This window comes from Vigna unguiculata, chromosome 11 (assembly GCF_037176805.1).
Source record: "Vigna unguiculata cultivar grain cowpea cultivar isolate G323 ecotype 2 chromosome 11, ASM3717680v1, whole genome shotgun sequence".
In the NCBI taxonomy this organism is placed as follows: domain Eukaryota; kingdom Viridiplantae; phylum Streptophyta; class Magnoliopsida; order Fabales; family Fabaceae; genus Vigna; species Vigna unguiculata.
Window position 1 is genome coordinate 8,183,674 of NC_140802.1, and position 144,179 is coordinate 8,327,852.

General features: G+C 33.0%; 4 protein-coding genes, 5 long non-coding RNA genes, 4 other non-coding genes and 2 pseudogenes across 21 annotated transcripts; 5 read left to right on the forward strand and 10 right to left on the reverse strand.

Moving 5' to 3' along the window:
- Positions 1-17,469: 17,469 nt before the first annotated feature.
- LOC146880950 (secreted RxLR effector protein 161 pseudogene) lies at positions 17,470-17,826 on the forward strand (annotated as a pseudogene).
- Positions 17,827-32,268: 14,442 nt separating this feature from the next.
- On the reverse strand, positions 32,269-32,349 carry TRNAL-AAG (transfer RNA leucine (anticodon AAG)). The gene has a single exon. It is a non-coding gene; the product is annotated as a tRNA-Leu (tRNA).
- Positions 32,350-36,460: 4,111 nt separating this feature from the next.
- LOC146880951 (secreted RxLR effector protein 161 pseudogene) lies at positions 36,461-36,817 on the reverse strand (annotated as a pseudogene).
- A 23,482-nt stretch (positions 36,818-60,299) lies between these two features.
- LOC114168248 (uncharacterized) lies at positions 60,300-61,411 on the reverse strand. The gene is made up of 4 exons (XR_003600646.2): positions 61,290-61,411; positions 60,744-60,868; positions 60,598-60,659; positions 60,300-60,498 (listed from the first exon to the last, which is right to left on the reverse strand). It is a non-coding gene; the product is annotated as an uncharacterized LOC114168248 (long non-coding RNA).
- A 26,348-nt stretch (positions 61,412-87,759) lies between these two features.
- On the forward strand, positions 87,760-88,857 carry LOC114194269 (uncharacterized). The gene is made up of 2 exons (XM_085669186.1): positions 87,760-88,214; positions 88,848-88,857. Exons 1-2 carry the CDS (start codon positions 87,760-87,762, stop codon positions 88,855-88,857), a joined length of 465 nt encoding a protein of 154 aa, XP_085525312.1.
- Positions 88,147-88,253, reverse strand: LOC114195705 (small nucleolar RNA R71). Its single transcript, XR_003606538.2, has one exon. It is a non-coding gene; the product is annotated as a small nucleolar RNA R71 (small nucleolar RNA).
- Positions 88,858-90,925: 2,068 nt separating the features above from the next.
- On the reverse strand, positions 90,926-92,128 carry LOC114170527 (uncharacterized). 3 transcript variants are annotated; one of them, XR_003601089.2, is made up of 2 exons: positions 92,037-92,128; positions 90,926-91,319 (listed from the first exon to the last, which is right to left on the reverse strand). It is a non-coding gene; the product is annotated as an uncharacterized LOC114170527 (long non-coding RNA). The 3 variants fall into 3 exon arrangements; XR_014986416.1 differs by having other exon boundaries at positions 90,926-91,928; XR_003601090.2 differs by having other exon boundaries at positions 90,926-91,960.
- Positions 92,129-92,724: 596 nt separating this feature from the next.
- On the reverse strand, positions 92,725-97,316 carry LOC114170554 (uncharacterized). Of its 6 annotated transcripts, XR_014986420.1 has the most exons (7): positions 97,221-97,278; positions 96,617-96,656; positions 94,876-95,424; positions 93,821-93,960; positions 93,184-93,302; positions 93,031-93,084; positions 92,725-92,938 (listed from the first exon to the last, which is right to left on the reverse strand). It is a non-coding gene; the product is annotated as an uncharacterized LOC114170554 (long non-coding RNA). The 6 variants fall into 6 exon arrangements; XR_014986417.1 differs by having other exon boundaries at positions 94,876-96,656; positions 97,221-97,316; XR_014986419.1 differs by having other exon boundaries at positions 96,617-97,273.
- A 15,026-nt stretch (positions 97,317-112,342) lies between these two features.
- Positions 112,343-114,193, reverse strand: LOC146880952 (uncharacterized). 2 transcript variants are annotated; one of them, XR_014986373.1, is made up of 3 exons: positions 114,105-114,193; positions 113,003-113,787; positions 112,343-112,914 (listed from the first exon to the last, which is right to left on the reverse strand). It is a non-coding gene; the product is annotated as an uncharacterized LOC146880952 (long non-coding RNA). The 2 variants fall into 2 exon arrangements; XR_014986372.1 differs by lacking the exon at positions 114,105-114,193 and having other exon boundaries at positions 113,003-114,097.
- A 755-nt stretch (positions 114,194-114,948) lies between these two features.
- Positions 114,949-115,431, forward strand: LOC146880953 (uncharacterized). Its single transcript, XM_085669187.1, has one exon. It carries the CDS (start codon positions 114,949-114,951, stop codon positions 115,429-115,431), a length of 483 nt encoding a protein of 160 aa, XP_085525313.1.
- A 4,138-nt stretch (positions 115,432-119,569) lies between these two features.
- On the reverse strand, positions 119,570-120,609 carry LOC114168267 (uncharacterized). Its single transcript, XR_003600652.2, has 4 exons — positions 120,501-120,609; positions 120,048-120,175; positions 119,889-119,944; positions 119,570-119,794 (listed from the first exon to the last, which is right to left on the reverse strand). It is a non-coding gene; the product is annotated as an uncharacterized LOC114168267 (long non-coding RNA).
- Positions 120,610-124,360: 3,751 nt separating this feature from the next.
- TRNAL-AAG (transfer RNA leucine (anticodon AAG)) lies at positions 124,361-124,441 on the forward strand. The gene has a single exon. It is a non-coding gene; the product is annotated as a tRNA-Leu (tRNA).
- A 7,873-nt stretch (positions 124,442-132,314) lies between these two features.
- Positions 132,315-132,794, reverse strand: LOC114170141 (uncharacterized). Its single transcript, XM_028055626.2, has one exon. It carries the CDS (start codon positions 132,792-132,794, stop codon positions 132,315-132,317), a length of 480 nt encoding a protein of 159 aa, XP_027911427.2.
- Positions 132,795-135,819: 3,025 nt separating this feature from the next.
- Positions 135,820-141,247, forward strand: LOC146880954 (uncharacterized). The gene has a single exon (XM_085669188.1). It carries the CDS (start codon positions 135,820-135,822, stop codon positions 141,199-141,201), a length of 5,382 nt encoding a protein of 1,793 aa, XP_085525314.1. The 3' UTR covers positions 141,202-141,247.
- LOC114189305 (small nucleolar RNA R71) lies at positions 136,390-136,496 on the reverse strand. The gene has a single exon (XR_003605609.1). It is a non-coding gene; the product is annotated as a small nucleolar RNA R71 (small nucleolar RNA).
- Positions 141,248-144,179: the final 2,932 nt, after the last annotated feature.

A 144,179-nucleotide genomic window follows, 5' to 3' on the forward strand; every position in this document is an offset into this window, starting at 1 on the left:
TTGCAATGCTCTTAGATCCAAATGTGTGAGCAATAGTTTGCTTTATTCTATTAACTTTATTTTTGAGGGCATGCTCCTAATCATCAACGTATAAAAATTAATAACCATCAACCTGAACGATGTTGAAGAAAAATAGTTCCAATATACCTTTGTTTTTGAATTTAGTCGATAATCCACAAAAGAAGCCCAATGATCTCTATCTATTCTTGTTGGAGTCATTGCGATCAATTCATCTATGGTACGTGTTCCATCATTTCTAAGTTGTCACAATTCTTGTCGGTGGTCTCTCCACTTTAAGTTAAGTGATTTGAGGATGTGATTTATATGAACATTGGAATGGACATCAAACTAAGCCTTCAAAACATAAAAAGTTAAAATTAACAAGAGTTATAATATAATTAAATTAAACATTCAGCTTTTACAATGTTAACCTGGATAGTGTTCTTAAGTACGTCTTCTCTATAATTTTTAGGAATCTTCTTCCAACTAGAATAGCTAATAGGAAAAGAATTAGAGTTTCTTGCAATACTACCATAGAACCTATTCAATAATGCTCCACCATCTACAATTGGTTGACCCTCATTATTCCACTGCACAATAATCCTTTCATTAGGAGGTAAATGCCGCACATCCTTGATTCGTAGTTGTTTTGAAATTCTCTTTCCTTGATCATCTACGAAATGCGAGAAAATAATTATTACTAATTTATTTTAAAGACAAATATATGTATAATATATTAAGTAGTACTTTGTATATAGTTGTTTACCAATGACATCAACAAACCATGCTCTTTTTCGGGTTGTAGGCCTTTGTTCATCTACTTGCAACTCAGTCTCCTCAGTTTCTTCCTCTTCATTTTTAGAATATGAATATAATGTAATTGGTATTGTTGGTTTAGATACATGAAAAGATTGATGTGGTGGCTGAGAATTAGATTGAGGTGTAATTGGGGTTTGGCTAGTTGAAGATATCCTCACTTTCAAGGTTCTTAAAAATAATTGTATAGTATTACTAGATATAATAAATTAAAACAGAATATAAAATCAAATTGATATAAATAAAATCTAATGTAAAATAGAAGATATACAAAATACAAGTTTTTGAAAATAAACAAAGTGAAATAAATTACTTCTGTAATTATGAAACTAAGAAGCATCAAAAAAATCTCAATAACTATACAGATTTATGCTTAATACCATTGGATCAAACTGTAACACATTATTCATGAAATATGACAAGACAATATTATTATTATTATTATTATTATTGTTATATGACAAAACAAATTACTTGGCTGAGGTGGAGGTGGAGCATATTTAGGACCTTCTTGAATACTTGCTTGAGATGCAGATGGAAGTGCAGGGGAAAATGAAAATGAAGGATCTTGTTGAATATTTGCTTGAGGTGTAATTGGAGGTTGAATTTGTACTTCAAGTCCTAGAGACCAATCACATAATTACAAGTGAACTAAAAATGAATCAATATCTTCAATGGTAATGCAAATTTCATGAACTAGTGCAGGACGAGTATACTTACGTTCATGAACGCGTAAAGGAAGTTGAGTACTAGGTAGTGAAGAATGAGTACTCACTTCAGTTTTTGACTTGGACTTACTTGAGGTTGCAAATTTCATATTCAAGTCTCCTAACAACAACAAAAAATGATAAAGTACTCTATCATTCAAATGCATAATTGATTTCTACCCATCAAAGAAAAATATTCTAACAAAGTTAACAATGAGAATAAATCATGTAAACAAATTACTACAAATGTATCATGAATAAAGATTTTGTGAGGTGTGTCTATCATTGGATGAGGATAAACAATGAGAATAAATCATGGAAACATATTACTACAAATGTATTGAATAGAATGTCACCGACATCATTCTTCTTCTCCCATTTCCCTTCCAATCACGGAGAATACGAGAGGTGGGGGGAGGTTCAAGAGGTATTCATATCAAAGAGACTAAATCAGAAAGGCTAGAGATTTAGGTTTGTAAGATTTTTCAGGATTTCTAATCCGGAGGCTCTTAAAAAGCAGTTGGATAACATTTGGATTGGCAATATAAAGATCCATGTAAACATGCCAAAGTATTGAAGAAACACAAATCTATCAAAACCAGTAGGAAACACAACTAGGGAAGCATACCAACCTAACAGAAGGGAGCAACTGAGATATAAGAAAATATGGCTAAAGAAAACTAATAAAACATATGCCCAGGCGGTAAAAGGGAGAGTAGATAATGAGGATTGTAAGCAAATATGGAAGGGTATGGAAATCTAAGTGAAGGAAGAGGCAAAGGAATGGCTTCAACGAAGTTATGTTGGGAGGGTAAACAAATTTTGCAACATAGAGGATATAAAAGAAAGCTTCATTCTTAATGATTTGAGTTTCATTAGGTTGAGGTATTTGGGTGACAATGTTATGCTCTTAACTGCTGAAGGGGAACAAAGTATTGAAAAGGCTATTATTGATAATCAAGAGTGGCTCTTAGATACATTCGAATCACTTTCTGCCTGGACCAATCAAACTAGTATTAGGTATAGAAGAGCATAGGTTAGATGCAAGGGGATGCCAATATTTCTTTCGGGTTGGGAATGCTTTGAAAAAGTTTATGCTGCCATTGACACCTTGATATCAATTGATAAAATTGAGGAGTGGGATGAAATAGAGTATGTAAGAGTAAACGTATGTCTGCCAATTGAAACAATAGCAACAAGGGGATTTCAGATGAAAATCAATGGTAAAATCTATCAGATTTCTTTTTAAGAAGAAACAACTTTCTTGACGATCCTGAAGTGTAGTTGTGAGTCCTTGGAAAAGTTGGAAGAGGATCACTTCTACTCACAGTCATGCATAGGAGATGACCCACAAAAATCTTTTGATTCAAAGTGTGGGAGCATTAATGAGTATGTCCGTTCACAATCAAATATGGCTGGTCGAGAGATTTTCTCTTCGGAAGTGGTGTCAAAGGGGCTGGATTGTACACATAATCAATCATCGGATTGGGTTGGAGCAGCTAAACATCACAAAATCAATAAGCAATCACAGGAGACATTGGAGATCAATTATGTTCACCATGATGTTACATGAGAAGGGGAAGCCTGTTAGTACAACATAAATGAAGGCATAAAAGGGGTTCAGATTAATAAAACTATGGTTTTGGAAGTTTCAGGGAAGGTACAGTGCTCAACGTGTGAACCAAATGGTCAAGGGGTAACAGCTATAACACACGTTAGTGATTCACTTGAGACATGTCAATCGATCACTAAAAGTGTGGACCAACATTTGGGCTCAATCCCCACCAAAGAGCATTTGGGCCTAGCCCAATTTTACAATTTGGATTATAATCCATACCCCCCCCCCCCCCCCCCCCCGATTGTGACCAATTCCTTAGCTCCAGATGGTATCACCCAATCTGATGTTCACCAATAGGGGCTAAGGATTCAACATGCAACGAAAGTAGCTTTTATGGCCCTGCATGATGATAACACAAATTGCAACCTTAGAAAGGGTTTGGAAGGATATCTTGAAAGCAACGCACACCATGCCGGAAAAGGAACCGTTCAAAACAAAAATATGGAAAAGGAAAAACAATAACTTCATAAACGACAAAAAATGACTCTGGTCAAATCAACGCGAATCAACCCCGACATTATGCTAAGACGTTCTAATCTACTGATTGGGGAATCCAACCTCAATAGGAAGAAGAAACAAAGTGAATACCCTTTAAACAATTTATCCATGAATTCTAATCAAAGGCGACAGTTTAGGTTAGTACCTTATTCTTCTAACAGTACTGTTTGATTATGATATTATTAACTGCAATAGACTGTTTTGGCTTAGAAATAACTCTATTGAGGCTCTTAATATGTGGAATATATGTAAAAGTGTAAGACTCTCTTATTTGAAGAGAAAAATCACATATTTGAGAAAAAAAATCCAAAGAAGATAAACCAGAAAAAACGTCTAAAATACCAAAACCAAAATTGTTCACTACATCACTTAGTAAATCAATACAAAATAAAGAATGGTCTTCAGTCGGGTGCTTCATGGCTTGCAACAGATTGAATTGCACCTTCTTGTCTCCTATCTCCATAGTAAATGATCCTGCATGCACATCTATCTTGGTACGTGTTGTCATCATGAACGATTTTCCCGAGATAATTGTAGTTGAACTCATTCCTTCATCGTCCTTCATGTCTAAGATATATAAATCTACAGGAAAAATTAACTTGTCCACTCGGATAAGCAGATCTTTTAACACACCTGCAGGGTTAACTATGCTACGGTTGGCCAGTTGAATGACAACACCTGTAGTCTTAAGAGGTCCATGATAAAGAGAAGTAAAAACTGCAAAGGCATCACATTTATAGAAGCTCCTAAATCTAACATGGCACTATCAAACTTAGTACTTCCTATAACAAAGGGGACAAAAAACATACCTGGATCCTTGCATTTTTGTGGTATTTCGATAGGTCCCTTGATCAAGCTTAATACATTTCTTCCCAAGTTCACAACCTCATTATCCCTAACACGCCTTCTAGTTGTGCAAAGTTCTTTAAGAAACTTGACGTATTGTGGAATTTGACTCACAGCATCCAACAAAGGGATGTTTATCTCTACCTTCTTGAAAGTATTCAAGATTTCTTGGTCCAACTCCTCCAGCTTCTTAGTTTTAGGTTTCAAACGTTTTGGATAGGGAGGAAGGGGAGAATAAGACGAAGAAGAATTAGAGGATACTAACCTGGAGTCATTAGTTGGTGTAGGCATCTCAGATGTACATGGTACTGGTTCGCCTAATCCCCCACTTTTATCAATGGGTGCAAATTTATTTTCCTTATCTTCATTCTCTTGGGCTTTCTCAAATTCTCGTATCCGCTTACCCGATCTTAAAGTAATAGCACTTACATTACGCGGGTTGACCACAATTTGTGCAGATAGTTGACTTGATCCTTGATTAACTTTAGATTCTAACTCCTCCACCCTTTGAGTCAAGTCAATAATCATCTTTTTTACTTCACCATTCTGCTCAACCATAATATTCATAAATTTTTCTACTAGCGATGCAACATCTGATTGAGGTTGTTGTCTCATCCGAGGAGGAACATAGTGTTGCTTATGTTGCTAATTACCCTATTTCATATTTGGATGGTTTTTCCAACTTGGATCATACCTATTGGAGGATAAGTCAAAATTATTCTGAGATGTTCTATTTCCTCCAAACATGTTGGCAGCAAAAGCTTGAGATGGTTCTTCCACAATAGTTCCTGTTAAGCTAGGGCATTCATCAGTATAATGGCTGGTTGAAGTACAAATTCCACACACATTTGCTATTTTTGGAGTTGAAGTTTTGAACAAGCTTGCAATCTCATCAAGCTTCTTTTCTAACCCAGCTATTCTTTCATCCATATTTTTTTCATTTGCCGCATAAGTCTCAACTTCGTGAACTCCCCTTAACGACATCACTAAATTTGCTCTTGTTTCACATTGTTAGCTATCAGTTGCCTTTCGTTCAATCAACTCTCTAGCAGCTTGTGGCAATTGATCTAGAAAATATCCTCCGCTTGCAGCATCTGCCTATTGTCTGTCTGATGAACTCATTCCTTCATAAAAGTGTTGAATGAGGGAATGCTCTTGCATTTGATGCTGAGGACAAGATGCACAGAGTTTGTTGAATCTTTCCCAATATTCACTAAGGGTTTCTCCTTTTTGTTGCTTAATTCCATAAATTTCTCTACGAACGACTGCACTCGAGATACAGGGAAATATTTCTTAAGAAAAATTATTTCCATAGTTGCCCAATTAGTGATTCTCAACGAAAGGTAGTACCACCAATCTTGTGCCGCTCCTTGAAGAGTAAAAGGAAAAGCTCTCATTTTGAGGGTTTCTAGCGCGATCGTGGGAGATCTAATGTTTTCACAGATCATATGGAATTACTTAAGTGTTTGTGTGGATTCTCTCCTGATAACCCATGAAATTGTGGCAAGGTCTTTAGTAGGTCAGTCTTGAGTTCACACTGCCCTTTTGGGTATTGGATGTTGTTGTTGATGATGGGATTGTTGGATGTGGCCAATTGTCTGATGGTTCTCTCCTCCATTATGTTTGGATCTGGACCTGATGAATGATCAAAAAATATATTAATGAATGGAAGGGATGAAGGTATTGTTTCTACAATAGCTTCAGATGTAGAAGGTGTTCTCTCAGTAGAACACCCGAATTCAAGTCTTCTACGTGCTTTGCGCAAGTTCCGTTCAAGTTCCGGATCAAATTGATAGATTTTACCCGAGTTGGCTCGAGTCATGCACTACGCAGTCTGAAGACGTTTCTTTCTTTTTGATTTTTTTTCTTGTATTTTTTTGTAAAAAGATTTCAAGAAAGAAAGAATTTAAGATGTTGTTGGGTTCACTCTCAGGAAAGAGAGGTGTGTCACAGTGGACAACTTAAATATCAAGTTTTTCCTAGCCAGAGTTTTCCCAACTAATCTCAAAATATTTCTAAAGAGAAATTCTTAATCAAAACAAAAACAGAAATTTTGCTAGAAATATCGAAAACAACTAAAGACTAAAAAAAACTCAAACTCTATTAAACGTATATGCGTTAAGAAAATAAAATAAATAATAAAACTAAAATAAAAGTTAAATGAATGAATAAGAATCAAAATAAACAAAACATTAACCGTACTCCTCGGGAACAATGCCAAATTTGATAACGCTGTTGTTAAGTGATCAAATTAACACTACTTAACTCTAGCAACTTCAGTATTGTCATGTTAGTAGTGAACCAACTAGATAGCATTAAGCTAACCCTGAGTCGTATCCCAACGAGTAGAAAATTGATTTTTAATATTTGACTCTTATGAGAAATCTATCCTAATGCAATTAAACTATATGATAATATGAAAAAATTTATAGAAGAATTTAAGAATGAAATAACAAATTTGTTCATGCAGAGAACAAATAAGATGAGTTAGGCACAAGCGTCACCTTACCATGTAGTCCGTTATCTCCTCAGTTGGCCTCTTCTCGGTTGGTACATGTCAGCTTGAACCCAGGAGGGGTTACCTGCAGAAGAGACTCTGAAGCTCAAGTAAGTCAAAGCTTTCAGAAGGTCAAATCTGTGATTAATGAATGCGTACCTTTAATTACTGGGGTCCACGCGTATTTATAGAGCATTAATTATGTATGGTTATTCTATGGGCTGGGCCTTGGCTTGGGCTTTGACTGTAAGTGGGCCTGGGCCCTAGCCTAGGCCCTTAGGACCTATTGAACGCTGGGGGGCTTTAATCTTACAGAGTCTATTGGAGTAGTCGGCCTAGGCCGGCTACTTTCCTTGACGACTTAGGTTGGTTACATGATATCTTGTGCAGGTTATTCCTTTAAATGTTTAGGTTAGATCTGATAAGACTTAGTCTAACTCGGCCTAGGCTGAATACTTGACTGTTTTGGTATGTATGTATGTATCGTTTACTTATTTGATCGAGTTTGGCTAGGTGTGGTACAAAATTAATAAAAGGCTTAGAAACAATTATAATAAAACAGGCCAATTTCATTGCTTTAAATATAGATTCTTCATCGGTCATCTTTAGATTATTGGTCAATTAACTATTATTTTTGACTTCAAATGAATTAAAGTAAATTCTTAATTAATTTGTTGGCGTCCTTACTATTAACCAAAGTAAATTCTCAATCAAAAGTAAGAACTTTGTAGATTAATCATAGTAGATTTAATCAAAGTACATTCTCAATTAAATACTACTATACTTAATCATGTCTATTCTTTTATCTTTTAAAATCAAGCAAAAAGCTAATTAACCAAAGTAAATTCTTGATTAATTCTAATTAAAGTTTTTACCTCTAATTAAAGTACATTCTCAATTATTAGAAAAAACCCATTTAATTACATTAAAGTCTCTAAATTTAATCAAAATAAATTCTCAATTAAAGTTAAAAACCCTTAACTCATGTGATTAACATGCATATAGATTAAAACATATAACTATTTAGCTATGATGTAAAACCATTACTTTTCACGTGATTCAGAGATAAAAGACATAGATGAATGAAAGTAAAAACAATAATCAAAAGAAAAAATACACTATTTTAATTTAACCTCAGAATCCATAAAGAAAGTACAGTGGAACTAACCTTTCAAGCTTAGCCCTCCATGGATTGGATGAAATACATGATAAATGATGAATGAAAGAAAAAATAAAAGGAATGGAAGAACGAGAGATGTGGTGGATGGATGGTAGCTAGTGGAGGATTGCCACATGGCATGATCTGGTTGAGTGGAGTTTAAGTGGTAGGAGGGGTGTAACTTAGTAAAAACTAGGGGTGCATAATAGGTTTTTAGGTGGTCCACTTAAAAGAGGAGTGTGTAAAATAAAAAACGGGGGTGCATTTAGCTCCTGAATTATTCCTTTCCAGAATTCTTTGATTTTGAACTTATTGTGTAATTTTGAATATTTCAAATCCACACTTTTAATGACTCAAATTAAACTTCAGCTACATCAACAAGCATTAGAATATCCAAGAATATTTTATGCAACTAAAATTATTTTTTACGCCATTTTTAACTTACGTACTCAATAAATTCAATAATCACAAATCCTGATTAAATCAATCTTTTAAGCACTAAAATTCAATTAAATCCCCAGATTAAATATTAAATGAGGGTAAAAATTTGAACTCATCAACGAGTCTTGCAATACATTATATGAGTTATGATATTGACAAGTGTACCAAATTGTACAATCAATGAAGTAAAAAATTCATATATTGTTTTCTTAGGAAACTCACGTTTATTCGAAGAAACTGTGATTATTTACTAATATTAAGGCTACTAAATTTAAACTAATGAAAAGATTGAATCTTTAATAAGATAAATATAAAATTATATAAAATAATTAAATTGATGAAATTAACTATGTGGTAGAGACTTTGGATTTCATGTTCCAATTCAATGTAAAAACACTAAGAAACGTACTCCCAATTTTTACTCTAGCAATTACACTAGAAGCTAAAAGGCTCTAATTCCTCCTAGGCGAGTCTAATCATACTAATTAAAATTCTAATCCCTTAGATATGTTTACCAAAAGTTCACATTAAGTTCACATGTTTAAATTGACTAATTGACAAAACTTTATGTCTAGAGGTAAAATCTATTAGTTGTTCTATTCTAATAAAGGTTCTAAATTATTTCTCAATAATTAGATAACAACAAATATGCAATAAAAAATCATACAATTATGAATAAGAACAGAACAAAAGTTATGGACAAGAAGCGTATTGAATAGTAGAAATCACAGAGTGAAGATACATTACATCCAACCCTAATGAATAAGGAAGTTAGTTACTCCTATACATTCATTATGAGCACTATAAAAAGGATAGATGATGAAACTAATGGTGATGATGAGTGTTCCAGCCTCCTGAATGCGCCTTTGTGGTCTCTCCCTTTGAAATTTTACCTTCTTACCCACGTTTATTTTGCTGACTAATGTCTCATATGTTGGATTTTTAGTCATTTGATATTGTTAATTTGATCTTTTACCTATTTTGTTGTCACATGTCTCTAAGGAGTCAATTTATTCTTTTATTTTTTTTCTATACCATTTTTATTTTCTTATGATTTCTAATTAAACTTTAACTTTATAAATAATTGTTCAAGTTAATTATATTTAAAACTTAAATATATACTTAAAAATATTATTATTTATTTGATCAACCCTTACATTTTTTAATATTATACATTTACAAAGAAAAAAAACATAAACAAACACTAAACATCGATAGTCACATGTTCAATAAAACTAGCAAATTTTTAAATACAATGCAAAGAATTTGCTCAAATAATTTTAAAAAATATTAGTTAGAGAGGGTTATACCCTTGTTAAGCTAAAACTAATTTTAAAAAATAATAAAAAGAGAGGAATAAACCCTTGTTAAACTAAAATTAATTTTAAAAAAATATCAAGAAAGTGTCATACTCTCATTTATGGATGTTTTTTTTTTAATTTTATAATATATATATATATATATATATATAGCTTCAAAGTTAGAATAATACAGAGAGTTAAACTCTCACTAAGCTAAAACCAATTCAATGTTACATAAAGTGGCATGGTGTAGAAACGCCCCAGATGCTTGAACCTCTCGGCGTACTCAGCCACTGACTTGTTCCCCTGTGTTAGCTGGAGGAACTCTACCTCCTTAGCGTACCTCACGCTATCAGGGAAAAACTCAGATAGGAACCTCCTCTTGAAGGCTTCCCATGTGATATCCTCGTGCTTCTCTTCCATTACTAACCTCATACTGGCCCACCAATGCTCAGCCTCTCCAGTGAGCATGTAAACTGTGAAAGCAAGCCTGCTCTCATCGGGGCACCTCTTGGCATCAAAGATGCGTTCCATATCCTTCATCCATTGGTCCGCCTGGTCGGGACTCGTCTTGCCATCAAACTTGGCGGGGCGGTGCTTCAAGAAGTCTTCCAAACTCCATTCAGGGGGTGGAGGTTGGGGATGAGGACCATACATCTGAGCACCTACAGCATTCTCCCCTAACTGACGGAGAGCATCCACATGTTGCCTCTGTGCGTCCTCAGCAGCCTGCCTAGCAGCTTCCATCTGCTGCATCATGAAGTTCTGTTGCTCAAGAGAGGCTTCCTGGCGCTGCATTGTCGCCTCGTGCTGCTGCAACATGGCATTGCTTTGCTGGGTCAAAGCAGCAGCCATCGCCTCGATTGCCCTAGCCAGGTCTTGCCCATCGCCCTGAGGGGGTGGAGGAGGAGCGATAAGCGGGGGTGCCATAACACTGGACACACAGAAAGAACCATCAGAACTTGGTTAGACTGGAAACTTACCTAACACGACAAGAAAGATACAACGAAAGCTAAGCAAACACATAGCCCACAGGCACTAAGGAACGAAGGCTCTGATACCATAAAAATGTGACATCCCTTTTAAATAGAATTATCTACTTAATAAAATCTCACATGATCATAATAATGAGAAGCAATCAGATGAACAGAAAACGATAGAGTGTATTTGATACAGTCATCCAAGAGTATTCAGGAAGATTGAAACTTAGGCATATCACAGTGCCTTAACTAAAAGGAAATTTAAACGAGAGGGACATTAAAGCCATAACAACTATTATTAAGAGCCACAGATAACTGGTCCAAACTATGCAGCACCGCTACCACCAGCAGATCCACCTCCAGAGCTCTTTCCATCTGCTCCCACCGTAAGGTGATCATTGCAAAGTAAAGGAATCAAGGCGAGAACATACACAACAAAGAGAGGGTGAGCTAGCATAATTTAAAGTTAACATGGTATAGTAGATAAAGTACTTAAACAGTTCAAGCATTTTAACATAGTGTGTGCAGAGAAATCGTGTTATTGCAGACAAACAGGACACCATGACTCAATTATTCGGATACGTATACTAAGATCGGATTCATTGGACGCTTGCACTTGTGGTGGCCTCTACTGCTCTGCAGAGCCATTGCCAATGGGTTTCACCCTACCACGCACAAGGTTAGCCTTTAAGCGTCTGAGGCCATTATCCTGCCAAAGACTAGGGCCTCCCGCTACTCTCACCACTTGGGCCAGTTTGCTCTACTTGAGACTCACTGACCCTTTAGAGTTTCGGGATGCAATCCTTACTTGAATCCATATCTTAATATATACACTACACACCACCATGAGGTCTCCCACGAGACTCATGGAATTACGCCTATCACATACCAAATTCATGTTTGTTACCATATCAAACACCTTTATCTCAAAACATCCAATTCTCATGAAATGTTTCAACCAACCAAAAACCATGCGTTATTCATGTCAACATACCAACTTTTAGTTCAGAGGATTCAAGCAACCACATATATTCACATGCTTTAGATTTGAAAGAAAAGGGGTAGATAAATAACTCACACAATTCACCCATCAGACAAAGAAGAAAAACAGAATTGAAACCCCCCGCTGCAGCAGCCTCGCTCAAGCTAGGAGTCGTCGCCCAGACGAGAGAAGTTGTCTCGCTCAGGCGACGGGCTCTCGCTTAGGCGAGCCTACAACAGTGGGTCATTGGAGAATTTCACGATCCCTCGCTTAGGCGAGGCTGTCTCGCCTGGGCGAGTTGTGCTGTCGCTCAAAACGCAGCCCCTCGCCTGGGCGAGTGCTCGAGGCAGAACCCTGAGCGAGCTGCTGATACTCTCGCCTAGGCGAGATGAGCTCGCCTGGGCGAGAATATCAGTTCTCCCCCACTATTCCACACTTGTGAGGCAGAAAAACGACATAGAGCAACATCCAGAATATATGCCAACCATTTTTACACGATTCAAACACCATTCAAGCAACCACAACATGGAACAGAACATAAGCATGCACAATAACTTTAAACTTAAAACCTAGCTCCCCTTACCTTGTTATACGCTAGCAGAAAAGAGTAGTAACCCAAGAAAAGTAGTGGAGCACAGGAGCAGGGTACGGAGCTGAAAACAGACCCACACAGAGTTGAGAAAGGGTGCTAGGGAGAACCCAAGACAAAACTATTAACCTCTGAACTGGTGAAAGAGAAGGACAAGGTTGGAGTTCGACTTACCCGGAAGTACAATGTCCTTTGCTATCACGAAACAAGGGGAGAACCTCTATGCCCTAGCAGAGCTCTTACACTAGACGAGGGAAGGGAACAAGGAGCTGTTTTCTGAAAATGGAACAGAATGAAGGGGTTAGGGGCTGGCAAGGGTATTGGGTCCCCTTATTGGGCCGGCCTTAGGCCCACGAAGGCTAGGCCCCAAAACTCAACTGAAAAGGAAAAAGGGGCTTACATACGAGATTGTGCTAACTAGACAACTTTTTTCTTTTTATGGTTTTTAAGTGAAGTCATGTGCAATGGCAAATTTTAATTGATTTATAGGAGAGTTATTAAGAAAATTGTAATAAGTGTTTAAATAAGATGTAAAGTTTTTTATAAACATGTATATGGAGATGGATTTTGTGACGTGAGTCTATAAGTGAAGAATTTGTGTTTTGTTTTAGTATCTTAATATATCAATGTTGTATACTTTTCTTCTCATTGATAGATTATATGATTATATATTATAGTTTGTGATAGTCTTGTTATGCAGGAATATAATTTTTTAGATTTTTTATTTAAAGTACAAATTTTAAGATCATTTATATACTTATTATATATTTGAAAAATCTTGTATGTGTATAAGACTCAGTGTACCTCAAAACATAATTTGATATATAACTAAGTCTAATTTATTTTTTTAAATTAACTTTATTAATGTTAAGACATATATATTTATTCGGTTAAATCATTATGTATATAAACTTTATATGATTATTTTGTACTGAAACCTTCTGCTAAATTCCTGGTATGATATTATCTATCGGTTTCAATTTTTATATTTTTATAACTATTCTTTCTTATTTTTATTTCAAGACAAGTAAAGGATTAACTTTTATCATTTTTTAATTTAATAAATTTATAAAACACATGAAAACCTTAATTTATATTTGTGTTACAGTCAAATACCTCAAGTGAACACAGTATCAAAGTATATACTTCATTACATTAACAAAAACACTCTATTTATTCATCTCGTAAAATCAAGTAAAATAGCTTATCTATCTCAGAAATGTAATACTATATCAAATTATTAAACATTGCTTTAAACAGCTAGAAACCCATGGCAGAGATTTTATTCACAAATGATATTTTTTATTATTGCATCTTCTAAACAGATAAAGAAGGGAAGCATCATTCTGGAGGAGATAAAAAAACAATTGCATGCAAGTTTATCTTATCCGAATGTATCAAAAATTACAGGAAGGGTGTTCATGGAGGAGATAAGAATTTTATTTATTTTTTACTAATTTCATAATGTTGTTAGTATATTATGCATATCCTACAAAATTATGATTTCATATCTATTTTCATGCTTTTAAAAAATTGAATTACTGGTCTTATTTAATAAAAGATAATTAAAACATTTTACAACTCTTTTACAAGCACAAGTAACGGTGGACCCTCATATTGGGCTTTATAAATCTAACCTAAAACGCTGAAACCTTACGCTCTCGGTGCTCCCTTTCTTCTCCATATTCTCGTATTTTTATATATATATATATATATTTTTTTTCTGAATAACTAAACTGTTCTTATTTCTTTCAAGATAATCAAAAGAATGACATTCTGTTAAGTTTATAAACACATTAAATTGACTTTTACATTCTTTAATTTCATCATCATCTTAAGATAAATGCATGTTAAGTAACTTCATTTGATTTAAGTAAAGTATGTTGTTAATAACTAATGTTAAGTTCATTTCAATAATATAAAAGGAAGTATGTTATAGTAACACAAATATCAATAATATACTAATGATAAAAAAAAAAAAAAAAACTCATTATTGACTCTTCTTTCCATAGGACATTATGTTCTACATTTTCATCTCACTTTCAACTCAAATCGAGAAAAAATGTCGTACAATTGTAATATGGAATTGCAAAAGTACGTAACACGAATATTAATTATTATATATTAATGATATAAAAAGATTTATTGCCTCTATATTATCTACTCCATCTTCATCACCACAGATTCAAACTACTGAATCTCAATAAGAGGTTGTGTCAAGCAATTCTAATATTGACTACAAAAATATGTTCATAAAAATTCAAACTTCACGATATAAAATAAATTATTGACTATTTTTTTTATTGGGCTTCATTTTTTTATAGGATTTCATCTCCTCCTTGTGACGATAAAAAAAAATTCTATTCATTTAATTATTATTTTCTACAATATACTTATAAAATTTAAAGACAAAATTATACGATGATATCTAATTATACTTAAAATATATATATATATATATATATATATATTTACAGTACTGTATGCATCTTATATCTATATCGTTTAATACATCTTAATTTCCTACATTAGAAGGGGAAAAGTATTATTTATTTACAGTTTTTCCCTCATATACTGGCTTTCAAATAGGTGGAGGGAAAAAGTTATGGATAGGGTTCACTTGGACGGTTGGGGGTAAATAAAAGTAACTCCGATTTGTCCTTCTATGACAATCGGCGCATTCGGAGCAGAGAGAAAAGTAATTGTAGAGTTTCTCGTTCCCTGAAATGTTACAGAATTATTCACTGCATTGGTTTGCCATGCATTTCCCGGAAAAACAGAAACAATGTCGGCGAAGAAGGGATCAGGCATGTTCAGAGCAGCCATCTATGATAATGTTATAAAATTTTGTTTTTCACACACAATCATAAATAGGGAAGTGAGACAAATATCACAAAAAAAATAATATAACATATCATAATAAAATAAAAATGAAATGAAAATTCTCCCAATCCATAAAACTAAATTTTTATTATACTTTTATAAAGATATTGATTAATTTTGTAGAGACTAGTTAGGATAAATGAGCTCATGGCCAACAAAGTAACTCAAGAACATCTCATCTTGAGTAATAATAACTCGTTTAAATCCCCAAGGTTATACCTCCAACTACAATAATCAAATCTTTATTTATCATAAATTTTATTTCAATATTTAAACCATATAATTATATAAATAAATAAATAGGATCAATGCATAATTAAAAAAATATAAATAAATAAAAAGAACCAGTACATAATTGGAGATAAATATACATAAGTAAATGAGAGTAAATATAAATTGGATAAATAGGATTAGTGCACAACTAGAGATGAATATAAATAAAAAATAGGAACGGGAACTAAATATAAATTAGAATGAGGTTAGGGACACCTCACTTAAGGTAAATATAGAGATAAAAATAATTATGAACAGATACAAAAATAATCAAAATAAAAAGATAAAATGATAGATGTCTCCTCCCCTTACCTTAATTATTGTGAAAAATGCACCAAGGTGATATGTGGATTTGTTTGCTACTACGCTCTCACTCTCTGTTATTTTCCTCTCTTCTCTTTTTGTTCACTACACCTTCACCTGTATCTTTTCCACTCCTGCCTTCCAACATCTCTTTGCTATTTATAGTGGTGGTGTAATGATTACTTAATTTCAATTCGACTAAGTATTTAATGGTGTAGTTCTTATTAGGTTAGTTATATATTATTTTTAGAAGATATTTTATCTTCTTTTATCATTTCAATACGTCATTCAGCCTAGTGTAACTAATGGTATTATCTGGTCATTAACATATATTTATCATATACATATATTCTATAGTTATATTATATTATTATTATTTTATTTACTTATTAACTAACCCGCACCAGTGCAGGAAGGGGCTTTGGCAGTGGTTATTTTTCATATTTTGCATCGGTTCCCTAACCGAAGCATATTGGGGCGAGGCCAAAGGAGGATCGCTTTTGGCCTCGGTTGTGAACTGAAGCCATAGAGCGCTTTTCTGCCTCAGTTCGAGGGCACCCGAGGCCATAGAGCTTTCTATTTCGGTTCAAGCCTAACTGAAGTCATATGTGCAACTTATTTTTAATTTTTTTAAAAATTCACTCACCTTTTGGCCTCGGTTTTAGTTTGACCCGAGGCCATATGTTGGCTTTTTGCCTCGGTTCTGGTAAGAACCAAGGCCTAATATGTTGTTTTTTTTTAATGCAGTTTCTGTTTTGGTGTTATTCCCACATTTAAACCCTGCAAATTTTGTTCAGCATCCAGCACAGACCAGAACAAAATATTTTATAACACATCCACAATTCCAATTCATTTAAAAGACAATTACAAATCATTTACAATCCAGATACATGTCCTAATCAATACTATTGTACATTTCAATTATATATTTGGCACATGCTATCCTACCAAACTTTATGGACTTTGCGGGAATTGCGGCAGGACTCTTGAATGTCTACAAAATAATAGATTAAGTTATGTTAGTATATAAAAAGGAAATATTGCAAAGTATTCGTTTTAATTCAAATATATATTACTGTTTCACAATTTGTTGTAATACGAGCACGCACAATGGTTGTCATCCATTGCATTATATAGTAACCGCACTCATATGAGCCGATTTATCTATTACACTACATTATATCAACAACGTTACAATTAATTAAGAAAGAAAATCAAGCAAACAATTATCAAGATATGGATAGAAATATCAAACATGGAGAGAACACCATACAAGACATTTTGGGATTTTTGGGATTGTCTCAAAAGTCATATATTAACAAGGTATTAGAGAGATTCAGAATGGATAAATACTCTACTGAAATAGTTCCAATTCAGAAAGGGGATAAGTTTAGTCAAATGCAATGTCCTAAGAATGATTTGGACTGAAAGGCCATGGAGTCAATTCCTTATGCATCAGTGGTTGGGAGTTTGATGTATGCTCAGTGGTTGGGAGTTTGATGTATGCTCAAACTTGTACTCAGTCGGATATTAGTTTTGTTGTTGGTATGTTGGGCGATATCAAAGTAATCCTGGTATGGACCATTGGAAAGCTGCAAAGAAAGTTCTTAGGTACTTAGAAGGCACCAAGAACTATATGCTCACCTACAGGAAGTCAGATCATCTTGAAGTGATTGGTTACTCGGATTCAGACTATGCAGGATGTATGGATTCAAGAAAATCCACATTTGGATATGTTTATCTATTGGTTGGAGGAGCAATTTCTTGGAAAAGTGCAAAACAATTAGTTATTGCTACTTCCACCATGGAGGCTGAATTTGTAGCATGCTTTGAGGCTACTATTCATGCTTTGTGGTTGCGGAATTTTGTCTTAAGGCTTGGTATTGTTGACAGTATTGCTAGACCATTAAGGATTTATTGTGACAATCACTAGTGCAGTAGGGGCTTTTGGCCCCGGTTATTTTTGATATTCTGCCCCAGTTCTAGAACCGAGGCATATTGGGGTGAGGCATAAAAGGGTGGTTTTTGGCCTCGGGTGTCAACCGAAGCCATATGGGCTACTTTTCTGTCTCGGTTCTCTGAGGACCCGAAGCCATAGGGGTACTTTGCTCGTACCACCATTAGCACTGCTACGCTCATCCTCGCCATCGAGATCGTCGGCAAACGCTGTCGCGACCAGACCTTCATCAGCATTGAACGAGCAACCCACCGTTACGCTTAGACCCATGGTACCACTACACGGTCTGAATGCAACAACGACAAACCACCATGAACCAGTAGAGCCAAGAGATCTAGAGATCCAGCACCTCCACCGCCGTTCGAAGCAGAACTTCAAGCCACTGTTGCGGGCAACCCTACCACTGTGTCGCCATCACCACCACAAAAAAAGGAAGAGAGTGACCACCAAATCACGCCTTTGCCGTGAGCCGCGAGCACGCCTCCTTCGCCAATGACGAACCAAACACCACCACACAAGAAAACAAAGACGAGAATGCCTCCACCGCGCGCAAAGTGTTCGCTCAGGGACGAAGGTGAACAATGTGAAGTTGCGAATTTGGGAACCTAAATAGGGCATATGGCCTCGGTTCAATTAATAACCGAGGCCTAAAGTCCCTTTATGGCCTCGGTTAATAAAGACCCGAAGCCAAATGTGACGGCGCTGGTGACATTTTTGAAATTAGGGTTACTGGCTGACTTATAGGCCTCGGTTCTTTTTTAACTGAGGCCACAAAACCTCTTCATATTGCCTCGGTTCAAAAACACCCGAAGCCAAAAGTGTTGACGCTGATGGCATTTTTGAAATTTTGGTTACTGGGCTGCCTTATAGGCTTCGGTTCTTTTGCAACCGAGGCCTAAAACCTCTTACTGCACCGGTTTTGCACACACCCGAGACAATATAGTTGGACGAAATTGCAAAAGTGTCACCGCCTCCTTATAGGCTTCGATTCCGCTATAACCGAGGCCTATAAGGCAAAGTAAAATGTCAAATCTGCACTAGTGAATTCCGCAACTGTTTTCTTCTCTAAGAATGATAAGTACTCGAAAGGTGAAAAACATATGGATTTGAAGTACTTATCGGTCAAAGAAGAAGTGCAAAAACATAGAGTGGTAATTGAGCATATTGGTACAAATTTAATGATAGCGGATCCATTAACTAAAGGCTTACCACCCAAAACATTTATTGGTCATGTTGAAAGGATGGGTGTTATGGACAAGTCCTTGTTATGAATGTAATATGATATATATACATTATTGAAATAATGCTCTCTTTGTTTGACACTTCTGAATTCAATTATAGTTATGTTTCTGTTCATTTATTTGTCATTCACAATTAAAAGTATACATTATTGTTTTGTTTATGTGAAATGACAGGATGTATCTTTGAAAAGAAAATAAAGATACATATTATGGTATAATTAAAGTGAAATTGAGTTAGATGATTTGTGATACATGGAAGGAACCATGTTGTTGAATAGCTTGCAACCGCCAAGGTCCATCATCCAATTCAATATTAAAGAAAGTTGACTTGATAATTCCAATGAATGGTGCATACTTAAAGTTTAGTATTAGATCTTCAAGTCATCACATGAACCAAGTGGGAGAATGTTAAATAATATATTAATTTAATATGTGGTTCATGTAATTTAAAAAATAACTTTAATGTAAAGATTCTAATGTGATGATTATTAAAATATAAGTTATTAAAGTTATGGGGATTAATTCCTTCACTTCTCACTTCATAGGGGTATTATAGTATTTTATTAATGTTTTAAAATACTAGAACAAAAGTATGACAGTTTTTTCTAAGAAGTGACAAAGTTTTTTACGTTTCAAAGAAAATGTAAAGGAAAGTGACTTTGACTGGAGAATACTTTCTACTTGACAATTTTATATCATCAAGAAGCCATTAAAGAGAAGTAAAAGAAGTGAAAACATTGATTAAGGAAACTTTGAAATGGATCCAGGTAAGTTTTTAAACTCTTTTAATAATATAATTGTGAGAATCATAATTCCTGAACGTTCCTCTTCTATAATAGAGTAGTTTCTTATATTGATTACAAAATGGAAACTACATAAATTAATTTACAAGATTAACTATTGATAAATAAATAAAAAAAGAAAAGAAACATAGATAGACGATTTTATAAAAAGTTTATAAAAATAACTATCAATTTTTAAAGATTTAATAAATAATTATGTTTTAAAAGATAAAATTAGAATTTTGAAATGTGAAAAAAAAGAAAATGTCTTCATATATTATATTGTTATAGATTGATAATATGTTGTGATAATTTTTTTTATGAAGGATCGCAAGTAGGAATGACAACGGGTCGGGTCGGATACGGATAATGCCTACCCGCAACCAGACTCGTAAAAAAAATCTGCCCGCTACCCGCCTATTTACCCGTTGGGTATCCGCTTAAAAAATACCCGCGAATATTTTTAAAATATTCGCGGATACCCGTGGATACCCGATACCCGCAAATATTTAAAAAAAATATATTTTATAAATTTGTTAACATAAAATTATAAAAATAAAATATAAATTAAATTAAATTATAATTATAATTATAATTAAATTTGACATAATAAAATATACTATTAATTTTAATTTTAATTAAATTTAACTTAATAAAATATAAATTAAATTTTAATTTTTTGTGAGTAACGGATACCTACGACTAACGGATACCTGCGGGTACGGATAATATGATATCCATACCCGATCCATTTATAAGCAGGTATTAAAATAACCGCTACATGCAGATAATAAATACCCACATGTAGTAACTATCCACCGCAGATTTTATTCGCGAATATCCACGGACGCGGATATTTTTGCCGTCCCTAACCGCAAGTAATTCTGATAGAGTACCGCCTCCACCAGATACCGAAACTCAGAACGAATTTCAAAATTTCGATATAATAATTGAAACGTATGTTCTTGTTTATAACTTAATAACTTCGTACAACTATATTATTATATAAAACAAATTACTAACTCTTTTATATAACTACTAATAAATTATATTTTAGTTTAATTAATTTTAATTACTATTTTAATAATTAATAATTTTAAATTCAAATAAATTACTCTTTTGATTTTTATTAGTAATACATTTTTTATTTTAATATACTCTTTACTTTGTTAATTTTTTTTAAGAAGTACTGGAAGTGTTTCTGAAAAGTAACGCCTCCACCAGATACTAAAACTCTGAACCAAATTATTAGATATAACTTTGATAACTTTATATAACTATTATTGTTTATGTTATAGTATTATTTTTGAAAGTATCTACTATAAAAGAATACCTAGACTTCAAATCAATGATTGTGATAATATGGAATTGCAAAAGTACGTAACACGAATATTAATTATATATCAATGATATAAAAATAATTATTGCTTTTTCTTATAGAACTTCGTCTACTCCATCTCCATTACAAGAATGTTATATATTAGCATCGAAAGAAAAGTGTCGGACTGAAGTGTCGGACTGTCTTCTGACGCTACATGCGTCGGCTTATGCGACTTAAAATAGGACGCTACGGTAGAAAAAAAGAGAAAAAAACATGGCATTTGCATTGCTCTTCCGTCGATACTAAAACGACGCAGCGAAAGAAATCGAATAGAAATATAAAAAATATCATTTTCAGACTTTTTAAATAATGATTTATTAAATAAAATTTAATCTACGACGGTTGTGAACGACTCTACATCGACGAGAGAGACAGAAAATAAAATAAAAAAATAATAGTTTCTCCTCTACACCACCACGCTAAGGAACTGAAATTAGAAAATGTTAAATCATTCCATAGGTCTCCATTTTTGTAGCAAAATCTCAAGTAGGTGTCCCTCCATTTTCATTTCACTCAATTGAGTTTCTATTTTTGAAAATTCGTTGTAATAAGTTCCTTTCCGTTAGTTGTACAGTAACGATGTTAATTATGTGCCACGTGTCAGCACGTGATTTTTTAAAATTTTTTAAATTTTAAATTTTTTTTATAATCTTTTTAAAAAAAAATAAAATTGCCACGTGTCAATCTGACATTATGCCACGTGGCAGAAACAATGTGATGTGGTAGTGGCAGTGCCACGTGTCATTGAATGTGAGAAGTTTCAATGTAGTCCTTGTATTTGTTATTTTGTCTCAATTTGGTCCCAAATTTTTTAAAATTGAATCAATTTCATCCCTGTATCAAATTTAATTTTTATATAAATTTTACAATGATATTTTTATTATAGTTGATATTTTTAACAAAATTGAGTTTATTTAAATGTATATTTTGCACTGATATTTATTTAATTATTTTTAAATATTTATATATCTATAATTTATAGATAAATGTTAGACTTGCTTTAAAAATAAACACTTTATAAATTCAAATATAAAATTTTAAATATAAATTCTAACATTTGTCTATAAATTATTGATATATAAATATTTGAAACAATATTTAAATAAAGTTCAATGCAAAATATGCATTTAAATAAACTTAATTTTGTTAAAAATATCAATTATAATAAAAATACCATTGTAAAATTTATATAAAAATTAAATTTGATATAGGGATGAAATTGATTTAGTTTTAAAAAAATTGGGACCAAATTGAGACAAAATAACAAATACAGGGACTACATTGATACTTTTCACATCCAATAGTGACACGTGGCACTGCCACTGCCACATCACATTGTCTCTGCCACGTGGCACAATGTCAGATTGACACATGACAATTATTTATATTTTTTTAAATATTATAAAAAAATTAAAAAATTAAAAAAATAAAAAAGAACCACGTGCTGACACGTGGCACATAATTAACACCGTTACTGTACAACTAACAGAAAGGAACTGATTGCAACGAATTTTCAAAAATAAGGACTCAATTGAGTCAAATGAAAATGGGGGGACTTACTTGAGATTTCGCTACAAAAATGGGGACCTTTGGAATGATTTAACCATTAGAAAAAAAGAAATTAGTTAATTTAATTTAACGTGGGAAAACTAAATATTTTACTTTGCCTCTTTCACTTCTCATGGGGTGCCACAGGGCTAACTTCCCCCTTTCTCCTCTCATCGAGCGCCACAAGGCTAACGTTTCCCCTTTCTCTTTCTCTTTCTCGAGCTTGTGCATCTTGAGTGGACTTTGTGCATTCTGTGAGTTGTAAGCCATGAGATACATTATAAAGCTTAGTGCAATCGATTGGGATGCGTGATTGAAAATATTGCGAAGGCCATTTCCTCCTTTCTTGCTGGAACCTTAAGAGGGTGAGAATCCCTAATTTGCTTTTGTATTTTTCATGGAAGATTGACAATCCGTTTGAAGGGATTTAGATGCAATTGAGAAGCTTAGTGGAAGGAAAGGGTTGGGACATTACGAGGCGTGGCCATTTCGTGCACGATTTGTGACAATCAAACGTAATATGTGAAGTGAGTTGGTAAGCTATATTGCATTGTTGATTAATGTGAACTTATAAACCCTAATGAAAGATTATTATTTTGTTAATGGGTACGCAATGTGGGAGGTCTCTGTGAGTAGGCATGTTTGGTGGTGTTGTGGAGCTGAAACCTTGAGCGTAAAGGTTAGTTCTGTCACTTTTGGAGTGGAATCAGTGGGTGTTGGGGGTGAAGCATAAGCATTTGGTGTGGAGGAGAAAGTTGTGTTAGAAGTACACTAAAGGTAAGTTTTTATGTTCAAATTGGTAATCAAATAAGATAGATGAATGGTATAATTTTTTTTGTTTGTTGTTGGCATGTGTAAAATTTTGTTTAGCTTTTGGATTCTGAATATGCATTCTAAAGTCACCAACTTCTGCTACTTCTTTGCTCTTACTTATGGATGTGCTCAAAGCCTAATTAGTTCTTGTCAAGACAGGAAAATAAATCAGTGGTATAGGTTTGGACACTACAATTCCTTAAGTGGAGTTATTTGCAAGAGTCTGATAGATAACTGTATTAAGTATGAATACAAGGTTAATAGTGAAGGAATTCTTAAGTTGATCTTTTTTCACAAAGTTAAGGAAATGGACTAGTATTAAAGGAAGGTTCAACTATCCTTTTTCTTAAGAATTTTTGGGAAGGAAAAAGGTTGTTCGACACCATTTGACGACCATTTGATAACTTGTATAAGGGTAAAATAGTCTTAACAAAAGTTAACTTTTATATTTTTAGAAGAAAGAGAAAGTAATTAGTTATGAAGGATAGTGTCAAATGGTAGTTGCGAAGGCCATTTCCTCCTTTCTTGCTGGAACCTTAAGAGGGTGAGAATCCCTAATTTGCTTTTGTATTTTTCATGGAAGATTGACAATCCGTTTGAAGGGATTTAGATGCAATTGAGAAGCTTAGTGGAAGGAAAGGGTTGGGACATTACGAGGCGTGGCCATTTCGTGCACGATTTGTGACAATCAAACGTAATATGTGAAGTGAGTTGGTAAGCTATATTGCATTGTTGATTAATGTGAACTTATAAACCCTAATGAAAGATTATTATTTTGTTAATGGGTACGCAATGTGGGAGGTCTCTGTGAGTAGGCATGTTTGGTGGTGTTGTGGAGCTGAAACCTTGAGCGTAAAGGTTAGTTCTGTCACTTTTGGAGTGGAATCAGTGGGTGTTGGGGGTGAAGCATAAGCATTTGGTGTGGAGGAGAAAGTTGTGTTAGAAGTACACTAAAGGTAAGTTTTTATGTTCAAATTGGTAATCAAATAAGATAGATGAATGGTATAATTTTTTTTGTTTGTTGTTGGCATGTGTAAAATTTTGTTTAGCTTTTGGATTCTGAATATGCATTCTAAAGTCACCAACTTCTGCTACTTCTTTGCTCTTACTTATGGATGTGCTCAAAGCCTAATTAGTTCTTGTCAAGACAGGAAAATAAATCAGTGGTATAGGTTTGGACACTACAATTCCTTAAGTGGAGTTATTTGCAAGAGTCTGATAGATAACTGTATTAAGTATGAATACAAGGTTAATAGTGAAGGAATTCTTAAGTTGATCTTTTTTCACAAAGTTAGGGAAATGGACTAGTATTAAAGGAAGGTTCAACTATCCTTTTTCTTAAGAATTTTTGGGAAGGAAAAAGGTTGTTCGACACCATTTGACGACCATTTGATAACTTGTATAAGGGTAAAATAGTCTTAACAAAAGTTAACTTTTATATTTTTAGAAGAAAGAGAAAGTAATTAGTTATGAAGGATAGTGTCAAATGGTAGTAAAGAAAATAATGGTGTCAAAATACCATTGTTCTTTTAGGAGATGTTGGGGATAAACATAAATTTCCACATGAATAGGGGAGGTTGGTGTAAGACTCGTAGGATTTAATTAATTAATTAAATAATTAATTAATAAATGTGGGTGGGAAAATAATTATGACATTAAATTAGGAAGAGTATGGTGAGAAAAAGTACTAGCTCAAGTGGTTGAGAGTACTTTAAATGTGTGAGAGGACTTGGGTTCGAGTCTTATGTATGTTAACTTTTGTTATTGTTTTATTATTTAAATCTGTGAAGTCATGCTATGGAATGATATGATAATTGAATTATGAGTGTTAGCATGAAATATGAATTGGCATGATGGTTTGATATTGGTTTGGCAATTGTATGGGTATGGGTTCAAGTCTTGGGAAACTCAAATTAAACTTTATTTTTATTTTGCTAATGTTAACTTTGGAAGGAATTGGAAGGGGTAAAAGAAACCTACTGGAATCAACGGCCAAGGGTGGCTATAATCACCATTCATAATGAGAAATGAATGGCCATTAAAAGATAATAAGGTGCATTTTCGTTTTTGATTTTTGGGTTAGCCTAAAGCACTAGTTTAAAAGGCAAGAGTGAGGGTTTAGGCAAGGTTTTGCAAGGCTGAACATAGACCTAGAAAACATAGACAAAAAGTGAGTGTGAGGGGACTAGCGTGAGTGAATTTGGAGGCTGGGTTGAGGAAATTCAAGACTGGTCATTGGTGACCAAAGGAAAGAGCTTGAGTATTTCAAGTGTAGCAAAGGAGATCAGGTTAGGGGAGCTAGACTCCTTTGTTTTGCTTTGAATAATAATATCATGTGATGTATGATAATCTGGATGCCTGTATGTTGTTAAATTCACAAAATTCTGCGTTTCTGGAAAATTCCCAGAAACCGCCTAGCGGGTGATGAACCACCGCCAGGCAACTCATATATTTTTGTGCTGTTTTGGGGTTCTAGGAAGGGAACCGCCTGGCGGCACACTCCCAGCCGCCATGCGACGCATGTGATTTTTACCGGTTTTTGGATTTGAATGAAGGGCCTGGCGGTGCTGATCCAGCTGCCAGGCGACGCAAGCAAAATGTCTCAATTTTGATGATTTTGGAGTTTTGGGAAATTTTGCAATTGGGGAAAACGCTGTGATGATACTTGTGGGATGATCAGATGTTGTAAAAATTGTTGAATGCAGTGTAATTAGGGTTTAATCGAATGCAACTGTGCAACTAGGGATTAAGGTTGAAAAGTTGGGAAATTTGACACTGTGAAACCCACTGGTGTGGCAACTCTGAGGAAACTTTATGGAGTAGGTACAGTTCGTATAAAAGACTATTGGGTGAGAAAATTCGTGAGAACAGGGAAGAGAATTGGACTCTTGTTGGTGTAGTGCATAAATCTGGAATTTCCAGAACTGATGCACCGCCTGGCGGCGTAGGACTTACCGTCAGGCGCCAATGCAGGGAAAGGGAACCGTGTGGCTATGAGGTGTACTAGAGGGGATCTTGATAGTGTTGTGATTTTGGAGAGGATTTGACTCGTGAGGATGACAGAGTTGGGTGCAGTAATGGGATGAGCGAATTTTGGCAATGATATATGGAAGTTGGAGTATGAAATAGAGGAGTTGAAGGAGATGAAAAATATTTCTCAGGTACGGTAAGGTCTGCAGCTAGAGCGGCTATGGGATGTTGTATGATTCGTGTGAGGTCAATTATGATGTTAGGAGAAAATGCGGAATTGTATGGTTAATTGAGGTTGAGCTCAAGTGGGTAGAATGTAGTGTATTGGTTCTAAACAGTGATTGGTAAACAAAAGAAAACTGATATAAGCTTAGCTATGTAATGGGATAATGAGGTTAGAACAGGCGCATGGAACTAACAATGGTTATGGGGTTAGTAAGATTGTACTTACCTCATTACAATTGGTTGCAATTTTAGGTTGGAGATTTTATGTGGTATTGAGACCTTTGGTATAGATGACTTGTTTGTAAGTGAAGTTGATTATTGGAAAAGTTCACTATTAGTCACATTAACTTAGAGTGCAATCTGTCACAGAGCCAAACCAGAAAGGAGGGAAAACCAGTTAAGTGAGATTACTGGTATGTCGCCTGATGATGAGCTGGAAACCGCCAGGCGAAAGGGGTTAAAACAGAGGGCACCTGGTTTCCATGTGCCTGGCGGTGAGGGTAGTACCGCCAGGCGGTACCTGCGGCGAGATGAAATTTTGAGGCGTTGTGCGCCTGGCAGTACGCGACACCCGCCAGGCGGTCTGGGAGCTGGCAGCGCCAGGCGGTCTGGGAGCTGGCAGCGCCTGGCGGTACGTGTCACCCACCAGGCGATTTGTACTGCTGCAACTTGGACTTTTGATTGAGAAATTGTAATCTACAAGGCGTCTAGCGGTGCTTTTAAAAGGTGGGTTTGTTGGTGTTCCTTGAGTTGTGGCTCGGAACGTATCCCTTAAGTTGTGGCTCGGGATAGGGGTTAAGCATGTGGTATTCCTTGAGTTGTGGCTCGGAATAACATCTCTTGAGTTGTGGCTCTGGATGGCGGATGAACACGAGGAACCCATGAATTATGGCTCGGGTTGGCGAGTGTTGCCGGTGTGAGTGTGCTGGTTGTGGCCAGTACGGATGGGTCAAGATAGATTGCCCTCTTCAGTTGTTGGCTGATGAGTTTGGTAGTCTTGGGACGATACGGACTACGTTCGTATATGGGAACTCTACCTGGTGTTATGGTGTATGATCCGTAGCATTGTTTCCCGCACGTGCTCTATCGGTTGTGGCCAATAGGTATGGCAGCAAGTCACCTTGAAGTAACCATTAGACGATGTAGAACACGAATAATCTAATTGGGGGTCAGGTGGTAGGAATTAAAGTATAGAACAAATGTGGACTGTTCAAGTTAGGTATAATGATACATGTGTATGTGAATATATATATATATATATATATATATATATATATATATATATATATATATATATCTGTAACATTATATATGTTTAACTGTTAAGTTCACCCTATCTGCGTGTGTTTGGCGATGATCGTGTACGCGGTACACGGGAGCAGATGTTGTTGATGCAGGTGGCTCAGGTGAAGCTTAGTCGCGGAGAGGGGCCCTACTCGGGGAAATCTTATGTTTCTTTTATTTGATTTTGGAATCAGTTGTAAACCTTGATGGGTGATATCATAACATTTGATTTCAGTTTTTATGATTGATGATTCTGAACTTTATCTACTCATTTAATAAATTTTAAATTTTTTTCTCGTATTTTGAGAAAAAGAGGTATTATTAAATGCATTGTTATTTTATTATTATTTATAAATCCGTAATATCCTGACGGGATGTTACAGTTGAAATTGGTCAGCTGCTTGAAATTTTGTTCTTCCTTTTAAATTCTTCTACTTCAATGTTGTGGTCTATTGAACTCCACCATCTCCTTTTTTTTTTATAGGACTTCATCTCCTTCATCTCGAACTCCACCATCAAATCGAACTGAGAATATCATGACAAATAATTCTAATAGTGAAGTGCAAATATATGTTGATAATAACTCAAATATGAATTATGTATCATTTATAAAGAACAAACTACTAATTTATTTTTGTAGGACTCCATCTCTTTCGTGTCCATCTTCACCGTCGATTCGAACTCAAAACAATGTGTTGGACAATTCTAATCTTGGATTACAAAAGTACGTTGCTAACAACTTAATTGCACATTTTATGTTAGTTATATTTAAAAAATTTCCTACCGTTTTTTAATAGAAAACAAAGTGACCCTTACACTCCTCCATCTTCGTCACCAACTCAAAGTCACACTAGTATGCCAGGGGGTTTTGGTCATTTCAGGAATGTTGGTGTTTTACATGGCTGGCTATTTTTTGCACCCGTGAATATGAAGAGAAGTGACCAACTTGCCCATCTCTATTCTTCTGGCACCTGTGTTCTAGTTTGGTTTTCTAGTCTTCGTGAAATCTTCGTTCTTCCCTTCCTAATTCCTATAAATAACATCAATTATCCTTTAGTCATTAGCGCGTCAAAGCCATAAACTATGCTTAATTTAGGGTTCACTCAACAGTTATAAACTCGTAATTTATCAAATCATAATCTGAAACAAACCTTTTAACTTTAACAATGCATTTATTTAGTAACGAAGAAATAGCATGGACAAAAAATGGGATGCAAATAGTGTCGGCTATGTAGACTCAACAAGAAGATAGCGAACATCTTATCATATATAGCGAACATGTGATTCTATTGTAGTTTATAGTTTATGTTATCGTATTTCTTTGATCAGCTATCGTAATATTAATGTATAACTTTTATGTAAAAGAGTTAAATTATCTCAATTTCTTTATTTATTTAATTTTTGTTGTTCATAAAAATAAAATGTGATTTAGATGTTCATTAAAGAACTCAAATATCTACCATGTTTTTTCTACATTGTTTCAATGGTTAAATATACATATATGACTTTTGTTTGCAACATAACATGTATTAGAAATTCTAAAGAGATTCTGGCTTTCAGAAACAACTAGTTGAAAATAATCTTCCTATGACTAAAACCTATGAAAACAGAGTCAATGGACGAGGGTCACCTTCTCACAAACAAAAATTCACATCATGGGAAAAACAAAAAACATACTTTCAAAATATCATATAACAATGCTGACTTTGGATCACAAAACACAACAACAAATAATATTCTCCGAAATTCACAAAGCAGCATTTATTGTGTTGCAGTAGTTTGTATATGCTAACCTCATCATACCATAATGTTTTTGCTGTGAAAGATGAGATCGTTCATTTGATTAGCAGCAACAGCTCTTTAGTTTTTTATGCAATGAGATAACATACTTCCATGCATTTCTTTTAGATCTCTTCTTACCTGTTGCAAAATTATACGGTTTAGAAGATGAAATAATAGGAGGTATTATTTGTGAATAAGATCTTTCTGCCAAAGTTTTCTTCTTTTATGATATGAATAAATAAAGTGTTTTATTGAAAATTGTTAAAAAAAAAAAACATAATGCTTACTTTTAAATGAAAAAATTTAAATCTTTAAGTGGCTGTATATGTAAAAATATATTCAGAATCTAAAGTACATAAACCAAATCTATTACTACTAAAAATTTTCGTATTACAATTTTTTTTTTTTTTTGCAAATTTGTTAAAAAGATTTGCAAGAAAAGATTTTTTCTATCCATTATTACTAAAAATCTTAACTAAGATGTAATTCTTTCTATCGTGAATAATTATTTTGTACAAAATTATAAAATTTGTAAATATTTTCTAAAAAATTAGTTGCGATTTTTAGCAAATTTTTTATAAAATTATACAAAATATTTTTTAAAAAGAACAATAACAAATTTTTTTTTACAATAAAATTTGTATGTATTTTTTACAAAAAAATTTTCAAAACAAAAAGGACAGAAAATATAAATTTTTTAGTAATTAAAAGCAAGTTTTCCAAAACTGCTGTTGTAAATTAAGGTTTCACATAAACTCATTCTTTAAATTATCTGGAAAAAAAAAGAACAGTTATTTAGAAAAAAAAAAGTATGGATAACATTAGAAGAAAAATATAAATGTAATCGTTTAACTTTTTTTGAAACACAATGTTTGACATATGAAAATATGAAAACTTACGGCTTCGGAAAGAAGCTTCCGGTTACAACAAAAATATACAAATGAAAAAGTAAGGAAAGAGCAAAGAAGCGTCAAAGAGCAAAGAAGCGTCGCGAGATGTGAATTTTTAGGGTTTAAGTTTGATTTATATAGTCGAATAGGAGGGTTGATGATGGGGTAGTGAAAATTCTATCATTATTTAATTACTTTTAACAAATAATACCAGTAATTTTATTTCTTAAAACATAAAAATAGATATAAAACCAAAATTTTATAGAATATGCATCATAATATATGAACAATGTTATAGAATTAGTATGAAATAAATAAAATTTTATTCAATAAAAGAATTGACAATTTAATCAAATAAAAGTTTCATAAAAAATTGAATATTTGTTAATTATAGAAAGTTATCTTATTATTTTAATTAAGTTAATTATACTACTTTCTCTATATATATATATATATATATATATATATATATATAATTATAATTATAATTATAATTATAGAAAGTAGTATAATTAACTTAATTAAAATAATAAGATAATTTGAAGAGATTAATTATTAATATTAATAAATTAATTAATTATCTAAACTTCTATAAAAATATTTTTTTAGTGTTTATAATATCTTCTGTAAAACAAATAATTGGTTTTGAAAACTATCACTTTTAATTTATTTATACATTTATTTAATCACAACACTCATAAATATGAACTAGTGTTTAGAGAATTGAACTTTTCAAAGACTTTCAAAAGGAAACAAGATCACTTTCAGAATTATTAACTCAAAATAATAAGAAAATGAATGATTATCTTCAATATTATTTGTTTAATATGTGTCATACACTTAACGAGGAAAAAAGTAAATATATTAATTAAAACATAAGGTATCTACCATATAAAGTTGTAGTAGTTGTAGATTTTCACCTTTAAAACATCACTATCTAAGACAAAAAAAAAATAATGAGTGATGAAAAAAAGATAATATTAAAACTAATTGTCTCAAACACTTGCTTCCTATGCACTTGAAGATTACAATGTTAATAATATCTGCATATGATAAATGTTAATAAATAGTATTTCTTTATGGGTTGCATTCTTTATGTTAGTTTGTTTTCACAATAAACTAAACTTTTAGCTCTATTTAATTTGGTTTTGGATGGTCTTTTATCAAGCTGAATATTACATCTATTTAATTCATTTTATTTTTTGTTGATAAAAAAATTACTAAACTTTTAGCATTAAATTAAATTACGAGTAATACTTTATTAACCTCGTATTATATATATTTTCATCAGAATAATTGTGAACCATTTAATTGAGAAAGCTTTATTTAATTAAAAGAAATATAGTTGACATATTAATATTATTACAATAAAGAGGGGCAAAATATTATACTATTATTCAATTTAAAAGAAAAGATTTCATGTGAATTAAATAACAGATATATTAAAATGTATTAATTTTTTTTTTAAAGTCATAAATTAAAGAGGAAAAAAACGAAATTTTTGTTGAGAGTGGGATTTGAACCCACGCCCTTTCGGACCAGAACCTTAATCTGGCGCCTTAAACCAACTCGGCCATCTCAACTTTGATAAAATCGTTATAATATTCAATTTATAATACAACATATTAACAAATAAATTATTAATTTTTTTACATAAGGGTTGAAAACTTTGATATTTTTATTACATTAAATTGGAGTCATAATTAATTTGAATGTTTAGAGTGTTTAAAGTGATTATTTTAGTTTTGATATGTCTTTAGTATAGAGGGTTTCTTTTCCGAATTTTGAGTCTTCGGTTAAGTTTTTATTTAGAATATCAAATCAATTAACATGTTCTTTTTTAGAAGCCCAACAAGTTTATGACAATATTTTAACAAATTAAAAAAACAATTCAATTTATTTAGAATAAAACAATTCAATTCAATTCAATTTATAAAAAAAATTTAAAATTTTAAAAATTTTAAAAAATCACGTGCTGACACGTGGCACATAATTAACACTGTTATTGTACAACTAACGGAAAGGAACTTATTACAACGAATTTTCAAAAATAGAAACTCAATTGAGTGAAATGAAAATGGAGGGACACCTACTTGAGATTTTGCTACAAAAATGGAGACCTCTAGAATGATTTAACATTTTCTAATTTTAGTGAAATGAAAATGGAGGGACACCTACTTTTCTTTCGATGCTAATATATAACATTCTTGTAATGGAGATGGAGTAGACGAAGTTCCATAAGAAAAAGCAATAATTCTTTTTATATCATTGATATATAATTAATATTCGTGTTACATACTTTTGCAATTCTATATTATCACAATCATTGATTTGAAGTCTAGGTATTCTTTTATAGTAGATACTTTCGAAAATAATACTATAACATAAACAATAATAGTTATATAAAGTTATCAAAGTTATAGCTAATAATTTCGTTCAGAGTTTTAGTATCTGGTGGAGGCGTTACTTTGTCAGAATCACTTCCAGTACTTCTTACAAAAAATTAACAAAGTAAAGAGTATATTAAAATAAAAAATGTATTACTAATAAAAATCAAAAGAGTAATTTATTTGAATTTAAAATTATTAATTATTAAAATAGCAATTAAAATTAATTAAACTAAAATATAATTTATTAGTAGTTATATAAAAGAGTTAGTAATTTGTTTTATATAATAATATAGTTGTACGAAGTTATTAAGTTATAAACAAGAACATACGTTTCAATTATTATATCGGAATTTTGAAATTCGTTCTGAGTTTCGGTATCTGGTGGAGGCGGTACTCTATCAGAATTACTTGCAGTTAGGGATGGCAAAAATATCTGCATTTGCGGATATTCGCGGATAAAATCTGCGGTGGATAATTATTACCTGTGGGTATTTATTATCCACATGTAGCGGTTATTTTAATACCCGCTTATAAATGAATCGGGTACGGATATCATATTATCCGTATCCGTGGGTATCCGTTACCCACAAAAAATTAAAATTTAATTTATATTTTATTAAGTTAAATTTAATTAAAATTAAAATTAATAGTATATTTTATTATGTCAAATTTAATTATAATTATAATTATAATTTAATTTAATTTAATTTATATTTTTATAATTTTATATTAAAAAATTTATAAAATATATATTTTTTAAAATATTTGCGGGTATCGAGTATCCACGGGTACCCGCGAATATTTTTAAAATATTCACGAGTATTTTTTAAGCGGATACCCAGCGGGTAAATAGGCGGGTAGCGGGCAGATTTTTTTTGCGGGTCGGATTGCGGGTAGGCACTATCCGTGTCCGACCCGACCCGTTGTCATTCCTACTTGCGATCCTTCATAAAAAAAATTATCATAACATATTATTAATCTATAACAATATAATATACGAAGACATTTTCTTTTTGTCACATTTCAAAATTCTAATTTTATCTTTTAAAACATAATTATTTATTAAATCTTTAAAAATTGATAGTTATTTTTACAAACTTTTTATAAAATCGTCTATCTCTGTTTCTTTTTTTTTATCAACAGTTAATCTTGTAAATTAATTTATGTAGTTTCCATTTTGTAATCAATATAAGAAACTACTCTATTATAGAAGAGGAACGTTCAGGAATTATGATTCTCACAATTATATTATTAAAAGAGTTTAAGAACTTACCTGGATCCATTGCAAAGTTTCCTTAATCAATGTTTTCACTTCTCTTACTTCTCTTTAATGGCTTCTTGATGATATAAAATTGTCAAGTAGAAAGTATTCTCCAGTCAAAGTCACTTTCCTTTACATTCTCTTTGAAACGTAAAAAACTCTGTCACTTCTTAGAAAAAACTGTCATACTTTTGTTCTAGTATTTTAAAACATTAATAAAATACTATAATACCCCTATGAAGTGAGAAGTGAGGGAATTAATCCCCATAACTTTAATAACTTATATTCTAATAATCATCACATTAGAATCTTTACATTAAAGTTATTTTTTAAATTACATGAACCACATATTAAATTAATATATTATTTAACATTCTCCCACTTGGTTCATGTGATGACTTGAAGATCCAATACTAAACTTTAAGTACGCACCATTCATTGGAATTATCAAGTCAACTTTCTTTAATATTGAATTGGATGATGGACCCTGGCGGTTGCAAGCTATTCAACAACATGGTTCCTTCCATGTATCACAAATCATCTAACTCAATTTCACTTTAATTATACCATAATATGTATCTTTATTTTCTTTTCAAAGATACATCCTGTCATTTCACATAAACAAAACAATAATGTATACTTTTAATTGTGAATGACAAATAAATGAACAGAAACATAACTATAATTGAATTCACAAGTGTCAAACAAAGAGAGCATTATTGCAATAATGTATATATACCATATTACATTCATAACAAGGACTTGTCCATAACACCCATCCTTTCAACATGACCAATAAATGTTTTGGGTGGTAAGCCTTTAGTTAATGGATCCGCTATCATTAAATTTGTACTAATATGCTCAATTAACACTCTGTGTTTTTGCACTTCTTCTTTGACTGATAAGTACTTCAAATCCATATGTTTTGCACCTTTCGAGTATTTATCATTCTTAGAGAAGAAAACAGTTGCGGAATTCACTAGTGCAGATTTGACATTTTACTTCGCCTTATAGGCCTCGGTTATAGCAGAATCGAAGCCTATAAGGAGGCGGTGGCATTTTTGTAATTTCGTCCAACTATATTGCCTCGGGTGTGTGCAAAATCGGTGCAGTAAGAGGTTTTAGACCTCGGTTGCAAAAGAACCGAAGCCTATAAGGCAGCCCAGTAACCAAAATTTCAAACATGCCATCAGCGTCAACACTTTTGGCTTCGGGTGTTTTTGAACCGAGGCAATATGAAGAGGTTTTTGGCCTCGGTTAAAAAAGAACCGAGGCCTATAAGTCAGCCAGTAACCCTAATTTCAAAAATGTCACCAGCGCCGTCACATTTGGCTTCGGGTCTTTATTAACCGAGGCCATAAAGGGACTTTAGGCCTCGGTTATTAATTGAACCGAGGCCATATGCCCTATTTAGGTTCCCAAATTCGCGACTTCGCACTGTTCATCTTCGTCCCTGAGCGAACACTTTGCGCACGGTGGAGGCATTCTCGTCTTTGTTTTCTCGTGTGGTGGTGTTTGGTTCGTCATTGGCGAAGGAGGCGTGCTCGCGGCTCACGGCAAAGGCGTGATTTGGTGGTCAGTCTCTTCCTTTGTTTGTGGTGGTGATGGCGACACAATGGTAGGGTTGCCCGCAACAGTGGCTTGAAGTTCTGCTTCGAACAACGGTGGAGGTGCTGGATCTCTATATCTCTTGGCTCTACTGGTTCATGGTGGTTTGTCGTTGTCGCATTCAGACCGTGTAGTGATAGCATGGGTCTGAGCGTCACGGTGGGTTGCTCGTTCAGTGCTGGTGAAGGTCTGGTCGCGACAGCGTTTGTTGACGATCTCGATGGCGAGGATGAGCGTAGCAGTGCTAATGGTGGTACGAGCAAAGTACCCCTATGGCTTCGGGTCCTCAGAGAACCGAGACAAAAAAGTACCCCATATGGCTTCGGTTGACACCCGAGGCCAAAAACCACCCTTTTTTGCCTCACCCCAATATGCCTCGGTTCTAGAACCGGGGCAGAATATCAAAAACAACCGGGGCCAAAAGCCCCTACTGCACTAGTGATTGTCACAATAAATCCTTAATGGTCTAGCAATACTGTCAACAATACCAAGCCTTAAGACAAAATTCCGCAACCACAAAGCATGAACAGTAGCCTCAAAGCATGCTACAAATTCAGCCTCCATGGTGGAAGTAGCAATAACTAATTGTTTTGCACTTTTCCAAGAAATTGCTCCTCCAACCAATAGATAAACATATCCAAATGTGGATTTTCTTGAATCCACACATCCTACATAGTCTGAATCCGAGTAACCAATCACTTCAAGATGATCTAACTTCCTGTAGGTGAGCATATAGTTCTTGGTGCCTTGTAAGTACCTAAGAACTTTCTTTGCAGCTTTCCAATGGTCCATACCAGGATTACTTTGATATCGCCCAACATACCAACAGCAAAACTGATATCCGGCTGAGTACAAGTTTGAGCATACATCAAACTCCCAACCACTGATGCATAAGGAATTAACTCCATGGCCTTTCAGTCCAAATCATTCTTAGGACATTGCATTTGACTAAACTTATCCCCTTTCTGAATTGGAACTATTTCAGCAGAGTATTTATCCATTCTGAATCTCTCTAATACCTTGTTAATATATGACTTTTGAGACAATCCCAAAATGTCTTGTATGGTGTTCTCTCCAGGTTTGATATTTCTATCCATATCTTTATAATTGTTTGCTTGATTTTCTTCCTTAATTAATTGTAACGTTGTTGATATAATGTAGTGTAATAGACAAACTGACTCATATGAGTGCGGTTACTATATAATGCAATGGATGACAACCATTGTGCGTGTTCGTATTACAACAAATTGTGAAACGGTAATATATATTTGAATTAAAACGAATACTTTGCAATATTTCCTTTTTATATACTAACATAACTTAATCTATTATTTTGTAGACATTCAAGAGTCCTGCCACAATTCCTGCAAAGTCCATAAAGTTTGGTAGGATAGCATGTGCCAAATATATAATTGAAATGTACAATAGTATTGATTAGGACATGTATCAGGATTGTAAATGATTTGTAATTGTCTTTTAAATGAATTTGAATTGTGGATGTGTTATAAAATATTTTGTTCTGGTCTGTGCTGGATGCTGAACAAAATTTGCAGGTTTAAATGTGGGAATAACACCAAAACAGAAACTGCATTAAAAAAAACAACATATTAGGCCTTGGTTCTTACCAGAACCGAGGCAAAAAGCCAACGTATGGCCTCGGGTCAAACGAAAACCGAGGCCAAAAGGTGAGCGAATTTTTTAAAAAATTAAAAATAAGTTGCACATATGGCTTCGGTTAGGCTTGAACTGAAATAGAAAGCTAGTGCTCTATGGCCTTGGGTGCCCTCGAACCGAGGCAGAAGAGCGCTCTATGGCTTCAATTCACAACCGAGGCCAAAAGCGATCCTCCTTTAGCCTCGCCCCAATATGCTTCGGTCAGGGAACCGATGCAAAATATGAAAAATAACCGATGCCAAAGCCCTTTCTTGCACTGGTGCGGGTTAGTTAATAAGTAAATAAAATAATAATAATATAATATAACTATAGAATATATGTATATGATAAATATATGTTAATGACCAGATAATACCATTAGTTACACCAGGCTGAATGACGTATTGAAATGATAAAAGAAGATAAAATATCTTCTAAAAATAATATATAACTAACCTAATAAGAACTACACCATTAAATACTTAGTCGAATTGAAACTAAGTAATCATTACACCACCACTATAAATAGCAAAGAGATGTTGGAAGGCAGGAGTGGAAAAGATACAGGTGAAGGTGTAGTGAACAAAAAGAGAAGAGAGGAAAATAACAGAGAGTGAGAGCGTAGTAGCAAACAAATCCACATATCACCTTGGTGCATTTTTCACAATAATTAAGGTAAGGGGAGAAGACATCTATCATTTTATCTTTTTATTTTGATTATTTTTGTATCTGTTCATAATTATTTTTATCTCTATATTTACCTTAAGTGAGGTGTTCTTAACCTCATTCTAATTTATATTTAGTTCTCGTTCCTATTTTTTTTATTTATATTCATCTCTAGTTGTGCACTAATCCTATTTATCCAATTTATATTTACTCTCATTTACTTATGTATATTATCTCCAATTATGTACTGGTTCTTTTTATTTATTTATATTTTTTTAATTATGCATTGATCCTATTTATTTATTTATATAATTATATGGTTTAAATATTGAAATAAAATTTATGATAAATAAAGATTTGATTATTGTAGTTGGAGGTATAACCTTGGGGATTTAAACGAGTTATTATTACTCAAGATGAGATGTTCTTGAGTTACTTTGTTGGCCATGAGCTCATTTATCCTAACTAGTCTCTACAAAATTAATCAATATCTTTATAAAAGTATAATAAAAATTTAGTTTTATGGATTGGGAGAATTTTCATTTCATTTTATTTTATTATGATATGTTGTATTATTTTTTTTTGTGATATTTGTCTCACTTCCCTATTTATGATTGTGTGTGAAAAAAAAATTTTATAACATTATCATAGATGGCTGCTCCGAACATGCCTGATCCCTTCTTCGCCGACATTGTTGCTATTTTTCCGGGAAATGCATGACAAACCAATGCAGTGAATAATTCTGTAACATTTCAGGGAACGAGAAACTCTACAATTACTTTTCTCTCTGCTCTGAATGCGTCGATTGTCATAGAAGGACAAATCGAAGTTACCTTTTATTTACCCCCAACCGTCCAAGTGAACCCTATCCATAACTTTTTCCCTCCACCTGTTTGAAAGCCAGTATATGAGGGAAAAACTGTAAATAAATAATACTTTTCCCCTTCTAATGTAGGAAATTAAGATGTACTAAACGATATAGATATAAGATGCATACAGTACTGTAAATATATATATATAGATATATATATATATATATTTATTTATATATATATATATATATATATATATGTATATATATATATATATATATGTATATATAAATATATATATGTGAATATTTTAAGTATAATTAGATATCATTGTATAATTTTGCCTTTAAATTTTATAAGTATATTGTAAAAAATAATAATTAAATGAATAGAATTTTTTTTTATCGTCACAAGGAGGAGATGAAATCCTATAAAAAAATGAAGCCCAATAAAAAAAAATAGTCAATAATTTATTTTATATGGTGAAGTTTGAATTTTTATGAACATATTTTTGTAGTCAATATTAGAATTGCTTGACACAACCTCTTATTGAGATTCAGTAGTTTGAATTTGTGGTGATGAAGATGGAGTAGATAAAGTCCTATAAAAAATATAGAGGCAATAAATCTTTTTATATCATTAATATATAATAATTAATATTCGTGTTACGTACTTTTGCAATTCCATATTACAATTGTACGACATTTTTTCTCGATTTGAGTTGAAAGTGAGATGAAAATGTAGAACATAATGTCCTATTGAAAGAAGAGTCAATAATGAGTTTTTTTTTTTTTTTTATCATTAGTATATTATTGATATTTGTGTTACTATAACATACTTCCTTTTATATGTGGTTGCTTGAATCCTCTGAACTAAAAGTTGGTATGTTGACATGAATAACGCATGGTTTTTGGTTGGTTGAAACATTTCATGAGAATTGGATGTTTTGAGATAAAGGTGTTTGATATGGTAACAAACATGAATTTGGTATGTGATAGGCGTAATTCCATGAGTCTTGTGGGAGACCTCATGGTGGTGTGTAGTGTATATATTAAGATATGGATTCAAGTAAGGATTGCATCCCGAAACTCTAAAGGGTCAGTGAGTCTCAAGTAGAGCAAACTGGCCCAAGTGGTGAGAGTAGCGGGAGGCCCTAGTCTCTGGCAGGATAATGGCCTCAGACGCTTAAAGGCTAACCTTGTGCGTGGTAGGGTGAAACCCATTGGCAATGGCTCTGCAGAGCAGTAGAGGCCACCACAAGTGCAAGCGTCCAGTGAATCCGATCTTAGTATACGTATCCGGATAATTGAGTCATGGTGTCCTGTTTGTCTGCAATAACACGATTTCTCTGCACACACTATGTTAAAATGCTTGAACTGTTTAAGTACTTTATCTACTATACCATGTTAACTTTAAATTACGCTAGCTCACCCTCTCTTTGTTGTGTATGTTCTCGTCTTGATTCCTTTACTTTGCAATGATCACCTTACGGTGGGAGCAGATGGAAAGAGCTCTGGAGGTGGATCTGCTGGTGGTAGCGGTGCTACATAGTTTGGACCAGTTATCTGTGGCTCTTAATAGTAGTTGTTATGGCTTTAATGTCCCTCTCGTTTAAATTTCCATTTAGTTAAGGCACTGTGATATGCCTAAGTTTCAATCTTCCTGAATACTCTTGGATGACTGTATCAAATACACTCTATCGTTTTCTGTTCATCTAATTACTTCTCATTATTATGATCATGTGAGATTTTATTAAGTAGATAATTCTATTTAAAAGGGATGTCACATCGTACATGTAATCTTTTAAAAAGTGAATTCATATCCATAATTTTGAAAAGTAATTGATCTCTATTGACACTTGTTGTACACGATCATTCATCAGGGTGAATGAAGAATGTGAAAAAAATTTACTTACTAAAAATATATTATCACATTAATCAAATAAAAGTTTCATAATAAATTTAAAATTATTGATATTAAAGCATATACCGATGATAAGACATGAATAATTTGATGATGAGATATTTAATTTAATTAAAACAATTTGATAAAGGATTAAAGGGCGAACATTCTCCTATACTCAATTTACTTATTTATTTATTTATTTATTTTCACTTCATTCATCAAAATATATATATATATATATATATATATATATATATATATATATATATATATATATATATATATTAATAACTGTACTTAATATATAGATTTTTTTTTGTGTTTTTCTGACACCCTTCTTTCAAATAAGACAAAATTGACATGGAACAAAAGCATCAATGCATTGCTGTCCCGGACACTGTCTTTTTGAAACAATTAACAAAAAATAATTGTCCTTTCCTAGTGTGAATGAATTACAGAAACTGATTCATGGTTTTTGGATACAGAATTCTAACGTTTTATAAAAAGTATAAGTTAAATCGGTCGGTGAAATACAACAGCAGTAAATAATTTGAATTTAAAGGAAATTAACTTAAAATCTATACCACTGTTATTTCTTTGTTTTTATTTTTATCAAAAACTTTTATTTTGCTTTTTAACTGGTTTAATGCAATTATTTCTTGGTGGATGGAAATCCCAAATGCCAAGAAAGCAGAAAACCTAATTAATCTTAGAGCATCGTAATAACACATTGTAATGCAACGCAGTGTAGAACATGATTTTCTGGGCAGTGGGAAAGAAAATGTTTTGGGTCTTGTGATTTTAGGTTAGATTTTGCTATTGTTATAATTTTTGACATGTGTTGCTTCTTAGAATTTCTTCATTAGGTTATCATTTCCTGATTCAGTTTCTCAGTTGGTTGGGTTTAGGGATGTCAACGGTGGGTAGGGTACGAGTAGTAGCTCTCTTGTACCCTACCCAGTGGATAAATATCTGTCCCGTATCCGTATCCATATCCGTCAGGTATCCATTGTGCGGGTATCCGTCTATTTTTTTCATATACACGGGTATCTACGGGTACCTGCGGGTATTTGCAAAATTATTTAAAAAACAAATATTTAATTATAAATTCAAATAAAATAAAATAAAATACATCACTGTTATAAATTTTAAATAAAGTTCAAATAAACTCAAGTTGATACAAGCCCAAATAATTGTAAAAGTAAATATAAAATGACGTTCAACACAATGAATATTCTTTAATTAGTGCTTTGATCAACAAACTCACTTTCTCTTATTGGTTCCTGAAAAATAAACAAAATAAGCAAATAATAAACCTCAATTGCCATATGACAAGTATTCTTATTTTGATTCCATCATTTGACAACAAGCATATCATAAACGTCATTGTCTATATAAAGTTTGATGTATATGCCTAATCTCAAAGAAAGGAAAGAGGAGAATGTCAAGATGTGTAAGTTTAGCGGGTACGGGTATCCACGGGTACGGATACTATGATACCCGTACCCGCCCCGTTAACATGCGGGTATAAAAAATATTCGTACTCACGGGTAGCGGGTATCAATTTTTAATATCCGTTTTCTACTCGTTGCGGATTTATCTGCGAATACCCGCGGGTACGGATTTTTTTGACATCCCTAGTTGGGTGGGAGAGTGAAAAATTGGTGGACTCAAGGTTGAAGAGTATTTTGATCGGGTGTTTATTATATTTTTTATCCCTATTTAGTATAAATAAATATTTAATATTGATATTTAATACTTCAACTAACAATAATTATAATAAATTATTTTATTATATAGTTTTCAAAACTAATTATTTATTTTACAAAAGATATTATAAAAACTAAAAATTATTTTTATAGAAGTTTAGATAATTAATCAGTCAATTTATTAATATTAATAGATAATCTCTTCAAGTTATCATATTATTTTATTTAAGTTGATTATATTATTTTCTATCATTATATATATCTTATTATATTAATGAATATTCAATTTAGTATGAAACATTTATTTGGCTAAATTAATAATTTTTTTATTGAGACATTTATTTATTTATTTTATACTAATTTTATGATGCATACTACTCTACAAAAGTATGATAGTTAAATAATGATAGAAATTTTACAACCGCATCATAATTGAGCAAGTTAACCTCGAATTCGGCTATATAAATCTTAACATGTGTACAGTCACGGAAATAATTAATTAAATTAGTTAAATGAAATTTAAAAAAAAATAATGTTTGTTATATATTTAATTATCAATAAACTCTACTAATAATAATTAAATATTATAGTACAATATTACAGACAAATTTTGTTCTGCATGTGTGCTAAGCAATTTGATGTGGTTTAAATTATATTAGTTTAGTGATTTAAATTAATGGCAACAAAGAAATGCGGTGTTTCCACATGTTTTTTTTTTTCTTGAAAACCGAGAACTAGAAGTTCCGTTCAAAGGAAAGTCATCTTCAAGTAGTTGTTTCTGAAAGCCAGAATCTCATATAATTTGAGAGCACATGGAAAAACAACTAAATTATGACTTTTATGTATACATTTATTGGATATACATATATGTATTTTATTTTTCTGTATTTATAATAATAGCAAGAAAATTGTAAATTAAATAATTAAATATAACTCTGAACACTGTTTTAACCAATACATGTTATCACTTTATATTGTTTGGCTGTTATTTGAAAATTTTAAAATAACAAGTAAATAAATAAATTAGTACCCTGAAGTCTCTGTGTGTTTCTATATATGTAAAATTAATTAATAATATTATTAATCATAGTGATATTAACACGACAACCCAATGTATTATGAATATTGATTATTTAACTTGTTAATTACTGAATATTGATAATAAAAAAATATTGCAAGTTATTATACTCTTTCGATTAAATTATACGTACCTTGGCTGGTTTTTTTCTATTGAATAATGGTCCCTCAATTGTTCCTTTGAAAATATATAAAATATGTGAGATTAGGTTTATACTTTGAGCTAATTAGATAGATCACATCTCACAATCCAGATAAGAAAAAGAAAATGAGATTTTGACCATCGTAAACATTATTCACCTTTGATAACATACAGAGAAAAGTAAAATGCATGGTTAGAAAAAGAAAAGGAAAAGTTTCTTTGACTCATAAAAGTTACTGAATCTATGCTTCCTGGATGCACATCGAAGGTTTTATGCAAAATGCCAAATTGAATTGTGAGATTCAACCATACAAAATCCACCGCTAGTTTCTCTTATCAGAAAGAGAGAGAGTAAGAATCTGTAACCTTTTACGATGGCTGTCTGAACGAAATTTCTTCAGAAATTTTGTGAAGGAAGAGAATTACTACTACTTGGCACATTTTTCGTTTAAAGTTCAACCATACAAAATCCACTGATAGTTTCTCTTATCAGAAAACCTTACTTGGCACATTTTTCGTTTAAAGTTTTGTTATCGTTTCTGATGTTTCTTCTTTTTAACATAGGCTATGTTTTGAATATTTGGTATAATGGTAAATGAAATGGATAAACACAGTTGAGAAATGGATATACTCTATTTTTTCAATTTATAAATAATTTCTTTAAAGGGTTGTACTGCGTAAACATTTGGGTTGAATAAAAGAATACATAAAAGTCATAGTCACTCTATATTCATACATAAATGTCTTGACCTAAAAAGCCTCACTCACTCAGAAAATCGAAACCAGTGCATACCACATCCATTCTACATGTGATTAAAAAAACATAAACAAATTAATAGCTAGTCACTAGGCAATTTTATGTTTTTTCTTTAAAAATTATAAACATAAATATTTTGTTATTCAAAATATTTGAATGTTATGTATTGATTGTGAGTGGAAGAGATCAAGATAAATGTCCTCCTCGTTCATTCTATAACAAACATGCAAGGTTCAAAAGTTATGCAGTAATGGCAGAAATTGATTCTTCCTTCTTGAATACAAATGGAAGCCAAATTCATTATTGTGCATTTCAGACTTTCAACACTTTCAAGTTGAAAAGTTTAGAAAACACAATGATAATTTTGGATACGCTATTTTTATTTATTCAAGAAATATGAATCAGTTTATTATTGTATAAATTGAACTCTTCTTCATGTTAGTTATAGAATGGATTAAGACATTTATCTTGAACTGTTCCAGTCACAATCAATGCGTAATATCCAAATATTTTGAATAATAGAATATTTATGTTTATAATTTTAGATTAAAAAAATGGCTAGTGACTTGATGCTATAAATTTATTTATTTATTTTCTTAATCACAAGTAAAATGGTGATGTGGGATGGAGAATCTTGGTTTTACATGATAGGATTTCGACCTCCCCAAATTTTGTTATATATGTATAAATTTTGTTTTTAACATCCAAATGAAACATGTATAATGATGGTAGAAGAAGCATTGGGTTGCCCAATTGACTGTAATTATATTGAACAAATATCAAAGAGAACTTGTAATTTTCTCAGAGAATATCAACATCAACCAAAGCAAATGATTCCATTTCCAACTTATTAAATTATAAATTTATATTACATTTATTTATTTTTCTAAATGTATAAAATTTAAAGAAGAATTAGAACAATAATAATAAATATGATTTTGCAAATGTCTAAATGTATACAGGATTTTATAAATACCTGGATATGATTTCTATTTATCTTTTGTATCTTCCTCTTTGTTATATATATTTTTTAGCTAAATTTTAAGATAACATACAGTGATGCATGGACATATATACAGAAATAAAATATTTATGGTATAGTTTGTTTGGTGCAACGTTAATCCGTAAACATATGGGAAATTTTAAGAATTGAAATTCATCATCTACTTTTAAAAACTTTTACACATAAATGCCAAATTGATTGCCAGATTCATAGGCATTGCATGGAAGCCATTGCCAGAGCTTTTTAGAGCCATCTGCATAATGGCAGAACCCATGCACGGAGACAGAAAAAATGTTAATATAACCTGTGCCTTTTATCATTTTCATAAGAAAAATACAAAAAAACAATTAATATGTGTAGGTTCAATTCAACCGGAGTATCTTGAATTTGTTTGTAGTTTGGTTACAGGTTGTGTAATATGTATGTTTTAGCTTTCAGGAATGTTGGAGCATGGCTTTTGATTCAGGAAACATGTATAAATAAAGTATCTATTGGTTTGATACATGAAAGAAATCACTGTCATGTCAATCTTGGATCAAAAGTGACTTAAGATTTTGAATGTTGAATCCATTTTTTTTAATATGGTTTAAAATTGTTTTGTATGTATCGACATGTAAGATTTATGCACAATAGATTTAATATGAAAAAAAATAAAATCATGCTAATATTTTTTGTTTTCTTTTTTTATGTTATGTATATCAGTTGAGGTAATCAATTATTTCATTAATTTAATTTGTTTTTGTCGATAAAAACAAAATCCTTAGTCTTCATTGTTATTATTCTGGTGTACTCTTCCTCATTTTTCTGCCAATCCTGTGGAAGATGTTTATTATCTTTTAATAGTTGGTAAATATTTTAACAGCTGTTGTATTTGACTGTCCACTTTGTCTTTTATGTATAAAATGTTAGAAGTCTGTAACGAACATTGTATGGCTGCCATCTGTATCCAAAAACCATAAATCACTTGACAGTCCTAAAATCGAAATCAAAAGAAGAAGAAAATTAGGTTTAAATGAAATATGAACAATAGAAGATTCTTCAAGTTATACATATGCTACACCGTTCACTCACTCTAATTCATCATCGCAAACTCAAATCATTTGCCTTTGTTGTTAACGTTGATTCTTTGAAAAAACTATAATTGTTTAAAACTAGAAAGAACAACCGTGTTGCATCAAATTTCAGATCAAATCTTGAGAAGGATGTGTTCTTAGATGATGTTTAAATAAAGTTGGTGTCAAAAATTACATTCTAACAGTAACTTAAATATTAAAGACTATCACCTTGTTAATCTACTATGCATTATGTTTATTTCATTAATGGCTACATGCATTATGTTTATTGATCTACTATGTTTGATGTATTTAGATTCACAAATTAAATTGATATCATGATTAATTAAACCTAACTATGTAGAATTTCATAATCATTTGAGTTCGATGACAAATGATTTGTCTAATTTTGTAAAATATACTTATGAACTTTTCATTACATTAGTATTTATCCTTATAAGATTTTCAAAATTACAAATACAATTCATTAGTAACATAAAATGGATTCAATTAATTATTAAATCCTACCTGATTAAAGCTTAATTAATCATGAAATCTAACCATTATATGAAATCATACATGTAAAACCTTGAATAAATAATGCATCTAACAATGCAATACATGATAATATTAAAAAAAAATATTGAATTAATTAAAATGATTATCAACTCTCGTTAATGCCAGTAGCTGTAAAGAATAGGCGGAAAGAACAACATAACATAAAATAAGACCAAACTACACTCTCAAATTAATTAAAACATCCATGAAACTCAATGTACTAAGTACACAAGGGTTGATGCTAACGAAGTGATCTCTCTAGCCCCACTTAAATCATAATCTTGGATAATGTATAGAAATCCTAAGCATTTTTTCATACTTTGATTAGTATTTGTGTCTAACATGTGTTTATAGTCTTTGTGCCTTTAACAAATATTAGGCTCTCTTATTCAGATTAGTGGTGGACTCGTTTCTTATACTTTATATTAGTAGATTGATCGGGTGGGAACATGAATGCAAATTTGTCTATTTACCATAGATTCAGAATGAAATTCTATCTATATATAGTCACTACAAAAAAAACCTTCTAAACATTGACCAATTTTAGTGGCTAATAATTATTAGTAACTATAGTGACTAATTTACAAAACAAAAAATTATTAATTACTAAAATAGTTATTATTATAAGTAAAAAAGTATGATTGGTCACTAAATTGGTTTTTAAAATGAGTTACCATAGTTTTAGCTACAAAGGAAATTGGTCACTTAAAATTAATTACTTAGATCTTACCAAAATGACTTAATTTCTAAATTTGTCTTTAACTAATTAATGACTAATTATAATTTTTTATTTATAATAGTAACTATTTTAATAATCAATAATTTTAAATTTTGTAAATTGGTATCTAAATTGACTATTATAGTAACTAACTATTTTTTGTTTTTCAAACTGATTTTTAATCGATGCTTTTCTTATAGTGTCACATTGGAATCCATTGAAATTCATCCCAACATTTTTTATTATCTAACACCTTGGCTAAAATATTTTGTATAACCTAAGGAATTTTTCTTTAGGTAGGATATCTCCGTTCCATTATCCTTCTAAAATCTGAATTTGTTTCCATTACTTATTTGCCAATATATACTTTTATCAAGCCACCCTTCATAATTCCCTCGGTTAATTTCTTTAGATCTCTATCTACCATACCGATTCATTATTATGATTCAATACTCTCCTATCATATTGTAAAATTTAATATGAATTTGTCATGGATACTTTCAATTCAATGGTCGATAATTTATATTGTTTTTAAATAAAACACGTCCATGTAATATAATATGCGGTTAAATAAACCACACATCTAGAACGTAGGAAAAACAAATACTAAAACACACTAACAAAAGACCTTGCACTAAAGCTAGGAAAATTAATTCATCTAAACAAATTAACATTGGTTTCTTTCAATTGAATGATGGTTCTTCAACTGTTGGTTTGAAAATATATAGAATAGTATGGAAAATATATCTCCAACTAATCTCTTTTATAATTAGGTTTATACTTTAAGCTAAATAGATTACATCTCATTACACAGATATCAAAAATTAACATTGTTAGCAAAATCATATTTTGACCATCGTAAACATTGAACTTTGAAACATCATTTATCTAAGACAGAGAAAAGTAATGCATGGATGGAAAAAGAAAAGGAAAACTGTCTTTGACTCATAAAAGTTACTGAATTTATGCTTCGTGGATGATGCAACGTGTATTCAAACATGCATTTACTTTACTCAGCAAAAGTTCCATTTGAACATGCAAGTAGTTTAAAGTGTGAAACAGATTAACATGAACGCATTAATGTATTCAAATATGCATTTACTTTGGTAATCAAAGTTTCATTTCAACATGCAAGTGGTTTAAAATGTTAAATAGATTAACGTGAACACATTAATGTAGCATTGAGATGGTGAAGTAAGTTACAAAACACAAGACTTTGGTAAACTGCGATATTACTGCTTTAAGAGAAAATTTCTGAAAATAAAAAGCCAAGAATTAAACTATCTGTCAGAAGGAAGTGAATTACATTGGCCAAACATTTCGTCAATTTTTTTGTGGTTTCTAATAATTCACTCAGCCTTCGATGCTTGGATTAAAGTTTTACCAATGCATGTATTTGATCTGACAAAGAAGGAATCCACCGATGATGCTGCTCTGACATACTTGTATGAATCCCAATTAACGTTTTTGCTGCCACCAACCCTCGCCATGCATCACGGCTAAGCGGAGGACCACCTTAAAAATTGTCTCACTATGAATTTGTCGTTTTTTTTTTTCATAATTTATCTCAATTAAATGATAGAAAGAGAAAGACTATGAATCTGTAACTTTTTATGATACCTGGCTGAATGAAATTTCAGAAATCAGAGGAACATGATGAACATATCTTGAAACTGAACAAAAAATACAATAGAAATTAAACAAAAAAAAAGTATATGAAATTCACAGGATCACTCTATATTCAAGAAATCGTTTAGCTGATTTTCCATGAGCTCCCAAATCATATTGGTTGGTGCCTCGTTATTATATTCTCGAATAAACGCCATGATTTCAAACTGCACATCAGCTTCGTATTTTTTTGCATAAGCAATCACACTTCGTACATCATTGTCATCTTCAATCCTCATGGAACGATAACAAATCTTGAACTCATTATTCATTGTCACTGGATAACGGTAACACAAATCAACCGTGTATGATTTGCCATCGGAAACTGTGAATAAATTTAAAATTGTTCGCTTAAGAAACGACAGCGTCATGTAGTTATTGAGTCGAACATAGCTACTAATTTCACTCACATATATTGAACACATGTTTTGGTCTCTCATGATGTGACCGTTGTAGTGAACCAATGCCATTATAGATGAAAAATTCATTATCTGCAAAAGCTAATTTTCAGTGAGGAAGTAAATGATTCAATTTGCAAGACAAGAGAAGCATAGACTAAAGCAGTGAGAAGTAAATTCACAGAACTAAGATGGAATTAATAACAAACCTCTAGGATTGAACTTGAACAAAATGTGTATCTGCAAGATCTGTTTTCTTGAGAGGTTTCTCTATGAATAACGATCAAATTCTAAGTGTTTTGATTGTTTTACGTAAAGTTTGCATGTATTTATAGTACACCAGAAAGAAGGCTCCAACTTGTCTCACAAAGAAGGCTTATCATCAGAATTTTCACATCAAATTAGAACAAACTTTGTTTGTAACGCTTAGTAGGTGATGATATCTGTGATTGATCCTGGTCTATGATGCTCTAACACGTTTCATAAATAGTGTGTCCGGTGTCCGATATGTATCGGACACCGACACCCGTACGATATTTGTAGGAGACACTATGTCCAGTTTGAAAGATATTTTTTTATCTTTCATATGATTTTTTTGACAATTAAAATAAGAAACAAATCTTATATTATCACTATTTTTTACATATTCAATAATAGATAGATAGATTAGCTTCATTTTTATAGTAATTGACAATGTGTTAGTAGATAATTTAAAACTTAACATGTCCCGTGTTCTATATTTTTTTCAATTTAGCTTATGTCCTTATTCGTGTCGCATCCGTACCCGTTTCTGTTCCCTAATCCGGGCAACATACATCGTGATCCCTCTGATACATATCAGCAGCATTCAGTGTGTTGCATAGCAGAAGCCTTGGAACGATGAATCTTACCCTTTTGCATGGCAGCCATTTGTAAACATTCAGATCAGACTCAAATATTATATTTCCATGTGTATTGAATGAACATGAATCAGTTTCTGTCATTTCTGTACTTATTTTGACCTTGCATGTCTTTCATTCTTCTTTACTGTTCAACCGTTAAATTGATTAAGTAATAAAATTAAATCGGACATGTATTAAATATAATACGCTGTCAATTAACCTGTGTGTAAATTCGGAGATACGACGAAGCAAGAAACTACATGTTTGTCTCATTAGCTCTGGCTGAATAAATTTTGTTCAGATTACCGATGCTCCATTAATATCTTTGCTAGTCAACTTCTTCAGAACAGTTTCGGTAAGTAATTGTAGAGGTGAGCAAAAGAAGAGCCTATGAATAATAATCGCAAAATAAATGTTACTTCTTTCTCCTCTGTTATTTCTAAGGAAAATTTATTTATTTTAGTTGTTATTTTAAAATTTTCAAATAACAGACAAACAATATAAAGTCATAACATGTAATCGTATAGTTATTACATTCAATTTTCCAACAAAACTCAAATGAACTAAACATAATTCAATTAATTTGTAAAGTTTTTTACTTATTCCGTATACAAGAAAAAAATGGATATATTACTCAGCGTGGTAGATTGTTGACAAACAAGAGACAGGAAGACAGTAGGGTGCATATGAATATTTATAATGAAACGAAAGGCAGATGAATCAATAGACAAGTACAAAGATACATTGGTTAAAAATGGATATTCTCAAACTTATGTTGATTATGATAAACTTTTTTTTCTTTACAAAAGATGAATATAGTTTGATTTGTTCTTGCTCTACCCGTTCATTTTGAATGGAATAACATTATGGATGTGAAAAATGTCTTCCTCTGTGGAGATTATGTCATGTTTCTCTTACTAAAAATACATCTGGACGATTTTTTCATAAAAATGGCAAGAGTTGGAGATAGCAATTCTTCATTTCTTTTTGCAGGTATAAAGCATGTAGGAGGAGTGTTATTAACATTTTTGATATCAATTCACAAAGTAAAAAATTATTGGTTACTAAAATAGTCACTATTATGAACAAAAAATTATAATTGATCACTAAATTGGTCTTTAAAATTAACTACTATGATTTTGGCTACCAAAGAAAATTATCACTAAAAATTAGCTACCTAAATTTTAGCTACCAAAATGACCTAGTTTCTCCATATTATAGAAAAAGATGTGAGGTTCCATGTCTTTCCTTGATGTGGGATTCTTTTTATTTTCCTTATAGACCAAACATCCATAATGCTTTCATATCTATGTATACTTAGACCCACTAGATTAATTAAAGACCTACAAATTTTATGCATGTAATCGAACATAAACACCAATCCGAGTAAAAGAAACTTGTTTTAGGAACTTTATTAGTAATCCAAGTCCATGTCTTAACTTGAGCTAGATTAAAGATCTCCTCAACATCTTTTACCTTACTTCTAAATATGATGTTATTCCTATGTATCCAAATAGACCATACTATAACAACCCACATACCTTTTAATTTGTATTACCCTTTCTACCTAACTTTGTGAGATTAAATTTTATAGTTTAATCCAACAAAAGATATTTATCTCATATTTCGTTTGTGCTATTAAGTTAATTATTTTGATTATTCCTTGAAATAATTTCAGATTTTGTCATTTTCTCAACTCATAAGCAATATATTTTTATCGTTTGGTAATGTATTTTACTATTACATATTAAAAAGAACACTTAATACATATATTCCTTAACTCTCTAAATTATATTAAATTCTGAGGGTGTGTAAAAGAAACAAAGAAAGAAGAAAAAGAAAAAGGCGCCAAAGAAAGTGTGAAGTTTTAACCTATTAGATTAAACTTATATACACAAATATGAGGACATTAAACTTATATACACAAATATGAACACCCACTATCTCAATTATGTGGCTGGAAAATTTTATTGTTAATTAATTATTATATTACAAATAGGTCCGTGTATATATGTACTCTAAACTAAAGTAAATCATCTTTATAATAATATTCAAATTAATAGTATCTTTATATGGAAAAGTAAAATAAATGAAAAACTATTACATTTTATTATTTAAATTCAATTAATATATATATATATATATATCCTAAAAGTTGTTTTCTAATTTATTTTGTGCATTTAATTATTAGTATTATTTTATAAAAAATAATTACATTTTCCAACTACATAAATGAGATAGTGGGTCCATAAAAATATTATTTTGACGTAAGAATTAAAAGTGGCCATTGATTTTTTCGAGAACAAAGTCAGACACAAAATTGGTGACGAAAAGCTTTCTTCAAGACAAGTTGTTTTCTTGGTGCACTATGAATGCATGGAACATTTACGTTAAAAATGAATCAAAACACTTGAATTTTCATCTGTAGTCATATTTTCTGTCAAGAAAACATATTTGCAGATACTTGTTGAAGTTCAATCCTAGAGCTTTGCTCATCCATTTGCAGTTTCTTTAAAATTTTAAAGTTTTGTTTAAAGAATTAAAAATATTTTTAATTTAGTTAAATATACTTATTAATTTGTTGGACTTAAAAGAACATGTTAGTTTATAAAAAAAAAAAAAACTTTAATCCATATAAAACATTTACGTTGTCTGAGTAATTGTTATAATTGATTTAAACTGATGTTTTAATCTATTAAAGTTACTTAAAATATTAATAGTTAGGATCTATTGAGATGTGAATTAAGCAAATAATAACATTGAAAATCATCATTTCTTATTTTCGTTTAAAGCTTGTCAAAGTGATTTTATTTCTTAAGTTTTTTTAATGTATTTTTTTTCTTGATTAGGGTGATCAAAATTTTTTTTCTATAATAGAATTTCACAACTAGTGGTTAAAAAAATGTACTATACAAGATCTTGGTGTGTGTGGTTGTAAAAAACTTCCTAAGGTTCAAGATATTTTGTTTCTATGTGGTTTTTTTTTTCTATCGTATGAATATTGTAAAACTTGAAAGTAAGTGAATTTATATAATTAGAGTTATTGGAAACTGAATACAGCTCATATTGTGAAGGTGAAGATATACAAAATTATTTTTTCTTCTTTTTTTACTATTTTTATATGTTATAACGATATGATGGTGTATATTATAGTATCAATTTTAAGTAGTTTTAATAGATCAAAACTATATTTATTTAATTAAAGTGACATTAAGGTATGAAATGTCTAAAGGTTTTCTAATTTTACAATTTGTAATCAATTAACATATTCTTCTTTGGAAGTCCAACAAGTTTATGACAATATTTTAACAAATTAAAAAAACAATTCAATTTATTTAGAATGAAACTTAACCAGACTCAAAACTTCGGAAAAGAAACCCTCTACACTTAATTCATATCAAAACTAAAATAATCACTTTAAACACTCTAAACATTCAAATTAATTATAACTCAAACTTAATGTAATAAAAATATCAAAGTTTCCAAATCCTACTTTCAACAAACTTTTTGGTTTTCTCTTCTTTAATTTATCACTTATTAAAAAATACAAAATTTAATATATTAATCATTTTATATTATTAATTTATGAAAATATTAATTAATTGATGAAATTTGGTAATAAATAAATATTGTAACTTAATAGACTCTTCTAATTAAATTAAGCCTTCTCAATTAAATGGTGCACAATTATTCTTATGAAAATATATATAGTACGAGGTTAAGAGATGTCTCCTACTAATCTAATTTATAAATAGGTTTATATTTTAAACAGATGACAAACCATCTTATTATATAGATAAACAATATGGGTAGTAAAATCGTTGCAAAAATTTATAGGTGTCATCAAATTAGTACATGTACTCATCATAGATTTCCACCTGAAACATCACTATTTAAGAAAGAGAAAAGTAATAAGTAATAATAATAAAAAAAAGGATAAACTGTATTTAAATCATAAGGGTTAAATATGTTTTTGTTTCTTAACTTTGAGGGAAAACTGAAATTAGTCCCTCCTTGAAATTTTTGACTATTTTAGTCTCTCATCTTTAATTAATGGATGAATTTAGTATTTCATGATAGTATCTGAGTTGTTTACATCGTTTAACTTATTTTCGCTTCGATGTTAATTTTAGAAACGCGTTTAAAACGTCAAATAAATTTAACAAAATTTGGTTAAAATGACTAAATACACGTATTTTCAAAGATGATGGACTAAATTAGTCTAACCTTGTGTTTGGATGGAGCATTTCGATAATGTTTAGAAATTGAAATGCTTTGTATTTGAATTACTTGTAATTAAATTCCATTCATTTTTTAAATAACTTGTTTGGATAAGGGAATTAAAATACCTTACATTTCAATTTCTTGTTTGGAAAAAAAATTGAATTTATTGTGAGATAAAATTTAATTTTAACAATATTTATTTTACGCTTAATTATGTTTTGAGTTCATGATAAGTTTGGACACATGCTCGACAACCCAGATGGGTTGGGCAGACCCAACTACGCAACCGGATTGGTTAGACTTGATGACCCACTCGAGCTGGACCGACTGGGAAGCCCAGACAGGCTGGGTGGCCAGATGATCTAGAGGCCTGACGACCATACTGCACGATTCTGCTGTCAAGTTCCTCAATATGGCCCGGTCCAACATGTCTAGGTTAATGGCCTAATGCTCCAGACTAGTCCGACGACCAGAACGGGCCCGACGATTAAGACGGGCCTGACGACCTGAACGAGTCCGACAATCCGGACATTTCCAAACACTCGGACGAGCCCGTACACCTAGACGAGACCGAAGACCCGGACGGGTAGAACGACTAGGACGGGCCCGATGACTCGGATGGGCCCGACGACTGGGACACGTCCGACGATCCGGACAAGCCCGACGACCTAGACGAGCTCGAGACTCGAACGGGCCCGATAACTCGTACATGACCTTTCAAACCGTCTGGCCCATCCGAGTCGTCGGGCCCATCTGGATCGTCGGGACCGTCCGTGTCATCGCGCCCGTCCGGGTCATCGTTCCTGTCCGGGTCGTCAGGCCCGTCGGGGTCATCAGGCATGTCTGGGTCGTCGTGCACATCCGGGTTGTCAGGCCTGTCTGGGTCGTCGGGCTCGTTCAAGTCGTCAAGCTCGTCCGGGTTGTCGGGCCTGTCCGGATCGTCCCGCACTTCCAGGTCGTCGGGCACGTCCGAGTCGTCGGGCTGGTTTGGGTCGTCGGGCCCGTCCAGGTCGTCAGGTTCATCCGGGTTGTTTGGCCCGTCTAAATCGTCAGGCCTGTCCGGGTCATTGGACCCATCTGGATCGTCGGGCCCGATTGGGTCGTCATACCTGTCTGGGTCATTGGGCTCGTTTGGGTCGTCGAGCCCGTTCGGTTCGTCGAGCCCGTTTGGGTCGTCGGGCCCGTTTGGGTCGTCGGGCCCGTCCGGGTCGTCAGCACGTTCAGGTCGTCGGGACCGTCCGGGTCATCGTGCTCGTCCAGATCGTCTAGAATGTGAGGTTGAGTGAGAAGAATTTCAAATTACACCTATTTTGAGGGTATTTGAATTTCTACTAATTTAGCTAATTGAAATCCTTCAAAAAAAATGCTTGCATTTGAAATGCTTTCTAATTTCTCTATCTAAACAAAGCATTTCATTACAAAGAAATCTAAATTCTTTAAAAAAATGAATTGCTTCATCAAAATACTCTATCCAAACACACTCTAAAGTTTCAAAGAGGGACTATTTTCAATTTCCACCGAAAATTAAGGGACCAAAAATATATTTAACCTAATTCATAATATTAAAACCAATTGTTTCTAAAACACTTGCTTCCTTACTCTTGAAAGTTAAGTTTGATTGGTACAACGTCAAAACCTTTTATATATATGACATGTAAGGTTATATTTTCTAAAAATCTAACGATGTAATAATGCCAAATTGATAATCAGATTCAACAATCCATCTCCATGTATCTTAAATTTTAGTTTACCTGTTTAATACTCTTAATTTAATTTGATTTAATGCTAAAAGTTTAGTTTATTGTGAAAACAAACTAAAAACACAGTCATAATCAACATCTTCGTTCATATGTTATCCACATTTAAATAATGCGATTAAGGAACACCCATAAAGAAATACTGACATGTAATCCTTCCTTTTGTGTTTATTAAACACGATCTTCTACACTATTAATTCAACTTTTACCTAACTTCTCATGCATATAATATATATATGATCTGATATATTAATTAATTAATTAGTAATTTAATTTTAAATAAATTAAATCAAAGTTTCAATGTAGTATTGAGATGCTGAACTAGGCTATTAGCTCAAAGCTGTTGTAAAACAACAAGGGTTACTGAATTAGTGCAGTTTTATCCTTTTAAAGTTCAGTTTGTCAGAATTTCATTGAATTTATCTGATTTTATTTCAAATGTAATTCTAACAAAGTGAACCGTAAAAGGATTCAAACTACATTAATACAACAACACTTATTGCTTTGAAACAATCCTGGTTAGTAGCCTAGACAAATATTTCAAAACTACATGAATGCATTGAGGTTAATTTGTTTAGAAATAAATTACACTTAACTAATATGTCAGATCATGTATTACTCACATGACAAGTTACGTAAAAACTAAAGAGTTATATAGCTGCAGAAAATGTTACAAGTTAGTATTTCTTTTTTTATATAAAATTTCATTTTTGAACTTTGAGCTCAATAGGATGTTAGTATATAGTTATTTAGAGTATTGCATTCATTTTTATAACTAAATTATTTAGATATGAACAACACAATGAAGAATTTCATTATGAATGAAGATGTTCTTTATTATGAATGTGTTTTCAGAAAACAATAAACTAAACTTTTAACACTAAATTAATAGTTTAAAAGGGTAAATTTGTATTTAAGACAGAAGCATGCATTGTTGAATCTGAATATCCAATTTGACATTTATGTATACAACGTTAGATAATTGAAAAGTATAAGCTCACGTATCTATGCACATATTATCAACACTGTACCAATCAAACTAATTTTCAAGTGCATAGGAAGCAAGTGTTTGAGACAATGAGTTTTAATATTATAATTCAAAGAAAGTTTATCTTTTTTTCATCACTCATTATTTTTTTCTGTCTTAGATAGTGATGTTATAAAGGTGAAAATCTGTCTTTTTTGTATTCAGGATCTCTTTGAATCCAAATTCTTAAAAATGGGTCTTTGATTTTTTTTTTTTAATATAAAGACAATTTGTTAGGATACAGATAACATTACAGGTGAAGTCGTCCTGTATTCTATCGGTTTTTTTTTTTTAAAAGCAAAGTCGTCCTGTATGAGTACAATTTCAGTTCATGAAACAAGTGAAGTCATCAGGACACATGACAACTTCATTTTAAGTTTTTTTTTTTTTCTATTTTTTTAAACGTTGCAGTTTTAATATTTTTTATAAGTTTTGTTGTTCCTAAAGATTATATTTTTTTTTTTGTAATTTGTATTTAATAAAGTAAAAATAACACTAAAAAGTGAAGTCATCATCTGTCCTGACGACTTCACTTTTTACATGAACTGAGACCGTCTTAATACATGACGATTTTGCTTTTCGAAAAAAACAAAAATAAAAACCGGTAGGATAAAGACGACTTCACCTTTAATACCATTTTGTATCCTGACAATTTATCCCTATATTAAAATTAAAATAATCGACCCATTTTTACATTTTTGACATTAAAAGAACCCTGAAATAAATAAAAAAAATCCTCAAAATCTACTGTATATGATGAACAACTACTACAACTTTATATGATAGATACCTTATGTTTTAATTAATATATTTAGTTTTCCTCGTTAAGTGTATATGACACATATTTTGCAATCGATATTCCTAATCATATTGCTTATCTAATATTGATGTTGAGCGATCTATTCAAACCAAAATATAAACCTAATTACGAAATAGATTAGCAAGAGACATATTTTCTTCACCTCGTACAATATATATTTGTTTTTAAGAGAATAATTGTGGAAAAGGGACTCAATATGTATTTGTCTTACGAAATAGATTAGTGTTTAATGTGTTTAAAGTGATGATTACTTTAAACATGTATTTATAAAAAAAAATTAATTCATTAAAAACATTTAGGTTTGTCATTGTCATTATAGTTTATTAAAAAGACATTTTAAATGTGAATTAAGCAAATAACATCGAAGACAATCATTCATTTTCTTATTATTTGGAGTTAATAATTCTGAAAGTGATCTTGTTTCTTTTTTAAGTTTTTTCAACGTACTTTTGTTCTTGATAAGGCAATCAAAATATTTTTCTGATAGAATTTAACAAATAGTAGTAAAAGAATATTCTATATTGTAAAAAGTTTTGTAAAAAAAATGGAATGTAACTAGAAATTTAAAGATTAAAAGAAAATCTCTTTACTCTGTTTTGCAAATGTGTCTTTGTTCTTTTGTTCCTTTTCTTGGAAAATCTTACAGCTTCAATCTTCCATATTTCCCTGATTGATCTTCAACTAGTTAGGAAATAAAATGGATTAAGAAAAAGTAATGTTCTACATTTGTTGCTCATAAAAGAAAAAATATGCAAAGGGATTGAAAGATGAAAGCAAAGATATGAAGAAAGTTAGAGATTAGAAAATGAAGAGAAGATGAAGTTAGAGAATACCTTGGAATGGAGAAGAAGAAACTTGTACGTTCTTTCTAATATTTTCTTCATCTCAATGTTAGAGAAAGGAAATGAGACTTTGATTTGTTTCAAGAGTTATGTTAGCTTTTATAGTATGAAATGGGTCTTAAGAGTGATCACCTTTTTTTTATTTGCTAATCATATAGACATATGTCATTATCTTAAATGGAAAGGATTTAATTTTTTTATGGATCGAGACATTTCAATTTTTTTTATATATACTAATATATTCTTTATTGTTACAGAAAAAGTTATATTAATCTGTTTTACAAATTTTAGGCATAAAAAATATTAAAGCTATTCGCATGAAGTTGTGCCAAGTGTGTGGACTTGGCATTACTTGTGTTTTGTAACCTACTTCAGCATCTCAATGCTACATTAATGCATACTTTGAATACGTTGTATCAGTAAATTCATTGGATATTCATATGGCACACATTTCAACGTTTTCTGATAAGATAGATCCAGTAACTGTTAAGAGTAAAGAAAGTTTTCCTTTTCTTTTTTCAACCATGAATTTTACTTTTATCTGTATATTAGATAATGATGTTTGAAAGGTGAGTATGAAAGGAAATATCATTATTAACGATAAACATAATAAACATAATAAATGTTGAGATTAAAGAAAAGACACACTGAAAATATAATAAAAGAATACATAAAAGTCATAAAATTATCTGATTACATGTTGAAATGAAACGGAAAAGAAAAAGAATACATAAAAATACATAATCACTCTATTGGCTTTTGACTTGAATTCCATGCAAGCTGGTTTGGGTCTCCACAAGCTTCCTGAAAAAAATGAAAATAGAGAAGTAATTAGCATTAGTATTAGAAACAAAGATGAATAAATGAATGCTGATGTTTGCAATAACAAACAAAGATACTCACCCACCACCAGCTTTACTAACATCCACCAAGTTCACCGAACTTGTCGACATATTTTCCTGTCTCTGAAAATAATAATAACATAGCAGTGTCAAATGAATGCAGAGAAACACAACATTTATGTGTTGCAGCAGTTTTTATATGCTAACCTGGTGGTACCGTAATATTTTTGCTGTGAAAGAGATGGAATCGTTCATTTGATTTACAGCAACATCCCTTGATTTCTATGCATTGAGATAACATACTTCCATGCATTTCTTCGATCTCTTCTTACCTGTTTGCAAGATCAAATGGTTTAGAAGATCAAAAAATAGAAAATATTATTTGTGAATAACATTTCTCTGCCACACAGTTTTCTTGTTGTATAAAGTCTACTCATTTAAGTATTACATTTTCGAGATAAATAAACTAGTTTACTTTCTTTTATCATATGAATAAAAAAAGCATTTTTTAGTGTAGTTAGATATATATCTTGACATGTGAATATAAACACTTACCGGGAAATGAAAAAGAAAATTCATAAATAGATGTAATATGTAAAAATATATTCAGAATATGCATTATAAAATATGCATTACAAGTACATAAACCATAAACCAGATTTTTCAAACATATATATATATAGCTAACCACCTACTAAGAAATAAATTTAACCTAAATTGTGAAAACCTATTCTATGAAACCCTAAAACTTACTGTCTCAGAAAATAACTTCCGGCGGCAGCAATTTTGAGAATACGATAACATATAGAAAAGAAAGAAAGACCAGAGGAGACGAGCAATTTTGAGAATACGAGAACATATAGAAAAGAAAGAAAGACCAGAGGAGACGAGGTGTAAGCATTTTACGTTAAACATATATATAGCCGAATACGAGGATGTGGTTGTAAAAATTCTATCATTATTTAATTTTTTTTATTGAAGTGTGAAAATATATATAAAATCATAGTTTTTTTAAATAGGTATAAATATATGAACAACTTTATAAAATTAGTATAACATAAATAAAATTTGACTTAATAAAAAATTATCAATTTAGTCAAATATATGTTTCATACTAAATTCAATATTCGTAATAATGTAATGATAGAAAAAAATACAATTAACGTAATTAAAATAATATGATACTTGAAGAGTTTATTTATTAATACTTATAAATTAATTAAATATCTAAATTACTATTAAAATATTTTTTTAGTGTTTATAATGCTTTTTTAAACTTAGATATGCATAAATAAATTTTCATATATTGCAAATGATAAGTTGTAAGTCTTAATTCCCTTCTAATACATAATTAAACTATAGAGTAAGTTTACAATATCTACAAAACAAATTATGACACTTATAATAAACTCATACTATAACTTTTTCCACAAGTCCTAACCCTTTACTTCCATAAATTATATACTTATATACTTTATTTTAGAAGACATATCTAAACAGTTACGATAATGAGCAATCCAAACGGTTACAATATCTACTACGGTTGTTTGCATAAAGCAGTTAATCTGACATTTAATAAATGATCAATTGTTGAAAAATCACCTAAGTTTCAGACATGAAGAATTATAGGAAAATGTTATCTTTTTTAGGATAGTACTCCTGCCAAGATATTGAATGTACTATTAAACTCTTTTAATACAATATTTTAGTAACAAAGTCTTTTGTAAAAATACAACATTGTTCTCTAAGACATTGGAAACAGATGAAAGATGTTTAGACAAAATTAGGCACATACTATTAAGGATTATTCACATATTTAAGAAAGAAAAGAAGTGTTTGTCCAATATGGATATTGATTTCCTAATCTACCCTAGCTTGTTATGTTGACTTTTTAGAAACATGCTTCATATGTCCGAATTTATATTTGCTTAATTTGATTGCCTTTTACATGAATTTTGATTTAATCCTCCCATACTCTTCTCTTTTTATGCTATCTAACATCTTTTGAGCTGGTCTCTTAAAGATGGAAATTCAATAAAAAGAAATATTATAATAAAAATAAGTGATGAAAAAACAAGGAATTATATTACTTACAAAGTTATTTTATAAATTATTATTTTTCTTTACATAATTATTTACCTAATTATTTAAAAATATTTAATTTGAAATATATATATATATATATATATATATATATATAAATAATTATTTCTTGAAATATTTTCTTATCTAGATTATTATTTTTATACACTTATTTATCTAGATAGATGTTTTTTACATAATTATATTTCAAACCAATTATTTGTTTAATTATTTTCTTAAAAAATTTCCTTCATTTTTTATTTTTAAATAAAGAACAAAAAGAAAAATACTAAAACCCATCTCAAAATTCAATTCCTCACAAATTGAAATTTGATTGGTTTTCCAATTAATATCTGCTTGGATCGGTGTTCAGGATTCTCTCTGAAACTGAAATTTTAGACGTGGAAATAATTGGCACAATATATTGTTGAAAAATAAATATAAAATATGTTATTTAAGTGAAAAAAAAATCTACGAATCCAACACTTCAAAGAATACTTAGGTGTAGTCTTTCTTCTGTCTTTATTCACGCGATGCAGCTCCATCTCTCTCCAATTACTTAAATTTTCAATGCAAACAATAAATGTTCTGATACATTGCTACTAATAAGTGCTGTTCTAATTACTTAATACAGTGATTGATGCATGAATATATAAAAATAAAATATTTATGATATTTAAGAGATTTTGATTGGTACAACGTTGAATCCTTCTACATATGGCAAACATGCAGATTGCAGAGGTAAGAAGTTTTATGAATGGAAGTAACTGTGTGGCACTCTTATTTAGGCGATGCTCTTCTTCGCCTTCTGCTGCATAATGCAGAGCAGAACTCATAGCTGGATTCATAAGGTTAATTGGCAGCATCATGGGTGGATTCCTTACACTGTCTCAGATCAAAACGATAATTGGTAGAGCCATCGGTGCATTCCTGATGCTGTCTCAGATCAAACACATGCATTGGTAGTGACGAAAATTTCTCTGCTTTTTCTGAAAAAACTGCTTTTTTTAAGGTCCCTTCTGCATAATGCAGAGCAAAAACGTTAATTGGCATTTCTCATACTATGTCAGAACAGCAGCATATATACCTGAAAATTTTTACAGACCAAAGACATGCATTGGTGTTCATTAAAAACAAATTAAAAGGAGGAACGAAACTTTAAACGAAAAGTGTGTCCAGTAGTAATTTTCTTACTTCAGAAAATTTCTCTGATTTCTGAAATTTCTTCAGCCAGCTATCATAAAAAGTTACAGATTCATAGTCTCTCTCTTTCTCTCGTTTAATTGAAATAAATTATGAAAAGAAAAACGACAAATTCATAGTGAGACATATTTTAAGGTGGTCCTCCGCTTAGCCGTGATGCATGGCGAGGGTTGGTGGCAGCAAAAACGTTAATTGGGATTCATAAAAGTATGTCAGATCAAATACAGCATCATCGAATTAATTCACTTCCTTCTCACAGATGCTTTAATTCTTGGCTTTTTATTTTCAGAAATTTTCTCTTAAAGCAGTAATAACGCAATTTACCAAAGTCTTGGGTTTTGTAACTTACTTCACCATCTCAATGCTACATTAATGTGTTCACGTCAATCTATTTAACATTTTAAACCACTTGCATGTTAGAATGAAACTTTGATTACCAAAGTAAATGGATATTTGTGTACATTAATGCGTTCATGTTAATCTGTTTCAGATTTTCAACTAGTTGCATGTTCAAATCGAACTTTTCTTGAGTAAAGTAAATGCATGTTTGAATACACGTTGTATCAGTAAATTCATTGGATCGTATCACACACTTCAATGATGTTTGAATACATTACTTTTCTCTGTCTTAGATAAATGATGTTTCAAAGTTCAATGTTTACGATGGTCAAAATATGATTTTGCTAACAATGTTGATTTTTTATCCGTGTATTGAGATGTAATGTATTTAGGTTTTAAAGTATAAACCTAATTATAGAAGAGATGAGTTGGAGACATATTTTCCATACTATTCTATATATTTTCAAAAGAAATTTTTTTTTTAACTATTGCAGTTGAGGAACCGTCATTCAATTGAAAGAAACCAGTGATTTGGGTATAATATTAATAAAATATCGCGACGATAAATTATAGAAGTAACGTTTAATTTAATTGAGAAAGAGTCTAATAACCAGCAATATTTGTTTATTATCAATATTAATTAATTAACAATTTGAAAATTTAACAAGTATAAAATAATTAATAAACCTGTGGCATATTAAATTTCAATGTCATTATTTTTATTATTATGTTCATAATATATATAGTTGTCATGCTGATATTATTATGATTAATATGTTATTAATTAAATCTCTCTATTTATCTATCTCTCTTTCTCTCTCTATATATGCACATAAATTCTCGGGGTATCAATATTATTAACTAGTTCTGTTATTTTCTTAGCTATATTTCTATTATTGTTAATAATTTGTAATACAAAACAACATCATGCCTTATTTTATTTACAATAACATTGTGCAATTATTTAATTTAAAATAAATACTTGTTTTTTTAACGTTATTTACAATAATAACTCCCTTACGTTACGAACCTCGCAAAAGAAAGAAAAAACTTCACTAGGATCGCATGAATACATTAATGTATTAAATAATGTCAAGCGATTTACACCATAATAGCATCTTTCAATCAGTTTTTACCTTATTTAGTATTTTTTTTTTCCTACTTTCTCGATGTCTAGTTTATTTAACCGCATATTATATTACATAGATGTTTTTTTATCTAAACAAAATGTATTATTATAGAAATATTTGGAATACATATAACTAATTATAAATTCTATAATTAATTATGATTAGTTATCTTTACTTAGATATTAAAATATATTAGATTTTATTTAAAAACAATATAAATTATGGACCATTGAATTGAAACTAACAATGTCAAAGTCATATTAAACTTTACAATGTGATTGGAGAATATTGAATCATAATAGTGAAGCGGTATGTTAGAGAGATCTAAAGAAATTAACCGAGGGAGTTGCCAAGGGTTGTTTGATAAAAGTATAAATTGATAAATAAGTAATGGAAACAAATTCAGATTTTAGAAGGATAGGTAGAACGGAAAAATCCTACCTAAAGAAAAATTCTTAGTCAAGTTGTTAGGTATGGGGTATCACTTAATAAATGGGAATGGAAAGTAGTGTGGAGCCATGATTGGTTCAATGGAAATTATCTCGTATCAATATTTTTATACTTTTATGACAAAACCATCAAAAAAGAAGGTTGAGCGCAAGAGGAAAATAGGTATAGAAGGGAGATTGTTGGGTCGGCTAGCCCGAACAGATAATCCAAATAGATCGGACAAGTTTAACGGGCCAGGCTGGTAAGATGATCTAAAGAGATTGGGTTGGCCCGGTGATACAAACGGGTCCAGTTGTCCCGACGTCTCAAATGGGTTCGAGGATTCAGACGGGTTGGATGACGATCCAAATGGGTTAGACGAGTTTGACAATCCAGACAGGTCGGACAAGCTCGACAACTCAGACAGACCGAATTAGCCTGAGGACACAAAAGGGTCAGGACCCAAACATGTTGGGTGGGCTCAACAACCCATTTGGGTCGGGAAAGCCCGACAACCTAGATGGACCAGACTAAACCGACAACACAAAGGGGCTTAACGGGCCTAACGACCAAAATGACCTCGATAACCCAAGCAGGTCGGACAAGCTTGACAACCAAGACAGGTTGTAAAGGCCAGACAACCCACACGGGTCGAGCGAGTCTGATCACCTAAATTGACCAGGCTGCCCAACGACACAAACGAGTTGGGTTGGCCCGACATCACACACAGATCGGGCAGGTCCGACGACCCACAAGGTTGGACGGGGTCAACGATCAAGATGGACCGGACAACCTCGGTGACCAGGACGGGCACAACGACCTAGAAATGTCGGTCGGGCACAATGATTCAGACGTGCCAAATAGGCCCAACGACCCGTATGGGCCCAACTTATCCGGCTCGGTCGTCGTGCCCGACTAGCCCACAACCGAATAGCATGACCAGCCTAGCGACCTAGTTGGGTCGAGCCGGTCCAAAGACCTAGTTGGGTCGTGTCGGCTCAATGACACAAAGTGGACAGGCCGACTCGATGACACAAACTGATCCAACGATGCATATGGGCTAGGCAAGCTTGTAGACTTAATGGGGCCAAGCCGAGCCAACGACCTTGATAGGCCGGGTCAGACGAGGTTGACGAACTTGACGAGCACGACCGTCCTGTATGGGCCATTGGGCCGATCAGGCATATCAGGATCGGCAGGCGGCCTAGTCCGTATGGGTTTTTCGGTTGGCCTAACCCATTTGGGTCGTCGAATCGAATTAGCCCGGTTTGGTCGTCGGGTTGGATCAGTCCGGCTAGGTCATCGTGTCAAGCCAACCCATCGGGATATAACAATTTTTTTACACGGAAAGCTATGATGTCATACTAAACTCATGTATTTTAGATTAATATATATATATATATATATATATATATATATATATATATATATATATATATATATATATATATATATAATCATGTAAAGGATATCTTCTACTTTTTCTTCTTACACCTCCACTATTCAAGTGAGATACTTTTGAAAGAGTTCCTTTTTTATTAGTTTTTCCTTCTAGTCTATTGATCCATCATATTTTTATATACTTTCCTATTGTAAAACACTTATAGTTTCAAGAAAATGATTGCAAACAAAGTTTTTCATTGTTTAATGTGCTCTAAACCTTTTTACAAAAGATACATAACTAGTACAAAGAGATAGAAAAATATGACATCATAGTCATACAAAATAGGATTTTTTTTTTGATCGGCAAAGTATAAGTATTTATATGTATAGTGGAGTACTTGGGGTACTCCAACCCGTATACAAAAAATATATATAAAGTGTTCCCAGTCATTCTACCTTTATATATCAAGGTTAATGACATGTATGTTTGGTATCAAAGATCCCTACCAACCAAACAAATGAAGGTGTTTCTATCACATATATAACTCGTAAAGCGATATAGATTTATGTGTGCATTGCTAGGGAAGCATATTCAATAGAGCATACAAGAATTGTGTTGCTATACTCCCTACATCTTTCCACACCTATAGTTTCTGTGGTTGGTTTACCATTCATCACTTTCTCTTAGCTATGATTCCAGAACTTTGATAAAATTATTCAACTGTCTTTGTTTCCATATAGAGGTTTCACAGGGTGCTCTTGGAAACACATTGCATATTTCTTCCGTCGGATCAATATTCCTCATTCATTGCTTGTTGTTTTCCTGATTATGCCTTCGACATGTGTTCATCCTAGTTATGAGTGTTTTAGCAATCACCCTTTGACATTGTAATAGCATGCCTTCTCCTTGTTATGGGTAGTTTTCGATTGCCCATTCTTCCAGTCCCTTCTGTCCTTTATATCCACACCTGTATCCAAACAAACCTGGAATATATTTGTTAAAATTCAACCCCTCCCCCTCCCTCCCACCTTCCATCTAACCACCCACCCCACAAATGTTCTTACCTTTGTAGTCCAATATTTATATGGTTTGCTATGTTATAGATCTGATGCAGTGTATAGGACACATGCACCAATCCGAAAAAGAGAAGCTTACCTTAGTGCTTTTATGTTTCATCCATGCCCACACTCTTAGTTGAGCCATACAAAATATTTCTTCTGCATCAGATATGGCGTTGTTAAACACAACATTGTTCCTATGTTTCCATATACTCCACATTACAACCACCCATACCCCCTTCCAAATATCATTCCCTTTATGGTTGAGTTCCAATACATGGAAATGTAGAAAGCTTTCGTAAGGCTGATTATAGTGGACATTCAAGATCCTTACCCAATTGTTGCACATGTTCCAGACTTTAGAGGCAACTTTACAATCAAAGAACAAATGACTTACGCTTTCTTCTTGCTCTCCACAAAGGGCACAACCATAATTATTCAATAAAACTCTTCTATGTCTAAGGTTTACCTTTGTAGGTACTCCCTTTAACATAACACGCCATGCAAAAAAAAATCGATGATGGAATAACTTTAACCCTCCATATAGGCTTTGAAAGACTAGAAGTTGTTCTCCATTGCAAATGCCTTGCATCTTTTCATATGCTGATTTAACTGTATATTCCTTATCTTCCCCATCCATCCACTGTAAACTATCAACTCGTCTACTATCAATATTTATCCTCTCTAGGTCTACCATAAAAGATTGAAATAAATTCTTTTCCCATTCAAACCATTCTCTCCTCCATCCAAGATTCCATTCCCATTTATCATTTTCCCACTTCCCACATTCGCTTATGGTTCTTTCTTTTTTATTTGAAATTAAATATAGTCTAGGGTAAGAATCTCTAAGTGCTTTCTCCCCTACCCATACATCTTCCCAAAACTTTATTATAGTCCCTGAACCAACTCTCCAAGTCACACTTTCCTCAAACCAAGTTCTTTCTTCACCTGATCCACAAACCTTTCGGAGATCGTTCCACCAACGAGATTCTTTTTGTCCACACTTTCTATCATCCAAGCTTCTCCATGACCCGTATTTTGAATCTAAAACATCCTTCCATAATCCCTTTTCTTTTGTACATAACCTCCACTTCCACTTAGTCAAAAGTGTTGTATTGAAAATATTTAAATCCTTAATGTTAAGACCTCCCTCCCCCTTTGATTTACATATAGTTTTCCATTTAACCCATTCTATTTTCCTCCCCTCTACCCCTCAACCCCACAAAAATTTCCTCTGTATTCTCATAATGTGTTCACTAACACAGGTTGGTAATTTAAAGAAAGACATATAGTAGAGTGGTATAGCGGTAAGAACAGATTTAATTAAACACACTCTACCCGCAAATGATAGAAATCTTCCTTTCCACAAAGATAATTTATTCTTAATCTTGTTCACTATTGGTTCCCAAAATTGTTTCTTCCTTGGGTTTCCTCCTACACATATTTCTAAGTACTTGAACGGTACCTTTATCACACCACAATTTAGAATAATGGAGCTTCTTTTTAACTCGTCTTCCGCTATTCCTATGCCTCCTAGCTCACTCTTATGGAAATTCACCTTAAGACCTGATGCAATTTCATAGCACCTCAAGATACTCTTTATGGCCACTATGTTTTTTACTCCCGGTTTACAAAAGAACAAAGTGTTATCCGCAAACTGTAACATATTCACTTTTATCTGTTTTGTCCCTACTGATATTCCTTCAAGCAGTTGCTTCTTGTTGGCTTGTCTAACTATTCCATTCAACCCTTCCACCACTATTAGAAACAAAAAAGGTGCCAAAGGGTCACCTTGTCTAAGACCTTTTGTTGGTATGAATTCTTGAGTTAGACTACCATTGACAAGGATAGAAATTGTAGATGAGTCTGGACATGCCTTGATCCAATTTATCCACCTAGTACAAAAGCCTAGTCTAGCCATCATATAAAAAAGAAAGTCCCACTTCACTGAATCATAAGCCTTCTCAAAGTCCAATTTAATTATTACGCATTGCTTTGCATTTTGTCTAGCGTCCTTAATTACTTCATTAACAACTAAAACACTATCAAGTAGTCCTCTACCCTTAACAAAAGCAGATTGTGTACAGTGAATAATGTTAGGTAGAACAAGCTTAAGTCTATTGGCTAGTATTTTAGCTAGTATCTTGTACATGCAACCCACCGGGGATATTGGTCTATATTCATGTAGGCCCATAGGGTTATCATTTTTCGGTATGAGTGCAATAAAGGAAGCATTACACCCCTTTGGGATGAATCCATTTGACTGAAAATCATTTATAACATGTACCACATCTTGTTTCAAAATCCCCCAATGTTTTTTTAATGAACCCTAGATTAAAACCATCTGGTCCTAGGCTCTTAGTGCCCTCACACTACCATATTGCTTCTCTAATTTCAGCCTCTGTAATGGTTTGGATTAGCATTTCATTATCCCTTGGTGATATAGTTTGAAAGTCCACTTTCCCCAATCTAATATCACTTGATGTTGAATCTATTAACCTTTCTTTAAAATAATCCTTCACTAAGCCTTTTACAACTTCAGGTTTGTCACACCACTTTCCTAGGCATTCTACTCCTTTGATCTCATTTTTGTTCCTCCTCCAATTAACCAAAGAATGAAAGTATTTAGAATTAGAGTCCCCTTTGGCTATCCATTTAGCTATTGACTTTTGTTTCCATAACGCTTCTTGTCTAAGGCTCACTACTTCTAACTCACTAAACAAGTCATTTCTCTCTAATTTCTTCTCATCGTTTAGACTGCTTTCATCATCCTTCTTATCCAAATCACTTATTCTCTTAATTAAATCCTTTGTAAGTTTAGGTTCCCAAAACTTCTTTATTCCATACTTTTAGGTCTCGTTTCAAAAATTTTAGTTTTTCTTTTAGGACAAAGATCCGAGACCCATCCATGCTATAAGACTTCCACTTGCTTTCCACAAAGCTAGTAAACCCAATAAAGTTATTCCAAGCATCCAAGTTTCTAAAGGGTTTTGGGCCCCAATCAATCTGTTCTACTTTAAGTAGTAGTGCACAATGATCAGACACCACCCTATCTAGAACGCATTGCTTACTACCCGACCACTGATCTAACCAATCACTTGAAACTAGGATTCTATCTAGGCGACTTTTAGATGTTCCATTCGGTCTATACCATTATATTTCCGCCCAACCATAGGTATATCATTGACACATGATTTGTCAATAAACTTATTAAATTCTGATACCTCCCTACTGTTTGACCCACCTATAGTCATACCTCTTCTTTCCTTTTGATTCCTAATTGAGTTAAAATCTCCAACCATACACCACAACTTGCAATTATTCAATTGTTTTATGTGTAGAATTTCTTTCCACATCTCCAGTTTTTTATTTAACTGACATGGTGAATAAATGTTTAAGACTACAACTGATATATTTTCTTTGCCCCCGTTTACCACACACTCCTAAGAAGCCTTGACCCTTGATGTAACTTTCACACTTAAATTGCTCACTGCACCACATTGTTAGAATCTCTCCTGCCCCATTCATAGCCTCATTTTCAATCCACTCAAACTCGGTACTGCCCCATATTGCCTGACACTTCTCAAAACTAATATTTTGTGTTTTGGTTTCTTGTAAACAAGTCATACAAAATAGGATAACCAAAAAAAAAAAAAAACAGAAACTATTACAACAAAAAACAAACCTCTTCTACAAGTTTACAAAACATTACCGGTTCAAAGACATTGTTATAAATATGAAGTGAGAAAAAAAATAAAAACACTTAATTTCATATTACATGCTCACTTCATAACCTAAAAACTTGTATTACATGTGAAATTATAGGGTTTAGGATTTAGAATTTGACATTTTGGATTTAGCAACCTTTAGTTTATTATTAAAAATTGTTTTTTTGAATTACACAGTCTAAAATATATTATTTTAAATACATTTTAGATTGTGTAATTCATAATACATTATTCAAAATATAATTTAAACTGCACAATTAGTACATTAAATAATTTTAAAAATAAATAATATGAGATTGTCTAATTCGTAATATAACACCAAAATTTTTAAATTTTGAATTGTATAATCTCAAAAGTTCCCTAATCACTTAATCCAAAGTTTTTTCAGTAAAATCGCTTGAAATTTCTGATACCTTGGTGTAGGAAGAAATCACGAGGATACATGAAGAAAGAACACATATCTTTATTATGACTGGTAGATTTATCTTAGGACTAACTTTCTTTCCATCAATATTTTTGTGTATATAATAGATATTTGTACAAGCGTTTCTTTTATAATATATATATTTGTTTTGTCGACAAAAAAAACAATTCTACTATTTTCTTACCTATATATTTCTTTTAAAAATTATAATTGTTAGTATATGATATTTTTAAGTAAATAAATAATTGAATACTGTTCTGGTCAAGAAAAGTGTCAGATAATTCTTAACCAAAAATAAAAAGAAAGAAATATTTTTAACCATAGCTTAAGACTTGTTTAGGTAAAAAAATCTCCCCCCTTGACCATGGGAGTAACCTTCTTATTTATATCATAATCAGTTACAAAATATTAAATTCTAGATATACAAAATAAAAAATGAAATTATCTTTTGCTCCTAAAATATCTCTAAATATAATAACAACCTCATTAACTCCTAAAAACAACACCAAACACGGAACTTAATTCGGTTAATATTCTCCCTCGGTGCCTCCCCGACCCGATACCAAAATCCACTTGTCCTCTCGGTCTACAACCGAATCACTCCTCTGGTCCAGTACATAGCTCTCCAAATTTTGCACGGTCTCGTCTTCAAAACGAGGAGAGCAGAATTTGTCTTGTCAATAACTACTCCTCACCACTTTCCGTAAAATCATCATTACTCCCTATCTTCACGCCCCACAATTTCAACCTTTTAAATTAATTTAATCAATTTCTTATGTCACCCCAGTTTAACTAATCTCTATCAACTATCCCCTTCACACTTCAACCTTCTTTGGTCTCGGTTATAAACCGAGTTCTCAATCCTGCACACATTAAAAGACTCCAAAGTAATTAATCACTCGTTCATAAACTGAGCTCTCAATCCTGCAAACATAAAACTCCAAAGTAATTAATGAACCGAGCTCTCAATCCTGCAAACATATAAAACTCCAAAGTAATTAATCATTAGTTCATAAACCGAGCTCTCAATCCTGCAAACATTAAACTCCAAAGTAATTAATGAACCGAGCTCTCAATCCTGCAAACATATAAAACTCCAAAGTAATTAATCATTCGTTGATGAACCGAGCTCTCAATCGTGCAAACATTAAACTCCAAAGTAATTAATGAACCGAGCTCTCAATCCTGCAATCATATAAAACTCCAAACTAAAGCAAATAATAACTCGTTCATGAACCGAGCTCTCAGGCTCGGAATAGAACACATAGGTTCTTTTAACCTTGAGCACACAGGCTCGGAATAGAACACATAGGTTCTTTTTAACCTCGAGCACATAGGCTCGGAATAGAACACATAGGTTCTTTTAACCTTGAGCACATAGGCTCGGAATAGAACACATAGGTTCTTTTAACCTCGAGCACATAGGCTCGGAATAGAACACATAGGTTCTTTTTAACCTCGAGCACATAGGCTCGGAATAGAACACATAGGTTCTTTTAACCTCGAGCACATAGGCTCGGAATAGAACACATAGGTTCTTTTTAACCTCGAGCACATAGGCTCGGAATAGAACACATAGGTTCTTTTTAATCTCGAGCACATAGGCTCGGAATAGAACACATAGGTTCTTTTAACCTCAAGCACATAGGCTCGGAATAGAACACATAGGTCCTTTTAACCTCAAGCACATAGGCTCGGAATAGAACACATAGGTTCTTTTTAACCTCGAGCACATAGGCTCGGAATAGAACACATAGGTTCTTTTCAACCTCGAGCACATAGGCTCGGAATAGAACACATAGGTTCTTTTAACCTCAAGCACATAGGCTCGGAATAGAACACATAGGTCCTTTTAACCTCAAGCCCATAGGCTCGGAATAGAACACATAGGTTCTTTTAACCTCAAGCACATAGGCTCGAAATAGAACACATAGGTTCTTTTAACCTCAAGCACATAGGCTCGGAATAAAACACATAGGTCCTTTTAACCTCAAGCACATAGGCTCAGAATAGAACACATATGTTCTTTTTAACCTCGAGCACATAGGCTCGGAATAGAACACATAGGTTCTTTACCTCGAGCACATAGGCTCTTTCATCTTATTTCCAATGAAGCCAATCTTTATTGATTTAAACATGATGAATGAATTTTTAATATCTCTACGAAATTCCCGTTAGTAATTCACATAATATCACATGTATATATATGACAATTGTAATATTTATATGTAAAACATTTTATAAATATCTTAATTTTAATTAAATAATTTTCATTTATAAAAATCATACCAAATAAATAGTGAATTATAAGATATCATAAAAAAATTTAAGTGGATTAAAATAACATACTATTATAAAATAATTATGTTTGTTATTAAAATAAAGTAACACCAGAACACATTTATATCTAGTAACAATAAATTTATTTTAAAGATAACTAGTAATATTTACTATAATACTCACATTTTAACATATGTATCGAAATCTTAGTTTATATATTTAAACAATCTTATTTTATAATTCTAGCACCATATAAAATAATTATATTGATATTTTGAAACAACTTTACAGTAGATTACATCTTCCTAAATTGCTAAGAATATTTTCTTAAAACTCCTCTAAATATAAAATACTTCACACTAAAAGTTATTTATTTAATAATATTAAATAAGATATTAATGAGAAACATACCTTTTATCTAGATGTAAAAGTCATTTAGTTTTATGCATTGAAAAGGACGACGAGTAATTAATTCATAAAATTTGTATTATTCATTAATTTCACTATTTTGCTCTTTTTCTAATAAAATGGTTAAAAATAAAAGGAACAATCGATAATAATAATTCTTTTATATAAATATATTTTATTATCTTTTAGCAAATCAATTTATTATTCTTGTACACATAATTAAGATTACATTATCCGACAATATATTTAAGTTAAAACAACATAACAATGTACATTTTATAAATTACAAAAATAATATATTGTTTTTTAAATTAATCATTCTAGCTTTTTATTTTTAGTGCCCTAAAGAAATCATTTAATCAAATTTGTAAAACTATTAAATTTATACTTGTGACCCCTACATAATACAAGAAGAGTAGAATGATTTATGACTGTGATCAGGAAATTGTTTAGATTTTCTGGTTTGTAATTTTTGTCCAATTTTTTTTATATCAAAAAATAGCAACATACTTGGAACTTTGGGTTTTTTCGTACCTGTATCGAGAAAGAGCGTAAGCTTCAATCGCAATGATTAATTGTTGATCTGTAAGTAGAGACTGAGCATAGATCGATCATCTTCTCATGATTTACATATGTCAAAAGTTTCTTGTGAGTATTGCAGAGGCGTAATCTGCTACTGCATGTTTTCATTGAGTTTTTTCAGTTGCTCTTGATGACGAAGGGCTTCCTCCAGCCGATGATGGGTATCCTCGGTCTCCTTCCGAAGTATCTCCCTTTCTTTGAGTGTTTCTTCCCTTAAGAGTCGTAGATCTTCTTCTGCCTTCTTGCGCGATTCATTTCTATTTTTTGTTGTAGCGTTTCTTATTGAAATTTGGTGGAGTTGGGATCGAGTTTTACCGGGCCCCACGATGGGCGTCAATGTTCTGGTCAAGAAAAGTGCCAGATAATTCTTAACCAAAAACAAAAAGAAAGAAATATTTTTAACCATAGCTTAAGACTTGCTTAGGTCAAAAAATCTCCCCCCTTGACCATGGGAGTAACCTTCTTATTTATATCATAATCAGTTACAAAATATTAAATTCTAGATATACAAAATAAAAAATGAAATTATCTTTTGCTCCTAAAATATCTCTAAATATAATAACAATCTCATTAACTCCTAAAAGCAACACCAAACACGGAACTTAATTCGGTTAATATTCTCCCTCGGTGCCTCCCGGACCTGATACCAAAATCCACTTGTCCTCTCGGTCTACAACCGAATCACTCCTCTGGTCCAGTACAAATACAAAAATATAATATTCCATTTCTAAGTTGGTTGATAAGATTGTTGTCCATCACCATGCATCTAAGACATTAATTATCCATTTTTAAAATGTTAAGTTTCGGTCACAATTTTATCTTATAAGATATCTTAAGAGTGAGATAATGAAAAAAAAAATTTAACTATCTCAAATCCCGATTTCTAAATTACGTGAAATTAAAGAGAACCGTAAAAATAATATGTAATAATAATTTATTATACTTTAAAGATATAAATTATTTACCATTGGTATAGATAAAAAGATACTTATTATTGAAGGACGAAGATATTATTATTTAGTTAATTTTTATAGTTGAACATAGATTGTACTGATAGACAGAGATTATCGTGTGTGTGTGGTGTGCAGTTGGGTTGAAATATGAAAATATATTTGTAAATGAAATTATTATATTAAATAATATATACTGTAAGTAAATGTAATTTTTTTAATAAAGGTATGTGATAATTATTAAAATTAAAATATGTAATCATATTTATTATTAATAAAATTTAAATAAAACTAGTGAAATTAAATTTTTTATATTCAAACTGTAATTTGATATGTATTTATGATATGTATTTTTTTTTATTCACATACAATTTTTTATCATATTTTCATTTCCTTCGTTTAAATTAATTTCGTTAATGTGGATAAACTTACACAGACTAAATTAATATAAAATAAATTATTTATCATCTTTTTAATCTACTCAAAATTAACTAAATTTAATAAAATGCTATTATTATTGGGTCGCCTGATCTAAACTGTTTAACTCAAAAATAAAGTTAGAAATTATTAATGAATTAGTTTAGGCTTAGTTAGCACTGCTATATTTAGTAGATGCTGCTATATGTTTGTTTTCCTACAATGTTCCACACTATTTATCATTATTTCCTAAATTAATATATGACCGGATATGACATATAACTGAGGTAAAATTATTACTCTGTATTTAAAGATTAACTTACACGTGTTTTTTACATAAAAATAATTAAATAACAATAAATTTTTTCAACCACTAGGTCCCAATATTTGTGTATAAATACGTTAGACCTACATTGCTGAAAGATCACACTCTTTTCGGCGCCTCATTTGCGGTGCTTTGAAGATGCAGAAGTGAATGTTTTTTTTTTCTAAGTAAACACTTTCATACACACTGTTTTACCAATATATGTGTGAAAAACTTTATGGATCTGATTTATATATTATGTTCTTCTCTTTTCTCAATTTCTATTCTATTTTTTGTGTTGAGAGGCTGCAAAAATGTATAATAATTTATGTACTCTCACTCACATTCTTTCATTCACCATCTTCAACCATTGTGCACACAAAGCACATAAATCTTTAATAGACAACCCTTCTTTTTAATTTTTGTTTTCAATGATTAGATTTTATTATGAATCAAATTTAAACATGTAAGGTTTGATAATTATTTGAATCTGAATATTATCTAAGTTGTTAGAATATGTGGTTCTCATTCAATTCCTAATACCACACGTTACTTAAGCACTAATTTTTAATCATTACTCTGCTTAAGTTATAGAGACTCTTCATATGGCCTATTTACTAGTGCAGTTTCTGAAGACTCTTCATATGGCTTATTGAGTGGTTCAACTTTGAAGCCTATAAATAACATCTCCATGACTTGGAAAAAATATAGAAAAACATTTACAGAGACACACTTTGTAATAGACACTTGAGTGTTTTTGGTGAGGATTCTTGTTTCCATTTAAGAGCTTTGTACTCTTCTTTTCATAGTGGAACTTTGTTCATTATCGTCCTGTGGTTTTTCCTCTTACATTCAAAAGAGGTTTTCCACGTAAATCCTTGTGTGTTACTTCTCTTGCTCTTTTATTTGCTTCTCTTTAATTTTCAATTGTCACGATCCTGTGCTTCTGCATGCTACGATACCATAACAAGTGGTATCAGAGCTCTTAGTTGGAAATTCCAAAATGTCTGCAAAATTTGACATTGAGAAGTTTGATGGCAAGATTAGTTTTTCTATTTGGCGAGTCCAAATGAGGGCCGTTTTAACCCAGAGTGGGTTAAAGAAGGCTTTAGATAGAATAGAAAATAAGCCAGCTTCCATGACTGATGAGCAGTGGGAGGAGTTGGATGAAAAGGCGCTATCATCAATCCAACTCTCGTTATCAAAGGAGGTTCTCCGTGAAGTAGCAAATGAAACAACCACTGCTGCATTATGGCTAAAGTTAGAGTCTTTATACATGACCAAGAGCCTTGCAAATAAGCTTCGTCTCAAAGAACGCTTATATACCATTCGAATGGTTGAAGGTACTCCTATTCAATCTCATCTTAATGAGTTTAATTCTATCCTCTTGGATCTGGAAAATATTGATATTAAAATTGATGATGAAGATAAAGCTGTTTTGTTGGTTGTCTCTCTACCTTCTACCTATAAACACTTCAAAGAAATTATGTTGTATGGAAATAATGATACCTTATCCTTTGAAGATGTTAAATCTAATTTATTGTCCAAAGAAAAATTTGATCTTGAAGTTCATTCTGTGGACAAGGGTGAGAGTTTAAGTGTCAGAGGTAGAACTCAAGAAAGAAGGAGTACAAGTGACAAAAAGTTCAGATCCAAGTCTAGGGGACGCAAATCCAACAAATTTTGTCGCTATTGTAAGAAACCTGGACACGAGATTTCTGATTGTTTTATCTTGAAGAAAAAACAAGAAAAACAAGAAAAAGGAAAAGCCGCACAATCCCCTGAAGCTGCCAATATTGAAGCTGACTCTAACGGTGACATTACTTTGTCTGTTGTCTCTTCTAATAAGAGGAGTAAAACAGAGTGGATCCTTGATTCTGGATGTACTTTTCATATGTGTCCCTATAAGGACTTATTCACTACTTTTGAATATGTTGATTGTGGTGTTGTCTTGATGGGTAATGATGCCCAATGCAAGATTGCAGGAATAGGTACAATTCAGATCAAGACTAATGATGGTGTCGTCAGGACTTTGTCTGATGTTCGCTATATACCCGAATTAAAGCGAAACTTAATTTCACTTGGCACTCTTGAATCTCTCGGGTGCAAGTACTCAGCTGAAGGTGGAGTTCTAAAGGTATCAAAAGGTTCTCTTGTTCTCTTGAAAGCTAACCGAATTGGAAGCTTATATGTCCTGCAAGGGACTATTGTGACAGGTTCAGTAGCTGTATCATCTTCTATGGCTGAAAATGATGTCACTAAATTATGGCACATGTGCCTAGGCCATATGAGTGAAAAAGGTTTGCATCTTCTAAGCAAGCAAGGATATCTTGGTAAGCATGTCATTGGTAAGTTGGAGTTTTGCAAACATTGTGCTTTTGGGAAACAAAAAAAGGTTAGTTTCTCTACAACAACTCACAATACAAAAGGTATTCTTGATTATATTCACTCTGATCTTTGGGGGCCTTCTAAAGTTCCTTCCTATGGAGGACGTCGTTATATGATGACTATCATTGATGACTTTTCCCGTAAGGTTTGGGTTTATTTTTTGCGACATAAAAATGAGACTTTCCCCACATTCAAGAAGTGGAAAACTCTTGTTGAAACCCAGACTGGGAATAAAGTAAAGAAGCTCAGAACAGATAATGGATTAGAGTTTTGTAATGGTGACTTTAATGAGTTCTGCACAAATAATGGTATTGCTAGACACAAAACCATTCCAAGGAATCCCCAACAAAATGGTGTTGCAGAACGAATGAACAGGACTCTACTTGATAGAGCTCGTTGTATGCTCTCAAATGCTGGGATATGGGATCGACATGATCTTTGGACCGAGGCAGTTTCTACTGCATGCTACTTGGTCAATCGTTCTCCACATTCAGCACTTGACTTCAAAGTTCCAGAAGAGATTTGGTCAGGTAATCCTGTTGATTATTCTAATTTAAGAATTTTCGGATGTCCTGCATATGCACATATTAATAATGGCAAATTAGCTCCAAGAGCTATTGAGTGCATATTTCTAGGTTATGCATCTGAATCAAAGGGGTATCGTTTATGGTGCTCTGAGTCAAAGTCTCAAAAGCTAATTCTTAGCAGAGATGTAATTTTTAATGAGGATGCATTATTATCTTCTGGAAAACAGTCTTTTGTGCCTTCTTCTACCAATACAGGTACTATACAGGGTACTAATGAGAAGGTGGAGTTTGAATTCAAATCTGAAGTTCCTGGTATTGATGTCCCATCTTCCTCTACAAATGAATCCAATAATGATCATGATGATGATGATGAATGTGATGATAGAACCACTTCTCCTATTCAACAACAAGGAGATGATTATTCTATTGCTCGGGACAGACCAAGAAGACAAATCAGAAAGCCAGCTAGATACACTAATGATTATTTAACTGCCTATGCATTGTCAATTGCACAAGAGGTAAATGATGGTGTTGAGCCTGTCAGCTACACTGAAGCTGTTTCTTGTGTTGAGTCTTCTCAATGGCTAGGGGCTATGAATGAAGAAATTCAGAGTCTTTATAAAAACAATACTTGGACTCTGACAGAACTTCCTAAAGACAAACGGCCATTAAAGTGTAAATGGATCTATAAGAAAAAAGATGGCATTCCCGGGGTTGAAAATGCAAGATGCAAAGCACGACTAGTCGTTAAAGGCTTTAATCAAAAGGAAGGTATTGACTTTAATGAGATATTCTGACCTGTTGTTCGCCATACTTCTATTCGTGTTTTGCTTGCTTTTGTTGCTTTGTTTGATTTGGAGTTAGAGCAACTAGATGTAAAGACAGCTTTTTTACATGGAGAGCTGGAAGAAGAAATTTACATGGAACAACCAGAGGGATTTATTGTTCCTGGAAAGGAGCATTTTGTTTGTCGTTTGAAGAAATCCTTATATGGCCTCAAGCAAGCACCTAGGCAATGGTACAAGAGGTTTGATTCTTTCATGATTGGACAAGGTTATTGCAGGAGTCAATTTGATGACTGTATTTATTTTCAAACATTCCAAGATGGATCTTTCATATACTTGTTACTATATGTTGATGATATGTTAATTGCATCACGTGACAAGTTTTCTATCAGGAAATTAAAAACTCAACTAAGCAATGAGTTTGAAATGAAAGAATTAGGTGCAACAAAGAAAATTCTTGGTATGGAGATTCGCAGGGACCGTCAAGCTGGTAAATTGTTTTTATCTCAACAAAGGTATATTGAGAAAGTACTTGATAGGTTTAATATGAATGATTGTAAACCTGTTTCTACTCCACTTGCTGCACATTTCAAGTTATCCTCAGATCTTTGCCCAGATACAAAGGAAGATATGGAGTACATGTCATATGTTCCTTATGCTAATGCTATTGGCAGTCTTATGTATGCCATGATATGCACCAGGCCAGACCTTGCATATGCTGTTAGCATGGTAAGCCGGTATATGCATAATCCCGGCAAGAAACACTGGAATGCTGTAAAATGGATTTTTCGATATCTAAAAGGTACTTCTCATGTTGGCTTGGTATTTGACAAAAAAATGGCTACAACTGATAATGTTGTAGGATATGTTGACTCAAATTATGCTGGTGATCTTGATCGAAGAAGATCTCTCTCAGGTTACATCTTTACCCTCTGTAATAGTGCTATCAGTTGGAAAGTAACACTTCAATCTATTGTTGCATTATCTACAACCGAAGCAGAGTATATTTCAGCCACAGAGGGAGTGAAAGAGGCTATTTGGCTCCGAGGTTTGGTAAATGAACTTGGTCTAACACAGAAAGTTCTTACTGTGTTTTGTGATAGCCAAAGTGCTATTCATTTAACCAAGAATAATCGTTATCACGACAAGACCAAACACATCAATATAAAACATCACTTTATTAGAGATGTTGTTGTTGTTGGAGAAATTATGGTTGAAAAGATTCACACTTCTGAGAATCCAGCAGACATGCTTACCAAGCCGCTTCCAATTACCAAGTTTGAACATTGTTTGGACTTGGTTGGTATATACAGCACTTGAATGCCCTTTGGGGCTTTATCGGACGATGAACACTTGTAGAATTCGAACCAAGGTGGAGATTGTTAGAATATGTGGTTCTCATTCAATTCCTAATATCACACGTTACTTAAGCACTAATTTTTAATCATTACTCTGCTTAAGTTATACAGACTCTTCATATGTCCTATTTACTAGTGCAGTTTCTGAAGACTCTTTATATGGCTTATTGAGTGGTTCAACTTTGAAGCCTATAAATAACATCTCCATGACTTGGAAAAAATATAGAAAAACATTTACAGAGACACACTTTGTAATAGACACTTGAGTGTTTTTGGTGAGGATTCTTGTTCCCATTTAAGAGCTTTGTACTCTTCTTTTCATAGTGAAACTTTGTTCATTATCGTCCCGTGGTTTTTCCTCTTACATTCAAAAGAGGTTTTCCACGTAAATCCTTGTGTGTTACTTCTCTTGCTCTTTTATTTGCTTCTCTTTAATTTCCAATTGTCACGATCCTGTGCTTGCGCATGCTACGATACCATAACATAAGTAATGGATTGTTTTTGTAGTATTTGAAATCCAAGTGTGAAAGGATGAAAATCTATTATAATCGATATAATACTTAAAGTTTCATCCTTTCATAATATGTTTTATAAAACTATACTTAAAGTTTCATCCTTTCATAATATGTTTTATAAAACTATGAGCACAAACCATTAGTTATATGTTTGGATTCAAGTGATTATAAATTTTTTACATAATTAAATTTAAAATTATCTGATTAATATATGTGATTGCGTATATAATGAATATTATATAAAAAAAAATATGCTGCTAATTAAGTGAATATTCGATCTTTCGCAGGAAGAACAATACATAGTGTAGAAAAACTCATCAAAATAGCATTTAGTTCACTGCAACAAATAACTTAAGTAGGAAATGTATATAAACTCTTTTCAGTAAAAGATATTAAACAAAATTAAACAAATATCAGTTAGTATAACTTATAAAAAAAAGTATTTGTCATAATAATATTAATAAACTATTTAATGAATTAAAATTTAATAAATATAAATAAACATTTCATTGTTATCTGTTGCAGTGACTTAATGATAGCTTAATAAACTAATGAGATTTTGTATAATATGGTATGTTTTTGCTGTGAAAGATCAAATGCACATTTCATTAGCAGCATATATAAGATACTTGCATTTTGATGTATCTCAATGTTCAATATTATTGGATTGCAGTAGCCATAACAGTTTCATTAGCAGCATATATAAGATACTTGCATTTTCAACATTGATGTATCTCAATGTTCAAACCTTTTTTACATTCTCAACATTCTTTATTTGTTTCAAATTAACTTTCAAGATTCTGTATAAATCTTTTCCGCAAATTCTTGGTCTTGTATATTTGTTTCAAAAAAAATATTCTAATAAACCACTGTTCTTTCTTATTTATTTATATTTATGTATACAGAAATATTTATGTAACGGTATACAGAAATATCACCACATTGTTCACCAAATATATTTTTCTAACATTAGTTCGTATATGGGAAACTCATTTTGTTTAGTATTGTGAATAGGTTAAACTTATTTTTGTGTATTTAGTACATTGAGTTTCATGCATGTATCAATTAATTTGAGAGTGTAATATGCTCTTATTTTATGTTTTGTTGTTCTTGCAACCTATCCTTTCCGGCTACATACATTAGTTAGATTTGATAACCATTTTAATCAATTTAATAATTTTTTTATATTAATACCATTTATTTAGTTGTTAGATGTATTATTATTCATTGTTACATGTATTATTATATATAAATTGGTTAGATTTCATGATTTGTTAAATTTAATCATGTAGGAATTAATAATTAATTGAGTCCATCGTTTATGTGACTAATGAATTCTGTTTGTAATTTTGAAAATCGTGTATGAAAAGATGAAAATCATTATTACTACTGTAATGCTTAAACTTTCATCCTTTTATAGTATATTTTACAAAATTAAAAGCACAAATCATCAGTCACATGTTTGGATTTAAAATTATTATAAAACTCTACATTATTAGATTTAATTAATCATGACATCTATTTATTATATGTAATTTGTGCACGTAGTTATGAATAAAATACATCAAACAACATAGTACATTAATAAACATAATGCATGTAGCCATGAATAGGATAGGTTGCTGAGATTAACAAAACTTGAAATAATGATATATTACATTCTCAAGTAGATTAATGTATGAATGTCCTTTAATGCACTAATTATCAATGCAATTAATTCAATTCACACTTAAAAAAGTGAGTCTGTAATATGTAAAATTAATGCTTAGTTCAATCCGATATTAATATATATATATATATATATATATATATATATATATATATATGCATATACTTCTAAATTTTAAAATTTGTCTTAATAGAAAGTAGGAATATTATGTGTATGGATTTTGGTAGCTAACCCTTTTGTAGGTTACAATTATGAGAGAAACCAACAATCATGGGTCACAAACACAGTACAACACATCTAATACTGGAAAACAATATACAGCACAAGTGCTTCATCTTTTTTGAGGAGGTAAAGACACTACGGGGACAAAAGAACTAAGAATTTTACTATATTGTAATGAAAGTGTACCATAGTCAAAAAAATGAATATTTGTTGTATTGTGTTGGATTTTCCTTTTATAGTAGGAAGTGTCAGGTTTTAAAGAGGAGGTTTTACTGGAGAGAACAACACCAATGAGATCTGAGCCTAACCACATAAGACACTGACATGGAGCAGGCGGAATGAGATTTGTTAGATCGGCAGACACTCGGTGTGATCCGGTTGACATTAGCCAAGAATGTTGCATTCAACATCATGAACGAGAACACAACCGTAGATTTGATGAAGGCACTACACTAGGTGGTAATGTAAATCAAACCCCAAGTGGGAGAATTGTTAGAATTATGGTGCTTAATTTAGTCCCACATCGCTTAGAATAGTGAGATGTGGTTCTCTATTTTACTATATAAGAGACTCTATGTAAAGCTTTAAGATACACCAAAAATACAAATACTTCCTAGTGTAGTCATAGACGTAGGCATACACATTGTAGCCGAACCACGTTAAATTCTCTGTGTCTATTTTTCTCTCCTTTATTCTTTCCTTTATTGCCTCCTTCCTAACAGGAAGGATAACCAATGAGTGTTTTATTATATTGTATTTTTTATTTTATGTTGTTGATCTTGTTGTATATGGGTTGGGGTAACTCGATTACTCTATTAATATATTTGCTTTTTGCTGATAAAAAACAAAGTCAAAAAGCACAGCGTCCTTCAAGATTGGATCTGAAATGTGATGCAACATGGTGGCATGAGCTTTCTCAATTCTGTGGTTTTGATGTTGATTCAGAGAAGTGAAATGGCAACAATGTATTTTATATATACCAAACTGTTTCAGTGTAATCAGTTCTTACTACTAATGGCGAAAACGTTATCTTATCTCTTTGCTTTGTTTTGATTGAAAAAAATATTCAGTTCTCAAAATTAAAGTTGTCTTATATATTAATAATTTAATATATAAGACAACTTGAATATTGCAGCTGTCATAACTCAGATAAATTAAATGTAATTCTGACAAATCAATTGTTAGAAAAATCACCCAAGTTTCAGACATGAAGAATTATAGGAAAATGTTATCTTTTTTACGAAAGTACCCTGACAAGATGTTGAATATGTACTATTAAACTCTTTGAATACAATATTTTTGTAACAAAGGCTTTTGTAAAAATACAACGTTATTCTTTAAGACACTGGAAACAGATGAAAGATGTTTAGACAAAATTAGGCACATACTGTTAAGATTATTCACATGTTCACTGATGAGCATATTATATATAGATATATTTATGCATTAGTTTAGAACATTTTTATTCATTTGTACATTATTGGACTCATTTCATCATGCATTATCTAGTTTCGGATCATACATTTGGATTGGTGTATTGTTTGTGTAAACAGGTTTGAAAGGAGTAAGTTAGATGCAAAACACAGCATGTTCCACAAGTGCCTGGTGGAGTCTTCCACGACTTGTGGATTTGGCTTCAGAAGATGCAAGTTTCAAAACAGTTTGTTCCATAGGTGCCTGGTGGATTTTTCTACGACCTGTGGTTTTGTGCAGCGAATTGGAGGATACAAAACAGGGTGTTCCACAGGTGCCTGGTGGATTTTTCCACGACCTGTGGTTTTGACTTCAGAAGATCATGCGCAAAACAGAGTGTTCCATAGGTGACCTATGGATTTTTCCACAACCTGTGGATTTTCTAGCGAGAAACTTAAAGATTACGTGGACTCAAAAAGATTTAAAAGAAAAAGAAAATATAAAGAGGAAAGATAGGAGGAAACGGTTAGAGGAGAGAGAAAGTGATCTCAGCAAAGAGGAACGTGGAGGAGAAATAAAGGAGGAGAGTTCACGGAAAAGAAAGTTCTTCTTCTCCCTCGCGATTTCCATCTGTTGTGGGGCTACCGTTTGGAGTTTTTCTTTTCATTATGCAGAATTAATTTCTTTTTGTTGGAGGATTGATGTAAGACTTTGGATTATAGGTTCTACTCTTTACATTTGATGTTTTGTTAATGTTCTTCATCTCAGTGCTCTGTTTATGGTTTTATCGTTTATTTATGAGCAATTTTACAATTGGGAAATTGGGAATTGCTTGCGATTATAAACAAGACAGGTTAGATTATGTCACAATTGGGAAATTGGGCATATCTAATTAGTTTGCAATAGAGATGATTATTGATTTTTCATGATTTTATTGAATTTTTGTAAACTGACCTAAGGAATTGGGGGTTCGAATTCAATAAATAGATTTTACCTACTAAGGGATTAGGGGTAAAACAACTCTCAGTGAACTCAAGTGGATGATTACATTAATTGCATCAATTGAAAAGGAGTAGAATTTTATAGGAAAAAGTACGAAATCAATCCTCTAACGATTCTTCTCTTGATTAAAGTTTTTGTTATAATTTTATGCTTTCAATTATATTGATTCACATTTGCTCAAAATTACGTAAATTAGGAATCTAGTATTCAACAAGTCAATCCTAGAGGACGATATTTTATTACTACGTTAACGATTGGTTCACTTGCCAAACGTTCATCAAGTTTTTGGCGCCGTTGCCGGGGATTGATTTTTCTGTTGATATTAGTGATCTAATTTGCTTGAGATTTGAGGTTTAATTTTTAGTTAGTTAAAATTGTTTGTGTTTTCAATTTTTTGTTTTTTTCTGTTTTAATTATCTTGTTTGTTGTTAATTTATTTTCACGTGATTTTTGTTGTTAGAATCTTGTGTCTTTAAGTTGTTTATGCGAGGTACAATTGCAGAAAAAATCTTGCTTTTTGACCCAGAAATTGAACGTACTGCTAGACATAATAGGAGTATCGCAAGAAAGAAGAAGCAAGGAAGAAAGCAGGTCCATCAATTGATAAGAAGGAGCACATATCAACAATGGCTGAGGAACAACTTATGAGGAGGACTCTGCTTGACTACTCGATGCCAAATACAAATAATTACCAAGGGAGCATCGTGAGACCTCCTATTCAAGCCAACAATTTTGAAATCAAGCCTGCACAATTACAAGTCATCCAACAAAATCAATTTGGAGGTGCAGGTTCAGAGGATCCTAATTCTCATCTAGAGAATTTTCTGGCCATTTGTGACACTTTGAAGAATAATGGAGTTTCAGATGATGCAATCTGCTTGAGGCTTTTTCCTTTCTCATTACGGGATAAAGCTAAAAGTTGGCTTCATACACAACCTCAAGGTAGTATTTGTACATGGGAAGATATGGCTACAAAATTTGTAACCAAATACTTTCCTCCATCCAAGTCAGCGAGAATGAGGAATGAAATCACTACTTTTGTGCAACAAGAAACTGAATCGTTGTACGAGGCTTGGGAAAGGTACAAGGAGTTACTGAGGAAATGTCCACATCATGCTTTACCAAATTGGTTGCAAGTCCAAATATTCTATAATGGGGTTTGGGATGTGCTCGGTGGTTGGACACATGATGGGCATGGAACTGGTTGAGTTCCCGTCGGCTACTAATGGGCGAGGAGTCCATAGTATGGTGATTGCGTGCGTGCCAGGGTCCAAGTGTGAGACTTGGATGTTTATACTACAGGCGAGGAGTCTGTAGGGCAGGACTATGAGCGGGATAGGCTCATAGCGTTGGACCACGAATGAGTTAGTTTCGTGGGAGCACAAGGAAGTCCCAAGACCTAGTTCATGCATATGACTCATGAAGGACTATGATGTCATGGTTGGGTGATTTGGAAAGTATGAAATTAGTTATGTTATTTTGGGTTGGGAAACATATTTATATTCATGTTTTCTTTATATATGTTGTGTATAGCTCACCCTTTCTGTGTGTGTGTGTGGCGATGATCAGGTAACTTGTTATCCGGGAACGGATGATGTGACAGGTGGGCCAGGAGATGCTTAGACTCGGAGCGAGGGCTGGCATGGGTATTTTGTAGATACATATGTATTATGTTTATTATTTTATCCTTGAGAACATTATGTAAACTTGGCAGGAGCCATTGACTTTTATTTCAGTTTTATGAATTATGGACTCCTGGTTTTATGACTCGTATATTTAAAGTTTTAAATTTCCCATGTTTTGGGAAATAGTTCATATTAAATGTGACACTTACTATATTTCGAATTTTATTTATTTTATATCAGTAATATTCCGTAGGGATGTTACAGTTCCATAGGTGACCTGTGGATTTTTCCACAACCCGTGGATTTTCTAGCGAGAAACTTAAAGATTACGTGACTCAAAAAGATTTAAAAGAAAAAGAAAATATAAAGAGGAGAGATAGGGGGAAACGGTTAGAGGAGAGAGAAAGTGATCTCAGCAAAGAGGAACGTGGAGGAGAGATAAAGGAGGAGCGTTCACGGAAAAGAAATTTCTTCTTCTCCCTCGCGATTTCCATCTGTTGTTGGGCTACCGTTTGGAGTTTTTCTTTTCATTATGCAGAATTAATTTCTTTTTGTTGGAGGATTGATGTAAGACTTTGAATTATAGGTTCTACCCTTTACATTTGATGTTTTGTTATTGTTCTTCATCTCAGTGCTCTGTTTATGGTTTTATCGTTTATTTATGAGCAATTTCACAATTGGGAAATTGGGAATTGCTTGCGATTATAAACAAGACAGGTTAGATTATGTCACAATTGGAAAATTGGGCATATCTAATTAGTTTGTAATAGAGATTATTATTGATTTTTCATGATTTTATTGAATTTTTGTAAACTGACCTAAGAAATTGGGGGTTCGAATTCAATAAATAGATTTTACCTACTAAGGGATTAGGGGTAAAACAGCTCTCAGTGAACTCAAGTGGATGATTACATTACTTGCATCAATTGAAAAGGAGTAGAATTTTATAGGAAAAAGTACGAAATCAATCCTCTAACGATTCTTCTCTTGATTAAAGTTTTTGTTATAAATTTTATGCTTGCAATTATATTGATTCACATTTGTTCAAAATTACGTAAATTAGGAATTTAGTATTTAACAAGTCAATCCCAAAGGACGATATTACTACGTTAACGATTGGTTCACTTGCCAAACGTTCATCATTTACTAGGTTGAGTTATTTTGATTTCCTAATCTACCCTAGCTTGTTATGTTGACTTTTTAGAAACATGCTTCATATGTCCGAATTTATATTTGCTTAATTTGATTGCCTTTTACATGAATCTTGATTTAACCCTCCCATACTCTTCTCTTTTTTATGCTATCTAACATCTTTTGAGCTGGTCTCTTAAAGATGGAAATTCAATAAAAAAATATTATAATAAAAATAAGTGATGAAAAAACAAGGAATTATATTACTTACAAAGTTATTTTTATAAACTATTCTTTTTCTTTAAATAATTATTTACCTAATTATTTAAAAATATATAATTATTTCTTCAAATATTTTCTTATTTAGATTATTATTTTTATACACTTATTTATTTAGATAGATGTTTTTTACATAATTATATTTCAAACCAATTATTTGTTTAATTATTTTCTTAAAAATTTTCCTTCATTCTTTATTTTTAAATAAAGAACAAAAAGAAAAAATATTAAAACCCATTTCAAAATTCAATTCCTCACAATGGTTTTCAATTATTATCTGCTTGGATCGGTGTTTCAGGATTCTCTCTGAAACTGAAATTTTACACGTGGAAATAATTGACACAGTATATTGTTGAAAAGGAAATATAAAATATGTTATTTAAGTGAAAAGAAATATCTACGAATCCAACACTTTAAAGAATAATTACGTGTGGTCTTTCTTCTGTCTTTATTACACACGATGCAGCTCCATCTCTCTTCAATTACTTAAATTTTCAATGCAAACAATAAATGTTCTGATACATTGCTAATAATAAGTGCTGTGCTAATTACTTGTTTTTTTATCTACAATCTTGAAGAAATAATTAAACTAATATTTGATAAAGAAAATGTTTCGGAAGAGAAGTAATAATTTTGGTGTTTCTCAGCTTATTAGTAAAATCTTCATTTTAAACAACAATAACTAATCACTTTTTTATACAGAAAAAAACCTTCTTACAATAACTAAACAAAAACAATGTTCAAGTCTGACCCATCCTTTCATCTGGAAATGCTTTTTATCTTTATCTTTTACATCTTTCTTAGTTGGAATTTTACTTAATACATGCATGAATATATAAAAATAAAATATTTATGATATTTAAGAGATTTTGATTGGTACAACGTTGAATCCTTCTACATATGGCAAACTGTGCGGCACTCTTATTAAGGCGATGGTCCTCTTCGCCAGCAGAACTCATGGCTGGATTCATAAGGATACACCAAAAACGTTAATTGGCAGCATCATCGGTGGATTCCTTAATTACACTGTCTCAGATCAAAACGATAATTGGTAGAATCATCGGTGGATTCCTGATGCTGTCTCAGATCAAACACATGCATTGCTTATCATTTAACCATGTCTCAGATCAGTCATAGAATTCCAATGCAGACTGCATTATTGGAAACCACGAAAAAATTTACTTACTTCTGACAGATGCTTTAGTTGTTAGCTTTATATTTTCAAAAAGTTTTTCTGCTTTTTCTGAAGAAACTTTGTTCGTTGAGCCACCTATGTTATAGCAGTATAATATTGCAATTTACCATAGTCTTGTCTAGTGTTTTGTAACTTATGGAAGACTTCGAGAGTAAAGTAAATGCATGTTTGAATATACGTTGTATCAGTAAATTCATGGCACACATTTCAAAGTGTTATGAGTCAAAGAAAGTTTTCTTTTTCTTTTCTCAACCATGCATTATTTTCTCTTTCTTAGATAATCGTGTTTCAAAGTTCAATGTTTACTATGTCAGAGCAGCAGCATATATATAGCTGAAAATTTTTACAGACCAAAGACATGCATTGGTGTTCATTATAAATATATTAAAAGGAGGAACGAAACTTTAAACGAAAAGTGTGTCCAGTAGTTACTTTACTTCCATAAGTTACAAAATACAAGACAATTTGCGATATTACTGTTATAACATAGGTGGCACAACGAATGAAGTTTGTTCAGAAAAAGCAGAGAAATTTTCTGAAAATATAAAGCTAACGATTAAAGCATCTATCAGAAGTAAGTGAATAAATGCGAAACGTCTGCTCAGAGATAAATGATGAAAAGAACAAAATAATTTGAAATTTCCATAATATACAGTCAAAAAGGTTTACTTACTGAAAAATATGTTTGCAGGCTTGAGCACCGGAGATAGAATAAAAATTGTGAGTGTGTAAAAGAAAGGAAGAAGAAAGAAGGCGCAGAAGAGAGAGTGTGAAGATTTAGCAAATTAGGTTAAACATATATATACAAATGATGTGGTTGGAAAAATTTATTGTTAATTCATTATTTTTATATAAAAATGTGTAAGTCAAATTTAAAAAAAAAAATATGGAGTTTAAATAGACGTTGTATGAGTAAATTCATTGAATGATGGCACACACTTCAATGTTTTCTGATAAGAGAAACTATCGGTGAATTTTGTATGCATTGAACTAAGATACACGCGCATGCATGGTTGAATCTGAAAAAAAAATGTCAAAATATTATTATCCTCTTTAAAGTTTTCTTTTCTTTTTCTGACCATGCATTACTTTTCTGTGTATGTTAGATAATGATGTTTCAAAGGTGAATAATGTTTACGATGGTCAAAATCTCATTTTTCGAACCCTATCAAATTTTCTTTTTCTTATCTGGATACTTGTGTTTTGTAACCTACTTCAGCATCTCAATGCTACATTAATGCATACTTTGAATACGTTGTATCAGTAAATTCATTGGATATTCATCTGGCACACATTTCAACGTTTTCTGATAAGATATAGATTCAGTAACTGTTAAGAGTAAAGAAAAGACACACTGAAAATATAACAAAAAAATACATAAAAGTAATGGAATCATTTTATCACTTGTTATCTCATTACATCTTTAAATGAAACGAAAAACACAGTAGAAATTTAATAAAATAATACATAAAATTACATGCTAACTCTATATTTAATATGACTTCTACTCTTTAATACGAGATTTGACTTGAACAGAGACGACGTCGTTTGAGAGACGGATCTCAACTACGTTTCCTGAGAAGATTAAAATAGAGAAGTGATTAGCATTGGTATTAAAAACAAAAATGAATGAATGGTGTATACTTTCAATAACAAAAACTACTCACCCATCAAGTTCACTGAACTTTCTCCATATATTAACTTTCAAGGTCCATTGCTGCCTTTAAAAAAAAATAATAATAATATCTTAGCAGTGTCAATTGAATGTAAAAAAACAAAAAAATGTCAAAATATTGTTTGTATCGACTTTGTATGCTGACCTGATGGTACCGTAACGTAATGTTTTTCCTGTGAAAGCGTTGATTTGATTAGCAGCATCCCTTCATTCTTTATGCAATCAGATGACTTACTTCCATGCATTTCTTCCATATCTTTTTACCTGTTTGCAAAATCACATAAAGTATAATAATTTAAGTATTAAATTTCTTAGATAGATAAACTATTTTACTTTCACTTTCTTTTATCAGATGAATAAATAAAGTGTTTTGTTAATGTAGTGAAATATATATATATATATATATATATATATATATATATATATATATATATATATATATATATATCTCGAAAGAAGTTGGTAAATATAAACATAATGCTTACTGTTAAATGAGAAAAATATTAAGTGGATGTAATATGCCAAATTATATTCAGAATATACAAATACAAGTACATAAACCATAAACCAGATTTTTCAAACGTTAATATGAAATAAATATGTAAAAAATATAAATTAAGGTTTCATGCGTTTATAAATTGAACACCATTCTGTTGCTTATCTTGAAATGAATAAAAACAGTTAGTTATTAAAAGAAGAAGATTAAAATTAAAACAATATTGATAACACTCGAAGAAAAAAATTGCAATTATAATAGTTTACCATGAAATATGAAAACTTACAGTAGTCTCAGAAGACAACTTCTAGCGACTGCAATTTTGAGAATGATAAAGAAACGAAAGACGAAAGGAGGCGCCTAGTGTGTGAACTTTTAACCTTTTAGGTCAAACTTATATAGCCGGAATATGAGAACCCACCCTACCTGTTTGTAAAAATTCTATCAATATTTAATTATTTTTTATTATATAATACCATTAATTCAATTTTGAAATGTGAAAATAGATATTCAAATAAACAGTAGTAAGAATATACTATTAAACTCTTTCAATACAATATTTTCATGACAAAGGCTTTTGTAAAAAAATACAACATTGTTCTTTAAAATATCGGAAACACATGCATTGCTTTCCATTTAACCACGTCAAACTTTAATTCAATCACACTCACACAATTCCAAGGCAGTCTGTCAGAGCAGCATCATCTGTTGGATTCCTTCTGTGTCAGATCAAATACATGCATTGCTAAATCTTTAATCCAAGCATCGAAGGCAGAGTGAATTAATGTAATGCAATTCCTTCTGACAGATGCTTTAATTCTTGGCTTTTTATTTTCAGAAATTTTCTCTTAAAGCAGTAATAACGCAATTTACCAAAGTCTTGTGTTTTGTAAACTACTTCACCATCTCAATGCCACATTAATGCGTTGATGTTAATCTGTTTCACATTTTGAACAAGTTGCATGTAGAAATGGAACTTTTCCTCAGTATATGTTTGAATACACAGTGTATCAGTAAATTCATTGTCTCATACCACACATTTCAAGCTTTTCTCATAAGACAAACTATCGGTGGATGTTTCAAAGGTGAATAATGTTTACTATGGTCAAAATCTCATTTTTCTAACCCTAATAAATTATGAAAAAGACGAAAAGAGACACCAAGTGTGAGCTTTTAACGTTTTAGGTTAGAATTATATATAGCCGAATACCTGTCAGTTTTATTGTGTAAAATTTCTATTAATTAAAATAATAGCATGTCTATTAATACTCATAAATTATTTAATATTTTTGACAGATCTTAAAACACAGATAAATCTCAGCAGCATATTTATGTACTAACCTGATGAATTGTAATGTCTCTGCTGTGAAAGATGACATAGTGTTTTTGATTAACAACATCGTCCGTTGATTTTTGATGCATTCGAAATAAGATACTGTAATGCTTCTGTTCTTAACTGTTTGCAAAATATATATGAACGATTGAATTTGCAAAGAAAAGAAAGAATAGAAAGTGATCTCACCAAAGCCATTCATGAATCTACACTTGATATACAAACCATCGTTGGTTCCTCATATTGCACTGCATATATTTATAGTGCACGAGGAACCAACTTGTGACAGAAATAAAATTCCTTGAAATTGAAATTATTTACAGCTGTAAAATGTTATTACAAGTTATTGCTAATACTAACTCAAACATGTCAGAGTGTATGATTATATAAAATACAGATTTTTTTTCTCATCTAATTACAACAAAGTTTGTTTGTAACGCTCCTAAACATTTAAAACTGGAATCTGTGATACATCTGTGTTGCATTGCAGAAGCCTTGAAACGATGAATCTTACCCTTTTGCATGGCTGCCATTTGTACACGCATTCTGATTTCTGTCTGTGAATAATAATCACAAAATAAATGTTACTTATTTCTCCTCTCTTGAAACGATAACAGATATTGAACTCATTCATGGTGAGTGGATAACGGTAACACAATTGAAGTGTGTATGATTTCTCATCGGAAGCTATCAATAAATCTAAAATGGTTAGATTATGAAATTATAATATCATCTACTTATTAACTTCAACTTAGTTACAAATTTCACTCACTTATATTGTTGACATGTGTTCGTCTTTGATAATATAACCGTTGTAATGCACTAATATCAGTATAGATGAAAAACTCATAATCTGATGATTATGAATTTTCATTTATAGTGAGAACAACTTATCGTAGAATGACATATATTATTCTTTACTCATATAATGAATTTTTCATCTGTAATGACAACGATGCACTACAACGGTCAAATAATCAAACACAAACATATGTCATCAAAATACATTATGAAATTTGAAGGTTTGTTGAACGAATAAATACATGATATTATCATTTCTTAAACCAACCATTGTAAATTCATTCATAGCTTCCAACGGAAAATCGTACATGCTTCATTTGTGTTAATGTTATCTTGTCAGAACAAATTTATTGATTAAATATGGTTTATTCATAAGTATATGTAATCACATGTTTTAAATAAATATCATTTTTTATTCAATCTAACCATATAATATTCATATAATCAATTGCATCAAACATGTGACTAATAAATTATAATTCCAATTTTGTAAACCATATTACGAAAGGATTAATTTTTAACTTTTTTATATCAAGATATATAAGATTTCATCCTTTCACAAAATGGTTTCAAAACTAGAACTACAATTCCTGGATGCAATTAATTATTAATTTTACATTATTAGACTGAAATCAACAATGACATTTAACCACATGTAAAGATACATATAATAACCAAATTATAATGTGGTTAACAACAACACAATGCATTAATCAATATCAAAAGAAATTGTTAAATTGATTAAAATGGATATCAAATCTCACCAATATTCAAAGGCATAACGTAACTCAGAATGGTTCCAACAACAAAACATAAAATAAGATATATATTTTCAAATTAACCGACACATGCATGTAAGTTAATATAATAATTACACAAAACAATTTTTTCAGCTCACAATAAAGAACAATAATTTATGTTAGAAAATAAACTTGATGAATACTGTACTGATAATCTCTTCCACGATGGTGCTTCTCTTCTTACCTGTCTGCAAAAATAACATGGTCTAGAAGATGAAATAATTGGAAATAACATTTTCTAATCCGACTAACAAAAGTTTCTTGTTGTATAAAATAAGATATTCTCATCTAGAATTCAGTGTTGAATTTCTGAGATAAATTAGCTATTTTAGATTCCTTGATGAATAAAAGTAATGTTCTGTTAAAATAATAAAATATACACTTTGGAAACAAGATGTTAAAATCAACATAATGCTTAGTGATGGAAAAGAAAAAAACTTCAAGCTGCTATAATATATAAAACAATTTTCTATAATATACAAAACAAGATCCGTATACTTTAAAGCAAGTTTTTCAAATAGCTACTGTGACATAAATTTATAAATATAAATTAATGTTCATGTGTTTATAAACTGAACAAAATGGCATATATACCATTCCTTTAATTATCTTAGCCTAAATTAAGAAAAAAAATATTAAAATTGAAACAAACTGATAACATTAGAAAAAAAAATTACAATACAATCGTTTAAAGTTTTTTACACACAAGAATATGAGAATGAAATATAATAACATATTCCATGAAAACTTACAGCCAGAAAGTGACTTGGAGCGGCAACAAAAAGAAAGGAAAGACCGAAGGAAAGGAGGCGCGGAGATGTGAACTCTAAGAGAGTTTTAGGTTAACTTTTATAGCCGAAAATGAAGATCCACTTCTTCAATCGTGTGGTCTTAAAGATTACATCATTATTTAGTTGCTTTTATTAAATAATACTAGTCACTGAATTTTTTGAAATGTGAAAATAGGTATGAAATAATAATTTTTTACAATATAGATAAATGTAGGAACTGCTTTATAAAATGAATATAAAATATTTAAAAATTAGTCGGTAAAAATATTATCAATTTAGTCAAATAAATTTTTTATACAAAAGTTACTATGATAACTTGAAGCATTATATATTAATATTAATAATTTAAGTATTTAACTAAACTAGTATATAAATAATTTTTAGTGCTTAGTTTTTTTTTGTAAAATAATATTTGATTTTAAAAACCGAGTATAGAAGAGTTTATTATAATTATTGTTAGTTAAAGTAATAAATACTAATATTTTGTATTTATTTATATTAAATAGGGATAAGCAGGTTATATTTAATAATCATTCAAACTAAATAAAAGAATTAAGACAATAAAAAATCAAATCACATAATTTGATAATTAATTTTCAAGGACTTCTTATTTTAATTACTGGTGTTCAATCTTATTCGTCTCATAACTGAATAAATCACATACCACAATTATAAAAATATGTCTTATACACCGACATTAATTCCATTATTTATGTGAATTATACCTATTAAATTTTTGAATATTAAATTTTGAATTTTATTTTATTTTTTTATATAGTAATTACTGTTTCTTTAGATTTTTTAATTAGTAGCCATGTCATTCTAAATTTTTTATAAATTTTTAGAAATATACATGTGTTATAAAATTAATGTGAATTGAAATAGATAACCTATCATTAATTTATATATATATATATATATATATATATATATATATATATATATATATAAGTATATAGTGTAGTTTAATGGCTATGAAAAGTTTCAATTTAACAAATTAGTTATGAGAAAAGTTATTAACAATTTTTCCAAATTTATTTGTTTGTTTCAGAATAGTAGAGATAATAATATAACGTAATCGAAGAAAAAAAAAGAAAATGAATAAAAAATATTATGTAATAATTAATTATTTAAGTATGAACTTTATAATTATCAATGTTCAATGATCATTATTATAACTAATGATTACAAAGAAATTATTTTAGTCTTAAACCAAGAGGGATTTGTAGTTTAAGAAACGATTGGGTTAAGTTAGGATAACGTGTTGAAAGAATATTTAGATTAAGTCAGTAGTAACTCGTTGAGAGAATAGTTATATTAAGACAAAAGTGATTTGTTGAATAAAAGAATGTTTGAACGGTTCAATACCACACTAAATTTTGGTGGTGACCGTCTCATCCAAATTTGATTAATTACGACAAAGTTTTGATCGAAGCCTAAACAATCAAATACGACCAAATTTTACTATTGCAGTACCCCTTTTGACCCCGGTTATTTTTGAGATTTTTTCTTGGTTTAAGAACCGAGACATATTAAAGTGAGGCCAAAAGGCACTTCCTTTTGGCCTCGGTCATTACCCGAAGTCATAGATCTCTTTTCTGCCTCGATTGCAGAGAGACCGAAGTCATAGATTCAATATTTTTAAAATTAAAAAATAAAATTCGCAGCCTCCGCGAAGCTTCCTCGCGCGCCAACCATGGCAGTTCACGTTCCACCATTGTCGGCAACCACCGCTTCTCCATCCTCTCTGCAACGCGCAGCCACCGCAAGACCATACCCCATCGAACCACCATGAGCAAGCTGCCCGCACAGCAGTAGAACCATCACCACCGCGCTTGCAACAACAATAGCGTTCAAAACACCATTAACGCTCCACCATGGAAGCAGCGAACCAGAACCATCACACCGGAACAGTTGCAGCAGCAAAACAACAGCGGAAACGCGAACCTTTCAGATCTGCACTGCGTCCAACCTTTCAGCCACGCAGTCGCGCATCATCTCGACGTTGCCATCACCATCTAGAGTTCATCTTCACGCTGCCACCACAACCATTGAAGACGTAACATCACCACCATCATTTCCACTGCAACGCCAGTGCGAGCTCCACCTTTGCACATCGAACCAGATTTGCGACCACCATGGCAGCAGCGGAGACGCATCCTCCATTGCAGCAGCGAACTAGAACAACGCCAGCAACAATCACGCGAGCACACACCAGAGACGCGAGTTCAGCCACCGCAGTTCCGTTCTTCATCTCGCCGGCACCACCCATCGTGAATCCTTCGCGTAGTCCACCAAGCAGTGACGAGAGAATTGGGGTTCGCGCAGAGAGAATTGGGGAAGAAGATGAATAGTGATCGGGGTTCGCGATTTTGAGATTTTAACAGGCTCAATGGCCTCGGTCGAAGGGGACTCGAAGCCAAAGGGGGTGGCATTGATGAAATTTATAAATTAGGGTTTCTGGAAAGGGTTATAGGCTTCGGTTCTATTTCAACTGAGGCCTAAAACTGCCTCGGTCGAAAAGCAACCGAGGCCAAATGTGTTCTCGCTGGCGCCAATTTTGACATTTTCATTTCTGGGCTGCCTAATAGGCTTCGGTTCTTAAGGAACCGAGGCCTAAAGCTGCTTACGGCAACGGTTGTCTGTAGAACCGAAGCAATATTGGTTGCTGAAATTGCAAAATTGTCATCGCCTCCTTAGAAGCTTCGGTTTCGCCATAACCGAGGCATATAAGGCGAGGTAAATTATCAAATCTGCACTAGTGTTTGGATTAGAGATGACTCGGTCAAAATGCAACCCTCAAACCCGAGACAATCCAGTCTGCTAAGCTCGTTGGCCTGCGGAGCCAGCCTGCGAGTCAAAATGGGCTAGCCCATAGCCCGTTTGAATTAAACTAAACAAAAACACGTGCAATTTTTGTGTGTGTGACTAAGTGGACTACTCTCTACTACGAGCCATACTACTGGTCAAGTCTTTTTCTCTCTCGCCAATTTTGGAAACCTAGTGACTATGTGTAACATCCCGTTAGGATATTACTGATTTATAAATAAATACATGAAATAAATTAAAACCACGCGCATTTAATAATACCTCATTTTCCCAAAAGGCGGGAAAATTTAAAAACTTTATTAAACCATCGAATAAAGTCTATGAATACCAAAACCATAACGTTATAAAATTACCCTTCAGGGTTTACAACTGTTTTCAAAGGCAATAAAGAAAACATAAGCATTTCCCCAAGTCTAACCCCTCTCCGCGGCTAAGCGTCACCTGAGCCACTTGCATCAACAGAATCTGCTCCCGTGTACCGCGCACACGATCATCACCACACACACGCAGATAGGGTGAGCTTAACAATTAAATCACATATGTAAAGTTACAGAAATATAATCATATAAACACAAGAGACCGTACATAACATAAATATCTCACATTGCCCTATTCTTTAATTCCTACCATCTGACCCCCAATCAGATTATTCGTGTTCTACAACGTCTAATGATTACGTCAAGGTGACTTGCTGCCATACCTATCGGCCACAACCGATAGAGCACGTGCGGGAAAACATGCTACGGATCATACACCACAATGCCAGGTAGAGTTCCCATATACGAACAAAGTCTGTATCGTCCCAAGACTACCAAACTCGTCAGCCAACAACTGAGGAGGGCAATCTATCTGGACCCATCCGTACTGGCCACAACCAGCACACTCACACCGGCAACACTTGCCAACCCGAGCCACAACTCAAGGGTTCCTCGTGTTCATCCGCCATCCCTAGCCACAACTCCAGAGATGCTATTCCGAGCCACAACTCGAGGAATATCACGTGCTTAACCCCTATCCCGAGTCACAACTCAAGGGATACTTTCCGAGCCACAACTCAAGGAACACCAACAATCCCACTCTTAAAGCATCACTAGACGCACTGTAGATCACAAAATTCATAATCAAAACTCGAAGCTGCAGCAGTATAAATCGCCTGGCGGGGGACACGTGCCGCCAGGCGCTGCCAACTCCCAGACCGCCTGGCGGGTGTCGCGTACCGCCAGGCGCACAACGCCTCTAAATCCATCTCGCAGCAGGTACCGCCTAGCGGTATTACCCTCACCGCCAGGCGCCGGCCACTCAGTTGCCCTCTGTTACCAGGCTATCGCCTGGCGGACCCAATCACGCCGCCAGGCGCTGTATCAGTATAGCAGCACTCCAATTGAGTTCCCTGTCACGAGTTTTCATGGTTCACAGCTTCTAGCTCCCAATGCTCTTCTCACTAACTGAATCATAACAAGTCTCTTAGACTTGACTAGTCACAATGCCCCTGCATAAATGGAAGTACCTTACTTGAAACCATTTTCCTAGTCTAGATTCACGTACTTTTGTTATAATTTTAGTATAACTCACCCTTTTCTCTAAATAGTACCCATGCTCCTACAATACTTGTCCTCATTTCTTCCCCTTTTATAGCCTACTTAAATATACAGGTTCATCTCACTATATTTTATACTTATTTCCACTATACTCAGATTACAGTACCACCGTCCAACCAGACCTCTCAAGGTCCAATATTGCACTCACACAGTTTTATGACTCATACCAAAACCTCAATTGCATTTATCCCTCGTTACTCTAACATACTCATCCTCGCATACCCTATCCTCCATATATGTAATTTCATTCCATCAACTCCGAACTTCAACCAATTGCACTCATTTTTTTTTACACCAAGCTCCCACTGACCCTCAACACCCGCTCAATCACGACAAGCACTCCCTCTGCACTGTCACCAACGTCGCCTGGCGGCCAGCTTTGCGCCGCCAGGCGGTGCATCAGTTCTGGAACTTCCCAGATTCCTGCACTGCACCAACCAGACTCCAAATCTCGCCCACTTCTCGCAATTTCACAATCCGAACGTCCCTTAAATGACTTTACCTATTCCATAGGTTTTCCTTTCAAAATCTTCACACAATTGTACTTTATATTACCAGATTTCCCAATTTTTTCCATCTTAGTACCTAGTTGCATTGTTTCATTACTTATACAGATTATTCAAGCCGAAAATCAACAAATACCACTCCCATCATCTTATAACTACCTTTCCCCATCTTTCTCACCGATCAGAAATCTTCCAAAAAGCATAGAACTAGAAAATCGAGTCAACAGACTCGCGTCGCTTGCGAAAATTCATTACCGCCAGGCAGTTCATAAAAATAACCCAGAATTCCCTCATTCATTTGCGTCACCTGGCGGTACAGGGTTCCACCGCCAGGCGCTGCCCTTAGAAACCCCCCAAATAGACGCAGTTGGCATGAGTCGCCTGGCGGCTATGCATAGCCCGCCAGGCGGTTTCTGGAAAATTTCTAGATATACGAATTTCACAATCAGAACAAAAAATCATACATTTATATCATCATACAATTCATGGGATTTAATAAGATTAACAAGGCAAACGGAGTCCAGCTCCCCTAACCTGGTTCTCCTTTGCTTAAGCTTGACAATTGTAAGGTTCCCCCTGTGATCACCCACCTTCCTTGCTTCCTCACTATTCAGCGACACAACCCTTCCCTCAAGTCTCACAACACTCAGATTTCCGTGCTCTCTCTCTGGTATGCTTCCCAACTTGTCAAACCTTAGCCCTTAACCTAATTTTCCTTTTTAAAGTGTGCCTAAACTAAGTGTTTAATTACCCAAATCGAAAATGGCATTGAATAAGACATATTGTGCCATTCAACTCCCCCCTTACGGCTGCCTTTCCAGCCCCCTTTGGCTGCCCACTCCCTTAGGTTTCCTTTCCACCTTTCCATATTCAAGTCAAATCCAAAATGCCAAAAAATATAAAATTAATGTAAGCTCTCCAAGGCTTGAACCCATAACCATGCAATCACCAAATCTATATCAAACCATTTAACCAATTCATAGTTCTTACTAGAAATCATAATTCAATTATCATAATATACAAGAACATGTTTTCATAGATTTAAATAATAAAACCATAACATCAAAAGTTAGCATACATAGGACTCGAACCCAAGTCCTCTCGCACGATCAAAGTACTCTCAACCACATGAGCTAGCACTTTTCCACGTCATACCTGTCATAATTTAATGTCATAATTATTTCCCCTCCCGCATTTATTAATTAATTAATTATTTAATTAATTAAATTCTACGGGTCTTACACTATGTCCCCTTGCCCCCACTCACATTCCAATAGTCGTGAGAAGAGAACTCAAGTCCAGGCAGCCCATTCATTGTCCCTATGTGCATCACGTTTGTCCTCCTCCGTGTCATTTGTCATGCGTCGCTAGCCAAGAAGACGACGCAATGCACGAAGAACGCAAAGCCACCATCATACTACAACGCCAAGGACGATCCCGACCATCAAAACCACTAGAGAGACAAGTTTGTTTGTAATATGCATATTGGCTTCCTTTATTTCGATTTGTAACCTAAATTTCTAAATTTGTAACCCTAAATTTCGTTTCCCCTAATTTGAGATGAAGGTCTATCTCTGGTTGTTGTTGCTGTGATTTCCCCTTCTTTGGACTCATTCTGTGAATCGTGATTGCTGGTGTTGCTTCAAATTTTCCCCAAATTCAATTTTGTAGCTGCTGACGTTAACAATGCTTTTCGATTGGAGGTAACCGAGTTATTCCTTTTAATTGAGATGAACAATTGCTCTAGATTGTTTGTTCATGTTTGTGTAGTAAATTATTGTCATATTTTTTTCGAATTAAGATGTTTGTTGCTGTTATTGAGATGTATGTTGTTGGGCTGTCGTTTATTGGTGTTGTGTTGATGTTTTCAACTCCTAATATGTTGATGTTATGTGCTAAAAGTGTTTTGTTTTAGCACACTATTTTGTGTTGAAAGTGTAGCTATTTTAATAGAAATTTGTGTTGTTGTATGGGTTGTTATAAGTTGATTTTTCAAAAATAAGATATTTAATATCAATGAGGCACTGTTGATACTAGGTATATAGGTATATACATACCTGCATCCATTCCTATTCATAAACTCACAGTCTCGTTATTGGTCCTCAATACTACCTACACTACCCTTTACTCACACATATCGACAAAAATATACGATCATCATAGTTGAAAACCACATCCACCAAAACTCAAGGGTAAGCTAGTGAAATTATGATTTTAATGTAACAAAACAAATAAAGCAAATAAAATTTCTACACATAATATTAACACAAATAATACTCAAATAATGTCACATACAAATTCTATAAAGTAAATAATTTAATATTAACTTTATGTAATTATTTTACCAAAATTTATGTAAACTCAAATGTATTATATTTTGCGATGGCTAGTTAGGATAAATGAGCTAAAAACTCATTTAAATCCCCAAGGTTTACACCTCCAACTATAATAAACGTATTATATTTATTATATTTTGTAGTGGTGTTAGTCATGATAAATGAGTCTCAACATGGTCAACAAAGTAACCTAAGGATAAATGAGTCTCAACATGGCCAACAAAGTAACTCAAAAACATCTCATCTTGAATAATAAATACTCATTTAAATCCCCAAGGTCATATCTCCAGCTACGACATATCAAATCTTTATTTATCATAATTTTTATTTTGATATTAAATCTTATAATTGTATATGAGATAACAATGTATTAAATCTTATTTTGAAGTTTAAACAATGTATTGAAAAATTAAGGGACATTGATGTGAAGACTGCTTTGTGTATAGATGTTCCTACAAGGTAGAACTCTACTTTTTTTATGCTTCAAATTTCCCTTAAATATCAACGGGTCTTTGCAAGTTTGCACTAGGTTGATGAGAATTATAAGTATTATTTGTCTGAGGACAAGTGGAAAAGAGTGAAAAAAATTCGTGTATTCTTGTTACCCTTTTATGAGATAACAAAAGAATGATTCCTGCCACAAGCTACTCTACACTAAACTTGTTTTTTTACAAGTGTGGAACATCCAAACCCTTCTACTAGAAAGTTTAAAAGATGAAGATCAAGTTATCAGAGATATGGCGAAAAAAATGTTGGTAAAGTTTGATAAATAATAGGATGAATATAATAGTGTCTTTGCATTTGGGGCAATTTTAGACCCAAGGATGAAGTTAGAAACATTGGGATATTGCTATGAGAAGATAGACCCTCTTACTTCGGAAGCAAAGTTAGAGAAGATGAAAGAAAATTGTACAAGTTGTTCTCTGAATGTTGCTCTAAGAATGACACTTCCCCTATTCTAAAGCGTAAGCATTCTGATATGTCAACATCACCGTCAATTGATTCTATCAAGTCAAACGATCTTCTGTTAATGTGGGAAGGAACCAACTTGATATATACTTAGATGAACTAACATTGGATGTTGATATTACTGAACGTATGGATGCTCTTGAATGGTGGAAGAGTAATAGTCAACGTTTCTCAAATTTGTCAATCATGACTAGTGTAACATCCCAAAGGAATATTACTTTTTAAAAGAATATAAGCGAATTAAAAGAAAATAAAATAAGATGCGATAATATTGATAATACCTCATTTATAATCACATGTTCCCAAAATACGGGAAAATTAAAATCGAAACGTTGCATAAATTATAAATGTTCGTAATCCAAATTTATTACGACTATAAAAGCTAAAATAGCTAATGTTCAAAAACATGAAAAATATCAAAAACTCAAAGTCTTCAAATGCCCATATAATCCCGCTCTCCAAACTCAAGCGTCTCCTGGCTCACCTGTCAAATCATCTGCTCCCGGATAATAAATTATTCGATTATCGCCACACACAAACAGATAGGGTGAGCTATGCATATATAAATATAAAATAAATATGATACCCACCCCAAGAAGTAAATTTACTGATATGTGTTAACTGCAAATTACCCACCCCTGATCTCATATTCCTTCATGAGTCATATGCATGAAACTAGGTCTTGGGACTTTACTGTGCTCCCATGAAACTATCCCTTTCGTGGTCCAACCCTACGAGCCAATCCTGCTCATAGTCCAATCCAACAGACTCCTCGTCTGTAGTAATTCATCCAAGCCTTCCTAGCTTGGACCCTGGCACGCACGCAATCACCATACTATGGACTCCTCGCCCAATAGCAGCCAACGGGAATAAAACTATTCCTTGCCCATCGTGCGTTTGACGCATGTAATCACCATACTAAGGACTCCTCGCCCAATAGTAGTCAACGGGAACTAACCAGTTCCATGCCCATCATGCGTCCCACCACCAAGCACATCCTAGACCCCTATTGGACTTAGTCCGTCAAGCCCAAGCAAAAAGGTGAGTGAACTTAGTCCTTCAAGTCCACTAATCCACGCATCAACAATTCCACAGCAACCAAAATTGCCTGGTGCCACCTAGACTCCGCTAGGCGGAAACTGGAAGTCAATCGCCCGGCGGCCAAACCCTTGCCGCCAGGCGCCAGCGGCCAAACAGAAGCCACACTGCTCCATCACCGCCTGGCGGACACAACGCTGCCGCCAGGCGCCTCCTGCAGACAGTGGCCACTACCACTGATTTAGACCCTACTGCCTGGGGGCTTGCCCCGCGCTGCCAGGCGCCATACCAGTAGAACAATGCTATTGGTTTTTTGCACTATTTACATGTCTTAAGAGGTTCCAAACTTGCAATTCGTCTTGCGCACATCAATCATAGTATTTCAGACATAACACCACAACTAAACACAACAAGTACAATTAATTCATGCCCAAATTAAATATTAACATGCCCTAACATGCTTTACTTTATTCACTAATGAAACAAATCAAGAGATGGTCCATATGGTGCCCTCCCCTTGCAACAACACAATTAAATAGTGTACAATACTCTATCAAACTTCAGCTACACACCCAAATCCTGCCAATTTAATTTAAGCATACACACATACTCTTCATCTATACTTGCATTAAACCTGCCCCATATCCACAATATACTCCGAGCCTTATACACATACAGTTTAATTTTCATATAATTTAGGTCACCAAGTTTAAAACTATGATTGCCCCAATACTAAAGTAATGAGACCATCACTGTAGTAACCATTAGGTATGAAATATCTAATCCATCCAACTCACACACATAATTTTCATAATTATTACTAAATGACATACACCCTAAAACATAGTTTATCGCACACCACAATACGTTCTACAGGTACCCCAATTAAACCACTCCCATAAAGTGAATACACACAAAACAAACTTTTCTTCTGAGCTGATGGGTCGCTTGGCAGCAACCTCAGTTCCGCCAGGCGGTGCGTGAAAAACTGGGTTCTGCCCAGGTTCCTCCCGCACCCAGCATAACTTCTCCAACCACCCAATATCAACTTTACCTTAAAACTGAAACAATTTCACATGCACACCACATCCAGGGTTCATAACATATTCAAATTAACATCAATCACATGCAATCAATGCACCTCTCATAACATCAGCTATGTCATTCATCCTCGATCCCAACATAAACCCTAAAATCCCAAATTCATACACAGTTCATACAATCTTGCTCCACTTAGGAAATTACAGATAACAATTCACAGTACCAAAGATTTTCATTTCATAAGAATCACTCCCCAACATCCCCACATCACGAAAACATCAACATTCGAGAGAACTGTGCAGGCCAGTTTCCGTCGCCTAGCGGGCAGCACTTAGCCGCTAGGCAGTGCATAGCAAAAAATCCCAAAAATGGTTCTGGAGGCATGAGCCGCCTGGCGGGCCTTCAACGCCGCCAGGCGGTTTTTGGGAATTTTCCAGAAACGTGAAAAGACTCAATCGAGACACAACAACCCTACATAATTCATCAAGTATAGCATGAAAAACATATATTAAACATACAAACACAAGATAGAACTCTCCTAACCTGGTTTCCTCGCTTAAAATTTGACTTCTTGAAAACCTCCAATGATCACCAATGGCTTCCTCCTAACTTATCCTCCTAACTCGACTCCCCTATCACTCTAGAAGACACAGCCAACAAAACCCTCCTTTTTACCACTAATAAGCCTTATAATGGTGGTTTAATAATGCTTAATTGTCAAAAACGCAATTAAGGGTTAATGGCAATGTTAATTATTATTCAACTCTTTGTTATCTTTTGTCTTTTCAGCCATCCTTGGCTGCTAAGTCGGCTAGGGTTTCCTTTAACCCTTCAAATTCAAGACAAGCCTAAAAATAACAAAAATAAAGTTTCATTTGGGTCCCTCTAAGGTTTGAACCCACACCCATGCAATGCAAACTCAATGCCAAACCATTCAACCAATTCATATTTCATGTTAACCAATATGATTCAATTATTATAACATTCCACAACATGATTAATATATATTAAAAATAATACCAAATTAATAACACACAAAAATGGCATACATAGAACTCAAACCCAAGTCCTCTCACACAATCAAAGTACTCTCAACCACTGAAGCTAGTACTTTTCCACATTATAACATTCCGCATTTATTTCCTTAAAGATTCTCATTACCCGCATTTATTAAATAATTATTTAATTATCTATTTAATTTTTCTCGGGTCTTACAACTAGGGACTTGCTGAGCATCATAATCACTACGGTTGTATCTGAATCTGCTTTCAGCATTGGCCTTGCATGTAGTAAAGTGCTTTATTCATTTATCTATGGCAGTGATGCAAAACCATTTGCTACATTGGGACCTTCTATTTTTTTTTTTTGGTCTCTTCATGAAAAACAATCTTTTAAACCAACAAAAAGTAGTTCCATTCACGGTTAATAAATCTGGAATAACAATTGCAGTTGTATAATTGGATCCGTGTTCCTTATTATAAGTTTATTCTTTGAGCTAACATCATACCATGTTTCTGTAGTTATGTTGTTGATGCTGCCGATGCAGATAATCTTAGGATATCAACAAGTGACCTTTGCAGAGCAAAACATCATTTATCTGTGTTTTCAATATTTTGAATTTGTTTGGACTTCGATGATGTTCCTTATTTTTAGCTTACATTAAATCACAAATCATGGACTATTATACTAATGCAAATATTATACTAATGCAGACCGTGACTGTTAGTGGCAGTGACAAATTTATGTTTCATGCTTAGTTGAATATGAACTTGTTTTATTTCTTTGCCTTTGTCAATAGTGGTTGGCAGATTTGTTTGGCTTCGTGAATAGCCATAGGTCATGATCATTGTCTGAATTGAATCTGTTTGATTTAGTTGAGTTGTTTGTGTTGTGATCATTTTCCTTTATAACATAGATGATTGTTCTGTTGTTCCTTGAAGAAGAATTTTATTTAGTTATATATTATTGGAATATTATTCACTGAACTAACTCTACATTAAAAATACTTCAAATCTGATTTTGGGACTCCAGTTACACTTCTAAAACAAAGTTGACGGGTCAGTTCACCGGTCCGTCAGCCCACGAGCCTAGTTCAAAAAAATAACCCATTTTCTCTTCACGGACCGACCTGATCCCACCCGTTTATATTGGGCCAAAATTGGGCCGGATCCTTGAGATACTAGGTTATTAATCCAATATTGGTGCAAATCAATAAGTGGTATATTACTGTAGCCTGATCCTTTTGGAACTTGGAATTTAATTTGAAATCTGTCTTCTGCTTTGTCTTTCAGATATACGCTCACCAAGAAACAATCAAATTAAAATTGTTAAAGAAACGTCAATTGGCAGAATGAACGGTGGATTCCTTATACTGTGTGAGATCAACGACATGCATTGCTTTGCATTTAACGCAGACTTTATTATTGGAAACGACAAAAAACTTGACCAATACTGTTGCCTAATTCTCTTCCTTCTTTAAGATGCTTTAACGTTTCGCTTTTTATTTTCACAAAATTTCTCAGATTTCTCAACAAATTTCGTTGAGCCAGCTATCGAAAAAAGTTACACACTCATACTCTATCTCTCTCTTATTACATGATACCAAAATAAATTTACTCATTCAATTATGAAAAAAGAAACTAAAAGAATATAATACACAATCCACATAGAAGAAACTAAAACACAATACAATATCTAAAAAAAAAAGTAATATATTTTGAACACTTATTTTTACTTCAAATATTTACTTATCTAGATTATTATTTTTTATACACTTATTTTTCTAGTTAAATATTTTGAACAAATTATTCTTCAAACCATTTATATTTTTTAATTTTTTTCTTTAAATTTTTCCTTCATTCTTTATTTTTAAATAAAAAACAAAAATAAAATTAAAACCCATATCAAAATTCCATTCCTCAAAATTGAAATTCTATTGGCTTTTCAATTAATCTGCATGGGTCGGTGTTCAGAATTTGACTCTCTCTCTGAAACTGAAATTTAGACGCAAACAATGAACCATGTTATCTGTGGAATATTTGAATACAATATATTGTTGGAAAAAAATAATTAAAATATGTTATTTAAGTGAAAAATAAATAAATCTACGAATCCAACACTTTAAAGAAATACTGTAGTGTAATAATTTTACAATTGAAAAAAAGGTAATAATTTTGGTGTTTGTGAGCTTGTTATTAAAATCTGTATTTTACAATAACAAGAACTAATCACCTTTTATAGAGAAAAACAAATTGATAATGAAAATGTTAAAATCTGACTAGCTGAGACACCATTATTGTTATCTTTATCTTTTGCATCTTTTTTAGCCGAATTTACCTAATATAGTGATGCATGAACATATAGAAATAAAATATGTATCATATTTATTACAGTTTGATTAGTAATCCTTCTACATATGGCAAAGATGCAGAGGTAAGATTCAAATTCATCATCACTTTTGAGAATTTTTATCATTTTACATATAAATGCCGAATTGGTTGTTATATTCAACAACCGTGAGCATGGGTGAATTATTTATGTATTAAAGATCAAAGAACTGCATTTGAATGCATTAGTAAAGTAAATTAAAAGAAGAAACATCACATAGTGTCATACAAGAAAAGTAAAATGCATGGTTAGAAAAAGAAAAGGAAAAGTTTCTTTGACTCATAAAAGTTACTGAATCTATGCTTCCTGGATGCACATCGAAGGTTTTATGCAAAATGCCAAATTGAATTGTGAGATTCAACCATACAAAATCCACCGCTAGTTTCTCTTATCAGAAAGAGAGAGAGTAAGAATCTGTAACCTTTTACGATGGCTGTCTGAACGAAATTTCTTCAGAAATTTTGTGAAGGAAGAGAATTACTACTACTTGGCACATTTTTCGTTTAAAGTTCAACCATACAAAATCCACTGATAGTTTCTCTTATCAGAAAACCTTGAAATGTGTGCTATGAGACAATGTATTTACTGATACACTGTGTATTCAAACATATACTGAGGAAAAGTTCCATTTCTACATGCAACTTGTTCAAAATGTGAAACAGATTAACATCAACGCATTAATGTGGCATTGAGATAATGAAATTGCTTACAAAACACAATTAATCTTTTTGCTACCAAATAAGCGGAGCACCACCTTACAAAATGTCTGACTATGATTTTTGTTTCTTGTTGCATAATTTAATTAAATGAAACAAGAGAAAGAGAGAGTAAGAGTCTGTAACCTTTTAAGAAGGCTGTGAAGGAAGAGAATTACTACTACTGAAGATTGATTCTTTGTTGGGATCCTTCCTTTCTTCAAACGGAACGAACAGAGATAGAATCAGAGCGATTCCTTAAAATCCTTTCTGGATATTCCTCGATGTGCCGACTATTCATGGAACGTGAGAAGCAGATGAATAATAATTTGCTTCCGGAAGAAATCGAAGAATTTCATGGGAATCCTGCAAGAGCCACTCGTTCTTTTTTCTCCAACAGATGGTCAGAACTTCATCTAGGTTTGAATTCTACTGATAAGTCTACTAGAGATCAGAAATTGTTGAAAAAAGAACAAATTTTTCGTTTAAAGTTTTGTTATCGTCTCTGATGTTTCTTTTTTTTAACATAGGCTATGTTTTTAATATATGGTATAATGGTAAATGAAATGGATAAACACAGTTGAGCGTGGATTTTGTGATTTGGTTCTGATCGATATAGACACTATTTTTGAATTTACAAATAATTTCTTTAAAGGGTTGTACTGCATGATTTGAATAAAAGAATACATAAAAGTCATAGTCACTCTATATTTAACATGTTATAGTTGCTTTTCCATATGCTCTCAACTGATATAACTTATTGTCTCATTACATCTTTGAAATGAAGCGAAAAACAACTGATATAACTTGTTTTTCCTATGTGTCTAAATCATGCATCACTTGTTGTCGCGTAATATTCATAGATAAATGTCTTGACCTCAGAAGCCTCAAAATTCTACATCATTCATTCATTCATTGTCAATTGGAAGGAGTGAACCAAACCCACGATTGAACTTGAACAAAATTTGTATCTGCAAGATGTGTTTTCTTCAAAGAAACTATGAATAACGATGGAAAATTCTAAGTGTTTTGATTGTGTTACGTAAAATTCCATGTATTTATAGTGTGCATCAAGGAACCAACACTCTTCTCAGACAGAGAAAGCCTCTGTTCACAATTTTGTATCTGACTTATGTTGTCAGAAAATTCAATGGCCACTTTGAATTCAAACGTCTGTGTTTTGGAGACTGTCAGATTAGGTTTTCTTCCTTCCTGCTATTTTGATTTCCCATTCACCGAAAAATAATTCCATTAAACTACTTAAAAAGAAAAATAAGAAAAGAAAGAATAGTCAGTTTAACATGGTATATGGGAAGAGAATGAAAGAAAAAAAAAATTACTTACTCAGAAGATATTCACTTTTTGCAGCTTGAAAGCCCAACAAATGAGTGAAAGTAACGAAAACGAAAGGAGACCATACATCAGTTCTGGCATTATGCATTTGAATCTTACCTCTGCATCTTTGCCATATGAACAAAAAGATAACTAATTTTCTTTGTTTCTTTTTCAAGGATAACTAATTTTCTTTTTAATAAATTGTATTACATGTATTTTAAGTTAGCATAAATTTGGACAACAGAGATAGTGTAAACAATATGTATGAGAGATTTACTAAATAATAATAATAAGATTGAAACAAATACATAATTGTAAAAGACTTACTCTCAAGAAGATATAATTTTTATGGCTAAATTGTATTCATCACTCTGCTTTCCAGACTTAAAGTAAAAGTCAAATTTTATTGTGGCACAAGAAATGCATGGAAATATCTTATATCATATTAGATTATGCTGTTAATCAAATATGCATTTCATCTTTCACAGGAAAAACATTACACATTATATAAAATTTCATTAACCTGATGAGAGTTTCTACAATATGTAATGTCATTACTGTGAAAGATCAAATATTCACTTGATTAGTAGCATAATATTGATTTTTGATATAAGATTAATCTTTAAAATCTGTTTTATTTATTTATGAATGAATACATGCATTAGTGAAACTTGATAGGGATCTTAATCAAAATAAATTTTCTTTATGTTCGATTCAAAATTAAAAAATAATTTTGATAAATAAAATTCTAATAATATCTAATATCACCATCTCCTCAACAATGGTGCTTCTTTCTGCAAAATAGCATGGTTTAGAAGATGGAATAACAGTAAATAAATATAATTTTTGAATAAGATGTCTCTAAAACATTTTTCTTGTTTGAGACAATACATAACATGTCTAATAATGTATAAGTAATAAATTTCTGAGATAGATATTATTTATTTTACTTTCTTTTATTAAACAAATAAGTAAAGTGTTTTGTAAATGTATTAAGTCTATATACCTTGAAGGAAATAGTTAAGAATGAACATAGTGCTCAGAGATAAATGATGAAAAGAACAAAATAATTTGAAATTTCCATAATATACAGTCAAAAAGGTTTACTTACTGAAAAATATGTTTGCAGGCTTGAGCACCGGAGATAGAATAGAAATTGTGAGAGTGTAAAGGAAAGGAAGAAAAAAGAAGGCGCAGAAGAGAGAGTGTGAAGATTTAGCAAATTAGGTTAAACATATATATACAAATGATGTGGTTGGAAAAATTTATTGTTAATTCATTATTTTTATATAAAAATGATGTAAGTCAAATTTTAAAAAAAAAATATGGAGTTTAAATAGACGTTGTAAATTCATTGAATGATGGCACACACTTCAATGTTTTCTGATAAGAGAAACTATCGGTGAATTTTGTATGCATTGAACTAAGATACACGCGCATGCATGGTTGAATCTGAAAAAAAAAATGTCAAAATATTTATTAAAGTATAATGCAAATTTTAGAAGAATCTAAAAAAATATAAAATAGAGTTATTGAAATGTAAAAAAACTTCTAGAGTATTGGAGAAAAGCCTAGGATAGAAAGAAAAATCAAGAACATTCAATTATGTAGAAAAATCTAGAAGTATTTGCATTAGTTCTAGCTAGGAGTTTCTAGAATAATTTATGGGTCTATAAATACCCATGTATCCTACCATTTTGTAATATCAAGAACAACTAACACAACATCCAATACAACTACTCTCAACTACAAATACACTTCTCCAACTACTACTTTCACACTCTACTATCTACACATTTTCTCTATCCCTTCAACTATCCCTTTCACAACCTTGAATTACTATCAGTGGTACCAGAGCTACGTTCGGTCATCTACTGGGCGTAGATAAACTTTTCAACTACTTCAAAAAAATTAGAACTTCATTCTATACTACTTCCAAAATATTTTCTCAACCTATGGCCACTACCAATCAAACATCATCAATTCCAGTACCTATTTTCACAGGAGAAAATTGTGATTTTTGGAGTGTCAAAATGAAGACATTCTTTCACTCCCAAGATTTATGGGACATTATAGAAGAGGGATTCACTATTCCAGAAGACACTTCCGCTCTTACTACAGCTCAGAAGAAGGAGTTGAAGGAAAACAAACAGAAGGATTCAAGGGCTTTATTTGCTCTTCAACAAGCAGTTGATGACACAATCTTTCCGAGAATAATAGGTGCCACAAACGCAAAACAAGCTTGGAACACAATACAAGAAGAGTTTCAAGGAAGTGATGAGGTACGCAATGTTAAACTTTATTCTCTAAGACGAGAGTTTGAATTAATAAGAATGAAAGAATCTGAGACCATTAAAGATTATTATTCTAGAATAAAGGAAATAGTTAGTCAGATGAGAGCCTATGGGGAAACTATTCTTGACAAAAAAAATCGTTGAGAAAATTTTAATTTCTATTCCCCAAAAATATGATGCAATCGCAACTGCGATTGAACAAACAAAAGATTTGGCCACATTGTCAGTAACACAACTAATGGGCTCTCTTGAAGCTTATGAACAAAGATTGAAAAGGCATGAAGAAGACTCAGTCGAAAATGCCTTTCAATCAAAACTAAAATTACGGTCTCAGAATAAAGAATATGAAGGAAATAAAAGTAGAGGAGAAATTTCTAGAAATAAAGAAAATTCTAGAAGCTTCCCTATGACTCATCAAGGAAAATATCCCCCATGTGGCATATGTAAAAAGACAAGTCACATGGAAAAAGATTGTTGGCATCATGGAAAACCTCAATGTCAATACTGCAAGAAATTTGGCCACGTAGAGAAGTATTGTCGTAATAAAAATAAGCATCAAGCAAACTTTGCTGAAGAACATAATCAGGAGCAACGCTTATTTTATGCCAATCAAGAATCTCCTAACGGAGGAGAAAGTTGGTACTTGGATAGGGGATGCAGCAATCACATGGCCAAAGATCAAAGCATCTTCAAAGACATTGATAAATCTGTCAATGTCAAAGTTCGACTAGGAAACGGTACCATAGTGGAGTCTCAAGGCAAAGGAACTGTCATGGTGGAGACAAAGAAAGGTACGAAATTCATCAAGGGTGTTTTATTGGTTCCCAATCTTAAAGAAAATCTTTTAAGTATTGGTCAAATGATGGAGACTGGATATTCTCTCCACTTTGAGAAAGATACATGCAAAATTTATGACAGTAGAAAGACAGAAATTGGCCAAGTAAAAATGGAGAAGAGAAATAGAAGCTTTCCCATAAGCTTCAAACCTGGAACTAATATTGCCATGAAGGCAGAAGTTGATGACTCGTGGCTTTGGCATAGGAGATTTGGCCACTTCAACACATATGCCTTAAAGCTTCTATATAAGAAAAACATGATGAGAGATCTTCCATGCTTAAAAGAGAATAATGAATCATGCGAAGGATGTCTCCTTGGTAAACAACATCGATTACCATTCTCGACCGACAAAGCATGGAGAGCTAAAGACTTACTAGAGTTGATCCATACTGATGTTTGTGGACCAATGAGGACGCCTTCACATCACAACAACAAGTACTTCATCCTCTTCATTGATGACTTCTCTAGAATGACATGGGTTTATTTCTTAAAGGCAAAGTCAGAAGTCTTTGGAATATTCAAGAAATTCAAGGCCCTTGTTGAGAAGCAAAGTGGAAAACAAATAAAAGTACTTAGAAGTGATCGTGGAAAGGAGTATACATCTTACGAGTTTGACAAATTCTGCGAAGATGAAGGCATAGAGAGACAACTCACAGTTGCATATACTCCACAACAAAACGGTGTATCAGAAAGAAAAAATCGCACAGTCATGGAGATGGCAAGATCAATGCTAAAAGAGAAAGGTATGCCTAACACTTTTTGGGCTGAAGCAGTCTACACTGCAGTTTACATTTTAAACAGATGTCCAACTAAGGCAGTCAAAGACAAGACTCCTATTGAAGCTTGGAGTGGAAGAAAGCCATCAGCCAAACACCTACGAGTATTTGGATCTATCTGCTACATACATGTTCCTGATCAAAGGAGGCACAAGCTTGAAGACAAGACTATACGAGGAATATTCTTGGGATATAGCACACAATCAAAAGGCTATCGAGTTTACAACCTACAAACAAAAAAGCTCGTCATTAGTCGAGATGTTGAAATTGATGAAAATGCTTCTTGGAATTGGGAAGAAGAAAAAGTTGTTAAAAGCACCACTTTAGTTCCAGTGCAACAATATCAAGAAGAAATTCAAGAAGAGGCAGAAGCTTCAGGTACGCCTTCTCCACCTCCATTAGAAGATTCTTCACTAGAGTCCACTCCAAGATGAGTAAGATCTTTGGTAGACATATACGAAACCTGCAATATGGCCATGATTGAGCCTAACTGCTATGAGGAAGCATCAAAGCAAGAAATATGGGTCAAGGCTATGGAAGAAGAGGCTAAAATGATTGAGAAGAATAACACTTGGGAGCTCATAAACTGTCCTCAAGGAAAAGACATCATTGGAGTGAAATGGGTATATAAAACAAAGCTCAATCCTGATGGAACTATACAAAAGCATAAGGCCAGATTGGTCGCAAAAGGATACTCACAACAACCAGGAATCGACTACAATGAGACATTTGCTCCAGTCGCACGACTAGATACAATAAGAGCTCTAATAGCCCTAGCAGCACAAAAAGGATGGAACATCTATCAACTAGATGTCAAATCAGCCTTCCTAAATGGAGTGCTCGAAGAAGAGATTTATGTTGAACAACCTCAAGGTTTCATCAATAAAGGCAATGAAGGCAAAGTACTAAGACTAAAAAAAGCCTTATACGGCTTGAAGCAAGCTCCTCGAGCATGGTATAGCAAGATTGATCAATACTTCATCGATCAAGGATTCAGGAGGAGCAAAAGTGAGCCAACACTATATATTAAAGCACAAGGTCAGTATCACCTCATTGTCTCCTTATATGTCGATGATCTTATCTATACAGGAAACAATTTGGAGATGATGAAAGAATTTAAAGAAAACATGATGAAGACATTTGAGATGACCGACCTTGGGTTGATGAACTATTTCCTCGGTATAGAGGTGAAACAACAAGAAGACGGCATATTTATCTCTCAAAAGAAATATATTGAAGCCCTATTGAAGAAGTTCAAGATGTATGATTGTAAACCTGTCGCTACTCCATTGGTGGTAAATGAGAAACTACAAAAAGATGATGGAGCACAAGAAACAGATGCATCACGCTACAGAAGTTTGATTGGAAGTCTCTTATATCTCACAGCCACAAGACCAGACATTATGTATGCCACAAGTCTTCTATCAAGATTCATGCAAAAGCCAAGTCAGATTCATTATGGAGTAGGGAAAAGAATTTTAAGATATCTACAAGGCACAAAGGAGTTTGGAATATGGTACAAAACCATGACTAACTCAAGGATCATTGGCTACACCGATAGTGATTGGGCAGGATCAATAGATGACATGAAGAGCACCTCAGGCTATGCTTTCTCGCTTGGATCGGGAATATTCTCTTGGGCATTAAAGAAGCAAGCAACTGTTGCACAATCAACAGCTGAAGCAGAATATGTGGCTGCTGCTGAAGCAACAAGTCAAGCTATATGGCTTCGAAAGATATTCAAAGATATGGGAGAGAAACAAAGTGGACCTACTACAATCAACTGTGATAATAAATCAGCTATCGCAATGACGAAGAACCCAATACATCACAGTAGAACAAAACACATAGCAATTAAATACCACTTCATCAGAGAAGCGGAAACAAATATGAAGATACGACTTGAGTACTGCCCGACAGAAGATCAAATTGCAGATATCTTCACAAAGGCCTTACCAAGACCAAGATTTGAACTACTACGCGTTATGCTTGGAGTTACCGAATTTGCATCAAGGAGGAGTATTAAAGTATAATGCAAATTCTAGAAGAATCTAAAAAAATATAAAATAGAGTTATTGAAATGTAAAGAAACTTCTAGAGTATCAGAGAAAAGCCTAGGATAGAAAGAAAAATCAAGAACATTCAACTATGTAGAAAAATCTAGAAGTATTTGCATTAGTTCTAGCTAGGAGTTTCTAGAATAATTTATGGGTCTATAAATACCCATGTATCCTACCATTTTGTAATATCAAGAACAACTAACACAACATCCAATACAACTACTCTCAACTACAAATACACTTCTCCAACTACTACTTTCACACTCTACTATCTACACATTTTCTCTATCCCTTCAACTATCCCTTTCACAACCTTGAATTACTATCAATATTATTATCCTCTTTAAAGTTTTCTTTTCTTTTTCTAACCATGCATTTTACTTTTCTCTATATGTTAGATAATGATGTTTCAAAGCTGAATAATGTTTACGATGGTCAAAATCTGCTTATTACACATGTACTTTTAAATGATAGTGAATATATTATATTAATAGTAAAGAAAGGTTTAAAATAACCGTCCCAAATTAGCAAAACAAGAATAGAGAGTATGAAAGGAAATATGATTAACATAGAACATAACTATATACTGAGATCAAAGAAAAGACACACTGAAAATATAACAAAAGAATACATAAAAGTGATGGAATCATTTTATCACTTGTTATCTCATTACATCTTTAAATGAAACGAAAAAAACAGTAGAAACTTAATAAAATAATACATAAATGTCACATGGTAACTCTATTTTTAATATAACTTCTGTTATTGGTTTTGACTTCAGCTGTAATCAGGACGACGTCGTATTAGAGACGGGTGTCAGCCTCCATAAATTTCCTGAGGAGATGAAAGTAGAGAAATGATTAGCATTAATATTAGAAACAAAGATGAATGAATACTCATACTTGCAATAAGAAACAAAGATACTCACCCACCACCAGGTTTCCTGAACTTTCTCCATATATTGACCTTTAAGATCATTGTTGCCTTCAAAATTAATAATAATAACAGAGCAGTGTCAATTGAATGTAGAAAAACAAAAGAAAAAATGTAAAAATATTTATTGTCTTTTGTATCGACTTATGCTAACCTGATGCTGTAACGTAATGTTTTTGCTGTGAAAGAGAGGAAAGCGTTGATTTGATTAGCAGCAGCATCCCTTCATTCTTTATGCAATGAGATAACATACTTCCATGCATTTCTTCCATCTCTTCTTACCTGTTTGCAAAATCACATGGTTTAGAAGATGGAATAATCAAAATCTGTTATATTCAGAATTTACAATACAAGTACATAAACCATAAACTAGATTTTTCAAACGGTATATGAAAGAAATATGTAAATGTAAATTAAGGTTTCATGCGTTTATAAATTGAACACCAATATTCTGTTACTTATCTTGAAATGAATAAAAACAGTTAGTTATTAAAAGAAGAAGACTAAAATTGAAACAATATTGATAACACTAAAAGAAAAAGAATTGCAATTATAATCTTTTAATCTTTTTAAACTCAACAATTTAACGTGAAATATGAAAACTTACAGACAACTTTCGGCGACTGCAATTTTGAGAATGAGAAAAAAACAAAAGACGAAAGGAGACGCCGAGTTTGTGAACTTATATAGCCGCAATATAAGAACCCACCCAAAAAACAAAAGACGAAAGGAGACGCCGAGTTTGTGAACTTATATAGCCGCAATATAAGAACCCACCCGTGCTTGTAAAAATTCTATCAATATTTAATTATTTTTATTATATAAGACTAGTAATTCAATTTTGAAATGTGAAAATAGATATTAAATAAAAAAAATATCAATTTAGTCCAATAAACAGTATTAAGAATATACTAATACAATATTTTCATGACAAAGGCTTTTCTAAGAAAATACAACATTGTTCTTTAAGATATCGGAAAACGGACCGAAAAGAAAATAAATTTTTATTTGATCCTCTCATACTCTTCTCTTTTTTAATGCAAACAATAAATGTTCTGATACATTGTTAGTAACAAGTGCTGTGTTAATTACTTTTTTATCTACACTCTTGAAGAAATAATTAAACTAATATTTGTTAAAGAAAATGTTTAGGAAGAGAAGTAATAATTTTGGTGTTTGTCAGCTTATTACTGTAAAATCTATATTTTAAATAGCAATAAATAATCACTTATTATAAAGAAAACAACATTTTGATAGAATGTGTTTGTGCATTTTTCACATTATTTTTGTGTGGCACTCTTATTAAGGCGATGCAGAACTGATGCATGCATCGCTGGATTCATAAGGAGACACAAAAAACGTTAATTGGCAGCTTCATCGGTGGATTCCTGATGCAGCAAAAACGTTAATTGGGATTCATAAAAGTATGTCAGATCAAATACAGCATCATCGAAGGCAGAGTGAATTATTAGAAACGACAAAAAATTGACGAAAAGTTTGGCCACTGTAATTCACTTCCTTCTCACAGATGCTTTAATTCTTGGCTTTTTATTTTCCGAAATTTTCTCTTAAAGCAGTAATATCGCAATTTACCAAAGTCTTGTGTTTTGTAACTTACTTCACCATCTCAATGCCACATTAATGTGTTCATGTTAATCTATTTAACATTTTAAACCACTTGCATGTTGAAATGAAACTTTGATTACCAAAGTAAATGGATATTTGAATACATTAATGCGTTCATGTTAATCTGTTTCACATTTTGAACAAGTTGATTATAGAAATGGAACTTTTGCTGAGTATAGTAAATGCATGTTTGAATACACAGTGTATCAGTAAATTCATTGGCTCATACCACACATTTCAAGGTTTTCTGATAAGACAAACTATCGGTGGATTTTGTATGGTTGAATCTCACAATTCAATTTGGCATTTTGCATAAAACCATTTTCATGTGCATCCACGAAGCAGAGATTCAGTAACTTTTATGAGTCAAAGAAACTTTTCCTTTTCTTTTTCCAACCATGCATTACTTTTCTCTCTCTTAGATAATCATGTTTCAATGTTTACGATGGTCAAATCTCATTTTGCTAACCCTATTAAATTTTATCCCATCAAATTACAACAAACTTTGATTGTAACGCTCCTTAATAAGAACAAAATATTTGATAATGGCTACTGTGATATCCGTGATTCATCCTGGTCCCTCTGAATGATGAATCTTACCCTTTTGCATGGCTGCCATTTGTACACGCATTCAGATATTTCCATGTGTATTGAATCAGTTTCTGTCATTTCTGCATATATTTGGACCTTTCATGTCTGTCATTCTTCTTTATCTGTTCAGCCATTAAATTGATTCACTAATAAAATTAAATCTCACATCTATCACAGATATTGGATGAATAAATTTTGTTGAGATCACCAATGCTCCATTAATATTTTGCAAGTCAACTTCTTCAGAACAGTTTCACTAAGTAATTGAAGAACCTGTGAATAATAATCTCAAAATAAATCTTACTACTTTCTCCTCTCTTATTTCTAAGCAAAATATTGTTTATTTTAGTTGTTAGTTTAAAATTTTCAAATAACAGACAAACAATATATATAAAGTGATAACATGTATTGGTTAAATCACATTCTCTCTTTTTTTTCAAAATAAATGGTTTTTCTTGAGGATTTTCTTTGGTGCATCACAGTTGTAACTGGAATCATTTGTAAAACAATAATTCTTTGAAACCAAAAAAAGGACAAATTTACTTTTTGATTATTTCCAGAGAAAAGGCAGAGAATGCATCTCAGACAGCCATGCATCGGTACTTTGCATGCCAATTTTGTTTTATCAGATCAGAAAAACGCAGAAAACAGTGTTCAGAGGTTAAAATGTAACAATCTATTTGGATTCCCTATATTACATTAGCTATTAAAAATTTGATAAAAAAAATAACCATTTTAGTTAATATATGAGATCAAGTATTTGCAATTTTCTTGCTATTTATATAAAAATACACAGATGAGATACTATAGCTATGATACAAATGAAAGTCATATATGTATCCGATAAATGTATATATACTTCTAGTCATTAACAGAGATGAATACTTTCAAATATTGTTTACAACGTATACAAACCAATTGATAGAAAATACATGGTAGATATTTAAGTTTCCTTATTGAACATTTAAATCACATAATTTCTAATAAAAATTAAATAAATAAAAAAATACTTAAAGTAATTCGCACTACTAAAAATTATCATATTACATGGAAATCTTCTTACAAATTTGTCAAAAATATTTTCAAGAAAAAACCTTTTTTTGTTATTTTTTTTAAGAATTTTAATTGATAGATAATTTCTTTGTGAATAATTTTTTATAAAATTATAAATTTACAAGTATTTTTAATAAAATTTGTTACGAAAAATGTTTTACACAAAATATTTTAAAAAAAATTGACAGTAATTTTCTGTAAAAATTTATTATTACAACTACTTAATTTCTTTTATGATAATTAGCCGAACCATCCTAAATAAAAACGAAGATTTAATACACAAAGATTTCAAAATGAAATTTTTGCTTTACTAATAAAATAAATTTTATTGAATAAAATTCAACTCATTCTATATTAAATTTTAACAATTTCTTTTTTAAAAAAGTGCTATACATACTTTAAAAAAAAAATCATTATTACATAGTTTATCTCAATCGATATTAAATTAAGTGAAGAAATATTAATTTGAACATAAGTAGGTATCTCATATGACATTCTTTTAGTTTTCACTTTTTTCTATACATGGAATAAGATTTGTGAGTAAGTAATCTCAAAGAATCTGTGAAAGTCTTACAATTTCAAAGAAGGTTTTCTTTTTTCTGGTAGGAAGTAATTTTTTTTTTTTCAAATTCTTCGTTTAGTTTTATACGTTTCTTCCCATTATGAATCTTTTAGAATAAATACTCGTTCTTCTTTTTGTTTGAAAATATATAAAGGATTTAAACTCTATGTTCGTAAGTCACATTTAAGTTCATTATTGAATTAAACTCTTGTTAGTATTATAGTATCAATTTTAAGTAGTTTTAATAGATTAAAACTATATTTATTTAATTAAAGTGACATTAAAGTATGAAATGTCTAAAGGTTTTCTAATTTTACAATTTGTAATCAATTAACATGTTCTTTTTTAGAAGCCCAACAAGTTTATGACAATATTTTAACAAATTAAAAAAACAATTCAATTTATTTAGAATAAAACTTAACCGAAGACTCAAAATTTCAAAAAAGAAACCCTCTATACTAAACTCATATCAAAACTAAAATAATCACTTTAAACATTCTAAACATTCAAATTAATTATAACTCAAACTTAATGTAATAAAAATATCAAAGTTTTCAACCCTTACGTAACAAAATTAATAATTTATTTGTTAATATGTTGTATTATAAGTTCAATATTATAACAATTTTATCAAAGTTGAGATGGCCGAGTTGGTCTAAGGCGCCAGATTAAGGTTCTGGTCCGAAAGGGCGTGGGTTCAAATCCCACTCTCAACAAAAATTTTGAATTTTTCCTCTTTAATTTATGATTTAAAAAAAAAATTAATACATTTTAATATATCTGTTATTTAATTCACATGAAATTTTTTCTTTTAAATTGAATAATAGTATAATATTTTGCCCGTATTTATTGTAATAATATTAATATGTCAACTATATTTCTTTTAATTAAATAAAGCTTTCTCAATTAAATGGTTCACAATTATTCTTATGAAAATATATATGAGTTAATAATTCTGTTTTCCTTTTGAAAATCTTTGAAAGTTCAATTCTCTAAACACTAGTTCATATTTATGAGTGTTGTGATTAAATAAATGTATAAATAAATTAAAAGTGATAGTTTTCAAAACCAATTATTTGTTTTACAGAAGATATTATAAACACTAAAAAATATTTTTATAGAAGTTTAGATAATTAATTAATTTATTAATATTAATAAATAATCTCTTCAAGTTATCTTATTATTTTAATTAAGTTAATTATACTACTTTCTATAATTATATATATATATATATATATATATATATATATATTAACAAGTATTCAATTTTTTATGAAACTTTTATTTGATTAAATTGTCAATTCTTTTATTGAATAAAATTTTATTTATTTCATACTAATTCTATATATGACGCATATTCTATAAAATTTTGATTTTATATATGTAACGTTCCAATAGAATAATTCTAATAAATAGAACGCCACATAATTATAGTACGTACTAGAACATCGACATAAAGTATATTAGAATTAACCTTTTATCGTTATCCCAAATTATACTGGAATAGAAACCCGAAGACACAGCACAATGCCATGAATAAAATCTAAACATAGATTAGATTAAACTGAAAATGTGCTCACAAAGCAAGAAATTACAAAATAACAGTACACAAGAATAAATGCTCAACAATGAGCGATAAAGGATCCCGGAAGCCTAACTACACCGCAACCTCCCCGCCAACATCACGATCATCAAGAGTCTCGACATCTGCTCACACCAAGGATTTGGTAATCATCGCAAAAGAAAAATCCAAAGAAGAGAACAAACACAAAAAGAAAGGATAAGCTAGTGTAAAATAATTTTCAACATGTCATAGCAAGTAGATACTTAAAACAGATTATAAACATGCAACACAGTAGGCACTTAATCATGTGATAGCAAACAAGCAAGACTCTAAGACTCCATATTCAGATCATACTCTTGATATAGAATTCTAAAGGAAGTATGCATTTGTGCTGGTTTCTAAACTCCGCATAGTCTAGACGCAAGGGGTTATCACCCAACCACACACAGGGTTGATCCTCTAATGTCTTGGGCCTAATATGTCCCAAGATTAGGACTTCCTACCACTCTCACCACATAAATCATTCTGCTCTATGTGAGCGTGAATGATTATTAGAGTTCAGGATACCTTCCTTTATCTAGACATCTCCTATATCAAGGTATACACTAACCACCATCTCCAAGAGTTTCCCTTGAAACTCTTTTACCAACAATTTTCACATGTCATCTCAATCTGAAAACATAAGTATAAGGGGACAAAAAGGAGACCAAGGTCAAGACTTAGGTGAGACCAAAGCTTATGAGTTAAAAGACGAAGTGAAACAGAAACTGAGGGGATTACTTACTTGGAAGGAACTCGTAACTTAGCCCATAGAGAATGCTTGCTCAAAACCCTAGCAGAGCACTTTGGTGGAGAAAAGAGAGGGAGATAGAGCTGATTTCTAGAAATGAGATAGAATGGAAGGGGTTAGGGGCTGGAAAAGGGTATTGGGTCCCCCTAATGGGCTGGCCTTGGGCCCACGAAAAGGCCAGGCCCAAGTCACTTATTAAGCTGAAAAATGGGGCTTACAATTGCCCCAACAATAAAAATTTTCGACCTCGAAAATTAAGACTTACTAGAAAAGATGCAGATATGACTTCCTCGTGTCCTCCTCTAAATCCCATGTAGAGTCACTCGTCTTCCAGTCCCAGATGACCTTGACAAGACTGATCGACCTCCACATAATAACTAACTAGAATTATTACCTCTATGCTAGGTGATATGGTGTTAAATAATTTAGTTTGGTCAAGGCGCTGCTCTGAAAGAAACTTCTCAACTTCAAACCTAAAGCTTGAAGGATCCTTTATGTCCCACCAACAAATTTGTATCTAATATATTGACTTACTTTCCATATGCTCTACATTACCTCTTGTAGGTTTTTACTAAATTCTCATAAATTCAGGTCTCGAACTAAAACATGTTAGTTGTCACTTCACACCACTTTATTCCTTCCTTGAAGCACCATTCAACCGACTTAATCACATGTGATACCTGGCCTACTGCCAAACATCAACACCCTTGGTCACCTTTTCTCCTAGTTATCCATACTTTTTTTTTTCTAAATAACTGTTCTTTTTTTTTTTCACATAGTTTAAAGAATGAGTTTATGTGAAACCTTAATTTATAACAACAATATCTGTTTTGGAAAACTTGCTTTTAATTATATGCCCAACTAAAAAAATTATATTTTCTGTCAATTATATTTTGCAAATTTTATAATTTAGAAAGATTAATTATCCATAAAAGAAAGAATTACATGTTAATTAAGATTCTTAGCAACAATGGCAGAAAAAAATCTTTTCTTACAAATTTTCTTAACAAATTTGCAAGAAAAATCTCATGTAATATGATAATTTTTAGCAGTGATGGATTTGGTTTATGTACTTTGGATTTGAATATATTTTTACATATTAAGCCACTTAAAGATTTAATTTTTTTCATTTAAAAGTAAGCATTATGTTTATTTTTAACAACTTTCAATAAAACACATTATTTATTCATCTCATAAAAGAAGAAAACTTTGGCAGAAAGATCTTATTCACAAATAATACCTCCTATTATTTCATCTTCTAAACCGTATAATTTTACAACAGGTAAGAAGAGATCCAAAAAATGCATTGAAGTATGTTATCTCAATGCTTAAAAAATAAAGAGTTGTTGCTACTAATCAAATGAACGATCTCATCTTTCACAACAAAAACATTACCGTATGATGAGGTTAGCATATACAAACTACTGCAACACATAAATGCTGCTTTGTGAATTTCGGGGAATATTATTTGTTATGTTTTGTGATCCAAAGTCAACATTGTTATATGATATTTCGAAAGTATTTTTTTGTTTTTCCCATGATGTGAATTTTTGTTTGTGAGAAGGTGACCCTCGTCCACTGTCTGCATTCACAGATATAATGACGATGATGAATGAGATGAATCAGAAATTATGATCTCATATGAAGACAAAAGAACATCAAACTTCATTCTTCCTCGTTTGGTTTCATCAAGAATCTGTTTGGGAAAGTGAATTTGACACTTTCTAATCAGAGTAGGAGCATCAGGAGATCCAAAATACAACCAAGGAATCACATATACCTACGACATTCATAAGAAAGCAATTCTCTGTTTTCATAGGCTTTTTTGCCTCAAAATATGAACAAGTTTTAGTCATAGGAAGATCATTTTCAATTAGTTGTTTCTGAAATAGGTTTTTTTGCCTCAAAATATGAATAAGTTTTAGTTATAGGAAGATCATTTTCAATTAGTTGTTTCTGAAAGCCAGAATTGATAGGAATAAAATATATATATAAGATACAATAATACAATATATTGAAATCATATTCAAGCATGAGTTAAAAATTGTGTACCTGGAATTAATGAAGGATCCATGGAAGCACGTAGTATGAGATGCTACTGTTCTCTTTCTGAAAGGTATTCTAAAACATAAGAGTGTTTTACGTTGTTACTTAAAACTAACTAAAGGGTATTAGTTTTGTAACCTCTCAGCAGAGACCAGGGACCTCTCAAATAAGTATTATTCAAGCCCATCACATATAGTTTACTAAACAATCTAACCCATCACAGATCGTTCATCAGAAAATCCAAAATTATATATATTACTCATACAATAATTAATTATGTGCAATATAATTAACATTAACAAATAACTTAATTTACTGATTAATGCTAATTCATAATAATAACAACATAGAGAATAATAATTTTGTATAATAAAATTATATAAAATATAACATTCTCCCACTTGGATAACATTAATAAATAAATTACTTATATCAATTGCAACATAAGTACAAATACTAATTAAGAAATATAAACATGAATCACAAAGATAATATCTGATAGGGATAGTTACCATATGCTTAGATTTCTTAAATAATGAATAATATAAAATAAAAACAAACATAATAAATATGTGATCCCAAAATAGTTCGTAAATTCTTTGTGTAGAAAGAGAAAGATATGTAATGAAATTGACGTCATTGACAAATTTACATCTCATGAAAACCATAATAATATAAAGTCTAAAAAACTCCAATAGATAAGCCTTTAGTTAGTGGGTCTACTAACATATTTTCTGTAGCAGTATGCTCAATCCAAGTTTGATAATCCAAAACTTTCTCTCTAACAAACAAAAATTTTATATCAAAAAGCTTTGAGCGAGTAGAACTTCTGTTGTTTTGAGATAAATGGACGGCAGCAGTGTTGTCACAATATATCACAAGTGGCCTAGAAATACTTTCAACAATTTGAAAGCCAGAAATCAAATTTTTAAGCCACACAGCTTGACAAGTAGTTTCATAACAAGCAACATACTCTGCCTCCATAGTGTAAGTAACTATAAGAGTTTGTTTAACACTCTTCCAAGAAATGGCTCCTCCCTCTATCATAAAAATAAAGCCAAAAGTAGACTTTCGGTCGTCAAGGCAACCAGCAAAATTAGAATCAGAATAACCAATGACCTAAAGTTGATCAGACTTCTTAAAGGTCAACATATGATCCTTAGTTCCCTACTAATATCTAAAGACCTTTTTAATAGCTTTCCAATGATCTAAACCTGGATCACTCAAGTATATCCCTAAAGCATTAACAGTAAAAGCAATATCGAGATGAATACAAACTTGAGCATACATTAAACGACCAACAACGGAAGCATATGAGATTTTTTTCATTTCAACTCTGTCATTATCATTTTGAGGACACTGAGATTTTGAGAGTTTGTCACCTTTTTGAACAGGTGCTGCACATGAGGAGCAAGAATGCATGTTAAACCTCTTAAGGACTTTATTAATGTATCCTCTTTGAGACAAACCAAGAATGCCACGTGACCTGTCACGAGAGATATAAATGCCCAGAACAACAGAAGCATCACCAAGGTCCTTCATATCAAAGTGGCTATTTAGTATAAATTTTGTCTCAGTCAAAAGTTCAACATTGCTAATAGCAAGAAGAATATCATCAACATATAAGACAAGAATGATGAAAGGGCTCCCATTTTTCTTCAAGTAAATGCCTTTATCCGAGGCATTTTTCTTGAAGCCAAAAGAAGTGGCCACCTGATCAAATTTTAAATACCATTGCCTAGAAGCTTGTCTTAGTCCATAAATAGACTTTTTCTACCTGCAAACCAAATGCTCCTTACCTTTTTTAGAAAAGCCATCAAGTTGAATCATATACACTTCTTCAAATAAATCTTCATTTAGAAAAGTTGTTTTGACATCCATTTGATGAAGCTCCTAATCAAAATGAGCTATTGAAGCCATAACAACACGAAAAACATCCTTAGTAGAGACCGGTGAGAAAGTCTCCTTATAATCAATGTCATCCCTCTGACTATAGCCTTTTGCTACCAAGTCTGACTTTATACCTCTCAACTTTTCCATTTGGAATACGCTTAGTCTTAAAAACCCATTTACACCCAACTGGTTTACAACCTAGTGGCAAATCCACAAGATCCCAAACATCATTATGGGCCATAGAAGCTAACTCATCATGCATAGCATTTAACCAATCATCACCATGAAAACTAGAAATAGCCTCTTCAAAAGTAGTAGGATCATCAACATTGTTTAGATCATATTCATGCTCTTGAAAATACACAAGATAATCATCAGGTATAGAAGACCTGCGTACTCTTTGGGATCTCCTCAAAGAAATTTCTTCAACAACATCATCATGAACTTGTTCATCTACTACAAGTGATGTGGCATCCACAAGATCTTGAAGAAATTCATTTTCATCACGGACAACTGGAATCACATTATCTACGGGAAGATAAATGGATGGCACGGGAATAACGACACAGTCTTCTCTAAGAGTGACTAGTCGTGGTGCATTGCTCCCACTGTCCAAATCATCCTCAAAGAATATTGCACAGTCAGACTCAATAACCAACATAGAGTGAGAAGGACAATAAAACCTGCTACCACGAGAACCCACACAATAACCAATGAAGAATCCATTGACAGTCTTGAGATCAAGTTTTTTTTTAACTGAGGATTATAAGGCCTCACCTCCACCTTACAATCTCACACATGGAAATGTCTCAAACTTGGCTTCTTCCCAGACATGAGTTCATAAGGAGTCTTTGAAACAAACTTGCTATGTACTTGATTAAGAATATACACAACAGTCCTTAATGCATCTCCCTAAAGGAAATCTGGTAAAGAGGAATGACTCAACATACATCTCACCATCTCTAAAAGAGTGCGATTCCTCCTTTCTGCAACTCCATTTTGTCGAGGAGTACCTGACATATTATACTGAGCTTCAATACCACAATCATCAAGAAATCTAGCGAAAGGTCCAGAATTTCTTCTAGTTTCATCATATCTGTCATAATACTCTTCACCTCTGTTAGACCTTACATATTTTATCTTCTTTCCTATTTTCAACTCAATAGTAGCTTTGAAAGACTTAAAAGCATCTAAAGAACTTGATTTTTCCTATAGGAGATCTATCCATCCAAATCGGGAATAATCGTCTAAACGTGATAAAATACCTATATCCCCCCATGGAAGTGGGTGTTATAGGTCAACATATATCAGTATGAATAAGGTCCAACACATTGTCACTCCTGTTTGCTCCTGTATTTCTTACTTTTGCGATAAGCTTGCCCTTAACACAATCAACACAAGTATCAAAATCAGAAAAATCCAAATCATGCAGAATACCCTCTTTAATCAACCTCTCAATCCAAGGTCTAGAAATATGTCCCAGATGTCTATGCCACAATATAGAGGAATTTTCATCAACTCTACTACGCTTAGGTCCAATAACAGAATTAACAGACATGTCATTCAGATTTAGCATGTAAAGTCCATCATATAAAACTCCTGAGCCAACAATAATTGAATTGAAATAAACAACAAATTTACCATTTCCAAATTCAAAAGTGTAGCCATATTTATCCAAAATTGAAACTGAAATCAAATTCCTTCTCATAGAAGGTACATAAACAACATCTTTCAATAACAAAACATGTCCAGAAGGTAAATTTAAAGAAACTACTCATATGTCTTCAACTAGTGCTCTAGCTCCATCTCCCATGAGAATCTTGGACTCGACATCACATGGTTTTCTCAGACTTGTGAACCCCTGTAAAGAATTCACAACATGAATAGTGGCACCCAAGTCTAACCACCAAGAATTGGGAGGAACATCAATAACATTAGATTCAAAACAAGCTACAACATATAGGAGTATACCTTCCTTATCAACATTCTTCTTCTTAAGAATATAACAGTTAGCTAGCTTGTGTCCAAATTTCTTACAATAGGCACAATTCCGCTTGAAGTACTTCTTCTTAGGCTCCAAAACCACTGATGTTTTCCCTGTGTTCCCCTTTTCAGGACGAGATTTACCTTTGAACCCCTTTTTCACAAGTTTAGTGCCAGAAGTAGTAGTTGTGAACTGCACACTATGAGACTTGGTCTTTTTAATTGATGCTTCCTCTTGAGAAATATTAGCTATCATTTCATCAATTGTCCATCCCTCCTTTTGAGTGTTGTAAGAAGTCTTCAACACATCAAACTAAGAAGGAAGAGATTCCATAACCTGCAAAATCAAGTAACTATCACCAAGCTCTACCTTTAGAGATTTGAGTTTGTTATAATATTGCCCAAGCTTCGTCATATGCTCACGAACACCACTTACACCATCATATTTGGTCTTCTCAAGAAATGACAAATATTGACCCTTTTGAGCTTTGTCAAAAGTCTTAAACTTCTCACCAACTGATCTCATAAAATCTTTAGCATTGTCATTATCCGGAATGCTTTGTCGAATAGACTTCTCCATGGTATATCTCATCACCATTAGGCACACCCTGTTCGAGTGTTCCCATTTTTCACGAGAAGCTCTCTGGACACTAGTGGACTCAGGCGTAAGAGCTGAAGGTTCTACTTCTCTCAAAGAAAAATCCATGTTGGTAATTGCTAGATATAAATCCAAAGATTCTTTCCGGTCCTCAAAATTTGTCCCATTTAAACTTTTGATTGAAGTCAATGGCATAGGCAAAGAAGCTGATATCAAAATAACAAAGAAACATTTAATACACACTTATTATGAAAATAAACAAAATAAATGTTTCAGAATACACAACAAAATATGCCTATAATACCTAATTATTTCTCATTCACTATGATCCCGCCTAAGGATCCCAAATCATAATAAATAAGGAATATAATAAAATACAATGCATATCTCATGTCAAAAGAAATCTAATACCGATAGGGTACAAAACAAATAATTGACATAATAAAATTCAAAAAATACATTGTATCAAGAAAAATAAAATACATTAATAGCGTCGGTTGCGTTGGCGACAACAATGAAGAAGAAAATGAAAAAAAAAATGAAAGAGGGAGGAAGAAGAAGATAAATAATGCATGTTATTTACCAACAAATTTTTTGGTAATTATTGACGAATTTTATCGACGAATTTTTCTGTCAATAAGTACCGACGAAACATGATTTTCGTCGATAAAATCTTACCGACAAGAGTTTTACTGACAGATTTTTTACCGTCGATAATTCGTTAGTAAAATTGATTTAACGACGGATTTTGACCATTACCAACGAATTTTGACCGTCAGTGATATCAGTTTTTCTTGTAGTGTAAGTAATTTCTTTTATGTAGTTCTTACATAATTGATCTTATAACCAACATTATTTGCACATCACTATAATCGTTTGACACGTTCTTAATTTTAAATGGTGGTAGAGATGGAGATGGAGTCCAACGAAAAATGTTTTATATAATTGATATTCCAGTTATTACCAATATATATATATATATATATATATATATATATATATATATATATATATATATAACACAATATATAACATAATTGATATTTGAGTTATTAACAATACCTTTGCAATTGGTTATTAGAATTGTTAGAAATGCTCATTTCAATTTGAGGTGATAGTTTAGATGGAAATAGAGGAAAGAGAGATGGAGGAGATTGAGGAGATGGAGTCCTATAAAAAGAAAATAGAGTCCAGAAAAGAGTCAATAATTTATTTTATATCATGAATACATAATTTAAAGTTAGAATCTTTATGAAAATACTTTTGTACTTCTATATTAGAATTGCTTGACACAATTTTCTCTTGAGTTTGAGTAGTTTGAATTTGTGGTGATATAGTTCGAGTAGATGAAGTTCTATATATATAAAAAAAAAACAATAAGTTTTTTTATATCATTGATATATAATTAATATTCGTTTTACGTACTTTTGCAATTCCATATTATTACAATCATTGATTTGAAGTCTAGGTATTCTTTTATAATAGATACTTTCGAAAATAATACTATAACATAAACAATAATAGTTATAAGAAGTTATTAAAGTTATAGGTAATAACATACGATTGAATTATTATATGGAAATTTTGTATTTCGTTCAGTTTTAGTATATGGTGGAGGCGTTACTTTGTCAGAATCACTTCCGGCGCTTCTTAAAAAAAGTTTAACAAAGTAAAGAGTATATTAAAATAAAAAATGTATTACTAATAAAAATCAAAAGAGTAATTTTAAGGCCCAATTAATTCTGTCCTTTTATTTTGTAGACTATCCAATCTTATGGGCCCAAGGGAGTTGGTTCAATTCATATTTCTGACCTAAAGTGCCCAAATCTTAACTTGTGCCCATTTTCGAAAAATAGATCCCCCTTCCCTTAGAGTTGTTGTCGCTTCTGCCAAAGCATACCTGATAAGTGTGATAATTACCTATTGTTTACACTTCTTAGAACCTCTTAATTGTCTTTTATTCATGTATTTTTGTGTTAATCTCATGAAAGAATTTAGGATTTTGTTATTTATTTCAAAAACATGTTTACTTTGATGTTTGTGGACTTTTGTAGAAAAGAATGGAAGATTGGAGAAAAATTCACTAGTTGCTGCCTGGAGCCATTAGCCCAGCTAGCTGGATGTACTCGCCCAGCTAACCAGACTCACTAGCCCAGCGAACCAGACTCACTAGCCCAGCGAGGAAGGCTCTCTAGCCCAGCGAGAATGAATGTTGGCCCAGCGAGTTTATCTTTTTGCTCAAACATTAAAAGTGTCGAGACTCGAACAAAAAGACAGTTTTTGGTGGGAGGAACACTGCTGGAACTCAAAACGAAGGCAGAGACATTTCTGGAGCTTAAAGGATCAATCTTTCTTCATCCATTCTACCATTTCAACTCCATTTGTGCTCTAGATGTATAGGAGTAGCTAAACTCCATCTCATTGGGGTTGGATGTAATGTACCTAAACTCGTTATAGTTTCATCTATGCAATAGAATCTCTTTCACTGTTTTTGTGTTCTATCTAAATTATTTTCGTGCATGATGGAATATCTATGCGTTTTGGGTGGTATCTAGTCATTGGAAAGTGTTTTGGAACCCTAGACATGGATAGAACAACCTAAAGATTTGGTTCTAGACATAGACCAAAGCTTTTGGTCATTCTAGACATCGTTTTTAATGTGTCTTTTGTGTTTAAACCTCTAAGGGATTAGTAATTTTTACATAAAAGTTCAAAACATACCCCTAAGGGATTAGGGATTGAATACCTTTGATGTCAATGCTTGAGTAGATGAGAGATTTATATTGTGAGGTGCTTGCTTAGAGTTTTGGTCATGAATTCCAACCCCAATGAGTCTTTGCCTTGGTATTTTATCACTTTAAAGTTTAGAAATCCTTATGTTTTCACTTGTTTCGAATTAATCAATGGTTACATTCAACGCTTAAATTAGTAAGTACACCTAGTTAACTAAACAAACGCAATTTCCGTGGGAAAACGATACTTGGACTTACCATTTTTATTACTTGCACGACTTGGTACACTTGCCAAAGTCATAACAAGTTTTTGGCGCCGTTGCCGGGGAATTGTTTGTTGTTTAGGCAAATTGTGTGCTATTTACCGATTTAGGCTTATTCATTTCATTCATTAATTTATTGCCTTTTACACTTTTGATTGTATATAGTCCAATTGTATATACTTACCCTTTTGCGTAACTTTTCTTTTCTAGTGTTTCTTGTTTTGCATGAGAAGTAGAACTAGAGCTGATAATTTGCTCTTTGATCCTGAAATTGAAAGAACGGCTCGAAGAAACAATAGTAGAAGAAGAAGGCAAAGCAGGGAAGCTAGAGAAGCAACTGTTATTTCTGATCCAACTCTCATTTCTTCATCTGATCAAGAAGAGGAAGACATGGCAGAAAATCCGCATGATGATGCTAGAGGTGAAAGAAGACGCACGTTGGAAGATTATGCTGCATTCACAGGGACCATTAATTTCAACAGTATTGCTCGACCAACGGTGAATGCTACAAATATGGAGATGAAGCCAGCTCTAATCCACTTGGTGCAAAGTAATCAGTTTAATGGATTGGCTAATGAGAATCCATACACGCATTTGGCCACCTTCTTAGAGATATGTAATACAGTAAAAATCCATCAAGTGCCTGATGAAGCCATTCGCTTGAGTTTATTCCCTTTCTCGTTGGCGGGAAATGCCAAGGTTTGGCTAAATTCTTTCCCCGAAAACAGTCTCACTAGCTGGGAGGATGTGGTTTCCAAATTCTTGGGCAAGTATTTCCCTCAATCCAAGATTAACAAAGGCAAACAAGAAATCTCTGCTTTCCAGCAAGACGTGGATGAGTCCTTGGGGCAAGCATGGGACAGGTTCAAGGGATTGCTCAGAAAAACTCCCATTCATGGGTTTGATGAGCCCACACAACTTACACTTTTCTTGGCAGGGCTGAAATCTCACTCAAAGTTAATGTTGGATGCATCAGCGGGAGGAAGTATTAAGTGGAAGACACCTACTGAAGCACGAGAATTGATTGAAAATATGGCCTCCAATGACAATGAAGTGCACAATGAGAGAGCTCAATCTCAACAGAAGGGTGTTCTACAACTTCAGTCTCATGACGCTCTACTGGCACAAAACAAAATCATGACACAACAGCTTGAAGCTCTCATGAAGAAGCTCTCTCAACTTCCGCAAGATCTCCGAAATGTTTCTCAAGCTCAACACCAACAACAGTTGCAAAATTGTGAGTTGTGTGGTGGGGATCATCCCAATGGGCAGTGTGCCATGCAAAACACATCTCAAGAAGAGGTTAATTACATGGGTAATACAAGTCGCCAAGGTAATTACAACCAAGGTTGGAGGCCTCACCCAAACATGGGACAAGCAGGACCCTCGAATAGACCACCACCTCAACAATTTCAGCAACATCCCTCTTTGGCAGATAGAACTTCAAAGATTGAGGACACACTCAATCAATTTATGCAAGTGTCAATATCCAACCACAAGAGCACCGAAGCTGCTATCCGTAACTTGGAGGTGCAAATGGGGCAAATAGCTAAGAGGATGGAGGAGAAATCCGATACAAATTTTGCGGCTAACACTGAAGTTAACCCAAAAGAGCATGTTAAAGCTATTACTACAAGGAGTGGAAAGGTGTTAGAAGAGAGAAAAGTAAATAGAGATGATGAAAAAGGAGAAGAGAGTGGAGAGTTACATGAGAGAAAAGAAGAGAGCATTGAAGAAGATGATGAGAATGTTGAAGGAGGACATAAAGAAATGGGTGAGAGAGAGAAGAATAAAGGAAAAAGTGTTGAAAAGCCCCTACCTTACCCTAAAATCCATTCTAGAAAAGAGAAGGAGAAGCAATTTGGGCGATTTTTAGACATATTCAAGAGGCTTGAGATTAATATCCCCTTCTCTGAGGCCCTCCAACAAATGCCTTCATATGCTCGATTCATGAAGGAGTTGCTCACAAAGAAAAGAAAGTACATTGAAGAAGAGACCATCGAAGTCCAGGGAAATTGTAGTGCCATCATCCAAAAGTTGCTTCCACCAAAGTTTAAAGATCCCGGTAGTTTCACTATTCCTTGCACTATTGGCGAGTTGGCTATTGGGAAAGCACTAATCGATCTGGGAGCAAGCATAAACTTGATGCCTCTTTCTGTGATGAGGAGGATTGGAGATTTGGAATTGAAGCCCACAAGAATGACACTCCAGTTAGCAGATAGGTCTATCAAATGCCCCTATGGAGTCATTGAGGACGTGCTAGTGAAGGTGGACAAATTCACTTTCCCAGTGGATTTTGTCATTCTAGACATGGAAGAAGACACTGAAGTTCCGCTTATATTGGGCAGGCCATTCATGAAAACTGCAAGGGTGCTCATTGATGTGGATAATGGTCATCTCAAGGTGCGTGTGGAAGATGAGACTGTCACCTTCAATGTTTTGGAAGCTATGCAACACCCTGGTGATAATAGCAACTGCTTTAGAGTGGATGTTCTAGAAGAAGTGATTGAGACTACCAAGAGCCAATTGCATGTGAAGTCCCCACTTGAGAGGGTTTTGATTGAGGCATGTGATGAGTTGACCCTTGATGAGGAAGCGGAAGTGGAGGAAGTGACCAGACAACTAGAAAAGCTCAAGGAGATATTTCCTAATGATGTGAAAGTGGAAAAATTGGAGAAGGAAAAATTTGATGATCAAAACAAGATTGAGCTTAAATTGTTGCCTGATCACCTCAAGTATGTGTTCCTGGAAGGGGAAGCAAGGAAGCCTGTGATAATTAGTAGCTCTCTATCTAAAGCTGAAGAAGAGAAACTGATTGAAGTTCTTAAGGCAAATCAAGGAGCTATAGGGTGGCACATTTCTGATTTGAAGGGGTTAAGCCCAACTTATTGTATGCACAAGATTATGTTAGAGAAAGATTACAAGCCCATAGCACAACCACAAAGAAGATTGAATCCCACTATGAAGGAGGTGGTGAGAAAGGAGGTGCTAAAACTCCTTGAAGCTGGAATGATATACCCGATCTCTGATAGTGCATGGGTTAGTCCTGTGCATGTGGTGCCAAAGAAAGGAGGTATGACAGTCATTCAGAACGAGAAAAATGAGTTGATTCCAACTAGGACGGTCACCGGGTGGAGGATGTGTATTGACTACAGGAAACTTAATCAAGCCACTCGAAAGGATCATTTCCCCCTTCCCTTCATGGATCAGATGTTGGAACGTTTAGCAGGACAAGCGTACTATTGCTTCTTAGATGGTTATTCTGGATATAATCAGATTGTGGTAAATCCGGAAGATCAAGAAAAGACTGCGTTCACTTGTCCATTCGGTGTGTTTGCTTATAGAAGAATGCCGTTTGGTCTGTGCAATGCTCCTGCTACATTTCAAAGATGCATGTTAGCCATCTTTGATGACTTGGTTGAGAAGTGCATTGAAGTATTTATGGACGACTTCTCTGTGTTTGGCAAATCCTTTGATCTCTGCTTGAAGAACTTAGATATGGTGATGAAGAGGTGCATAGACACAAACCTTGTGCTCAATTGGGAGAAATGCCATTTTATGGTGCGTGAAGGAATTGTGTTGGGACATAAAATTTCATCTCGGGGGATAGCAGTGGATAATGCCAAGGTTGATGTAATTGAGAAATTGCCGCCTCCTACTAATGTGAAGGGGGTTAGAAGTTTTCTTGGGCACGCCGGGTTTTATAGAAGATTTATAAAAGATTTCTCCAAGATTGCCAAACCCTTGTGCAACCTCCTTGTTAAAGACACTCCGTTTGAATTTGATGAAGAGTGTTTGAAAGCTTTCAATATATTGAAGAACAAATTGATTTCTTCCCCTGTGATCATTGCTCCAAATTGGAAACAAGACTTTGAGATAATGTGTGATGCCAGCGACTATGCTATAGGAGCTGTTCTTGGCCAGAGGCGAGAAAAATTGTTTCATGCCATTTATTATGCAAGCAAGGTCTTGAATGGACCTCAATTGAATTATGCCACAACTGAAAAGGAGTTTCTGGCTATTGTGTATGCGCTTGAGAAGTTTAGACCTTATCTCATTGGGTCTAAAGTTACCATTTACACTGACCATGCTGCCATTAAATATTTGTTGACCAAACCTGACTCCAAACCTCGGTTGATTAGATGGGTTCTCTTGCTTCAAGAGTTTGATTTGGAGATTAGGGATAAGAAGGGGAGTGAAAATGTTATTGCTGATCATCTCTCTCGGTTAGTGAATGAGGAAGTGACATGCAAAGAGAAGGAGATCCAAGAAGCTTTTTCAGATGAAAAGCTTATGCTAATTCAGGAGAGGCCATGGTTCGCTGACATGGCTAATTTCAAAGCTGCTGGAGTTCTCCCCGATGATTTTACATGGCAGCAAAAGAAGAAATTCTTGCATGATGCAAAGCAGTTCATTTGGGATGATCCCTTCTTGTTTAAGCTTGGCGCTGATAATCTCTTGAGGAGGTGTGTTACTGCAGAGGAAGCTGCAGGGATCCTGTGGCATTGCCACAACTCGCCATATGGTGGTCACTTCAATGGTGATAGGACAGCTGCTAAAGTGCTTCAATCCGGGTTCTATTGGCCCACCTTGTTTAAGGATGCTCATGCTCATGCTAAGAGCTGTGATAAATGCCAAAGGATTGGAAGCATCTCGAGAAGGCATGAAATGCCACTGCAAGCTATCTTAGAAGTGGAGGTCTTTGATTGTTGGGGAATTGATTTCGTTGGTCCCCTCCCTTCTTCATTCAACAATGAGTATATTCTAGTGGCAGTTGATTACGTCAGTAAGTGGGTGGAGGCAACAGCTTGTCAGAAAAATGATGCCAAGACTGTCATCAAGTTTCTAAAGAGACAAATCTTCTCTCGGTTTGGAGTCCCCAGGGTTCTCATCAGTGATGGAGGATCCCATTTCTGCAATGCCCAATTGGCCAAAGTCTTGAAACACTATGAAGTGAAGCACAAGGTTGCTTCACCTTATCATCCACAGACTAATGGTCAAGCCGAGGTGTCTAATCGGGAGATTAAGAGGATTTTAGAGAAGACCGTGGCTTCATCTAGAAAAGACTGGTCCTTAAAACTTGATGATGCCCTCTGGGCATATAGGACTGCCATGAAGACTCCTCTTGGATTATCACCTTACCAGTTGGTCTATGGCAAATCATGTCACTTGCCTGTGGAAATGGAGCACAAGGCATACTGGGCCTTGAAGTTTTTGAATTTTGAGCCCTCTTTATCTGCTGAGAAGAGGAGGATCCAATTGCTGGAGCTTGAAGAGATGAGGTTAAATGCGTATGAGAACTCTAAAAGCTACAAGGAGAGAGTTAAAATGTATCATGATAGAAAGCTACTTAAGAAAGAATTTCAACCCGGCCAACAAGTGTTGTTGTTCAATTCAAGGCTCAAATTATTTCCGGGTAAGTTGAAGTCTAAATGGTCTGGACCCTTCACCATCAAGGAAGTCAAACCCTATGGAGCAATAGAGCTGATGGATCCCTCCTCGGAAGATCCACAAAGGAGTTGGGTTGTGAACGGACAGCGACTTAAGCACTATTTGGGGGGTGAGGTTGAACGCCTCACCACTGTCATTCATCTAGATGACGCATGAGCCTACAGGCGTCGAGCTAATGACGTTAAACAAGCGCTGACTGGGAGGCAACCCAGTGTTTTGAGTTTTTCTTAGTTAGTAGATTCAATTTCACCAATTTTTGGGTGCATCAGGTCTGTCACTGCTCGCCCAGCGAGTGACCACTAGCTTCGCGAGTCTGGTTTTTCACAGAAAAACAGTTCCAAAATTATGCAGACTCGCCCAGCTAGCCCCCACTCGCCCAGCGAGCATGACCCCTACACCAACAAAATCTTTTGTCCAATAAAATCGCTGGGCGAGTACTACTCGCCCAGCCCTTTTTGAACGAATTTTTGCCCCTGGAGCTACTCGCTGGGCGCATAAACTCGCCCAGCGACTCTCTTTCAAAAAAAAAAAAAAAAATTGAAATTCGAATTTTTGGGGGGAAAACCTGACCACTCGCCCAGCGAGCGGTGCCACTCGCCCAGCGACTGCGCAGCATTTAATGCTGTCAGCGGGTAGTTTGGTCAAGCCTGCTTTTTAAATTTCCGAAGCAGCTCGCCCAGCGAGTGGTATCAGTCGCCCAGCGAGCAACTACGGTTATTCCCCATTATTACTTTTCATTTTTAATCTTTTTTTCCCCCTTCTTTTTACCCTAGCCGTTCCCCTTCCCTCTTCCTCGCTCACTTGCGCCTCCACCTTCACCTAAGCTCACACTTTGCACTTTTGCTTCCATCTTTCACGTTTTCTCTTTGTCTCTTCCATCAAGTAAGTGATTTTTGCTTCCATTCTCATTTTGTTGTTGTTTTGCTGCTGTTTTGATGTTTAAGATTAGTGTTAGGGTTCTGTTTTGGTTGATTTCATGTTCATGCTTCTTGAATTTGTGTGTATTAGATATTTGGTCCATTTTGTGTGCCTTTTTCGTCAGTTGTAGTTGGTTTAGCTTTGCGTTCGCCTAGCGGGTGCGTGCTTGTATGTTTTGGGTTGTTTTGATTCATAGTGAGTCGTCCAGCGAGCATTCCCTGTACAACGAGATCCTCTCGCCCAGCGGGCCTGCTCGCCCAGCGAGTGACGATCCTTGTCACTGTTTTCCAGTTTTTAGACCTCTCGTCCAGCGAGCCTGTTCGCCCAGCGAGCGAATCCACCTGGTTTTGCTGTTTCTCTGGTTTTGCTTGCTCACCCCTGTAATCTTGTGTTTTTATTCAGCAACCTTGTTTGTTCTTATTGTGTTGTTTTGTTTTACTTCTAGTTGTAATCCTAGTTTTGTGTAGTGTAATGCTTTGTGTTCTTCTTTTTGCAGATGGCTCCTCCTAAGACTTCCCATGTTGCTAAAAAGAAGAGAATTACCCGAGGCTCTTCTTCTCAGAATCCCCAACCAGACTTCATGGAATCAGACATGGTGCAGAATTTTGATCAACATAAATTCTCTTCGGAGACGGCTGCCAACCGCTTTGCCGAGATAATGCCCAGGAGCTTGATACCAGAGAGGAAGGTCAAATTAAATCCTGGGGAGTATGATGAGTTTCGTTTGGAGCTTGAGAGGCGAAACTGGCATAAGGTGTTAGCAGACCTTCCTAATGAAATTGATGAAGTGTTGGTAAAAGAGTTCTATGCAAACGCATACCAGCAGGTGAGGGATGGTCCCCGTCAATGTAGGGTGCGGGGGAAGCTGATAAAATATGACAGGAAGACAATCAATACCTTTTTGAGGACGACATCACCTCCTGCGGGCCACGTAACTCCATTTAGTGAATTCTCAAGTGCTCACAAGGATCATGATGCAATTGCCTCAGCTTTGTGCACCCCGGGTCATACTTACATGTTGGGCGTCAATGGCAATCCCATCCGCATTCTCCGGAAGCATCTAACCTCATTGGCACAAATGTGGAGTGCCTTCTCCTACACCAACCTAAGCCCCAACACTCATACTTCAGATCTTAACTTAATGAGATCTTATCTCATTTATGGGCTTGTAACAGGTATGGACATGGACGTGGGGGCCCACATTTCTCAGGATATCGCCTACACTGCGGACATGGAGAATGTAAAGTTGGGTTTTCCTGCACTTATCACAGCTCTTTGTAGGGAAAAGGGAATCATTGCTGACACTCCTGTACTCCTCTCCCTCCAGCCACCCATAGACAAAAAGTTCATAAGGAAGAATTGCATTAGTAGGGTGGAACTCAATGAACCTGCACCACCACCCCGAGTACCCCGTCCACCCCGAGCTTCCTCTTCCTCTCAGTCCACACATGATCCTTCCTCCACTTTCGAGGCATCCTTCCAAGCAGCCATGACCAAAATGTTTGCAAGACAGGAGGACATGTGGCTGGGTCATCAAGCACTTCGGCAAGGCCAAGTCAACATCATAGATAGCATGCACCATTTGTCTCTAGGTGTTCCAGATTTTCCAGATGATCTTATCATGACAGGAGCACAGTTTGAGGCACGCATTCCTTGGCCTGTGGGCAGGCCTGAGTCTCAGTGGGGGGGAGGTACTATTGCTGCTGATGATGATCCTGATGCAGAAGAAGGAGGTCAGGAGGACCCTGATGCTGAAGAAGAAGAGCAGGGAGGACCCTGATGCAGTCTGGAGTACTTTGATTGGTGTTTTTGTTGGTTTTGTTTTTTTTTAGTGTTTTAGTTTGTGTTATTAGCCAGCTGTTTATTTAGTTTTTGCTTTCAGTACCTTGTTTTAGGGTGAAACACTTGCTTGATAGTTGAACTAATTCTCTTTTTCTCATAATTTTGTTGGCCAGCCTTGTTTTGGATGCCTTATTTTGTTGTTGGCATTGGGAGCTTTGATGTCTTTTCATGTTATCCTTGCATGATCTTGAGCATTTTGCTTGCAAATCCAAGAGTGAGAATGTGGACGTGGTTGCAATTTGATTAATTCCTTAACCTTGTGTGATTATGACCAGGGGATTGAATGGTGAGAATTGTGAGAATGTGTTTGGGAGTGTATGTGAGAAAGCTGTTGTTGCTATGGATTTGAGTTTTGCATGATTCTTGTAAATGCA

Excerpts from the sequence above, each read along its gene's own strand:
- LOC114194269 (XM_085669186.1), top strand. The coding sequence starts at position 87,760 with ATGGCTGAGGAACAACTTATGAGGAGGACTCTGCTTGACTACTCGATG.
- LOC146880953 (XM_085669187.1), top strand. The coding sequence starts at position 114,949 with ATGGCCACTACCAATCAAACATCATCAATTCCAGTACCTATTTTCACA.
- LOC114170141 (XM_028055626.2), bottom strand. The coding sequence starts at position 132,794 with ATGCCATTGACTTCAATCAAAAGTTTAAATGGGACAAATTTTGAGGAC.
- LOC146880954 (XM_085669188.1), top strand. The coding sequence starts at position 135,820 with ATGAGAAGTAGAACTAGAGCTGATAATTTGCTCTTTGATCCTGAAATT.